The sequence below is a fragment of the Heterodontus francisci genome, chromosome 41 (genome assembly GCF_036365525.1).
Source record: "Heterodontus francisci isolate sHetFra1 chromosome 41, sHetFra1.hap1, whole genome shotgun sequence".
NCBI classification, from domain to species: Eukaryota; Metazoa; Chordata; class Chondrichthyes; order Heterodontiformes; family Heterodontidae; genus Heterodontus; species Heterodontus francisci.
The window spans coordinates 21,433,004-21,555,954 of NC_090411.1; the positions used below are offsets into that span (position 1 = coordinate 21,433,004).

The 122,951-nt window shown below is 44.7% G+C and overlaps 3 protein-coding genes and 2 pseudogenes across 11 annotated transcripts; 4 read left to right on the top strand and 1 right to left on the bottom strand.

Annotated features, from left to right (window-relative positions):
- Window positions 1-892: 892 nt before the first annotated feature.
- On the bottom strand, window positions 893-54,258 carry LOC137353331 (CD276 antigen-like). Of its 8 annotated transcripts, XM_068019479.1 has the most exons (10): window positions 53,747-54,258; window positions 41,510-41,662; window positions 40,270-40,439; window positions 25,279-25,337; window positions 24,370-24,714; window positions 20,127-20,471; window positions 16,993-17,292; window positions 15,709-15,843; window positions 7,454-7,523; window positions 4,173-4,259 (listed from the first exon to the last, which is right to left on the bottom strand). In XM_068019479.1, the coding sequence occupies exons 3-9, from the start codon at window positions 40,329-40,331 to the stop codon at window positions 7,459-7,461; spliced, it is 1,311 nt and encodes a 436-aa protein (XP_067875580.1). In that variant the 5' UTR covers window positions 40,332-40,439; window positions 41,510-41,662; window positions 53,747-54,258; the 3' UTR covers window positions 4,173-4,259; window positions 7,454-7,458. The 8 variants fall into 8 exon arrangements, with proteins under 8 accessions (XP_067875584.1, XP_067875580.1, XP_067875582.1 ...); XM_068019481.1 differs by lacking the exons at window positions 41,510-41,662; window positions 53,747-54,258 and adding an exon at window positions 40,661-40,684; XM_068019482.1 differs by lacking the exons at window positions 41,510-41,662; window positions 53,747-54,258 and having other exon boundaries at window positions 7,454-7,520; window positions 40,270-40,644.
- wbp2nl (WBP2 N-terminal like) lies at window positions 53,849-87,840 on the top strand. Of its 2 annotated transcripts, none has more exons than XM_068019486.1 (8): window positions 53,849-53,967; window positions 69,056-69,164; window positions 73,283-73,418; window positions 74,962-75,054; window positions 79,233-79,430; window positions 83,917-84,015; window positions 85,091-85,167; window positions 86,060-87,840. In XM_068019486.1, the coding sequence occupies exons 1-8, from the start codon at window positions 53,906-53,908 to the stop codon at window positions 86,105-86,107; spliced, it is 822 nt and encodes a 273-aa protein (XP_067875587.1). In that variant the 5' UTR covers window positions 53,849-53,905; the 3' UTR covers window positions 86,108-87,840. The 2 variants fall into 2 exon arrangements, with proteins under 2 accessions (XP_067875587.1, XP_067875588.1); XM_068019487.1 differs by having other exon boundaries at window positions 53,949-54,022.
- Window positions 87,841-95,885: 8,045 nt separating this feature from the next.
- timm8b (translocase of inner mitochondrial membrane 8 homolog B (yeast)) lies at window positions 95,886-96,594 on the top strand. Its single transcript, XM_068019488.1, has one exon. The coding sequence runs from the start codon at window positions 95,935-95,937 to the stop codon at window positions 96,217-96,219; it is 285 nt and encodes a 94-aa protein (XP_067875589.1). The 5' UTR covers window positions 95,886-95,934; the 3' UTR covers window positions 96,220-96,594.
- A 19,655-nt stretch (window positions 96,595-116,249) lies between these two features.
- LOC137354819 (U2 spliceosomal RNA) lies at window positions 116,250-116,358 on the top strand (annotated as a pseudogene).
- A 4,252-nt stretch (window positions 116,359-120,610) lies between these two features.
- On the top strand, window positions 120,611-120,754 carry LOC137355119 (U1 spliceosomal RNA; annotated as a pseudogene).
- Window positions 120,755-122,951: the final 2,197 nt, after the last annotated feature.

Consider the following 122,951-nt stretch of genomic DNA (forward strand, 5'->3'; position numbering starts at 1 on the left):
AATCTGGCAACATCTCAATTTTAAAATTCTAATTCTTCTTTTCAAATCTCTATTTTGTCTTTTTATGATTTCCTATCCAAGTTACTCATCTAACATTCACGTTAGCTTATTGTTTCTTGAGTTTACTTATTAACATTAACTTTACCTTTCTTTTTCTCTACGCCCATGGAGCTGACCTTCACTCCCCAGCAGGGAATACAAGCTGAAGGCCAGGTTTACCAAAGGGAGAAGCCAAGCCTTCCACATGAAGTGGTCAGGCTAGAGTCAGCTGGCACAGTTATGGAATATGGACGGGTATATAATAGAGCTGACTCGGACGTTGGCAGGATTCTTTTGAAGTTTACATAATGGAACATAGAAACAGGCCATTCAGCCCCTCGGGCCTGTTCCACCATTCAATTAGATCATGGCAGCTCTATGGGCTGGAATTGATACTTCCGCCATCGTAATGGGCAGTGGATGAAAACAGTGGCGGTCCGTCCGCAGGGACCAGGCGGCGCGGAGCCACAGCAATATTCAGCGCGGCGGCTCATTTAAATAGCCGGGGAGGACCGACCACCCAAGTGATGTGGTGGGAGGGGCGGGCTGTCCATCCCTTTGCACAGGCACTGATTTTTAAAGGGCTTCAAGCCCCACATTTCAATTTAAATATTTAAAGGGAGATTGATAGTAAAAATTTAAATAAATTGATCTTTCCGCTCTCCGACCCCTCCCCCAATAACCATAGATTTAATTACTTGCCCTCTTTTCCCCCCCCCCAAAATACTTGCCTTTTACATCTGACCTTCCCCCCCCCCCACCACGTGCATCAACTTTACACTTTACCCCTTCCCACCATCCCCTACACCAATGAGATGACTGTGACTCCGCTCCACCCCCCCCTCACCCCATACTGAAAAACTTATCTGCTCCCCCCTCCCCACCAATGTTCTGCCTCGCACCAGAACAGATGACAGGAGCAAGAAGGTAATTTATTCCTTTATTTAAATTTAATTTACATATTTAAATTTGGCTCCCCTCGCCAAGTGGCGGGGGGGCCACCACGAGGCCTCGCTACCACCGGCACTATCAGGCCTGGCCTTCCCGGCATCGAGGCCCGTGGCGGGCCTCTGCCAACGGTATTTTCCGTCTAGCCCACCCTGACCCCCGATGTTGGGGGGGGGGGGTGGTCTGTAAAATTCATCCCTATATCTTAACTCCACCACTCTTTTTGGCTTTGTAACCTTTAAATACCCTTGCCTAACAAAAATCTATCAATCTCAGCTTTGGATCTTTCAGTCTCTGTTTTGGGAGTGAATAGGAATCGATCGTATACTTTACAATTGTCCCAGTCTACCTTTGAGCATCCTAGGAAACCTCCTTTCTGTGTTTTTAATGCCAATCTGGCATGGTGCAGCCAGGAGCTTTACACTATCAGGAATCTGGGATCCTCCTGGACGACTTGTAAACAATGGGTTTGCTTCACTGGAGTTTTACACAATGATGGTGAATAGAAAGCCCCTTGGTCTATTAGAATTGTGTGCAATGGAGTGAATTAGAATGGGTTCATCTATTGGAATTCTCTGCTGGACTTCAATATACTTCCATCTGGAGAAGATCATCAATGATAGTCATTGGTTCAAATTAGCAGCAATGAAGATTGAATATCAAATGTAGTTCACAGCCTCCGTTCCCTCTAAACGGTTCGGTATTTGCCATCAATTTACAGGATTCCCAATTGTCCATTAATTACAGGCACCGTTTGCGATGACTCAGGTATCATCAGCAAGTCCTCAGAAACCAGCCTTTCCAGAAGCACAAAATAGGCTCCCAAAAGTATGGAAAATAAAGCTCACCGCCCAGCAACATCCGTTCATTGGGAAATTGCTGTGTTGATACAAGTCTTCAGTGACATTAGTATTGTTCACAAGCCCACTTTTTCCCACCTTGCTCCCACCAAGTACAACAACGTTCAACATTTTCAGGTTGGTTGTCTATCTGACACCATCAAATGTGAACAACTCCAGTCAAATACATGAAACTTAAGTCTCCAAGTTCAAAGCACATTACAACACGTCTACAGTGATCATTCAGAGCATACATATGCAGTCATCAAATTAAAAGCCTGCTACGTGATTAGTTTTGAACTGAGTTAGTGGATCTTAGTCGGGAGTCCAGCTGGGACATTACAACCGACCTCAGTGTACCTCTGCTAGGGACAGAATCAATTAGGTCTCTGTCTGCGGACACTGGGCGAGAAGATTATTGTCTTAGCTATCATGCCCACAACAATTGAATAGTCAGCCCAAAACTCATTGTCTAGCCACACATCAAACTTGGGCTACTTAGGTGAGATCTGATGGCAGTCAAGGAACATAGGAGCATGTATACTGACAACATTCAGCTCTGCCTCAGCACCAACTCTCCCCACTCCTCCACTGTCTCTACACTGTCAGGCTATTTGTGCTGGATGAGCAGAAATTTCCTAAACTATATAGTGGGAATACCGAAGCCATTGTCTTTGATTCACATCACAAACTCCATCCCCTTGCCACTGACCCCATTCCTCTCCCTGTCAACGGTCTGAGGCTGAACCAGACTGTTCACAACCTTGGTGTTATATCTGACCCTGAGATGAGCTTCCGACCACATATCCACGCAATCACTAGGACCACCTATTTCCACCACCGGAGCACCACCCTACTCTGCCCCTGCCTTAGCTCATCTGCTGCTGAAACCCTCACTCATGCCTTTTTTACCTCTAGACTTGACTATTCCAACACACTCCTGACTGGCCTTCCTCATTCTACCCCTCATAAACTTTGATGAGGTCATCCAAAACTCTGCTGCCTGTGTCCTTACTTGCACCAAGTCCCGTTCACCAATCACCCCTGTGCTTGCTGACCTACACTAGTTCCCAGTGAAGTAACGCCTCGATTTTAAAATTCTCATCCTCACCCTTCCTACATCTGTAATCTCCTCCAGCCCCACAATCCTCCATGATATCTAATTCTGGCTTCTTGAGCATCACAGATTTTAATCACTCCACCATTGGTGGCTGTGCCTTCAGTGGCCAAGGCCCTAAGCTCTGAAATGCCCTCCCTAAACCCCTCTGCCTCTCTACGTCTCGTTCCTTCTTTAAGCCACTCCTTAAAACTCTTTTATCAAATTTTTGGTCACCTGCTTCAGGGACTTAGGACATTTTATTACATTAAAGGTGCTATATAAATGCACGTTGTTGTTATAGACGATTCAGCCCCTTAAGCCTGTTCTGCTATTCAGTTAAATCATGACTGATTTGTATCTTAACTCCATTTATTTGCCTTAGTTCCGTAACCCTTAATACCCTTGCCTAACAAAAATCTATCAATCTCAATTTTTAAGTTTTCAATTGTCCCGACAGTCTCAACAACTTTTTTTGGGGACAGAGTTCCAGATTTCCACTAGCCTTTGTGTGAAGAAGTGTTTCCTGACATCACCCCTGAATGGTCTAGCTCTAATTTTAAGGTTCTGGATTTCCCCCACAAGAGGAAATTGTCTCTCTGTCTACCTTATCAATTCCTTTCATTATCTTAAACATCTCAACAATCAAAGGAATGAAAGCCTAATCTACACATCCTATCCTCATAATTTAACCCCTTTCACCCCCGTGTCATTCTGCACCCTCTCCAAAGCTAATATATCCTCCCTGAGGTGTAGTGCCCAAAACTGAAGGCACTACTCTAAATGGAAACTAACCAGAGCTTTATATAACTGTAACATAACTTCCACCCTTCTGTATTCCATCCCCCTTGAGCTAAAAGCTCATGCCATGAGCCTTTTTAATTCTTGTGCCTGTCGACTAGTTTTTTTTTTTAGCATTTTCTGTACATGGAACCCTAAATCTCTCTGCTCCACCACAGTTCCCAGATTCTCACCATTTAGAAAATACTCTGGTATGGTACCCTTGTCACAGCCGAAGGTTTCAAGTTTGAAGAGGAGAAAATGGAAAAGAAAATTATGTTACACAATTCACAGCAAAGTTTCATTTACAGGCATGGAGCTTAGAGCATTTTATACCACTTACTGTCATCATTGACAGTCAGTCACTGAAGGCAATCAAATGAGACATATATCAAATAATTCAAAGACACGTTCACAGCATATTGTAGCATTTGCACTCATTGCCCACAGCATATTCCCTCCTGCTTCATTCTCCTTTATGTTGTTGGCTTCTAATCCTTTCGTTAACAGTTGAGTTTCAGCGTGACCTTGGCCATCCTGAATGTGGCTTCTGTTCCCTAGAGTGAGCAAACATATAAATTGACCAGAAGCACAGACCGATCCCAGGTCACACTGACAATCCAGCAGAGAAGATCTGAACGTAAAAAATAGTAACAGAAGTAAGCCAAACAGCGCTTTGTGTCTGCTCTGCCATTTAATAAGACCATGGCTGAATTTTTATATCAACTCCACTTTCCTGCCCCATCTCCATATCCTTTGATTACCATTGTACCCTAAAATCTATCGATTTCAGACATGTATATACTCATTAACTCAGCATACACAACCCTCTGAGTGAAGAAATTTCTCCCCATTTCAGTCCTAAATGGCCAACCCTTTGTCCTGAGATTATGACCCCTACTTCTAGTCTCTCCAGTCAATGGAAACCACCTCTCAGCATCTACCCTGTCAAACCCTCTAAGAATTTTGTACATTTCAATGAGATTACCTCTCATTCTTCTAAATTCCAGAGAATATAGACCCGTTCTACTCAATCTCTCCTCATAGGTCAGCCTGCTTATCCCAGGAATCAATCTAGTGAACCTTTGTTGCACCACCTTTAAGCCAAGTACATCCTCAGGTAAGGAGACCAAAATTGTACACAGTACTCCAGGTGTGATCTCACCAAAGCCCTATATGAATGTAGCAAGACTACCTTAGTCTTAAACTCCAACCCCCTTGCAATAAAGCCATTTGTCTTCCTAATTGCCTGTTAACTTCCTTAAGTCGAGTCCAATTTTCAGCAAACAGGCCCAACTGTTACTGGGAAGAGTTGCAATCTCTCTTATCATTTACCTAACCCAATTAAATGTAATTCATTTTTAAGAAAAAGAAAGCTTGGTAAACCTTTTTAAAGGCCAGGCAATGAGACAGAGAGAAGCTGTGCATAATTTTTGCCAACTTCTGGTTGTAAGACTGGTGGTAGGCAGACTTCAAATGTTGGCTCCTAGTTACACTGAGGATGCAAAGATGGCACCTTTTCTACCTGGGGCACTGCTGCTTTGAACTGCATGGATGCTCCATTGCTGCTGCCACCCCAGACATCATCTCATCACGGTTCGCTGCTGCCCCAGTTTCTGCTCTTCTATTTCTTAGCAGAGGGTCAAGATGCCAGAGTAAAATATGATGTACAACAGCTACTAACAGAAACACTGCACATCCTTGGCAGGACAGACATGCACCAGAAGCACAACACAAAGGTGCAGCAGACAGCGACAATGCCAGACCACAGACATCATTCACCGGCTGAATGAACCAACAGTGTTCTGACCTGGTTTTACCCATGACTTCCACAGATCAATCAGAGATTGCCAAACACTGGGCAGCCTCAGATCACCCACTGCCCACATCCATCAGCCACAACCAGGATTGTATTATTCATTCAACCTCACTCCTCTCATCCAGAAATTGGGCTCTGAGCTCTGTCAAACCATCTTTAAACCACTAAACAAGCCAGGACAGATCACCAATCGATCGGACCCAGACTCTCACTTCAGGCTGCTGGTTCCTAACACTTCATGCTCTTGCTTTGCCATATTTAGTTTAGTTTTTATATGTGTATCTATAGCCAGTGTTGCTGTATTAACTTGTACATACATACTGGCTGCTGCCTTGGGTCTGAGCTCCTCTACACCTCCCAGACCTCCCTGCTTTCATAGGGTCATTTACAGCACAGAAGGAGGCCATTTGGCCTATCAGGTTCATGCTGGCTCTCCATGGAGCAATCGAGCCAGTCCCCCTCCCCCACTTGATCCCCGTAGCCCTGCAAGTTTATTTCCTTCAAGTGGCCATCCAATTTTCTTTGCCACCCATAGTTTTGCTCACCCCTAATCTTCTGCCCAAATTCACTGAAGTCAATATCTTTGTCCTTGACTACAAATCCCTGCTGTGGCCTCACCCCACTCTGACTCTACAACTTCCTCCAGCTTTACATTCCAACTTTTGGTTCAGCAACTCAGGCCCCCTGTGCATCCTTCTCCATCTACCCTTCCATCGGCAGAAGAACCTTCAGCCACCTTGATCTAATTCTCTGGAATTCCCCCCTGAACCCCTGCATCTTGCTACTTCTCTTAAAAGCCTCCTCAAAACCCGTTTTTTGGAACCTTGGTTTCTGCCATTCCTTCTAACTCTCCTACTCCAATGTGAAGCACACTTTGATGTTTATTGAAGGTGCTTTAGAAATGCAAGTTCTTGTTGAGATAGTTTTCTACTGATACATGTATTGAAAACAAAACAAATAGGTGCACACCTTTTCACGAAGTACTTTAAGAAAACATTTTGACCTGAAAATCTCACTTTTTTTCCCTTTACAATCTGTTGTCTTCAATCCTAACTGAAACTATATTAGTGGCATCCAGGAGCAAGCTTTCGGCCTAGTGGTGGTACCCACCTCGAAGACAGAAGGTGCAGGGTTCAGACCCCACACCAGACAGACCTGGCTCTAAATTCTGGGTTGACATCTCGCAAGATACTTGAGTCCAGCGGGTCTCGGTGGCGTACACAGACCCCTCACTATATGGTTTGTGCGAGCCCACAAACGTTTCCCACTGTATAGGATTAGCCACCCTATATCCTGGTATAAAGACGGTTACAGTCATGGAAGGAGTGTTCACATCAAGGCTTGTCAAACTGTTAATCAGTTTGAGAATCTTTCCACCAATTCACACTGCTCTCCAAGGAAAGCTCATGAAGTTATAAAAACAGCATCAACGGCACCCAGACAGTACCTAAAGAATTGGAGAGTGCAGCAGTGTGGCGTTGACTTAGTACACGTGGAAAGGACATACCCCTCTATATATATATATATATATATATATATATTTTATATAACATACAATATGATCAAAAGTCATCCTGTGTGTATAGGTTGATAACAGATCATCAGTAAACGTTTTTCTAATATAGTTAAACTCAGTGGATAATGATCAGTAAGAGAAAGCTTGGAAGATTATTTCCCTTCTTTAATCTGAGACTAATTGTAGCTCAACCACTATCACCCAAGGCTAAAATTAGACTAATTCAGGGATCCAACCTTACTGATCTGTATGATTTAGCAATGCAGATTCCCTTCAAAATGAGAGCCTTTTTCAGGGAGATATTCGGTATTGAGTTCGTCCCCCAGTTCAACGTTGTATAGTGTTTATAAACCAACATTTACATTTCAAAAGAAAAACCATCAATAACAGATTGACCTAAGAACAGGAACACTTACCGGGCTCAAACTACAGGATCTGTGAGTTTCAATGAAGCCAGCTCAAACTGCTGTGCAGCCACATCACCTGCTAAGAGGTTTGGAGTACAAATTATTTCTTATCTTGCAGTGAACATTTGAAGAAGGTTTCACTGGCATTTCTCAAGCGCAGAGAAGAGGACCAGCTAGGTCAGATCTCCCCCCCCATTTAGCTGCCCTGGGATTTCCTGGGGCTTTCCCAAGGAGCGTAACTGGGCCTTGCACTTGCAGCAATGCTGGCGCGACTATAAGGCAGGACGGAAGGGTTCCCAGCCTTCCACCCCATTTTCCAATATGTCCCCTTCCTTTAAAGGCCTGCTCGGGTCTGCAAATAAAACCCGACCCAAGCCCAACCCGGCCTGAGTCCTTCCATTTTTTCCCCGTGTCCGACCCGACATGACCATCAGTTAACAAACCTTCTGTTTTTCATTTTGTTGCTGATCTGCACAAGCTTAAAATAACTATAACAAAACCACCTTTCTAGTCAAAAAATTACATTAACATCGGAGCTACTTAGCTGTGATGTAGCGTGTCCGACCCAACCCGACACGAACCCGAATGCCGGACCTGGAAGTGCAACCCGACCAGACCCGAACCCGACACATGTCGTCGGGTCCCGTCGGGTTCGGGTCGGGTAGCAGGCCTTTACTTTCCTGGGTCCCCCTCAGCAGATGGGAACCTATGAAAATCTGGGGCAAGGGCCTAGCCTCGGACACTGGGGTCAGCTGGGGTCACTGCAGCAGGTTGAAGACATAAAAGTACTGAAAACATTTTATTTAATGCCAACAAGATAATTCTCAATACTTGGGGCCATTTTGCTGCTCTTCTCCAGCAGCAGCTGTTAGGCCTCAGTCTTAACAGCCAGGAGCACAGTTGAAATTGTGAGAGGCACGTAGCTGCACTCATACATTACATAGAATTTATACCACAGAAACAGGCCATTCGGCCCGACTATGTCAGTGTTTGTAAAACCACAGAATGATACAGCACAGAAGGAGAACTTTTTTTTATTTTGTCATGGGATGTGGGCATCGCTGGCAAGGCCAGCATTTGTTGCCCATCCCTAATTACCCTTGACAACTTGCTAGGCCATTTCAGAGGGCAGTTAAGAGTCAACCACATTGCTGTGGGTCTGGAGTCACATGTAGGCCAGACCAGGTAAGGAGAGCAGATTTCCTTCCCTACAGGACATTAGTGAACCCAATGGGTTTCTAAATAATCCCACTCCCCTGCTCTTTCCCCATAGCACTGCACAGTTTTTCTCTTCTTGTATTTATCTAATTCCCCTTTGAAAGTTACTATTTAAACTGCTTCCACTGCCCTTTCAGGCAGTGCTTTCCAGGCCACAACAACTTGCTGTGTGTAAAAAAAAATTCTTCTTGTCACCTCTGGTTCTTTTGCCAATCACCTTAAATCTGTGTCCTCAGCCACTGGAAATCATTTCTCTTTATTTATCTCCTTAAACTCATGGGATTAAAGGGTCAGAAAGCAGAGAGTGCTGTTGAACATTGACTTTTTAGTCTAGAGAGAGGTATACAATGGTGTTCCACAGGGGTCAGTAATAGGACCATTACTCTTTCTGATATAAATGACCTTGGGTATGCAGGACCTTATTTCAAAGTCTGCAGCTGTTTCCCAAATGCTCCCACACTGAAACAAGGTCCACTTGCCCTACTTCATTCCCAGGACTAGATTCAGCACTCCTTCCTTCCTCATTGAGCTGGAAGCACACTGATCAAGAAAGTTCTTGTATACATTTCAGGAATTCTTTCCCTTCTTTGCCCTTTACACTGTTACTATCCCAGTCTATATTAGGATAATTGAAGACCTCACTATCACTACTGTAGAGTTCTTGCGTCCTTCTGTAATTTACCTGTACATTTGTTCCTCTATTTCCTTCCCATTATTCGGTCACCTATACATCCAGAATTGTAATAGTTCCTTTTTGTTCTTTAATCCTAATCCAATAGATTCTATCTTTAAACCCTCACTACATCATCTCTTTACAATGCTATATTAGCTTCTTGAACAATACTGCCACTCCCTTCTTTTTTTTCCTTCCTTTGCCCCCTCCCGCTCTATTTACTTCATCTTATCCTATCACAATATCCTCCTATTCCTTTCTCCCTTGTGGTGTTTACCTAACTTCCCCTTAAATGCATCTATATTATTTGCCTCAATTACTCCATCTGATAGCAAATTCCACATTCCAGCCACTCTCTGGGTAAAGAGGTTTCTCCTGAATTGCTTATTTGATTTATTTATGACTATCCTATACTTATGGCCCCTGGTTTTGGACCTCCCCACAAGTAGAAACATGCTTGGATGAATGCAAATGAAATTGAGCTTTGCAAATTAAGAAGATCTGAGGAGGTGGTTAATCTCTTCCTGGACAGCATTTTAGGCAATTGAATCAGCCTCAGTGCTTCTTTGCTTGAGCAGGAAAAGATCAGCCAGAGCTGTGAGAAGAGAGGTGGAATCAGAACAGTGAGAGGAGATGCTGAAGAGGACAAGCGAGAGCAGAATGAGAATGGGACAAGTGAGGAGTTGAAGAAGGTGACATGTGGGAACAAGGAGAAGGAGGACCATGAAAAGAGAGTGAGTATGGGGCAGTGAGAGTAGAGGTACAATGGGACATATGTGCATAGTTGTATGGTTTGAACTCTTAGAGGAGAGGTGGACTAGGAATGGAAAGAATTGGAGATGTGTTCACACTAGCGTGGATAAAGAGGATGGGACATGTGGAAACAGACCAGTGTTTCCTGAAAGCTGCATGTGTATACCACCACACAGAAACCTGGAATAGATATCAATGGGCGGCACAGTGGCGCAGTGGTTAGCACCGCAGCCTCACAGCTCCAGCGACCCGGGTTCAATTCCGGGTACTGCCTGTGTGGAGTTTGCAAATTCTCCCTGTGTCTGTGTGGGTTTCCTCCGGGTGCTCCGGTTTCCTCCCACATGCCAAAGACTTGCAGGTTGATAGGTAAATTGACCATTATAAATTGTCCCTAGTATAGGTAGGTGGTAGGGAAATATAGGGATAGGTGGGGATGTGGTAGGAATATGGAATTAGTGTAGGATTAGTATGGATGGGTGGTTGATGGTCGCCACAGACTCGGTGGGCCGGAGGCCTGTTTCAGTGCTGTATCTCTAAATAAATAAAGTTCTTGCCTCTGATTGCGATGCAATAACCTCAGCTGGGAAATGCATGTAAGAACATCAGTTGAGGACACAATCATGATTGGTTGTGAAACTCATATATGATTGTGGCGTGGTGGTAGTGGTAATGTCACTAAGCTAGTAACCCAGAGGCCCAGGCTAATGCCTTTGGGACATGGGTTCAAATCCCACCACAGACGCTGGAGTTTACATTCAATTAATTAATAAATTCAATTAATTGATAAAAATCTGGAATTGAAAGCTAGTCTCAGTAATGGTGCCATGAAACTATCATCGATTGCTGTGGAAACTTTTCTGCTTCACTAATGTCCTTTAGGAAGAGCATTCTGTCGTCCTTACCTGGTCTGGACTATACACTACTCCAGACCCACAGCAATGTGGTTGACTCTTACCTGCTCTCTGAAATGGATGAGCAAGCCATTCAGTTGTCAAGGCAATTAGGGATGGGCAACAAATACTGGCACTGCCAGTGACACCCACATTCCATGAAATAATTTTTTTTTTTGAAGCTGCATGTCATGAATGGGGCCAGGTATGAGGCAAGCCAGCACCTGTAGGACCTCGTCCAGCAGGACTTTTTTTTAATTTCCAAAATATACTTTATTCATAAAAATCTGTAAAAAAAATACAAAACAGTTCCAAACAGCATCAAGTCAAAAAATACAGAGTGCAAAGGAGATCAGTTTCCTTCAATACAGGAGTGAGTTGCCTCACAACCCTTCCATTTCATTTTTCATACCATGTACATTTTACAGAAAACAAATGTTTTCTGGATCCAGTTCGAGGGGTTTTCCATGGATCCATCAGTTCAGCTTGGTGGGGGTACCTTACACAGTGGTCTTTCCCCATTGAGCCTTTGCCGCAGCTGCCCCAAGCTTTAGTGCGTCCCTCAGCACGTAGTCCTGGACATTGGAATGTGCCAGTCCGCAACACTCGGTCGTGGACAACTCTTTGCACTGGAAGACCAGCAAGTTTCGGGCAGACCAAAGAGCGTCTTTCACCGAATTGATAGTCCTCCAGCAGCAGTTGATGTCTATCTCAGTGTGTGTCCCTGGGAACAGCCCGTAGAACACAGACTCCTGTGTTACAGAGCTGCTTGGGATGAACCTCGACAAAAACCACTGCATCTCTTTCCACACCTGCTTTGCAAAGACACATTCCAGAAGCAGGTGGGCAACCGTCTCTTCCCCACCACAGCCACCTCGAGGGCATTGTGCAGAGGGGGTGAGACTTCGGGCGTGCAGGAAGGATCTGACGGGGAGGGCTCTTCTCACCACCAGCCAAGCTACATCTTGGTGCTTGTTTGAAAGTTCTGGTGATGAGACATTCCACCAAATGACTTTGGCAGTCTGCTCGGAGAACCATCCGACAGCATCTGCCATCTCCTTTTCCCGTAGGGCCTTGAGGACATTCCGTGCAGACCACTGCCTGATGGATTGGTGGTCAATGCTGTTTTTCCGCAGAAACTTTTCCATGAAGGATAGGTGGTACGACACAGTCCAACTGGATGGAGCATTCCGCTGCAATGTGACCAGGCCCATCCTTCGCAATACTGGGGACAGATAGAACCTCAGCACGTAGTGACACTTGGAGTTTGCGTACTGGGGGTCTACACACAGCTTGATGCAGCCGCACACGAAGGTGGTCATCAGGATGAGGGCGATGTTGGGTACATTTTTCCCGCCCTCATCCAGAGGTTTGAACATTGTGTCCCTCCGGACCCGGTCCATTTTGGATCCCCAGATGAAGCGGAAAATGGCTCGGGTGACTGCCACGGCGCAGGAGTGGGGTATGGGCCAGACCTGCGCCACGTACAGCAACAACGTGAGCGCCTCGCACCTGATGATCAGGTTCTTACTCATAATGGAGAGAGATCGCTGCTCCCACATGCTCAGCTTATTTTGTACCCTGGCTACTCGCTCCTTCCAGGTTTTGGTGCAGCCCCGGCCCTTCTGAACCATATCCCCAGCACCTTCAGGTAGTCTGACCTAACGGTGAAGGGGACAAAGGATCGGTCAGCTCAGTTCCCAAAGAACATGGCCTCGCTCTTGCCATGGTTAACTTTGGCTCCCGAGGCCAGTTCGAACTGGTCGCAGATGCTCGTCAGTCTGCGCACGGACAGCGGATCCAAGCAGAAGACGGCGACGTCATCCATGTACAGGGAAGTTTTCACCTGAGTGCTTCCACTGTCTGGGATTGTCACCCCTCTTATGCTCGCATCCTTCCTAATAGACTCAGCAAAGGGTTCAATACAGCAAACAAACAAGACCGGGTAGAGAGGACTGCCCTGTCTGACTCCAGATTGGATCGGGAAGCTTTCTGATTCCCAACCATTGATTGAGACTGCACTACTGATGTTTGTGTCGAGCAGTTTGATCCAATTGCAGATTCCCTCCCCAAACCCCATTTTGGAAAGCACGTCCATCATGTAGGTGTGCGATATCCTGTCAAAAGCCTTCTCCTGGTCCAGGCTGATGAGGCAGGTGTCCACTCTCCTGTCCCGTGCATAGGCAATCGTATCCCTGAGTAGTGCGAGACTATCAGAGATCTTCCTGCCGGGTACAGTACAGTACAGGTCTGATCAGGGTGGATCACCAACTCCAGAGCAGACTTGACTCGACTGGCTATGACTTTGGACAGAATCTTGTAGTCAACATTAAGCAGTGAGATGGGCCGCCAATTTCTGATTTCTGCCCTCTCCCCCTTCTGCTTGCATATGAGGGTGATGATGCCTTTCCTCATGGATTCTGACATGCTGCCGGCCAGGAGCATACTCTCGTATACTTCCAGCAGGTCCGGGCCGACCCAGTCCCACAGGGCCGAATACAACTCAACCGGTAAGCCATCGCTTCCGTGAGTTTTACTCGTCTTGAAGGACTTGACGGCCTTTGTCAGCTCGTCCAGAGTTAGCGGCTTGTCCAGTCTCTCCCTCATGCTGTCATCTAAGACCTCTGTGATAGATGACAGGAAGGACTGGGAAGCTCTGCTGTCTGTGGGCTTCACGTCAGACAGCCCAGCATAAAAGGATTTGCTGATCCTTAGTATGTCGGACTGCGAAGACATTACCGAGCCATCTTCTTCCTCAGGCTTCTGATAACAGAGCTCTCTCTGTGTACCTTTTGGAAGAAGTAACGCGAGCACATCTCATCCTGCTCGATGGAGCGGACTCTGGACCGGAAGATGATCTTGGAGGCCTCCGTGGCAAAGAGCGAGGCCTGCTGGCTCTTCACCTCTTGGAGGTCCTCCTTGACCTCAACCCCCATCGACTGCAACCGGAGCAGATTTTGCATACTTTTCTGGAGTCGGGACATTTCCCTCTGTCTCTCTCTCGCCCTCTGAACCCCTTTGTGGATAAAGAACCTCTTGGTGTTCTCCTTGATCGCTTCCCAACAGTGAACTGGAGACTCAAAGAGGGGTTTCACGGTCCTCCAACCTTTGTAATCCCTTTTGAGTTCCTCAACGTTCTCTGGGGTTAGCAGTGTAGCATTGAGCTTCCATGTCCCCCTACCAACCCGCTGGTCATCCTGTAAGTGACAGTTGGCCAGTCAGAGGCAATGGTTAGAGAAGAACACCGGCTTGACACCGGTGGATCTGACCGTGACAGCACGGGACACAAACAGGAAGTCAATCCTGGAACGGGCAGACCCGTCCGATCTTGACCATGTGTCTGCAGGTTTGCTGATGACGTCGTGCAGTTTGGCATCTTTAACTGTTTCTATTAGGAATCTGGACGTAGCGTCCAGTTTGCTGTCGTCTCTGCCAGATCGTCCAGCTGCAAGGATGATGCAGTTGAAGTCACTGCCTAGGATGACTGGCCTGGACGTCGCCAGCAGCAGTGGGAGCTGCTGGAAGATGGTCAGCTGCTCACTGCATTGAACCATCGCGTACACCGGAGCGGAGCGTTGTTGTTCATTACATCTGTTACGAGGAGGTGACCGCCCACCACCTCCTTAACTTCGGAGATGGTGAAGTTACCTCCCAGCAGCAGAATACCCAGGCCAGAGGAACGGCAATCATTAACCCCTGACCAGATCGATGGCCCGTGGGACCACCATCGCGACCATTGCCTGGAGGTGCTGAGGTGTGGTATTCCACACTCCTGCAGAAACAGTAGGTCGGCTTTGACCTTGGCGAGGTAATCCAAGGTTGAAACACATCGCGTAGTGGATTTAACGCTACGCACGTTAATTGAAGCAGTCTTTATACCCATTTTTAAGTTAGTTGTTGCTTCCCACACCATTTGTCCTTGCTAGTCCCAGTCCTTCAGTATGGTCCTGCATACCCATAGTATACGCAAGCTGCTTCATGATCGGTGGGCTCAGAAACCCCTCCTGGTTTTTCATGCAGGGTTTGTTCCGCTGGGGTGACATCGGAGGGGGATTCTCGTAGGCAGCAAGGATTGGGCTGTCCTCTGCTATTCCCCCTCAAAAACATCACTGCTCCCAGATCTGGAGCACGCCAGACGTGTCGTTGCTCTCGGTGTCCAGCAGGACAGTGGAGTAAACCAGAAAAAAACACAGTATTCCAAAAAGCAGAATGCTTTAAAAAGGGATCCTACAGGTGAGACTCCTCTGCATGGTAATGGTGGGGTAGAAGGGTACACTTTTACATACTGATGTGAGGAACGTTAATGGGATGGAACTTTGCTCCACATTTAGTCCCCAGTGTCAGCGTCAAAATTATACTGAGTGTGGATTAGGTGCACTGTAATTCAACCTCTTCTCTGGCCACAAATTACCATGAACCAACCTCAGAAAGCATCCTCCACTAAAACATTCTCACTTCTCACACCCACCACCTGGTAACCTCTTAGATTATTAATAGTTGCTGAATGTAAGAGTATTTGCACTTCCCACAGTCAAACTGGGTTGATACAGTTTGATATAGTTTTCCTAAAGGTATTTATAACGTGCAGAATGGAAACTCTCCACCCATTAGTCTGGGGAGACTTCAAACCCAGTTGATTAGAGTCAAGGTAGAGTTGTCTAACCTCGCTGGACTATTTAGTTTTGTATTTAAGAGTCAGTTAAGTAAACTAAAAACGAAAAGTCACTTACCTGTCAGTAAAGACCTGGGGAAATACTTCAGGAAAACGTAAATTGCCAGTGAAACCACAATGATTAGTGCAACTAAGACCACTGGTGTAACCCATTTGTGACGTAGTTCACTGACAGGGTTCACTTTAGGTAAATCTGTCCAAATATAAAAAATTAGTGAGATATCGACATAAAGAAAACATGAATCAGTTCATTTTATCCACTTTTCCGCACAATGTTTGGAGATATGGGGCACGCAGTGAGTAGCAGAACAGGTTTTACCCTTGCAGTTATAAATTTTTAATATCAAAGTGCGCTGTATCCATGACTAGGAAACGATAGGCTAAGAATTTACAGTCAAAACAACAAGGGTGGCTAACGGCGCTCACCATTATTCATGCACAAAGCACACAGTAACTTTTGGGAAGGGCAGATGTACAGTTATACATGGAAAACTCTGTGCTATTCATTTCATTATACCTCAATCTGATTGGTTACAGAGATACATAGTTACTTGCCCTGTTCACAGGTCCCAGGTGCCCTGGAGAGAGCATCATGCTGTTTCCGTGGCCCACTCCCAGTAACTAACCCTGCAAAATCTCCTGGAAATTAAATGGGCTATGGCAAGTTTAACCACTCAACAGCTATCTGGTCAGCCATGATCTCACTGAGTGGCAGAGCAGGTTCGAGGGGCTAAATGCCTACTCCTGTTCCTATGTACAGTAAATTCTGGCTCCATGAGTTGGGCTACTTAAGTAAATCAATAATATCTGCACTTACGTCATGCCATCAAAATATCTCCAAATTCTACATACAATGAATAATGTTTTGGAATTCAATAACTATATGGTGTTATGCTGAGCTGTACAGAACAAGAAAGTCCCACTGTGTGGTGTGGTACTGGGCTACACAGACCAGGTATCTGATTTGGGACCTTCCCACTTTATTCTATGTTACATCTAAGCCAGGAAGGTAGTGGAGGGTGCTACAACTGACCTCAATGCTCTTGGATGAGGGAGAAATAGAATCAGGCAGAGTTGCAAATCCTGACCACTAATTAATGATCCGAGGTATAATGGCTGTTGGGGTGAATGCAGGATTACATTCCCCTGATATCCCATGATGGGTCGAATAATATTGAAACTCACCGTTACAAGCCTCACATGTGACGTTCAGGACAGTTGGGTTGCCACTAACCGTGGAACAGAACCTCGACATGTCAGGGATTCAAAAATATGAAAAGATGGCTGTCTATACTTGGGTTTTGTTTCCAAGGGGAAGGAAGTATTGATTAATTTTACTTACTCCAAAATAAGGTTGCAGTTTTATTCTCCTGGAGCTTGGCATTGTATATGGAGCAGGTAATGGAGTGTGATGTTGCTTGGATCCAAAGGATGGAGGTAACGTTGCACAATTCCTTTCTAGAACAATTAATGTGATTTACAACAGTCCTGTTGCCATCAAGAATGTCTGTAATACTATTAGTCCAATGTACAGTTGGTTCTGGATAGCCACCCCATGAGGAGCAAATCAGCTTCACAAGTTCTCCATGACCCAGGTCTGTCTGCTTAGGTTCTACAGTCAACACTGGCTCTGTGTAGTGGGCTACAATTGCAAACCAAAAGGAACATAAAGTCCAGAAGTTAGTTGCAGAATTCAAGGGTCAGTTTCAACCTTACTTAAAGGCAGGATTGCATCACTCCCACAAAATAGAAAGTCATCCCACCAATTGAATGCAACACATTGCACATGTTGTCACCTGAGCAGGGATCGGAATCCTGACCTTGCATCTTCATTCCAGAGCTCCAGCACATGTTCAGTGCTGACGGAGCCCAAGTTCCAGGTTTTCCAATTGATCACTCCTTTTTCAGTATCCATTTATTAATTCAAACCAGATGGATCCAAAGCTACACTCACAAATAGATTACAGAGGGGAAAAATAGATACGGTGGTTGGATTAAAGTCCAGAATAAATGGAACTTAAATACACAGTCTGTGAAGTGGGTGATCCAGTAGTCCTCTGGCTGAAGCTGTATTCTTGAAGTCAGAAGGGACCCTAATGAAGTGTCCACAATCCAGGACATCGATAGGCTAGCAGAATGGGCAGAGAGGTGGCAGATGGAATTAATACTGACAAGTGTGAAGTGATGCATTTTGGCAGAAAGAATAGGGGTCTGGCTGTCAGAAGTCAGAAGTGAGAGAAAGTAACTTGCTGAAACCAGTCGGTAGAAACTGTCAGCAGTGTAAAATGGGCAATAGAGGGAAATGACATCAATAGAAATCACTCAGGAGGGAAAATGCAATCATTGAGCCATGACTGGCACAGCCTTCTCTTTTTAATTTATTGGATGTGGGTGCCACTGGTAAGGCCATCATTTAATGCCCATCCCTAACTGACCTTGAGAAGGTGGTGATGAGCTGCCTTCTTGACAACTGAGTGGCTTGCTGGACAGGGGGCAGTTAAGAGGCAACCACTTTGCTGTGGGTCTAGAGCCACATATCGGCCAGACTGGGTAAGGATGGCAAATTTCCTTCCCTAATGGACATCAGTGAAACAGATGGGTTTTGATGACAATCCAATAGTTACATGGTCACCATTAATGATACTGGCTTTTTAATTCCAGATTTATTTAATTAACTGAATTTAAGATCCCCAGCTGCTGTGGTAAGATTTGACTGCATGTCTCCAGATAATGAGTCCAGGCTTCCGGATTACTAGTCCACTAACATAACCACTATGCTACTGTTCTCAACATGACAAACTGAAGGTAACAAATTCGATCGTGTGCCTCCTTAATGTCAGCTGTGGCTTACTGGGTAACACTTTTACCTCTAAGTCAGAAGGTGGTGGGTTCAGGTTCCACCCTAGAGACCTGAGCACAAACTCCAGGCTAACACTTCAGTGCAGTACTGAGGCAGTGCTGCACTATCAGAGGTGCCATCTTTCAGATGACACTTTAAGCTAAGGCCCCACATGCCCTCTTAAGAGGACATAAAAAAATCCCAGGACACCTTTTCAAAGAAAGGTAGGTGAGTTATCCCCGTGACCTGGCCAATTTTTATCGTTCAACCAACATAACTAAAAAACAGATTATCTGGTCATGAGCTCATTGTTGTTTATGGGATCTTGCTGTGCGTACATTGGCTGCAGCATTTCCTACAATACATTAAACTTTATTAATAGAGGAAGGAAGGAAGTCATAAAACTGGTTAGGCCTCAGCTGGAGTATTTGTGTTCAATTCTAGGCATCACACGTCAGGAAGGATGTCAAAGCCTTAGAGAGGATCCAGAAGAGATTTAGATTAGATTAGATTAGAGATACAGCACTGAAACAGGCCCTTCTGCCCACCGAGTCTGTGCCGAACATCAACCACCCATTTATACTAATCCTACACTAATCCCATATTCCTACCAAACATCCCCACCTGTCCCTATATTTCCCTACCACCTACCTATACTAGTGACAATTTATAATGGCCAATTTACCTATCAACCTGCAAGTCTTTTGGCTTGTGGGAGGAAACCGGAGCACCCGGAGGAAACCCACGCAGACACAGGGAGAACTTGCAAACTCCACACAGGCAGTACCCGGAATCGAACCCGGGTCCCTGGAGCTGTGAGGCTGCAGTGCTAACCACTGCGCCACTGTGTCGCCCCTACCATTTACTAGAATGGTACCAGGGATGAGGGAACTTCAGTTTTGTGGAGAGACTGGAGATTGTTCTCCTCAGAGCAGAGAAGGTTAAGAGGAGATTTGATAGAGGTGTTCTTTCCAGTGGCAGAAGGGTCAGTAACCAGAGGGACACTGATTTAAAGTGATTGCATTAAGAACCAGAGGTGACGGAGGATTTTTTTTTTTAACACAGCAAGTTGTTGTGATCTGGAAAATGCTGCATGAAAGGGTGGTGGAAACAGATTGAAAAGTAACATTTAAAAGAGACTTCATTAACAGCTAAGCTCAGGATGATCATCAGATGAACAAAGGGGAAAGTCAGGAGACACTTTTTCCACAGAAGAGATTGCTGGAATATCAGTTTGAACTTTACGTGTACTTTACCACAAGTTACATCAAATGGATAATTTATTATGTGCAATAAATGCTGGCAGCACCCACATTCTGAGAATAAATATTAAAATAAGAATTTGCTTGAGGGGCTAAATGACCTACTTTCATTCCTATTGAACACATCAAGGGCCAATAATCAAACCTGGGTTCTGTGATGTAATGTCTAATCTCAGTACCACAGTATGCTGTGCATTATACACCTCAGCTATTAAGGGTGCAAGTCAATTGCAACTATTAAACAAAATGTAGAAAACCTTAAGCCCATTTCTAAACTCTTGCATAAAACAGAGAAAACCTCCGAACCCACTTGTCCCTTCTCCAGTTAGAACAGCAAAGTTTAGGAATGAGGGGATAGAGAAAGCAAAACTTTACCTGATACTTGCAATGTGACCACAATCGATAGAACCACAGTGTACCCCAATATTGGCTGTTTCATCTGAATTATGCAAGTATAGTCAGCATCATCACTCACTTGGAGGTCAGACAGGAGGAGGGAAAAGTTGCCTTGTTTAAATTCTTCTGTAAAAAGTTTTGCTCTGTTGCCATAACTCTGGTTAGTTTGTTCTTGCCCTGAGTAAAAGGCATGGACGAAGTGGTCAGCCGTCTGCCAGTACACACGAATCTCATCATCAGCACGTTTTCCCACATCGCTATTCACACAAGACAGGAGGGCACTTTCCCCTACAATTCCTGAGACAGCAAGGGTGGACAGAGGAACTGGGGAACAAAAATAAAGAATATGTGATAGTGCAGTTTGCCGATAATCTGAGACCTGGAAATGGAATAAACAGTGAGGAGGATTGTAACAGGCTAATAAAGAGGCATTAGGAATGCTAGCTGTACTTAAAGTTGATAAGTTATCAGGACTGGATGGGATGCATCTGAGGATACCTGGAAGTAAGAGATATTGCAGAGGCACTGGCCATAGTCTTCCAATCCTCCTTAGACATAGTGGTATTCGCTGATGGTGCCAGAAGACTGGAGAATTGCAAATGTTACACCCTTGTTTAAAAAAGGGTGTTTGGATAAATCCAGCACTACAGGCCAGTCAGTATAACCTCAGTGGTAGGAAAGGTTTTAGAAACGATAATCCAGGACAAAATTAACAGTCATTTGGATATATGTGGATTAATTAAGGAAACCCAGCACGGATTCGTTAAAGGAAAATCATGTTTAACTAATTTGATTCAGTTTTTTGATGAGGCAACAGAGAGGGTTAATGAGGGTAATGCAGTTGATGTGATGTACATGGACTTTCAAAAGGCATTTGATAAAGTGCCACACAACAGGCTTGCCAGCAAAGTTGAAGCCCACAGAATAAAAAGGACAGTGGCAGCATGGATATAAATTTGGCTGAGTGACATGTAACAGAGAGAACTGGCAAATGGTTATTTTTCGTAGTAGAGGAAGGTATACAGTGATGTTTCCCAGGGATTGCTACTAGAATCATGGTTTTTCTTGGGATATATCAATGACCTAGACTCAGGTGTACAGGGCACAATTTAAAAATGCAGATGGCACAAAGCTTGGAAGTATTGTGAACTGTGAGGAGGATAGTGATAGACTTCAAGAGGACATAGAAAGGCAGGTCGAAAGGGTGGACTCGTGGCTGATAGCAATCCTAACATATTGACTTTGAAAGAAAGAAAACCCTCAAAGAGTAAATTGGCATCCTGGGGCATGTGGAGTCAATTCCTAACGTTGAGTTTCATTAGAAGGTTCCAGAAAACCTGAAGCAGCCATGTGACTAGCTGTCCATCTCATGGGAAAGCTGGTTTTGTTTCCTTTGGACAAAGAGACAAGAAGAAACTGAGATTGCAGCAGCAGAGAAAGTTGTAGGCTTCCCTTTCTCTCTCTCTCTCCCCAGAAAACATCCAGTTTGAAAACCGTCTGCGACTGTGGACCCTCCAAGCCTATAGACTGCTACAGCCAGCAACTAGGGGAAGAGAGCCAACTACAATTCTGCCTTCAAGAAAACCCTTAGCAAAGTAGGCCAATCTCAAAGTGCACTTTGACCAGCGAGGACTTCAAGAAATAAAAACAAAAAATGCTGGAAAAACTCAGCAGGTCTGCTAGCATCTGTGGAGAGAGAAGCAGAGTTAACGTTTCAGGTCAGTGACCATTCATCAGAACTGGCAAAGGTTAGAAATGTAATAGGTTTTAAGCAAATAAAGCGGGGGTGGGGCAAAAGATAACACGAGGGAAGGTGTTGATAGGACATAGGGTCACAGAGAATAACTGACCAAAAAGTCATGGAGCAAAGGCAAAGGGTGTGTTAATGGTGTGGTGAAAGACAAAGTGTTAGTGCAGAGAGGGTGTTAAATGACGGAATAATGAACAGCCCTGGCCAAAAGCACAAACATGAAAAAAACAGCGGGCAGGCACATGGTAAAAAAATTGAATGACGAAACAAACTAAAATAAAATAAAAAGAAAAAATAAAAATAAAAAGGGGGGGCAGTCATGCTCTGAAATTATTGAACTCAATGTTCAGTCCGGTAGGCTGTAGCATGCCTCATCAGTAAATGAGGTGCTGTTCCTTGAGCTTGGATTGATGTTCACTGGAACACTGCAGCAATCCCAGCACAGAGATGTGAGCATGACAGCAGGGGGGAGTCTTAAAATGGCAAGTAACAGGAAGCTCGAGGTCATGTTTTCAGACTGAGCGAAGGTGTTCCGCAAAGCAGATCTGCGTTTGGTCTCCCCACTGTAGAGGAGACTGCATTGTGAGCAGCGAATATAGTATACTGAATTGAAAGAAGTACAAGTAAATCGCTGCTTCACCTGAAAGGAGTGTTTGGGGCCTTGGATAGTGAGGAGAGAGCAGGTAAAGGGGCAGGTATTACACCTCCTGCGATTGCATGCGAAGGTGCCGTGGGAAGGGGACGAGGTGTCGGGCGCAATGGAGGAGTGGACCAGGGTGTCGTGGAGGGAACAATTCCTTCGGAATGCTGACAGGGGAGGGGAGGGGAAGATGCGTTTGGTAGTGGCATCACGCTGGACATGACGGAATTGGAGAGGATGATCCTTTGGATGTGGAGGCTGATGGGGTGGAAAGTGAAGACAAGGGGACCCTGTCGCAGTTTTGGGAGGGAGGGGAAGGGGTGAGGGTAGCAGTGTGGGAAATGGGCCAGACACGGTTGAGGGCCCTGTCAACCACAGAGGACTTCAAGAATACAGCTTCAGCCGGAGGACTACTGGATCACCCATGTGGAACCAGTAGAAGCAGACAGAACTTAGTTGAGACTGCAGGGCCAGTTACACAACAATTGTTGAAACCATGGGGTTGGATAAAAAGGGGGCTGCATGCAGATGGCCTAGAGAAATTGCAGACAGTCCGTGAAAAACAGGATGAAACAGGATGAGATTAGCCACAGTGCTAGCAGACTCAATGTCCTTGCACAAACCAAATAAGGAGTTGCTATGGACATGAGATGTGATTAGACCTACAGTTAGACAATGAGGCAATATAAGAAATGCGAGTGCTGACAAGGCTCTTACTGAACCAAATAACGAATTGTCATTATGCAAGACCCCTATGAGTAAGTAAGAGGGGTGGGTCTTGAAAACAAGATTTAACCCCTGACTGAAACTTGGGACACCACAAGAACCCAGGACTAACACTTGCAATAAGCACCCTGAGTCTGGGACACAGAGAACAAAGGGCAGATGCAAGTCCAAGACTATTCACCACGTGTTTTGATGGGTAGTATACTGTGCAAGTTGTGAGTGCTTGTACTTGATGATTTACTGTGTGAATAAAACATTTGAGATACCTTTCACCAGTCTGCTGTTGTGAATTCTTTGGAATAAGAACTGAATAGACAAAACAGAACAACACCCACTTCACAGACTGTGTATTTAAGTCCATTTATTCTGGACTTTAATCCAACCACCATATCTATTTTTCTCTCTGTCATCTACTTGTGTGTGTGTGATTCCCGTGTGAATGTGTGCATGAATGTGCAGCATATTTTTTAGTATTTTTAAATCGGGGTTAGAGTGTTAAGTATAATAAACTTACCTATTTCTTGTTTAAACTCAAGAAAACCTGTCCAATTGATTCTTTCACAATCATAGTAAAGGAAAAAGGTAAAACACTGACAAAGGTGGTAAGCACAACCACTGTTTAAAAGGAAAGAACCTTGTTGTGGTCAAACAAGAGGAAGGGCAAGAGGGGAGCTTGAGACCCCCTCCTCACCTGACTGTAACAAGTTGCTCTGAACATGGGTAGCTCCCAGCAGTAATCACTACAGTGAGCCTACTGATTTCCCCCAGCACCAGCCCTCCCCCAGACCCACCCTATTGATTGAGAACTGAAATTGTTGCTTTGACACTTCCGCAGAAGAAAAGGGGGAAAGGAAATAGGTTCAAATTGAGAGCCTAACCAGGCACTCTTCCTACCATCTGGTAATTGATGAAGGCTTGGGACAGATTGTTTATTGACAGCTTGGATAAGGGTAGTTGTATTGCAACTATTAAACAAAATGTAGAAAACCTTAAGCCCATTTCTAAACTCTTGCATAAAACAGAGAAAACCTCCGTACCCACTTGTCCCTTCTCCAGTTAGAACAGCAAAGTTTAGGAATGAGGGGATAGAGAAAGTAAAACTTTACCTGATACTTGCAATGTGACCACAATCGATAGAACCACAGTGTACCCCAATATTGGCTGTTTCATCTGAATTATGCAAGTATAGTCAGCATCATCACTCACTTGGAGGTCAGACAGGAGGAGGGAAAAGTTGCCTTGTTTAAATTCTTCTGTAAAAAGTTTTGCTCTGTTGCCATAACTCTGGTTAGTTTGTTCTTGCCCTGAGTAAAAGGCATGGACGAAGTGGTCAGCCGTCTGCCAGTACACACGAATCTCATCATCAGCACGTTTTCCCACATCGCTATTCACACAAGACAGGAGGGCACTTTCCCCTACAATTCCTGAGACAGCAAGAGTGGACAGAGGAACTGGGGAACAAAAATAAAGAATATGTGATCGTGCTGTTTGCAGATAATCTGAGACCTGGAAATGGAATAAACAGTGAGGAGGATTGTAACAGGTTAATAGAGAATTCTAGTAGCAATCCCTGGGAATCCTTGCTGTATACCTTCCTTTACTACGAAAAATAACAATTTACCAGTTCTCTCTGTTTCATGTCACTCAGCCAACTTTGTATCCATGCCTTTTATTCCATGGGCTTCAACTTTGCTGGCAAGCCTGTTGTGTGGCACTTTATCAAACGCCTTTTGGAAGTCCATGTACATCACATCAACTGCATTACCCTCATCAACCGTCTCTGTTGCCTCATTAAAAACTGAATCAGTTAAACATGTTTTGCCTTTAACAAATCCGTGCTGGGTTTCCTTAATTGATCCACATATATCCAAGTGACTGTTAATTTTGTCCTGGATTATCGTTTCTAAAATCTGTCAAAAAGATTAAAGTGAATCACACCCATTGATCATCCACGAAATATAGGCAATACGAAGGACCTTAGAGTCAGTCGCTGAGAAATGGACATTTATATTTACCTGTTCCCCAACACAAAAGCAATCCGCATTCAAACAGCCCAGGCACCAGTCTGGCTCCCCTAGGACAAAGTAAAATTAATTGTTATTGCAGCTTTTGAGATGTTATTGGCAATGCATCTGTGACAAAAATAAGGCATTTTTTCCCGAAATTTGCAGCTGCAATGGTTTTGTCACCTTACATAAGGACCTTGAATTTCCTTGGGCCTTTTATTGTCGTATCTTCATTGGAAGTGTAGCAAATATTCCGTTTACACACATAAACGGGGTTTGAACTGCACTTCCAAGGAAGTTACAATGACATAGCAACAGAAAGCCCAAGGAAATTCAGGCACAAGGGTCAAAAATTAACCACGAACAGAAGTCACACCCCAGTTTAACTTGATTTTTTTCTGCAAAAATTAGGTGGCTTGACAGTGACAGAGGGCCAAGCCACTCAATTCAACTAGAAACATCTTTTAGGATTTGTTCAAATATATGTGTGATTGGCAGCTGGGTCCTGGTCAATTTTGTGTCTTACTTACCAATTGTCTTTTTCACTTGTTCTTTTACAGTCTTTCGTAGCAAGACAGTCAGACCAGATAGCTTTGATAGGTGGTGTGAGACGAAAATGAACAGTGACATTACAATGTTACTGAAATCGTTCTGCAGCACAGAAACTAAAAACCTGTTTTCTACAATGTGGAATGGGCAAAGCTTAACAATGGCTACGAAATATAATATAAAATATACAGAAAATGCTGAAAATACTCAGCAGGTCATACAGCATCTGTGGAAAAAGAAACAGTTAACTTTTCAGGTTGATGACATTTCATCAGACGCTGAGAGGATGTTTACCCCTCGTGGGGAAAACCTAGAACTAGGGGGCACAGTTTAAAAATAAGGGGTCACCCATCTAAGACGGAGATGAGGAGGAATTTCTTCTCTGACAGTTGTTAATCTTTGGAATTCTCTAACCCAGAGAGCAGTGGAGGCTGGATCATTGAATATATTCAAGGATGAATTCGACAGATTTTTGATCTACAAGGGAGTCAAGGGTTATGGGGGGCAGGCAGGAAAGTGGATGTAAGGCCACAATCAGATCAGCCACGATCTTATTGAATGGAGGAGCAGGCTCGAAGGGCCAAATGGCCAACTCCTGCTCCTATTTTTTATGATCTTATTTAGAAATGGAAGAAGATCGCACATCTTCTGGAGATCTTTCTCCCACCTCCAGCCTCACAGTGGCCTCCCCTCCCTCCCCAAATCTTGCACAGCCTGCATCTATCTCCTTCCCAGGATCCACAAACAGGACTGTCCGTGTAGACCCACCGTTTCAGCCTATTTCTGCCCCACAGAATTTACTTGTTGCACCATCATCCCTTTTGACGTTTATTCACTCCTGCACTCTACTCAACACAGACCGTCCCTTTTGTTCTTTACCTATCCCCACCTCCTCGCTTTTCCCTGGTTCCTTACTTGTTTGAAAGCTATTCATCTCTAACGTCTTCCAGTTTGGCATTAGAATTTGTGACATCGTGAACACAATGAGAAGATTTCTTCTGAGATCTATTTTTAATTTCCTCTTGATTGTAGGAAAGTAAAGGGTAGTGGGGTTGAGGGATATTGTGAACAGTGAGTTTGGAGGTGGTGGAGGTGGGAGCAGAGTTACCTTGACAACTCTGGTAAGGTGACTGAACTTCTTTCATCATTGCAGCCATTTCTTCTGAGCTCAGCTCCTCATAATGAGCTCTTCTGCAGCTCATCCTCACTGGCGGCAGACGTGGGAACAGAATCTCCCTCATTCTGTCCACCACCTGGACCAGGGCCTCCAAAGTTGCACTGGAGAAACCAGCTGCCCCTTGTGGACCTCTTGCTGCCAATTTGAAGGTTTCAATGTTTCCCTGCTGTCCGCAGCCACAGAGCATCATGTTTTTAAGAAATGTGGGCTGACTTTTAAGTGATGTCAGAGATGCCTTATTTTCCACCTCCCCCAAACTGGTTGGCAGCCAATAAGAAGCATGCACTGGCTACATGCTTAACATATGATAATGAGCTGATAGCTCCAATTTCACATAGTTGCTGTGCCCATGTGAACAGATTGGTGCAGTGGATACTCTGCCCTCTGCCCTTCTATTTTTGGGTGTGATCAGATTTCTAGGACATAAACTCTGAGCTACTCGATACTCTAGCGATACTGTTAACTTCTCAGCTATCTAGGGATTTAATCTTAAAATACACTCACCAATTGTAATAATCACAGAGGCTAATTTCAACTATAATTTATTAGCAACTGTATTGTTGAATGACGATGATACACATTCTTTACCTTTACAACATCTCTTATCATTTACAACCACTGGGTGACCTTGACTCAGTCTATTCTTATTTATTGAGTGCTCCTATGTCGAAAGTTGAACTTTTAAGTTGCAATCCTCTAGTCAATGGAGAGTTGTCAGAAAGAATTCATTCATACCTTATGGGTATCAGACTTAGTTGACTCAAATATATCCAAACTGTTAATTGTAAAATGATTTGGTTCAGCATCACTCACTCCTAGACCTTAAAACTAAGCTCAAGTTAATGATCCAGATGTCGAGCCAGTGCTACTGATTGGCTGCATGCCTATTGTGGAGAATTGGGCATCTACGAAGCACTGAAATGCAGCCAATATCCTTTAAAGTATTCTGGCTGTGACCCCGTAGGAAGACCTTGTTTTGAAAATGCCTGAAGGAGAGAGTGAGTGGACACCAAGGTTCTCCGATGGAAGCCTTAGTGCAGGCAGTGGGAAGAGGAAGGTCATCCTCTCACCTCCCCAGGGGGCAGGAACCCCTCTAGGCATCTTTTTTTTACTGCAAGTGTGAAGAAATCGCAGAGTATGCCAGGAGCATTGCACCAAAGACATAAGTGGAATGCCATAAAAATTTAAATGATCTAACTAGACCGGGAGCAGTGGCCACTGCTGGGACTGCACCAGCAGAGAGGATGTCATCGATGGATGCCCTCCTCACTACCAGTAAATGGGGTCTGGAGTCGGCAGGGCCAGTCAGGCAGGCTGCGGCAAAAGTGGTGGGGAGTGGGTCTGATGAGGTAGGCAAGGGTGGGGAATGGGTTTGATGAGGGCAGGCAGAGAAGGGGGGGTGTTGGTTGCTGTGGGGTCAGCCATTGCTGCCAAGGGGCCCCACTGAGTACCCAATTAGGAGGGCCCATCGTCCCCGAGCCCGCAGGGAGGCTGCCAGGGTTCATGGGGTGGAAGGCCATCCACTGCTGGTAAAATGCCAGTGGTGCCAGGAAGAGGCCCTTAATTGGCCACTTAAGTGGCTTGATTGCTCTACGTGCTGGAGGCCGTCCTCCACTTTCCCCATTGCTGGTAAACTGCCACGGCGACAGGAAGGCGCCCCCCCCCCCACCCCCCGCCATCTAACACCTTCCTCCCCCATCATTTTACGGGTCCCCTGCCTCCCAGCCCATCCTAGAGGGCTGGTAAAAATCCAGACTCTGGATCCTGGATTGGCCCAGCACTTCATTCGCCATGCGCTGAACTCGCACAGCACAGAGTGGCCCCCTCGCCAGCACTATTTAAAGGGATCACGCAGTACTTTCAGGTCAGCTGGTTTACCATTTCGGGCTGCTGCTTAATTTCTGGCCATTTCCTAGGTGTGTAACACTGGAAAATTCTCTTTGTCCATACAGAGAAAGATTTTGCTCGTCTTCCACTGTTTCTGCTCTTCTCAGAAACAGTCTGGCTGCAGACATGAGTGGTCTCAAAGGGCTGCTTTCAGGAGGAGGGGGATCAGCAAAGAAGCCACCACAGAGCAGAAGCAGCTGCCCGAGAGAGAGGAGGAGGAGGAGGGTACTCCACAGGATGCCACACTCACAGAGAGTATTCAAGGAGCATCTCTCCGATATCAGTGTTACTGAGGGCCAATGCATGAGGCTCCTGTAATTCACTGAGCAGGACGTCACCAAACTCCATTTCCTGCTGCAGTCATAACTCCAGCCTCAAACCAGGGCGTGAACAGCACTAAACCAAAAACACAATAAAAAATAAAAACAGAAAATGCTGGAAATACTCAGTAGGTCAAGCAGCGTCTGTAGAGAGAGAAACAGAGTGTAACAGGCCGGATTTCCAAAGGGTCACAGGGTTGGGACCCAGCGCGGACGCGATTTGAAAACTGGTGTCCTGGAGGTCATCTCCGGGACCGTCCAAAATTTACAATGTGAGGGTGGTGGGAGGGGAGGGAACAGGGAACCTGCTCACTTCTAATTAAGGGCCCACTAAGCCCTTAAAGGATCTTGTTAAGGGGCTGGGGGGGGTGGGGGGGAAGAGGGCAGGGGGGTGGGGGTTGGAGGGAGTGGGGAAGAGCGGGGAGGAGGCGGAGGGGCCGGGGGCAGGGGGAAGGGGAGGGGAGGGGGTTGTGTGTCCACACTGCACGCGGTCAGGACCTGGGAATCATCTGGGCGTCGGGTTCCCGACCCTGTTTTGAACATTCAGAAAAACATTTCCGGTCAATAACCATTGATCAGAACTAGCAACAGTTTTTACGCAATTACAGAGTCAGGGAAAGGAGGGAGGGGAGGGAGGGGAGGAAAGAACAAAAGAGAAGGTCTGCAATAGGGTGGAAGGCTGGAGAGATTAAATAACAAAAGGGATGATGGTGCAAGGCAAAAGGGGCTGGTAATTGGACAAGTAAAGAACAAAAGATGGGTCTAGAAGAGATGTAAATGGTAATGACAGCTCCATGACCAGTAACTACCATCCAAATAAAGAGGAGTATTGGTTACAGTCTGAAATTGTTTAAGTCACCATTGAGTCCAGAAAGTTGAAAAGTGCTGAATCTAAAGATGAGACGTTGTTCCTTGAGCTTCATTGGAACAGTGGAGGAGGCCGAGGACAGAGAGATCAGAGTGGAATGGAAAATTAAAATGGAAAGCAACTGGTAGCTCAGGGCAATGCTTGCCAACTGAAAGGAGATGTTTAGCCAAACAATCGCCCAATCTGACTTTGGTCTCCCCAGTGTAGAGGACACCACAAAATGAACGGCAAGTACAGGATAATAAATTGAAAGACGTACAAGTAAATCACTGTTTCAGCCTGAAGGAGTGTCTGGGCCCTGGATGGTGGGAAAGGAGGAGGTGAAAAAGCAGGTGGTGCATCTCCTGTGCTTGCATGGGAAGGTGCCGTGGGAAGGGAAGCAGTTGAGCAGTTGTTGGGGGTGACTGAAGAATGGACCAGAGTGTTGCACAGGGAATGGTCCCTTCAGAATGGCTGAACGGGGAGGGGAAGTTATGTTTGGTGATGGCATTGCATGGGAGGTGGCAGAAACTCCAACTCTAACCTCTCTGTCCTCAGCTTCCTACACTGTTCCAATGAAGCTCAAGGAACAGCACCTCATCTTTTGATTAGGCACTTTATAACCTTCCAGACTTGGTATTGAGATCAACGATTTCAGATCATAACCACTGCTCCCATTGTTCTGGTAATGGTTCACCTCCTTTAGACCCATCTTTTGTTTCTGTACTTGCCCCATTACCACCCCTATATGACTTTCAGCATCCTCTTTTGTCATTTAATCACTTCTGCCTGCCACCCTACCACAGACCTTCCCTTTTGTTCTTTCCGACAACCATTCCCCCACCCCATCCCTTTCTCTGCCTTTGTACTAGCTTAAAACCTGTTACATTTCTAATGGAAAGTCATCAAGCTGAAACGTTAACACTGTTTTTCTCTCCACAGATGCTGCCTAATCAGCCGAGTGTTTTGAGCATTTTCTGTTTTTATATCCTGGCCCGCAACTGCCTTTGGCTGTCAAAGAACTCATGAGGCAGGATTTTCCCCTCCACCTTCAGGACCCTGCCTCATGGTCAAGTGGAGGTCAGAAAGTGTGGGCAAAGTCACCTGGCTGTTGATTTTCCCCGAATTGGCCAATTAGCGGCTGCAATTAATGACAGTAGGCAGGCTCTCAAAGCTCAATAGGAAGCCTCCAGTACTGAAGAAGCAGCAGGTTGCCTTTTCAGGGAAGTGCGAGAGAAGGTTCCCCCAAGATGGAGACGCACTCTCTCCAACCTTTTTCAACGTTAATATAAAAAATGGCCTAAGCAGCTGTGCCACCACTGTAACGGGGAAACCCCCGGCAGCAGCTGAGTCCAGGCAGACAGGGAGGGGGACTCTCAGCCTGCTTGGAGCCATGGATCCCCGATGTGCCACCGGGGGGCTGCCTTCAGGCAGTTACACTGTTTTCCTATACCACCAGGAACCTGGAGGCCGACTAGAAAATTCGAGTTGGCCTCTGACAATCGACTTTGATAGTCCATTAACGAGGTCAATTGGCTACCTGCCGCTCGCAGACAGTGAGCACTGCCACTCCTCCATCCCCCCATACCACCTTTGGGAAAATGGTTCAGGGATGGGATGCAGCCGGCAAACTGGCACGCCAACCAGCATCCACCAGCCCTCATTAGGGCCTAAAAATTTGGCCCAAGGCCTTTTAGTTTTTATGCCACGGGCTCCTTTCAAGCTGCAGCAGATAACATCAACAACATCTCAGAGTTCACAGTGCACAGCTGTCTTAGGGAGGTCATCGAGTCTCTCTGAACCAGGAGGAACACTTGAATCATTCCTCATGGACAGAGCAAAGAAGCACGAGAGAGGGCTCTCAGCCTCGCATTAGGCCTCTCAAGAGTGCCACACAGACTGCACACATGCTGCTTTCCATGCTTGCTTTCACGAGTCTGGCATCTTTATCATTTAAAAGGGATTTCACTCCCTCAAAGTACAGTGGTTTGTAACCACAGGTCTGTGCCTGCTAACTTGGCAGCATTCACAACTCTTTTATCCTGCGCCAGTCTTCTGTGTCAACATTATTCCAACTGGGCCAAGAAACACAAGGCATACACCCTCTGGCCATGATAGCTCCTGTGTGACAGGATTTCTATGCCATAGAGAGAACGGCAAAGACGGGGCAGAACAGTGATGGAAAAAAACTTTACAGCAGCAAATGGTAACTAAATAAGCGCTGCAAATTTAAAAGTTAGAATAAACATAATTTTTAATCTTCTACACTCTGCTTCTACCTGTTGGAGAGACAGTGACTAACGATGCGGGAAGAGATCAAAGGAAGCCCTTAGTATGCTGAGGAGCTGGATACGTCTCGGGCTGTATGCACCAGAGAATGTTTGGCATGTAATGCAAAGGTACATTGTAAATATAATCTATAATGGTAAGTGCACCTCATGTACTCTATTGAAAGAAACTGATCAGTATTGCACTTTGCTTAATGTCAAATTTGAACTGTTAATGTAATTTACTTTTACAAATTTTGTGAATAAAGTATATTTTGGGGAAAAAAAGTAAATGGTTGTCTCGATTTATTTGATAGCACTCCTGAGAAGCAACTTGGGACACTCTAATACATTAAAGGTGCTATTTAAATGCACACTGTTGTTGTATTTCCCAGCATGTTTTGCTATTTCCTCCTACACCTCTACTCACCACCCACCCCCTCTAAGTTATACCTTCCCCGATAAATCCTGGAAGGAGAAAAAAAAATCACAGGGATATAGGGAACAAATGGAGAAGTAGGACTAACTGGATTGCTTGAAAGAGCCAGCACAGACTTATATGAACATATGAATTAGGAGCAGCAGTAGGCCATTCAGCCTTTCGAGCCTGCTCCGCCATTCATTAAGTTCCTGGCTGAACTAATTACTCCACGTTTCCTCCTACCCCTGATAACCTTCCACCCCCTTGCTTATCAAGAATCTATCTACCTCTGCCTTAAAAATATTCAAAGACTCTGCTTCCACCGCCTTTTGAGGAAGAGAATTCCAAAGACTCACGACCCTCTGAGAGAAAAAATGTCCTTCTCTGCTGTACTATACTATGAAAAATGCCAGTTCTAATAATAAAATTCTTGTCATCAATATTCTAAACAAAGAATGGAATATTTCTTTTCATTAAATGGATTACGGGAATTCCCCCACTTAAAAATATTTTCTCAGTGGGAACACAAAAAGCCATTAATTACAGGGGGTTTTCAAATGGTCACTAGAAATGAAAAGAAAATTAGTTCCTTATCCCAATGTTCCTTTTCTCCCTTCCCACAGCTCTACCTACTCACTTCAGAATTCCCCCACCTTCCTAAAGTGCACTCACATTAACAGCAGTGCTGGGGTTTTTCTGCAGTGCTTAGAGCTTTTCGAGTAGGGTGTGATCCTGGTGTTGGCAGCATGCCACTTCTGAAGCGCAGAGTCAGAGGCTCCCTTGACACAGCAATTGTTAGGCATGGAATTTGCTCTCCACAGACAGACTCACACCAACTGTGGCTGCCTGGGGTCCAAATTCCTTTCAGTCACGTGAGATCTTTTTAAAAAAAGGAATGCAGCATGCACTTAATGTATGAATGGTGTAAAACTGAGCCAGACACACCAGGGGATGAATTTTACCAGCCCCCTCGACGCTGCAGGTCGTGGTGCGGGGGCCAGTAAAAGGCTGCGGGGAGAGGCCTGCCACGACCTGCAACATCGAGAAGGGACCGCCACATATTACCGGCGGCAGCGGGACCTCGGTGCAGCCCCCCACCGCATGGCGGCAGCACCACAATTAGCATTTGGTTAAAGTGTACTTACTTTCGCTGATGACGCAGCCCACCGCGCCTCCACTGACACTTCCGGATTTTTCCGCTGAACGGGTGGCCGTCACATGCCATCCCATTCACGATTTGAAAAGCCGGCGGGTCCTCAGAGGCAGAAGTTGCCGCCAGCGAAGGTAAGTTCTGTTATCCGGGGGTCTCCCTCTGCATTACAGAAAGGAGGAGGAAGGAGGGATATTCAGGGGTCTAACTCTGCATTCTGGAAGAGAAGAGGGAGGGGCGGATATGCAGGGGTCTAACTCCGCATTCTGGAAGGGAAGAGGGAGGGGGGGATATTCAGGGGTCTCACTCTGCATTCTTAAAGGGAGGAGGGACTGGGATTACTGGAGGGAAAGCTGTGCTGGCATGAAGGGAAGTACCGTGTACCATCCCTCCGTTAACAGTGTACGCTTTGTGTTTGTGAGGGGGCAATGGCACACTAGGCACCCTGTGTGTGGGAGGGTGCCAGAAAGGGCAGGAGCATTAAGGTTATATGGATGGTGGGGGCAATCAATTCAGCTGGTAGGATCTTGATGTGGTCATGCTGTGCCACTCTGAGTGTTGGCCAAGATGGGCAATGCCATGGCACGCCACATAGTTGATCCAGGAAAGCAGCTGATGTACCCGTCAACACCAATCCCTGCCCTGTTAGGAACCTTTGAATGCATGAAGGGTTCAACTTTATTTATCACATGGAAATAGGTATGGCTCATCCTACATTGTGTGAACCGCTGCACGTGAGGATCCGTATGCGCCAGAGGCAATACCATCAGGCAGGTGCGATCCACGTAGAGGCCCCCGGTCGTGAGCAGCAGCCCCCAAGGGGAGCTCGCCATTACGTTTGCCGTGCATCTACAGGCCTCACATGACATGCCATTGGATGTCAGAGCACCAACGTCAGAGGAGATTGCACATATAGAGAGGGTGGTGACATGTCGCTGTGCCCTGCTCAAGGCTCCGGTGGACATCCCATGCCTTTGTTCCTCACAGTGGCAGCGTTCTCAAGCCTGACGCCTCTGCAGCCTTTTAGGGGCCCACCAGAGACCTTTGTGGGGTCACAGAGTCAGCAGTGCACTGCTGCATCAGGGAGGTCACCAATGCCCTGCACCGGAAGGCCAGTGAGGATGTCCACTTCAGGACGGACTCTCACAGCCAGGCCCAGAGGGTTATCGGTTCTGGTACCATTGCTGGAGAACCATAGGTTGTAACGTTCATAGACTGCACTCATGTGGCCATCAGGCCTACTGCCAGGCTACCACCTGCAGACGTCACCATTAAAGGAGCCCTCTCAATCTCGGTGAAGCTGGTATGTGAACACCGCAGATGCTTGCAGCGAATATGTGACCACTTCTCAGGCAGCTACCAAGACACCTGGGTCTTGCGCCAGTCCCAGCCGCCACCGCTGTTCACTGAACTGGCTCAGATGGAGGGGTGGCTTCTTGGACATAAGGGCTATCCTTTGCAGACATGGCTCCCGACATCAGTAAGAGACTCCACCACTGCTGCAGAGGAGAGATACAACACCAGCCACTGAGCTACATGAGCCACCATTGAGCAGGAGATTGGCATGCTGAAAGAACGCCTCCAATGCCTGGATGGATCGGGTGATGCCCTGCACTACGGGCCGAAAAGGCCAGCTCCATTCTTTGCTGCTCTGAACAACTATGCACCCAATAGGGACCAGGCCTGGCATGATGAGGAGAGACGTCAACAGGATTCCTCCTCATGAGGACACTGAGGACCCATAACATGAAAGACGCATGGGAAGGCAGATGGCACCCAGGCTCTGCACGCAGGGCTAGCAGTGAGCTAGGGATGTACAGAAGTGGCTTATCAGACAAAGGCAGCCTGCTCCAGAGGAACCGACATGAGCTCTGCAAGCCACACATCACCCTCGCTCACCTGCTGTGCACCAGTCTACATCTGCAACATCCCTGTGTAAACCATTAGAGGCAGCAACTGACTGAGTCAATGTCCATGTCACTGCATCCGTGGAGACGCTCATGTGTAATGGTGGCATGGCAATGATGTTATTGTGTACGTTGGCTCTCCTGAAGGGCCAACGGTGCCAAGGAATGTGACATTGGCGCTACATGCTGGCACATATCATTCGCACAGAGAAAAGGACAAACATGCTGGTGCAGAATATTTAGTGAAAGATGTATATACATAGCTGTAACACCCGTGCTTCCCATTTGTTTCAGTGTGTTCTCTGTAAACTTCTGTAATACCTTTCATGGTGTATTTAAGTCTCACGTCCTGGAATGTGCAATTGTAAGATTATTCACCCAGTTGTGGCGCGCCTACAAGAAGGAATGTTACACTTGAGTGGAAGAAGAGCATCGCAACTTCACAGGACACTGGGACACAGCAGGGTAAGTATATGGTGGCAAAGCGGAAAGTGCTGGTGTCACTCAGCAGGTCAGGCAGCATCTGTGGAGAGAGAAGCAGAGTTAACTTTCAGGTCTGTGAACTTGGACAAGTTAACTCTGCTTCTCTCTCCACAGTTGCTGCCTGAACTGCTGGGTTTCTGCAGCATTTTCTGCTTTGCTGCAGGATTGACGGCAGCCCCACTCTTCAGCAGTCATGTCAGTATTTCTTTGACAGCTGTCAGGAAGCAGGTGCTAGGCCCCTTTAATTAGGGCCCCAGTACCTGCTGCAGAGCTGTCAAAACTCTCGCTGTGCCGAAAGTCCCGCTTTCCCCCACGTAATATGCAGTGGGGGGAGGGGGCACACGGCCTCTATGGAAATGAGCCCCCACGATTAATATTAATACGGAACGCGGCTCCCCAATAAAATTCAGCCCCAGAAAGCTCCCCGGTTCAATCCACAGTCTGTGCTTAGTTAGCTGGTCTGTGCTGCTGAACACTAAGATGGTACAATTGGCTTGCTAAACTTTCCTTCCTCTTTAAGTCATCACTGTGTCTTTGACAAACATTTTCTTAGTTGCTTGCAAATGTATTTTTTTTTTATGAAGGTGGCACTCCTTTAGTTTGGGAGACAACATAAAACTTATTACATAGTATTACAGAATCTTTACAGCACAGAAACAGGCCATTTGGTCCAACAAGTCCACGTTGGTGTTTGTGCTCCACACAAACCTCCTCCATTTCTTCTTGAACTAACCCTGTCAATATATCATAAAAGCAAGATACTGCAGATGCTGGAAATCTGAAATAAAAACAAGAAAGGCTGTAAATACTCAGCAGGTCTGGCAGCATCTAATGAGAGACAAGCAGAGTTTGTCTCCACATCCAAAGGATCATCCTCTGCCATTTCCGCCTCCTCCAGCATGATGCCACTACCAAACGCATCTTCCCCTCCTCTCCCTTTTCAGCATTCCGAAGGGATCATTCCCTCCGTGACACAATGGTCCGCTCCTCCATTACTCCGAATATGTCGTCCCTTCCCACGGCACCTTCCCATGCAATTGCAGGTGTAATACTGGCACTTTTACCTCCTCTCTCCTCACTATCCAAGACCCCAAACACTCCTTTCAGGTGAAGCAGTGATTTACTTGTACTTCTTTCAATTTAGTATACTGTATTCGCTGCTCACAATGTGGTCTCCTCTACACTGGAGAGACCAAACGCAGATTGGATGACCGCTTTACGGAACACCTCTGCTCAGTCCGAAAGCAAGACCCTGAGCTTCCGGTTGCTCGCCATTTCAACACACCCCCTGCCCTCATGCCCACATATCTGTCCTGGGCTTGCCGCAGTGCTTCAGTGAACATCAACGAAAGTTCGAGGAACAGCATCTCATTTACTGATTAGGCACACTACAGCCTGTCGGACCGATTATTGAGTTCAATAATTTCAGAGCATGACAGCCCCCTCCCCTTTTTACTTTCAGTTATTTTTTCTTTTTCTTTTTTCTTTTTATTTTATTTTACTTTGTTTCAACATTCATTTTTCTTACCATGTGCCTGCCCACTTTTTTTTCATGTTTGTGCTTTTGGCCAGGGCTGTTCATTTTTCTGTCCATTAACACCCTCTCTGCACTAAAGCTTTGTCTTTCAGCACAAAATACAAACCGAGGAACACATAACAATCATTCTTTTACCGGAAAAGAGGGGTCGACCGTCCCGGGTGAAGACCCCTCCTCAGAACTCAACCATCTCTCCCATCTTATTTTGTACAATTGTGTAACATTTGCAATCCTCCAGGCCTCCGGCACCATCCCTGTCTCTAGGAGAATTGGAAGACTGTGTCCAGCACCTCCGCAATTTCGACTCCCACTTCACAGCCAGCTTGGATGCAATCCCATCCGGACTGAGTGACTTACCCACTTTAAGTACCACCGGCCTTTCTAGTCCCTCCTCTTTATCTATTTTTATCTCATCCAGTATGCACACCTACTGCATCAGCATCTGGGGAAGGACATTGTATCACAGTACTGGTGGGTGAGGGGTTTCTCGATCTGGCTTCGGCCTATCTTTGTCTTTCGGTTGTCGTGTTGGTCTGCTGTACATTCCCAGCATGGCCCATTTTTATTTCAGGGTTCCAGCATCTGCAGTTTTCCTCATTAGTTATTGTTGTCACCTTTTGTAATTTCCGTGTCATTCTGTGTCTTACTGTGATGATCTCTGTAGAGTACTCACCACTGTTCACATCTTCCTATCTGATACATAAAACTAGTTTGGGCCTTCTCCCTCCCCCCAACACCCGCATTATGTCTTGTTCATTGAAGAGTTTGTGTTACTCCTAGCTCTGAACGTAGAATCATAGAATTATACAGCTCAGAAAGAGGGCATTTGGCCCATCGTGCCTGTGCCAGCTCTTTGAAAGAGCTATCCAATTAGTCCCATTCCCCTGCCCTTTCCCCATCTCCCTGCAATTTTCTCCCCTTCATTTATTAAATCTTAATTCCCTTTTGAAAGTTACTATTGAATTTGCTTCCACCACCCTGTTAGAAAGTGCATTCCAGATCATAATGAAAAAAGTCTTCCTATCTCACCCATGGCTCTTTTGAAGGTTCAGTTGCCTAGACCCTCAGTTCTGGAATTCTCTCTCAAAATCTCTCCACCTCTCTACCTCCATTAAGGCACTCCTTAAAAACCTACCTCTTTGACCAAACTCTTGGTCACCTGCTGTAATATCTCTTTATGTGGCTCTGTGTCAATTTTGTTTTATAATGCCTTGGGAGGTTTTATTACATTTAAGATGCTATGTAAACACAACTTGTTGTTGTAAGTTGTTGACTGTGTCTGAAACAGGAACTTGTCCTTTCTCTTTCCAGTTGCTGATGGGTCTTTTGTGAATTTTCAATGAATAATGTAAAACTACTTATCAAATTGATTTATTAGTTAACAAAACTACTTTGCAAATTGATTTATTATTTAGCACAACTACTTATCAAATTGATTTATTAGTTAACAAAACTACTTTGCAAATTGATTTATTTAACAAAACTATTTATCAAATTGATTTATTAGTTAACAAACTGATTTATTATTTAACAAAACAGTATCACAACTATAATAACTTTGCTGTTCACTTCAGCTACAAAGAGCTCTTGTGAGCAAATAGGAATGTTGAAAATCACGCAGAATATTTCTGTGAAAATTCTCAGAACCGTCAATAATGAGTGATACAGAATTAATGGGAATATATGGGTTCATAAGCAAGTGAACAGATCACAACGCATCCTTACAGCCCCTGCATCCTGTTTTCCAATCAGTGCCTGGTATCTCTGGGCAAATAATTCAATCCCTAATGATTAGAAATTACAACAGGGCCATGTTAATTAACTTCATAAAGAATATTAACCCAAAATTAAACTCCGTTCATTCAAAAATGAACAGGATGGGTCCACTGAAGGCCAACAGGTAAATAGACCGGAAGCAAACGAGGCATTTAGATGAGGGGTGGGCAATTCAGTTGGTTTTCAGAATCATTGGGCTAAGGAAAGGGATAAACAGACAGGGTTTCCTGTCAAGTTATAGCTGATGGAAGGTGTGGCTGTGTAGTCTTTAGGTGGGGGCAGCTTTGGGCCCAGGTGCGATGCCCCCACAGTGGAAGTGCTGACTAGTAGTCACGTCCTGACTCGTCAACATGAAGAATTGACACTTGGGTGAAGGTAACCAGTGGAGCAGTAACTGATGGGGATAGGCGAAGGTGTGCAAATTAAAAATGAAGCATACAGTAACTTCTGAAACATTTCCTTTCACGCTCAGCTTTAAGATGTCAGAGAATCATGGAATGGTTTCAGCACTGAAGGAGGCCATTCGGCCCGTCGTGTCTGTGCTGGCTCTCTGAAGGAGAGTGCCACTCCGATCATCATGGGTGATGACCCCAGGAATCTAAAGGGTTCAAGCACGAGAGCTCAGTAACAAGTTTAGCCGAGGATACAATCAGATGAGGCTCCGATCTGAATATCTTACCTTAATGCTCGCCTGCGTCCTGGATCCATCTGTAATTGTACGGAGTCCGCCACCCTTTCCATGGCAAGACACTTGCAGAGATGAATTTTGTTTTATGGAGAGCCTTGTGCCTGGACAGCGAATATCAACCTCACACCTACGATGCTTGGCCTGAGGACCCGAAACCAAATCTGCTGGAGGGAAGCTACACTGTAATTGTGCAATCGAAAGTTCTCAGGACTTTTCCAAACTTTCTTTCTTGACCCAGTTAACGCTTGTTCAGTTAGCCCGCCCGCAAACTTTCCAACGTGGAGTTTTGATTTAGATCTTTTCATTTTTCACGATATGTGGCGGGAGGAGCGGGGGGGGGGGGGGGGGAGGTGGGACTGTTTCTTGGTATTTCAGAAAATACCTAATGTCCTTCTTTCCGCTGGGGTTCCAAACTGCCGTCACTCCTGAAGAATTCCACGCCTGCCGGTTGTGCAATCTTCGCATGATAAATAAATGTTTGAAAGAAAGGGGAGGAGAATTGCAAACGAGCAGAAAGGTGACATTTAAAAAATAAATGGTGAAAATAACCCAGCAACTGTACTAGGATGGAAGAAAAAGACTTTCATTTAGATAGCGCCTTTCACTGCCACAGGATGTTCCCAAAGCACTTTATAGCCAATGAAGTACTTTTGAAGTGTAGTTACTGTTGTAATGTAGGAAACTGTGGCAGCCAATTTGCGCACAGCAAGATCCCACAGACAGCAATGCGATAATGACCAGATAACCTGCTTTTGTGATTTTGATCAAGGGATAAATATTGGTCAGGACACTGGGGAGCGGGCTGCTGCTCTTCTTTGAAATAGTGCCATGAAATCCTTGAAAACTACCCAAGAGGGCGGACGGGATCTCAGTTTAATGTCTCATCCGAAAAACAGTGCTGATGGCAGTGCGGCACTCCCTCAATACTGCACTGGACTGCCAGCTTTGATTTCTGTGCTCGAGCCCTGGATTGGGACTTGAACCAACTCAGAGGCGAGAGTGAGAGTTTAACATTTGGAACACATTTCGTTTCCCGCAAAAATATGTTTTATTCATACGACTTGTAAGGGTATATTACAATTCAGGTGTGACAGTACATAAAGTGCTTATAAATCAATTTGGCTAAATACTTGGCACTCTAGGGTGCCTCACTCCACTTACAATGCAGTTTGCAACTATATTTATGTTGCATTTCAACATTTTCTGATTCATGCAGCCCAAGGGGTTTTACCTTCCAGCCCCCCGATGAACTATGGCGGGAGGGCCCAAGACTGTGGCCTTTCCCCATTGAGTCTTTGCAGTGGCAGCCCCAAGTTTCAGTGCATCCCTCAGCACATAGTCCGGAGAACAAATGTTTTCTTACAAGTCAGAAAGCCCCATTTGCCTGAAAGATATGAAAATTAAAACAAGTGAAAATTATCTGTCTGTGTTCTGCTTGCCCCAGAACCCCTTTGAACTCTTTGGTCAGCAGAGGCTGGGGTAGCCCTCAGTGCCACAATTTACCAGGCTCCCTTCTTCTAATCTCCAACTGCAGAACAGAGCAGAAGAAAATCTGCTCCGCAGTCCTTTATAAGCAGACCTGTTGTGACCATAGCAAGACAGTGTTGTTTATGAGAGCAGGATATTTGGTTCATGAAGGTTTGAGAGGGGATTAGAACGAAGTAAGTGATCTGGTTCAGTGAGTTGTGAAAGCTGAGAGCTTTTGGTAAGAAAATAGTTGAGGATTTGTGAACATGTAGTTCAGACTTGGGATATGGGTGAAAGGGAAGGGAGAAATGGAAAGGATAATGGGGTGGTCGGAAGCTGAGGAGTTGGGATACATAGGGCTGGATTTTAGGAGTCTGCTGTTGCTCTCAGTGGGCCACATGCCTTCGAACCGCCAAAATCTCCTGCGCGGCAGCATATTTAAATGGCCGTGGCGGCACCCCCGCCCCCTCCCTCCAATCATGTGGAGGGGGTGGGCTGTCTGATGCCAACAATGGCATCAGACATATAATATTGGGAGAAGTGGGGAAGAGGAATTTGAAAACTTGGCGGGACGGGGAAGAGAATGGGGCCGCTGAGAATGCTGCTGATCGCAAAGGGAGCTGTCTGCAAAGATCTAGCGATCTCTATCCTGTGGTTTTCCCCTCTCCCCACTGCTGTTTAAAAGTGGTGCAAAGTCAAGGGGATCTCCAGACGTCAGCAGCAGTGATGCCATCAAAAGCAGGGAAAGCAGCCAATCACATTGAAGCATTCTCAGAGACCAAACCAGGAAGTTAAAAGCACTGAATCCCTTCACTTCTAATTTAAATATTTCAGATAGCGAAATAAATGATTATGATTGAACCATTGAATGGTAACAGCACAGGAGGAGGCCATTCGGCCCATCATGTCTGTGCCAGCTCTCTGCAAGATCAACTCAGCTAGTCCCACACCGCTGCCTTTTCCCTATAGTCCTGCAAATCTTTTCTCTTCAGATAATTATCCAATTCCCTTTTGAAAGCCACGATCAGATTAAGATTGAAACTTAAGTATCATAAACAAACTTTAATAAAGTATTTTTAAAAAGTATCAAAATGAGAAATTCCACAAATATAAAATTAGCTTTCCAGGGCCAATGAAGGTGTTTAGCAGCAATTAGGAACTTAGTATGCCATTAAAAACCCAATTACACCTCATTCAACAAGATATAATTCTTTTTCAAGGCTTTTTACAGAAAGGCTAAGAACATAAGAAAAAAGAAAGACTTGTTTATACAGCACTTTTCACGGGGGTGGGGGGATCTTTTAACAGTGCACCTTCTGAAGGAACGTAGACCGACTGACAGAAACTTTTGGATTTCCACATTATTTTGCGCACGTGCAGATTCTCAAAGTTGCTGTCAGTTCAGTAGAGTAATAACAGCGAACGTTGACAGTTTCAGCATTATTACCAATCCAAAGTCAAGGCCAAAAGGTTATCCCTATTTTCAAGGAGGAGGAAAGGGGAGGAAAAATTACAAGTAAAGATTTACATTGAGTATACAGCACAGGAACAGGCCATTCGGCCCAAATGGTCTATGCCAGCGTTTATGCTCCACATGAATCTCCTCCAACCATCAGATTGGAAGAATCTAATGGAACTCTATGTCTCGCGAACAGATCACAAGGATCTGTTTTGGGGCCACTGCTGTTTGTCATTTTTATAAATGACCTGGATGAGGGTGTAGAAGGGTGGGTTAGTAAATTTGCGGATGACACGAAGGTCGGTGGAGTTGTGGATAGTGCCGAAGGATGTTGTAGGTTACAGAGGGACATAGATAGGCTGCAGAGCTGGGCTGAGAGATGGCAAATGGAGTTTAATGTGGAAAAGTGTGAGGTGATTCACTTTGGAAGGAGTAACAGGAATGCAGAGTACTGGGCTAATGGGAAGATTCTTGGTAGTGTAGATGAGCAAAGAGATCTTGGTGTCCAGGTACATAAATCCCTGAAAGTTGCCACCCAAGTTAATAGGGCTGTTAAGAAGGCATATGGTGTGTTAGCTTTTATTAGTAGGGGGATCGAGTTTCGGAGCCACGAGGTCATGCTGCAGCTGTACAAAACTCTGGTGCGGCCGCACTTGGAGTATTGCATGCAGTTCTGGTCACCGCATTATAGGAAGGATGTGGAAGCTTTGGAAAGGGTGCAGAGGAGATTTACTAGGATGTTGCCTGGTATGGAGGGAAGGTCTTACGAGGAAAGGCTGAGGGACTTGAGGTTGTTTTCGTTAGAGAGAAGGAGGAGGAGAGGTGACTTAATAGAGACAAGATAATCAGAGGGTTAGATAGGGTGGATAGTGAGAGTCTTTTTCCTCGGATGGTGATGGCAAACACGAGGGGACATAGCTTTAAGTTGAGGGGTGATAGATATAGGACAGATGTCAGAGGTAGTTTCTTTACTCAGAGAGTAGTAGGGGCGTGGAACGCCCTGCCTGCAACAGTAGTAGACTCGCCAACTTTAAGGGCATTTAAGTGGTCATTGGATGGACATATGAATGAAAATGGAATAGTGTAGGTCAGATGGTTTCACAGGTCGGCGCAACATCGAGGGCCGAAGGGCCTGTACTGCGCTGTAATGTTCTAATGTTCTAAAAGACAAAAGATGGCATTTTGCTCTAGAGCAGACTCAGCAAGGAATTTACAGATCCAGATACTGTGAGGAAAACAAAAATTCTAAAATAAAGTGGGCCATTGGGCCTTCACAAAAAAACCAAAGAAAAACAGACCAGATAAACCTGCTTTTTAAAAACACACAGAACAGATGAGGTATTTTTAAAAACGGGAAGGGCTTTGAAAAAGGAAAGGAGACCCGGGGCTATTTAAAAAATTCAGACTAATGAGGGAAGTGGGAAAAACTGAGGGCAACCAGGTAAATTGTGGGGGAAAAAGGCACCACAATTGTGAAGCTTTTGAGTGAGAGCAGGAAATAGGAGCAAGAGCAAGTAACCATGGAGTGAGATCAGGGGTTAGAAAGAAGAGGTGAGAGCAGGGACATTAGAACCAGGAAGAGACTAAGGGGGATGAAAGAATGAAGCCCTAGAGAGCCTGCTATGGTGAGAAGGTGTGAGGTAACAGGAATACGCTGTCCTGCTAAAATATGTGTCGAAGATATTTTAATAACTCATACGGAGACTTCGAGATTCGTTACTAGGAGTTTATTTGCATGATATCACGGAGAGCCCGTACAGTCCACACTGTAAGCAGCACTCTCTCGAACAGTGAAGAGTGTTTATATTTATACACCAAACTAAACAACTTTGCGCTATCAGTTCACATTCCCTGACATTTAGCATCCCAGACCCCATCAATTGTCCTTGAGTCTTCCTTTCATCCTTATCAAGCTTGCATTCCTGAGTGCTTCGTGCAATCTGCAGTTACATCAAGGCAGCTGTCGTATACTCTGATAAGAGGGGCCCTACATTCCTTATCAACAGGAATTGACAGCATACATTTCACAAGAGCCCATTGTCCCAAACCACAAAGTGTTACATGATTATACCACAAAGGAACAGATCTCCTTATAATTACAGGAATCACATGCGTCAACTAGTCTGCTTTTACTTATTTCCCATGATTATTATTTTCTTCCACAATATGCTGTTTTAACGAACCAAATATAAGTGAAATGGTTTTTAAAACTTCAATGGAATGACTGAAGTTCAGCAGACATGTTTTGACTAACACGTCTTGTGATTTTTGGTACAAGCCAGGCAGCTCCATGCAGCCTGAGGAATTCTCTTGCCCCTTGCAGTGGTCCTGTTGCTATACAAGTCATTTCCACAATCTGAGTGAAATTTAGTCTACCTCCCCATCACCTCTTTCAGCCCCTCCACAGCTTGTCTGACATTGAGTCCTGGATGAACTGCAATCTCCTCTAGCTATACATAGGGAAGACCACCTTTGGCCCCTGCCACAAACTGTGTATCTTTCCCACTGATTCCATTTCCCTCCTCGGCCACTGTCTCATGCAGAACCACAATCTTGGTGTTTTATTAGCCCCAAACCTGAGTTTCTGATCCTAAATCCTCTCTGTCACAAAGAAGGCCTATTTTCACCTCTGTAACATCCCCCATCTCCACCCAGGCAATCCGCTCCAGACTAAACTATTCTAATGCTTTCCTGGCCAGTATCCAACGCTCCATATATTTCAGCCCATCCAAAAAGTTGGTGCCCATAACCTTTTCCACTCGAAGATCCATCAACCAGTACCCTGTCCCCTATATTGGTCCCTAGACCCCCAAAGGCTCAAATTTAAGATTCTTGTTGTATTTAAATCCTTTCATGGCCTCACCCCTCACTATCTCTGTAACTTCATACAGCTCAACAAACAGCAACAGCCCCCCCCACCCCCATTCCTCTGACCCTAGCCCTTCAGCCACCGTGACCCCGTGCTCTGGAATTCCCTTAAATACATCCTGTTCTCCATTTCTCTCTCTTCCTGTAAGATGGTCCTCAAAATCCACCTATTTGAGTTCCATCTGTATGAAGAAATGCTTCCTGATTTCACTCCAGAATAGCCTGGACCACACTGCTCCCTTCGATCTGGAAGATTTTGTAGGTCTTGTTGCAGGAGGTGCAGCAAAGGAATGGGGGAAGGGATCTCTTTGGCACTGCAGACCACCAGCCAGGTCAGTAAACTCAGCACACAATGGGGATTGAACCTGAGATTTCACTGGTCTGCATGGCCCTAGCTCCCCTCTGCATAAACTCATTGAGTAATCTGGGGAACTTCTCATTTCATCTTAAGGAAAAATACTTTGGCAACTCAGGGAGGGAAAGTGAGCAGCAGAGTTATGATTCATTCTCATAATGAGGTCATGGGTCAGTGTGAGAGTGGCACCCTCACCTGAGTCAGGACTTTGTAGGTTCGAGTCCCACTCCAAGACTTGTGCACATAATCTAGTTTGGCACTATAGCAAATTGGCAGAGGTGATGAGATATTGGGGTCAATATTAAACCTCCAAACAGGAGGAAGAGGGTCAAGAAGGAGGATTAAAAATTAATAATCGGGAAGCATGACTTCAACCTGCCATGTATGTGCCTGCCACCATTTTTACAGTGGTGGTGCAAGGTGTGTGGAGACATTTCACTGTGATATATAATTCAGGCTCCCACAGTGAAGTTGGGAGCCAGATTGAAATTTAACAGTTGCAGGCTGGGTTTCCCGGGACTTCCCAGAAATCCGGCAGCTGCACAGAGATGGGAGTGAAAACAGAAAATGCTGGAAAGACTCTTGTCTGTTCTGACAAATTCTGCCTGACCTGCTGAGTATTTCCAGCATTTTCTTTTTATTTCAGATTTCCAGCAGGAGACAGAAGAAACTGGCTGAATTAGGTACAGTACTCCTTGTGAGTCAGGAGGAGCAGCAGTGTGCTGCTGCATTTGGCCAACCCCTGCAATCTAATGATCCCCTCCCTCCAACACCACCCCGCCCCCCACCCCGACCCCCCACCCCCCATCCTGAGGCTCCTGCCCTGCAATCAGATTACTGCCTAGGATGCCAGGGATTCCCTTATTGGTACATTCAGTGAGTTCCTACCATTGGATCAATGTAACTATATGGCCACTCTTTCCCGCCCATCCATTGCAACCATCCCACTGACACAAAGCAGTCCTGCAACCAACCATCCACCCAATGCAGTTCCCTCCCAGTGGTCCAATAAATTCATGTCTTCCTATTCATCAACAAGCAACTGAAAAGGGGAGTTGCCACTCAGCAACAAAGAATTTACCAACATGGGAAAATGGTGAAAAGCAATAAATTTCATGTGATTCTAGTAAATAACGGAAACCTAGTAACCTAACATTTGCATTAACACCCATGTCCATAACCTGGGTGAACTACAAAGCGTTACTCATCCTGTTCCCATTGCTCCTATGTGGTGCAAACCCTATGGCCTCAGTAGAGGTAGACGGGTCAGATCCTTTCTATGTGTGTCGAGATGCTCTTAGCCGATGACCCCTGGGCATTGGAGACCATGTGGGTCAAGGAATGCTACATTGGTGCCTGTGTAAGGGCAGTCTTGGCCAGCTGGACACAAGGCAGCATGTCAACTACTAAATGAGGGGGGTCAACAATGAGAAGTGGGACCGCTTTGAGTGCTGTTCCCACTTCCATATTCCCTTTCACATCATCCCTCTCATGGGCCAGTCACACTTTACTCTTACTACTTTGCAGGGGAGCAGCTTGGAGCATATCAATAACACATTTTAAGGCCACAGCTAAGGTGTCTATCATCCTATTTAAGATGCCAGACATGTTGGCATCCAAAGCCTGCACAGCCATAGTCAAGGCCTCTATGGACTCATATGATTTCCACAATTGATGTTCCATGGAGTTGGCCAATCTATCCATGTAAGAAGACATCCTCACAATGCCCAGCGACAACCCACTCATGCTTGAGCTGGACCCCTCCATTCTCTCTGCAGTTGTGGACAGTGTGTGTGGAAGGCCTGCAGTACGTCGCAGATTTTCTGCTGCCCTCCATGATTAACCTTTTCATCGATGGCCCCCAGGGTATAGCATCTAAGCAGAGCTCAGAGAGGACTGTGCTCTCCAATGCGAACTCTCCACAACTGTTCTGCCACCACTGTCTGCTCTTGCTCACTTGTGATCTGTGAGTCATCAGGTGAAAACCCAACTAGTTGCCTAACTAGATCCACCAAAGTGCAAGTATCTATGTTGATGCACCCTCAGAAGGAATCAGCTCCTCTGAAGAATCGTTGACCAGGGTCCACCAACTGTTAAAGTATATGCGAAGGCATTGGAGGAGAGAAAAGATATGAATTATTACTGGCACGCTAAGAATATGTAACTTGCATTGTGAAGATGATCATATTTTAGTCGCTGTTGAAATCAAGTCAACAGGACTGAGTGTTGTATGACATACAGGTTGCTGATATTTAATTGTCTTACCAGGTAGCTGGGAAGTCCCTGTCTCCCCATCTCTAATAGATGCTGAAATGCCACTGATCCCCAGTGTTTTCCCCTCTGCAATAGTCAACTGTAAGATTTGTGGAGGGCCACCTCTGTTGTTCTCCCTCGTGTTATGTGTTCGCTTCTCCTGCAATGAGGGAATGAACAGACTTATCAGTGACTGTAATGGTATGTATTCATCTGATGGATGCAGTGCATTTGGTGAAGGTGACTATCGGGGAAAGGCATCAAACTGCTTAAGGATCAGGGTGAGTAGCAGTGGTGGATGGAGAGATGGGGATGTGAGAAAGTGCATAGAAAGAGAACAATGGGTGCACTCGCAAGGTAAGTGAGGAGTTATACAGTCATTTATGGCACAGAAGGAGGCCATTAGGCCCATCAAGTCCAGGCCAGCTCTCCATGGAGCTATCCAGTCATTCCCACTGCCCCGCTTGATCCTTGTAGCCCTGCAAGTTTATTTCCTTCAAGTGACCATCCAGTTTCCTTTTGAAGTTATTGATTGTCTCCACTTCCACCACTCTTGTGGGCAGCGAGTTCCAGGTCATTACTGCATAAAAAAATTCTTCCTCATATTCCCGCTGCATCTCTTGCCCAAAACCTTCAATCTGTGTCGCTTAGTTCTTGTACCATCAGTTACAGGAACGGTTTTTCCTTGCTTAACTTACCTAAGCCTGTCATAATCTTGTACAGCACTATCAAATCTCCCCTCAATCTCCTTTGCTCTAGGGAGAACAACCCAGCTTTTCCAACCTAAACCTTGTAACTAAAATCCCCAATCATTGGAACCATTCTGGTAAATCCCCTCTGCACCCTCTCAAGGACCCTCACATCCTTCCTAAAGTGGGATGACCAGAACTGGATGCAATACTCCAGTTGGGGCCTAACCACAGGCCTTGTACACTGCTTCAATTAGGGTTAATGCTGTAGTTAGAAATAGTGTCTCAAATTCCTCCTGGGCACTCTTCAGCCTTCTGGTCTGAATATTGACGCCAACAACTTCAATCCTTACTTTCTTTCTGGATTCTGGCCTTCACAGTCCTCCCATTTTTAAGCCATTACTGACTCACAATTAACAAATGATAACAAGGAGGAACTTTAAGTGGTAGAAGTCACGCTACAACCTGTTCTGTAATTTAAAAATCTTCTTATGCAATATTGAATCTGTTAACTGTTTCTATGTGAAAGCAATATATTTGAACTTTTGACTTGCCTGCTGTTTCAACTACTTTCTTGCTTTAGTTAACTCCTATAAATGAACTCGCCTCTTAGAAACATGGAAAATAGGAGCAGGAGTAGTCTATTCGGCCCTTCGGGTCTGCTCCGCCTTTCAAAAAAGATCATGACTGATCGTCTAATTCAGTACCCTGTTCCCGCTTCTCCCCATATCCCTTGATCCCTTTGGCATTAAGAAATATATCTATCTCCTTCTTGAATATATTTAATGACTTGGCCTCCACTGCCTTCTGTGGTAGAGAATTCCACAGGTTCACCACCCTCTAAGTAAAGAAATTTCTCCTTATCTCGGTTCTAAATGGCATTCCCTGCATCCTGAGACTGTGACCCCTGGTTCTCGACTCCCCAGCCATCGGGAACGTCGTCCCCGCATCCAGCCTGTCTAGTCCTGTTAGAATTTTATAGGTTTCTATGAGATTCCCTACCATTCTTCAAACTCTAGTGAATATAGGCCGAGTTGACCCAATCTCTCCTCATACACCAATCCTGCCATTCCAGGAATCAAAGAAACAAAGAACAAAGAAAATTACAGCACAGGAACAGGCCCTTCGGCCCTCCAAGCCTGCGCCGATCCAGATCCTCTATCTAAACATGCACTCCCCCCAAGGCAAGAACATCCTTCCTCAGATAAGGAGACCAAAACTGCACACAATACTCCAGATGTGGTCTCGCCAAAGCCCTGTGTAACTGCAGTAAAACATCCTTGCTCCTGTACTCAAATCCTCTTGCAATGAAGACCAACATACCATTCGCCTTCCTAACTGCTTGCTGCACCTGAATGCTTGCTTTCAGCAACTGGTGTACAAGGACACCCAGGTCTCGTTGCACCTCCCCCTTTCCCAATCTATCACCATTCAGATAATAATCTGCTTTTCTGTTTTTACAACCAAAGTGGATAACCTCACATTTATCCATATTATACTGCATCTGCCATGCATTTGCCCGCTCACCCAACTTGTCCAAATCACATTGGAGCCTCTTTGCATCCTCCTCACAGCTCACATTCCCCCCCAGCTTTGTGTCGTCTGCAAATTTGGAAATGTTACTTTTAGTTCCCTCACCCAAGTCATTAATATATATTGTGAATAGCTGGGGCCCAAGCACTGATCCCTGCGGTACCCCACTAGTCACTGCCTATCACCTGGAAAAAGACCCTTTTATTCCTACTCTTTATTTCCTATCTGTCAATCAATGTTTCCTGTCTGTCAACCATTCCAGTCTGATGTTCAGTTTCACTCAAAATATAAACCTTTTTTTCCCACTTAGCACTGGGTATTCCAGCACTTTCTGTTTTTACACCATAATTTCATAATATTGAAAAAACTGGAGAACTTGTTCACAAACAGCATGACAATACCAAGACTATGAAAATGTACTACTTAGAGCAAGAAATGTACATTCAAATTTACTCCTTCAACATAACTACCACAATCTTAAACTCTCTCCTGCCCAAGATCTCAGTAATGAATGAACTTGCATTTATTTAGCACCTTCCAATGCCTCAAGAAGTCTTGAAGCATTAAACAGCCAATGAAGGACCTTTGAAGTGTGGTCATTGTAGTGACGTAGTTTGCAGCAGCCAATTTGCACACAGCAAACTCCCACAAACAACAATGGACTAATGACAAGTGTTACGACTGAGGCGGGAGGAGTGCACTGTTAATTCAGTCCCACTTCTCCACAGGTCATAACATATTTTTAAAAATTTTCCCACTTACTGAAACAGTCAATCAGATACACTATTTTTCCCCAGAATAGAACACACTAACCAGGTTTCTTTATTGAACAACAAAATTAACAGTATATTATGAAACAAGTCTTAATGAGTAATGAAGTAAAACAATATCACACAGATCAAAGTCCCCTTTCTACCTTACTTAACCAAATTTTAAAGTCCCTTTTTACCTTAGTCCCTTCACACTCACACACACACTCACCAGTTAACCAAAAAAAATGAAAGAAAGGATTTTTTGGTCAGAGCTCTGTTACAGACAAAAAACATTTGGGTTAACTAGTTACTCGTTTTGAAGGAAACAGCAGATGAGCTATATTGTTCCAAACTGGAGTATAGTCTAACTTCCGAGTACATGTGGACAGGTCATTAGGATTTTCCAGAACAGTTCTCTTCAGGCAGCATTGAGAATTATTTTTAGCAGGTTTTCTTCAAATACAGGAAACAAGATGAATCAATACAGTGCACTTCACAGGGTCTTTTCTTGGGAGTTTCTGGAAAGCGAGCTGGGTTGAGATCTTCTGTCCTTTTTTGACACTTCAACAGCTGACTTTACCTCCTTCCAGACGGTAAAACACACACGCACCGACACAAAACCAGAAAGCTTGTCATTTTTTTCTGCCCTTCCAGGTGCTTTTTGTTACTACTGGGCTTGTCCAATCAAAGCAGCACTTGTCACTTTTCTATCCCTGTTACCAGGGTTTCCACTTCAAGCCTAACCCGAGCCACGTGACAACCAGCAACACCATTGCCAATCCGGCTCCCTCAGTGTTCATGATGGCTCTCTTTTTTAAAAAAAAACCTGGTCCAACATTTATTCAGTTTAACCATAAATTTCTTTAAAATATCCTTAACAAAAACAAAACAGGACTTTGGGTACAATCCCTGCTGTTTTTCAAAATGGTGCCATGGGACCTTTTACGCCCACCTGAGAAGACAGACGAGTCCTTGGTTTAATGTCCTATCTGAAGAATGGCATCTTCGACAGTGCAGCACTCCCTCACCACTACACTGAAGTGTCAGCCTAGAATTTACACTGAAGTCTCCTCTTCCTAATCCAAATATGTGGGATCCTCCAGGGGTCAGTGTTAGGACCCCAGTTTTCCTGATATATATTAATGATCTAGACTTGGGTGTACATGGCACAATTTTAAAAACTGCAGATGACACAAAATTTGAAAGTATTGTGGATTGCGAAGAAGATAGGGATAAACTTCAAGGGTGTCACGGTCTATTTTTTATCTCCTCGGAAATATTGTGTGCCTTTAAGACTGTAAAAAGATCAGAGCACCTTCAAGATAGAAAGTTCTGGAGACTCAGTCTGCCAGTTGCATTCTGGTTGCCAGACAACAGCAGCAGGAGAGACAGATCACGTGATTCAATGTTGCAGTTTTGACTTTAAACTAGCTGGCAGAGACTGGTTTTGAGCAGAGAGAGTTCTGAGGTGATTTAAACTGAAGAAGCTGTATTATTCCTCTCTCAAAATGCTACAAAGCTTCAAGCCAATTTAATTTCCTAAGAAAAATAAGAAAAGCTTTTCTTTCTTAACAAATTATTGGTATTTGCTGTGTTCATCTGAAAGGACAGCCGAACTGCTGAATTCCTATCTTGGAAGGACCTTTTTTTTTCATCGGACCACTGTGACGACTTCAAGCGACCTTTGACTGTTTCTACATTGTAAGACTCTATTCATCAGGAACGTAACGTGCGAAGACTTTATTTTTTTTATTTCATTCTCAACGGCCGGCTAATTAAAAACTAAAGTACTGTTAATTTTGAGTATATGTATGCAAATGTGAGAGTTAGATTTTTAAATCAGAAGTTATAAGGTCTTTCGACATAGGCGTATCTTAGTAGTGTTTAAGATTTTAGTTTTTTTCATAAATAGATCAGCCACAGTCCAATTAAATAGCAGAGCAAGGTGGAGGAGTTGAATAGTCTCCTCCTGTTTCTATAAATGAAACATGTTGCTTCTGCAACTCTCAACCCCCTTTTCAATCCACCATGGAACCACGTGAGACCACATCAAACACCATCAACAATAGCCACGTGGTCAGCTGACACCCACCTGATTGAGACACGTGATGCTCCGCCCGTGCCTGACACCGCCCCCTCGATTGGATGTCACTGGTAACCATGGAGACGGATCCGCCCCGCCCTGCGTGCTTTGAAAACGCGCGACGTCACAGCCCGCAACACCTAACGTCTTGGAGACGACGTTGGGAATATGGCGCTCAACAGGAATCATTCGCAGAGCGGTGGCGGCGTCATCATCAATAACGGCGAGAGGTGAGGCGCTTGTTCCCCCCGGTTAACGCGGGGGAGTTGTCGCCGTTGGTAAACGGTACGCAGCCGCTTTCGCAGGTGCCTGCGGCCTGTTTATTCTTAAAATGCCGGGCCTGCCTTCCTTTTCCGTTAACGTAGGCGGCTTAAATCTGCGTTTAATTCGAGAATTATGGGCAGGTTTTTTGGTTGAATTAATCTTGCTGATGTCGGTGCCAATGAACATTGTAATCTCCAGTTTTACCTAATTTGGGCGGGGAGCGCGGGGCAAGTACAAAGCTCCTGTTCGCAGCACCAAATCATGTCAATCAATCAATCCTTGAATCCGCCCTTCTCTCATGCTGATTGGCTGTTTTCAGACCCATTCAGGTTCTATTGGTGGACACCGCTGTCAGTCAGAATGATCCTCCCCTGCTGGAAAGGGATGTAAACACGAGGATGCTGTCATCAGACTGGTTGCATAAGAGAGGGAGGAGGGAGGGGAGGGGTGGTGAGTGCTGTCCTAAACGGACTTGATTCCATTGTTTAACAAGTATTTTATTGCAGAATGAAGGGATTTGAATCTAGTGACTTTCTTTGACTTTAAGTTAAATATCATAAACGGGCGCCGTTTGACGCATCATGTCCGTGCCAGCTCTTTGAAAGAGTTGTTCACTGCCCTGCTCTTTCCCCGTAGCCCTTCAAATATTTCTTCTATGCCCTTTTGGTATTATATCTGCATCAACCAGTCTTTCAACCAGTGCATTTCAACTTAGAATATCGCTTTGTACAACTTTTTTTTAAAAATAAAATCTTCAACTGTAAGTACTAGAAAAGTGAAAAAAAAGATTGAACTTTTCAGAAATTTCTGGTGTATTGTGATTTGAAAATCAACTCCCCTCACAGGTAGATACTGACTGCCAAACACCACTTACTAGCCACCAACTGCAAACAGTAATATTTCTGTCCACTGAAATGTTTCTTGTTGAATGCCACTGACTTTTTTTTATTTTCTTTAACATCTTGATATATTATACATTGCTGGTTTTCTAGATTCATTAATAAATAAGCTTGGGGGAGGGACAGATAGGTTATGGAGCAGCAATGGTGATGCTGTATATTGAAGCAATCCTGTTAAACTAAATTCACGGTTAGTCACTGATACTGCAAGTAATGTTTTAACTTCTGAAGTGGCTCGTCTTTTCATTGCCTGTCAAACTGAATTGTAGTAAATTCTCCCACCCCTGCCCTGTTGTCCAAGGGCTAGTTAACATGTTGAATGTAGACAATGAATGTTGGATTGTTTGAGTTATAGTTATAAATTGGGGTATGGCCAATTTTGCTAAGCTGAGAAGTGATTTAGCAAAAGTGGACTGGAAACCACTACTTGAAGGTAAATTAGTGTCAGAGTAGTGGGGGGCATTCAAAGGGGAGTTTTGGGGTTTCAGAATTAAATATGTTCCCACAGAGGAAGGGTGGGATGGCCAAATCTAGAGCCCCCATGCATGTCGAGGAACTAATGGGCTACAATGAGGCAGAAAAGGAAAGCTTGTATCAGACACCAAGAACTCAATGCTGTAAAAACTGAGAGGCATTTAGAAAATAGAGGGGTAAAATCAAAAAAGGAATTAGGAAAGCAAAGAGAGGGCATGAAGGAATATTCACAATAAAATCAAGGAGAACCCAAAGATGTTTTATCAATACATTAAGCGTAAGAGGATAACTAAGGAAAGAGTAAGGCCCATAAAAGAGCAAAAACGGAACGTATCTGTGGAGGTGGAAGATGTGGATATGGTTCTTAACGAATACGTTGTGTCTGTCTTCACAGAAGAGGGGGATGATAGACGTTGTAGTTGAGGAGGAGGGGGAATGAATCAAGAAGTTTGCAACGACAGAAAAATTAGCTGTGTGGTTGATAGTGAGGAGAATAGCAGCAGACTGCAGGAAGATATCAATGGACTAGTCAGTTGGGTAGAAAGTGACAAATGGAATTTAACCGAGAGAATTGTAAAGTCTTGTTTGACCTTCCCAAATGCAAGGCATAAAGCTCGATAAATGGGAGGATACTGAGAGGTGTAGAGGAAATGAGGGACCTTGGAGTGTCTGCCCACAGATCCCTGAAGGTAGCAGGACAGGTCGATAAGGTGGTTAAGAAGGCATATGGAATCCTTTACAACAAAAACAAGAAATGCTGGAGTCACTCAGCAGGTCTGGCAGCATCTGTGGAAAGAGAAGCAGCGTTAACGTTTCGGGTCAGTGACCCTTCTTCGGAATCCTTTCCTTTATTAGCCAAGTGTCATGCAAGCCGCCCCACCCGCCAAGACTGAGGCACACATTATTTCGCCAAATTAACATTAAAACTTAAATTTGTAAGCCCCTGACTGAAAAGACATTTTCATAGTAACATACAGTTTTGGGACAAAGGACCAAGCCCTGACTCATTCAACCAGCAATGGACTTTAGATTACCAGACGTTGAAGCATCCCAGGTTAACTACTAAGATGGCCAAATACGCAGAAGTGGTCAGACCAGTTTTGGTCACATGACTGACTGTTGGAGTTTTTGAATTTGAACTTCCAACAGGGAATTTGTGATCAGAAAGCTCCTGGTTTGATAACCTCCCTCTCCTGTCTGCTTTCATCTCGCTCACACCAGCATTGGAAACCATTGAAGACAAAGGAACACTAAGAGAAAAGTCCCCTACAGTGAACAAGGTTTACGAAGAATACTGGCCCCCAACAAAAAGTAAGAGCTGTCTACAATCAAGGACTCTCTGGCGAGCTGAAAACACAGCACAGTAAACCAGAAACTCTTCTGAAATTGCCTCATACCTCTCCATTTTATTATTTTTTTCTGTCCCTATTTGCATGTATCGCGTATGCATGCTAGCATGGGCGTGTCGTATATCCATAGGCATGCATCCTATTGGAGTTTAAGTTTAATAAATTTCACTTTTCTTTAAACTTAAGAAAAAGCTGATGTGCTCACTTCTTTGCCTTATAATTGGAAAGCTGTGAACAAGTATTCACAAAGGGGGAGCTCAAAACACTTTAAAGTTAAACCCCGTTACAATAAGACCAGATGAAGACAGTAATGGACCCCTAGACATCTTTCTCACCTGGTTGTAACACAAGGCACAGAATCTAAGAGCAGGAGGTTTTGCTGGAACTGTGTAAAACATAAGTTAGGCCCCAACCGGAGTACTGGTGTGCAATTCTGATCACATTACAAAAAGGATATAATTGCACTAGAAAGGGTACAGAGGAGATTTGAGAATGTTGCCAGGACTGGAATATTGCAGCTATGAGGAACGATTGAATAGGCTGCTGGTATTCTCCTTGGAGCAGAGGAGGCTGAGGGGTGATTTGATTGAAATGTACAAAATTGTGAGGGGCTTGGATAGAGTGGATGGAAAGGGCCTGTTCATCTTAACAGGGGTCAGTGACTAGGGGGTGTAGATTTAAAGTGATTGGTAGAGGGAAGATGAGGAAACTTTTTTTTTCACCCAGAGGGTGGTGGGGGTCTGGAACTTGCTGCCTGAGAGGGTGGTAGAGGCAGAAAACTCATCTAATTTTAGAAGGTGCTTGGATATGCACCTGAAGTGCTGTAATCTGCAAAGCTACAAACCAAACGCTGGAAAGTGGGATTCGGCTGGATGGCTTTTTTTTTTTGCTGGCACAGACATGGCCTCTTTCTGTGCTGTAAACGTTCTATGAGCACGAAGCGGGGATTCATGACCAAGGCCAATCCAATCTTCAGCTAACATCTACACGTGTACTTCCTGACAAGTCACTGAATAGCAATTGGGATTAGGAGCCCTCTTCTATCCTCCCTGTAGTTAATGGAAATTAACAGATGATTGAGAGTGCTCCGATTTATATCTTGCACCGTGTAGGTTCACAATGCCTCCATGTGGAATGAGGTTAATACAACAGAAATAACATGAACTGAATTTAATCTCCAGAAGCGTTGAGGATAATTCTCGGAGGATAACTGAAGTGTGGATAATGAACAGTTCTGTTGTACCTTTATTGTATAGGAGTGTTATGCAAGTAATAACCAACAGAGGGGTATGGGTTTTTAGTTTGGTCTGCTGGGTGTCTGGCATGCAGAATCCTATTGCCCTGTTTGAGAAGTCAGCTCCTGAAAAGTTTAGACTTGAGCTACTGTTTGCCCAATATAGAATGAACTTTGACAAATTTGTATTTATTGCCCATCTGTAGTTGTCAGAAGAAAGCGGTAGCTGTGGGCCTTTCTGAATCACATCAGTCCTTGTGCTGAAGGTGTTCTGTTGGGGATTCCAGGACTTTGACAGTGGTAATTATGGGTGGTGGTATATATCTAAGATGGTCTGTGACTTGGAGTTTTTGGTGTTCCCATGATTTACTGCTCTAGTCATCTTCAGTGGTAGAAGTCAAGGAACTGGGGCATCTTGTATCGCATCCTGCAGACAGTACATAATGCAACCATACTTGGCTGGTAGTGGAGGGCTTGGATATTGAGTCCACTGGTGGGGCACCAATCAGATGGACTGCTCAGCTCTGAATGGCCTTGAGTAGTGTTGAAGCTAAGATTTCATCATATCCGACTTAAGCTTTGTAAATGATGGCGTGGCATTGCAATGAGCCACTTGATGTTTCTGCTCAGCGGTGCGGCCCCTTCTCTCTCTCTCTCTCTCTCTCTCTCGCACGCACACACACAATGTTGATGGCCATGTCTGACTATAGTAGCCCAATTTTTTTTTCAGGAGGTCACTAGCATGTGAATAAAGCAGTGTCTGGATATTGTCTCTATGGACTTCCAGTAGGCATTTGACAAGGCTTTGCACATTTAGATTGATAAAAATGAGAACACACTGCATTGGAGGTAACTGTCTGATATGGGTTGGGTGGTAGGAGATAGAGATTCAGTGTAAAGGGTTTATTCTCTGGTGAGATTGGCAAGTGGTGTTCCCCAGGGTCTTGTACTGAGTTCTCCACTTTTCGCTGTATATTTAGGGCGGCACAGTGGCGCAGTGGTTAGCACTGCAGCCTCACAGCTGCAGGGACCCGGGTTCGATTCTGGGTACTGCCTGTGTGGAGTTTGCAAGTTCTCCCTGTGTCTGCGTGGGTTTTCTCCGGGTGCTCCGGTTTCCTCCCACAAGCCAAAAGACTTGCAGGTTGGTAGGTAAATTGGCCATTATAAATTGTCACTAGTATAGGTAGGTGGTAGGGAAATATAGGGACAGGTGGGGATGTTTGGTAGGAATATGGGATTAGTGTAGGATTAGTATAAATGGGTGGTTGATGGTCGGCACAGACTCGGTGGGCCGAAGGGCCTGTTTCAGTGCTGTATCTCTAATCTAATCTAATCTAATCTATATTAATGACTGAATAGAGTATTGCATATCCAAGTTTTTAGATGGAGGTGCAGTAAGTTACAAAGGGATATAGAGATAAGGTGAGTGGGAAAAACTGTTGGATGGAATTTAATATGAAGCAGTTGGTTATCTACTAAGGTTTTGGGACAAAAGGTATAGGAGGAATGTGAGGTGAACTTTTTTTTTAACACCGAGTGGTAATGGCCTGGAACTTGGTGGAAATGGAGCTGATCAATGATTTCAAAAGGAAATTGGATGGGCACTTGGCATGGACTTGGCCAAATGGCTATTATGGTTGTGCTGTTATAACTCTGACTCTTATCTACTTGTATCTGGGAAAGACAAATCAGAATTTTTTTTTCATGTTGCGAGACTAGGGGCTTTGGAGGAGCAAATGCATTTAGTTATCCATATACATATATCACTAAAAATGAATTCACAGGTACAAAAATAAATCAAAATGGGTTAATGGAATGTTTGCCTTTATCTGAATGGGATGGGAATGTGAAAGTGAGGAAGGTGATGTATCATTTGTACAGAGCCTTGATCAGACCCCATCTGAAGAACTGCTTTGAGTTTGGGCATCACACCTTAGGGCAGGGGAGGAATATATTGTGCCAATTCACCAGTGATATTAGGACTTGAAGGTTAAATTATGAGGATAGTTTATGTAAACCTACCTTGTATTCCCTTGAGTTTAAATGTTTGTGGTGTGATCTAATCAAGGTCAATTCTCAATGATGTGTTTTTTTTTCTGTATTTCCTTTTTAACTGGCTTAGCTGAAAGATTATATCCTCTTGTTCTAGATTCACTGACTAGCAGTCACTTTGTTTCCTATATATGCTCTCAATCCTGTTTATTTTCACAGTTTAAGAACTGTGAATCTCTACCATCTTCCAGTTCTAATCAAAGGGCAATGACCTGAAGCATTAACTGCTCTCTGCACAGTTGCTGCCTGATCTGAGTGTTTCCAGCCATTCCTGGTTTTATTTATTTTAATACTTCAATTTGATCACCCCATCTGCTTCCAGGAAATAACTATCCAAGCGTTCCCAGTCTCATAATTAAGTGACTCCATCCCCAGTATCACCCTGATGAATCATTAGTGGATCTTCATGACCAAGAAAGCGATCTTTCCTAATGTGGGGCACTCCGAACTGAACTCAACACTCTCAATGTGGTTTGAATAGCACTCTGTACAATGATAGAATGCTCTCTTGATTTTACATTCTAAACTATGTGTGATGAAGCCCTGTATCATATTTATTTTAGCCGCCTTTTGGTTTCTTTTAACACTTGTAAAGTAGCTTTTTGATGACTCGTCTAACAGGATCCACACAAAAACCCACTGTAGGTCTCCATTAGATTATAGTCACATCTGCCATTTTATGCTTATGAAATGTGCTACGTTATGTTGAACAGCATCTGGCATAATTCTACTGTTTATCTGTGTCCCTTTTGCAGGTTTTTGGTAATTTGCTTATGAACTGTGTTTACTAGTGTAAAATGTATTTGGCTACAAAGCCTTATTCCATAAATCAGAGTTCAAAATCTGTGGCATTGCTTAGGAGCCAGGGGGAACAGCCAATATCAAACATTTTTAAGAGGTGCACTCTTGTTGCAATTTTGTGTTTTTTGTGGAACTTTTTCCTGTTTTTTAAAAAATTGTGCATGGGATGTGAGCATCGCTAGCAAGGCCAACATTTATTGTCCATCCCTAGCTACCCTTGAAGAAGGTTGTGGTGAGCCGCCGCCTTGAACTGCTGCAGTCTGTGATGTAGGATACACGCATAGTGCTGTAACAGGGAGTTCCAAGATTTTGACCCAACGACAGCGAAGGAACAACCATTATAGTTACAAGTCAGGATGTGAGACTTGGAGGGGAACTTGCAGGTGGTGTTCCTGTGCGTGTGCTGCCCTTGGTCTTCGAGGTGGCACAGGTGGGAGGTTTGGAAGATGCTGTCGAAAGAGCCTTGGCGAGTTGCTGAAGTGCATCTTGCAGACACCACACACTAGTGCCACTGTGCGCCGGTGGTGGAGGGAGTGAATGTATAAGCTGGTGGAAGGAGTGCCGATCAGATGGGCTCCTTTGTCCTGGATGGTTTTGAGCTTCTTGGGTGTTGGAGCCACACTCATCCAGGCAAGTGGAGAGTATTCCATCACACTCCTGACTTGTGTCCTTTATAGATGGTGGAAAGGTTTTGGGGATTCTTTTAGCCACAGTATTTATGTGGCTGAGCCAGTTAAGTTTCTGGTCAATGGTAACCCCAAGGATGTTGGTGGTGGGGGATTCAGCGATGGTAATGTTAAGGAGCAATGGTTAATTCTCTCTCTTATTGGAGATGGTTATTACCTGGCACTGTGTGGCACAGATGTTACTTGGCACTTATCAGCCCAAACCTGAATGTTGTCCAGGTCTTGCTGCAGGTGGGTGTGAACTGCTTCAGTTTCTGACTAGGTGTGAATGGTATTGAACACTGCAATCATCAGTAAACATTCCCACGTCTGACCTTGTGATTTAGGGAAGGCTATTGAAATACTTGAAGATGGTTGGGAGTAGGATGCTACCCTGAGGAACTCCTGCAGCGATGGAATTTATCCCTCTGATCTGGAAACTGACCTTACTGGAGATGCATACCCTAAAGGATTTACAATGATCCTACTTACAGTAATCTGCTTACTGGTTTTAATGTGGTCTTGCACAATGCTATTCAATACTGGATAGTAAAGACTAGTAGCTTCCAGTCGAAGTCGAGCAATTAGTGTATTACAGTTAAGTTGTGATATGAATTACAAACCTTCAGCAAATATATACAAATTCTTCTGTTTAAAAAAAAATCTTGGATATAATAGGAAGTCTTTTGCTTTCAAAAGATAAAGTTCAGATTAATGACATGGTAAATTCAAATGGTTTTATAATTTTAGAAAGCATTCTGTAATGTTATGCATTGTAGCATAACTGGCTATATGTCAGAAAGCATCGGTCAAGCTAGGCAAGCATGGAGTTATCTGGTGTAAACACGGACCAAAGTTTTAGAAAGAAACGTTGAACTAATATAAACTCCTGGTTGAAGTCATCCATTGTGAGACATTTCAATTTGTTGCCTTTCCCAACTCAGTCAAATGTTCAAAGACTGCTTGCATATTTATATTGCAAATAGTAAAACAAGGAGCTGTTAATTAATTTGATCTCAGTGGGAATCCTTCAGTTGACTTGAGAGGGGGAGAAATAGTCAGCCATGGTTTCCGTTCCCAATCACCAACTCGTGCGCAGACAGATTCATCTGCAGCTGTGATTTTCTCACTGTTTCTCAAGCATGTGAAAAACGATGACCAGGTAAGATATTGAAATAAAAGCAAAATACTGCCGATGCTGGAAATCTGAAATAAAAACAAAGTGCTGGTAATACTGAGGTCTGGCAGCATCTGTGGAGAGAGGAAGAGTTAACGTTTCAAGTCTGTGACCTTTCATTAGAATTGATCAAAGACTAAGATATTGAAAGGTGGGCAATGCCCATGAAGCATTGTAACAGGGGTAGGCCATTTAATGAGACTAAGGCTGATCTGCGACCTAAATCTATATACTAACGCTTCCCCATATCCCTTAATACCTTTGGCTAACTATAAAACTATCTAGCATCAGTTGTCATTTGCAGAAGAGTTCCAAGCTTTTAACACCCTTTCTGCTTGGAAGTGTTTCCTAATTTCACTCCTGAAAGTTCTGGTTCTAATTTGTAGATAATGCTCCCCAACCAGTGGAAATAGTTTGTCTCTACCTACCCTGTCTGTTCACCTTTCAATATCTTGAAAACTTTGATCGAATCAGCCTCAACCTTCTAAATTCCAGGGGATACAACTCTAGTTTGTATAATCTCTCCTTGTAATTTAACCCTTGGAGTCCAGGTATCATTCTGGTAAACCTATGCTGCACTCCTTCCAAAGCCATTATATCCTTCCAAAGGTGTAGTGCCCAGAACTGCAGGTGTGGTCTAACCAGAGCTTTGTATAGCTGAAATGTGAATACTACCCCCTTGTACTCTAGGTATAAAGGCCAACATTCCATTAACCTTTTTTGAGTATTTTCTGTACCTATTCATATTTTAATCTATGATCAGAAGCCCCAAGTCTCTTTGGACCTCCCACTGTTCCTAGATTTTCACCATTTATAAAGTACCCTGTTCTATCCTTTTTAGGTCCAAAGTGGATGCCCTTACACCATTTGCCATCTACATTGCGTACAATCCTACCTATCTTTATCATTGGACAGAAAACCATGTATCCAAATTTGCCAATCATCTGTTATTACTAAGTACGGTGAATAGTTGAGGCCCCAACGCAGATTGTGAGACACCGCTACTTCCCTCCTCTCAATTACCTTCCCGTTATGCCGCTCAGCCAATTTCCTAACCAGGTGAATAATTTGCCTTCAGCTCCATGGGCTTCAACTTTATCTAACAGTCTGTTATGATGGACTTTAGATGGACTTCCAGATGGCATTTTATAAATAATGCTCAAAGGCACTCTCCTATCCACTATAGTCACCTCTTCAAAAAAACTCAGTCAGTTTGGCCAGGCTTTACAAATCCATGCTGGTGCTTTCTGATCAGCGGAAAATTTTCCAAGGTGTTCAGTCACCCTATTTCTAATTTTTTTTTTCCATTCGTGGGATGTGGGTGTCGCTGGCTAGGCCAGCATTTATTGCCCATCCCTAATTGTCCTTGAGAAGGTGATGGTGAGCTGCCTTCTTGAACCGCTGCAGTCCATGTGAGGTAGATACACCCACAGTGCTGTTAGAAAGGGAGTTCCAGGATATTGACTCAGCGACAGTGAAGGAATGGCGATATAGTTCCAAGTCAGCATGGTGTGCGACTTGGAGGGGAACTTGCAGGTGGTGGTGTTCCCATGCATTTGCTACCCTTTTCCTTCTAGTTGGTAGAAGTCGTGGGTTTGGAAGGTGCTGTCTAAGGAGCCTTGGTGTATTGCTGCAGTGCATCTTGTAGATGGTATACATTGCTGCCACTGCATCAGTGGTGGAGGGAGTGAATGTTTGTAGATGGTGTCAATCAAGTGGTCTCTTTGTCCTCGATGGTGTCGAGCTTCTTTAGTATTGTTGGAGCTGCACCCGTCCAGGCAAGTGGAGAGTATTCCTACTCCTGACTTGCACCTTGTAGATGGTGGGCAGGCTTTGGGGAGTCAGGAGGTTAGTTACATGCCTCAGGATTCCTAGCCTCTGACTTGCTCTTGTAGCCATGGTATTTATATGGCTACTCCAGTTCAGTTTCTGATCAGTAGTAACCCCTAGGATGCTGATAGTGGGGGATTCAGCGATGGTAATGCCATTGAATGTCAAGGGGAGATGGTCATTGCCTGGCACTTAAGTAGCAAGTAACATTCGCGCCACACATCAGCCCAAGCCTGGATATTGTCCAGGTCTTGCTGCATTTCTACACTGACTGCTTCAGTATCTGAGGAGTCGCGAATGGTGCTAAACATTGTGTAATCATCAGCGAACATCCCCACTTCTGACCTCATGATTTGAAGGAAGGTCATTGATGAAGCAGCTGTAGATGGATGGGCCTAGGACACTACCCTGAGGAACTACTGCAGTGATGTCCTGGAGCTGAGATGATTGACCTCTAACAACCACAACCATCTTCCTTTGCGCTAGGTATGACTCCAACCAGCGGAGAGTTTTTCCCCTGATTCCCATTGACTGTACTAATTTCCAGATGACAGAAGTTGGGCTAACTGTTCTATAATTCCCTGGTTTTCTTCTCACCTTTCTTAAATAGTAGAGTGACTTGCACAATTTTCCAATCTAAAGGGATGATTACTGATTCAAGAGAACTTTGCAGATGTCCTAATGTTCCCGCCTACTTCCTTTAAAACCCTGGGATGGAAACTATCCGCTTCTGGTGATCTGTCACTCTACAGTGCCAATATTTTCTTAATTACTGTTTTGCTTAGGTTAATTTTGGTGAGTCCCTGTGCCTGATTAAATATTAGTTGCCTTGGAATTTTCAGCACGCTGACTTCCTCTACAGTAAGTACTGACGCAAAGTAACTGTTCAACGTGTCTTCAACATTTCCTTATTTTTATTGACTCTATTGCTGTTTTCTAGGGCTCTCATTACTCCTAATCACCTTTTTTTCCTAATTATTAAAAAAAAGTTGTTTTAATATCCCTTGCAAGTTTCTTATGCTCCCTTTTGTAGCTCTTACTATGTTTTGTCACCTTTCCTGTTCTTCGTCTTTCCCATTTGCCAGGAATTGCGCTTTTCTTTTGCATTTTTGTATGTTTTTTAGTTTTATGATGTCTCTTGCCTCTTTAGTAATTTTTGGCAAGAAGAGATCTTGCCCCTTTTAGGGGTATACTCTGGTTCTGGATCACATTTAAATTCTTTTTTGAACAGCTCCTGCTGTTCTGTCATTTTACCTATTAAATTTCGCAGTTTACTGTGGACCATGTCTATCTGATCTAGTCAGTCTTGCCTAAATCTAGAATCTTGGTAGCTGATTTACGTTTCTCCCTTTTCAAATGCTACCTTGATCTTATTGCTATTCGATAAATGTTCATGCACTGTCTGGCTGTGACGAAATCTGGCTCATTATTCAGTAGTAAATCTAATATGGCCTGTCCCTCTTGGTTCTAGGACATATTGTTGCAGAAAGCTATCCTGGATATACTCAAGAAATTTGCTAACTTACTGACGTGCTAGTCGTCTTATCACAATCTATATTAAAGTTAAGTTTTCCCCCATTAAGACCACTCCTCTTTGCTACATGATTGTCTAATCTCTGCATTTATACAATTTATCACTTCAAACCTGCTATCAGGGCTACACAAAACTCCTGGTACAGTCTTAAATCCATTTCTATTAATTCTACCCATAAAGTCTCCCTTGCCTACTTAATTTCTTGTTATATCCTCTCATCATTGAAGTGATTTCATCCTTAATCATTTAAAGGCTACTCCTCCCATCTACTATTTTCTCTATCTTTCCTGTACACCTTTATAACCTGCATTAGGGTTGGGGTTATATTTAGTTCCCAGTACTGACCATCTTGCAACCATGTCTCAATAGTGGCTATGGTGTCATACCCTTCAAGTTGAATTTGCACCTGAAATTCGTTCAGTTTGTTATATACTCTTATTTTATTTTATTTATTTTGAGATACAGCACTGAAACAGGCCCTTTGGCCCACTGAGTCTGTGCTGACCATCAACCACCCACTTATGCTAATCCTACATTAATCCCATTACCCTCTCACATTCTCACCTTCCCTCAATTCCCCTACCACCTACCTATACTAGGGGCAATTTGTAATGGCCAATTTACCTATCAACCTGAAGGTCTTTGGCTGTGGGAGGAAACGGGAGCACCCGGCGAAAACCCACGCATTCACAAGGAGAACTTGCAAACTCCGCACAGGCAGTACCCAGAATCAAACCCAGGTCGCTGGAGCTGTGAGGCTGCGGTGCTAACCACTGTGCCGCCCACTGTTATATATAACAGTGCTTATTTGGGCCACTCGCCCTAACCTGTCCTTCTGCTCTAATGCTTGTTTCTCCTGGATGGATCTGACTCCAGTACGAATCAGCCTTTCAGGAGAGGGAGGAATGGAGAAAAAGACTTACCAAAGAGCGCCTTACACAACCTCAGGATCCCCCAAAGCAGTTTTACAGCCAATGAAGTACTTTGAAGTTCAGAAAACATGGCAGCCAATTTCCACACAACAATGAAATAAATAAGCAGATAATCTAGTTTGTGTTGGTTGAGGGATAAATGTTGGTCAGGACACTATTCCTCAAACAGTTCTCTTGCATCCAGCTGAAAAGACAGATGGGGCCTTGGTTTTAAGTCTCATTTGAAGGACGGCACCTCTGACAGTGCAGCATTCCCTCAGTACTGCTCTGGAGGGTCATTTTCTATTTTTGTGGTCAAGTGTCTAAAGTGGGACTTGAACCCACACCTTTTGACTTGGGTGAGACGGCTACCGCTGAACAAAAGGTTGACAGGAGTAATTGTAAATAACAGGGGCTATGGAGGAGAAGTTTGTGGAAGAAATTTGTAATGCAGGAAAGCCAAGTAATCAGATTAGTAAAACGTAGACTGGAAAGTTTGGGTGTGGAGTGGGGGTGAGATGGAATAATCTTTGATATAACAACATCCAATAACTTGTGTATATATGTGGAGCAATAATGTTTCACGTAGATAAAGTGGAAAAGGGATTGGTGCTGTAACTGCAGCACATTGCCTGCAAAATTGAACTTGCTCAGGTCTAATGGGAAATACTCCGATTCTCTCCCAAGTCTGCTTGGAGCTGAGTCTTTTCATGCTGGAGGTCAACAAGGTCACTTTTTTTTTTTAAATAAATTATTTTCTGTCTTGTAACAAATGTGGGAACTAGTCCCAAAAATTCACCTTTTTCAGAATATCCAACTGCTGGTAGATGGTATTACTGTGTTGGCTGTATGTCTAATTTAGATTGGTAGTCTTGTATTTCTCTTTTTTTTTTCTTTTAAATTGATAATTACCAGCAAGAAAAGTGACTACTTCTAGAATTTTCAAATTCATTGTCTTCTCTTGTGCCTTTCTCTCTTCCCTTCCTTCCTCTTTTTCCCTACCCTCATCCACACGCACAGTTGCTGTGGCTGATGCAATCTTTTGTATTTCTGAATTTGAAATCAAAATTTCATCATTGGTGCATTAGCCAGGGTAAGAAAGGGAGCTGTATATGATGGTAGTAATGCCAGCCGTAGAGAGATTCTACATTTTCCAAATGTGAAATTATTTCCATATAGAAGCTTAAAAATAATGTATTACCATTTTAAAGAAAAAAATCTGGATACATTTATCCAGTTGATGGGTTCAAAGCAAATAATGATTCAGCGTATCAGTTTTTCTCTGAACAATGATTCCTGTTTATTGCACAATATTTCATGTTTATGTTGTCAATAATCTCATGTGGAATTTGGTATTGCTTTTCAGATTTGTGGCAATCATGGGAGGCCTAAGGAGGGTGTCTCCTGAATAGGAATTTAGGCCACTTGTTTAAATATATATGCCTGTGGAGCCAAGCAAGGGTATAATTGAACCAAGTTTTTCAGATATTAGTTGGCTAAAATATACCCCAATTTATTTCCAGTCGTCTCCCGCTCTTTCCATGACACCCTGTTTGTAGAGTTGTCATTCCATGACTACCAGCAGCTCTGATACCTTGCTGATGTAACCAGCTTTCATCAGTGGGCCTCTAGAAGCTTTTTGACAGTGAAAGCTATCAAAGCTGAGCCTGATGCGGTGTACACACCCTTTCCAACACTGGCCACTCATGAGCGGGTACCATGCTGACTTTCTTTTCCCCGCCCCCCCAACCACTGTTGCCATTCTAGGTGGGGATGCTGAGGCCAACAGTAGCTCTTCTACTGCTGTTCTCTGTGAGCATTTAACTTAGCATCCATTAGGCTGCTGGGGAAGAAAACCAAATGCATGTCTATGCACTGAGGCAGGTCCTTCTTGGAGTAACGTTACCTGGTACTGTGCAGTCACAGAGCAAAATTCATCTTGTATTTCGCACAAGGCGCGCCTTCCAGTGCATATCCCCAATGTATTATTGACAGGCCATGTCTGGTTGGAAAGGGTGGATAGGCCAGTTAAGTTTGAGGAAGAAAAGTAAATCTCTTATTTACATGTAATATTTGTTGAGTCCTTTCAGTCCGGTGTATGTTTGTTCATTCTTCTCCTCTTTTACAGCTTTTTAAAAGAGTGCAAAGATGTGGAGCTTTCATTCAGTGATATGGCTGCTAAGTCTGATTTCTTTAAGGGAACCAAGAAGGGCACATTGTATTTGACCCCATACAGGGTAAGGTCCTTTTCACAGTTATAGCCTGTAGTACAGTGCTCATAAATAACTGGTTTTGCTTTACAGCCAATGCCGGTGGTGTAGTTACCACCTGTTATTGCTCAGTCAGTTCAGGTATAATGCAATTTAAATGTAATGTAAAGAAAGCTCTTTCTGCTCTGCCTAACGTGCTCTTTAAATATTTTTGTTTAAAAATGGCTTCTCACCTCCAATTCGGCAAATAAGGCAAAATCTTTCTCTTGTACTAATATTCTCCAAAAGTAGAAGCTTTATTTTTCCTTCCTCAAACAATACAAATAGCAAATATATCTCTTAGATGCTAAATGGCAGGCAGCGATTAGAATGGGAAGTTAATGTTAACAACCTAACAGCTTAACTCAGCTGTTAATCTATAGGTAATACAATGAGTAGTTGTCTGCCAAGTGTTCTTTTTGTATGTGATGCAAGAACAAAAGGTTTCTCTATCTTCTTTCCCCCCCGCCCCACCAACCATGCCCCTGTCCCCAGTGTAAGTGAAATGGCGGCTGGTTATGCCATAGATGATTAGGCTTGAAGCTTTCAAGTGCTTTGAGGTTAGGCCTTGAGTAGTCCCATAAGCATACAAAAGAGAATAGGAAAAGACCAACTGGTCCACTTAGCCATTCCTATCCAGACATAATGCAATCAATTAGCCTCTTTCACCCTTACCAGTCATGCAGTCTCCTGGAAGCTGCAGATAAAAAGTGGGCTAATTTCTGGAAATTTAACTTTGGGGAATTTCTTTCCCAATCCCTGAAGGCAATTAAGCAAACTCCAGAGATTGCAGCAAAAAAATATAAAAATTATAGCCACCTTTTCACTTACCTTCTATAGCTGTGTTCTTGAACTCCTCCAAATTCCTTTTGACAACCTTTGGTATCAGTGAATGTGTAAATATTGTCAGTGTTTGAGGTTATGTTCTTGGACTAAAGACCCATGCTGTATAAAGACAGAGAATTTCCCTACCTGTTATCAATTCGTCGTGACTAAACTATTGTTCTTCTAGTCTGTTGCATTTTGTTTAAACGGGGACTACTGTGTAACTGAGCAACAATTCAGCTTTGTTGCATTGACTTATCCTTGATAAACTACCCTTGGTTAGTTGAGTTAAAATCTGGGGAGACAAAATCATCGACTTGATTCTAATAATTTAATTTCAGTAACTTGTTTAAGCTAGTACTCTTAATATTTATATGAAGCTAATGGTAATTCCTTGCTACTTATGTTTGATTCAAAAATAAGGGTCTAGATGATCAGTCACAAGTCTTGGCTGGGTTTCTTAATCTCAGCTGGGGAAGTACAATTGGCCTGTGCCATCTTCAGGCTATGTGTTGGGGATAGAATTCAGATGGAATTCCTGCTCCTATTGCAGTTCATTGATCTATTCTGGGAAGCACCCATGGAGCATAGAAACCTAGAAAATAGGAGCAGGAATTGGCCTTTCAGCCCTTTGGGCCTGCTCCGCCATTCATTATGATCATGGCTGATCATCCAACTCCATAACCTGTTCCCGCTTTCGCCCCATATTCTTTGATCCCTTTAGACCCAAGAGCTATATCTAACTCCTTTTTGAAAACATACAATGTTTTGGCCTCAACTGCTTTCTGCGGTAGTGAATTCCACAGGCTCACCACTCTCTGGGTGAAGAAATTTCTCCTCATCTCAGTCTTGAAGGGTTTACCCCGTATTCTTAGACTGTGACCCCTGGTTCTGGACTCCCCCACCATCGGGAACATCCTTCCTGTCGAGCCCTGTTAGAATTTTATAGGTTTCTATGAGATCCCCCCCACTCTTCTGAACTCCAGCGAATATAATCCTAACTGACTCAGTCTCTCCTTATACGTCAGTCCCACCATCCCAGGAATCAGTCTGGTAAACCTTCACTGCACTCCCTCTATAGCAAGAACATCCTTCCTCAGATAAGGAGACCAAAACGGCATGCAATATTCCAGGTGTGGCCTCACCAAGGCCCTGTGTAATTGCAGCAAGACATCCCTGCTCCTGTACGTGAATCCTGTCGCTATGAAGACCAACCTACCATTTGCCTTTTTTACTGCCTGTTGGACCTGCATGCTTACCTTCAGCGACTGGTGTATGAGAACACCCAGGTCTTGCTGCATATTCCCCTCTCTGTTTATAGCCGTTCAGATAATCTGCCTTCCTGTTTTTGCTACCAAAGTGGATAACCTCACATTTGTCCACATTATACTGCATTTGCCCATTCACTCAACCTATCCAAATCACCCTGAAGTCTCTCTGCATCCTCCTCACAACTCTCCCTCCCACCCAGTTTTGTGTCATCTGCAAATTTGGAGATATTGCATTTAGTTCCCTCATCTAAATCATTTAATATGTATTGTGAATAGCTGGGGTCCTAGCACCGATCCCTGCGGTACCCCATTAGTCACTGCCTGCCATTCAGAAAAAGACCCATTTATCCCTACTCTGTTGCCTGTCTGCAAACCAATTTTCTATCCATTGCAATACACTACCCTCAATCCCATGCGCTTTAATTTTACACGTTAACCTCTTATGTGGGACTTTGTCGAAAGCCTTCTGAAAGTCCAAATAAACCACATCCACTGGCTCCCCCTAATCAACTCTACTAGTTACATCCTCGAAAAATTCTAGTAGATTTGTCAAGCATGATTTCCCTTTCGTAAATCCATGCTGACTCTGTCCGATTCTACCACTGTTCTCCAAGTGCTCTGCTATAAAATCTTTGATAACGGACTCTAGGATTTTCCGCTCTACCGACGTCCGGCTGGCTGGTCTATAATTCCCTGCTTTCTCTCTACCTCCCTTTTTAAATAGTGGGGTTACATCAGCTACCTTTCAATCTGTAGGAACTGTTTGAGTCTATAGAATCTTGAAAGATGACCACCAATGCATCCACTATTTCTAGGGCCACTTCCTTAAGTACTCTGGGATGCACACCATCAGGCCCTGGGGATTTATCGGCCTTCATTCCCATCAATTTCTCCAACACCGTTTCTCTACTAATACTGATTTCGACATAAAGGAAGACAGGATCAGGCTCGGCTGTGATGCTCCGCCCTCCACATGTGGTTGAATAACTCACCAGTACTTACTGCCTAACCTGCACTTGAGGAATGGGCACTCAGGCAAAGTTCTGGAGAGCTGCCAGCATCCTTGGTATGTACCCAACAAGAACCTGTGTCTCCAGGAGAGGAGAGAAAATTGGACTTTTTAAATCTGAGCCTGCTTCTTTTCACTGTGTACATTTGTGTAATGAGAACAAAGCAAAGGTGTAATAAAAACAAGAAATGCTGGAAATACTCAGCAGATCTGGCAGCATCTGTGGAGAGAGAAGCAGAGTTAATGTTTCAGGTCAGTGACCCTTCTTCAAAACTAGCAAATATTAGAAATGTGAAAGGTTTTAAGCAAGTAAAGCGGGGGTGGGGCAAGAGATAACGAAGGAGAAGGTGTAGATAGGACAAGGTCACAGACAATAACCGACAAGAAGGTCATGGAGCAAAGGCAAATATGTTAATGGTGTGTTGAAAGAGAAAAGCATTAGTACAGGTAGGGTGTTAACGGACTGAAAACTGAATAGCCTCAAGTACAAACGTGGAAAAAAAACAGTGGGTCGGAAAACTGAACAAACTAAGATAGAATAAAATAAACACAGAAAAAAAGAAAAAATAACTAAAAATAAAAGTAAAAATGGGGGGCACATCATGCTCTGAAATTATTGAACCCAATGTTCAGTCCAGCAGGCTGTAGTGTGCCTATCGGTAAATGAGATGGTGTAAAGGGTTTGACATTGATGCTGGATGTTTGCAGGCAACCAGTGCTTTACCCAAGTGACCATTCTTAGCCGCGTGAACCTAGGTAGTAAATGCTAGTAGGTTATTCACCCATGCGAGTGAGAAGCATCACAGCTGAGCCTCATCCTGTCCTTGTGTCCTTGCAGTGGAGAGTCTGCATGGATCCTGAACAGGGGCCTAAATAACAGGATGGACTCTAGTTCATTTCTTCCTGTGTCATAATGTTCTTTGCATTAAGAAGCTGCTGAAAAGCTTAAGAGCAAGGTCATGATCTCCAAGCCTTTGCTAAATCCCTTGTTTTTGTTTCAGATGATCTTTCTGTCAAAAGGGAAGGACCCTATGCAGTCATTCATGATGCCCTTCTACCTTGTGAAAGGGTGTTCTATCGAGCAGCCTGTTTTCTCTGCTAATTATATCAAAGGAACTATTCGGTCAGAGCCTGGAGGTATGCAAGATAATTCTGAGAAGTAAAGTTTAGGATGGGGAAGGGATTTTTTTTTTTAAGTGAGGAAGGAGGAATTGCAGGACATTAAAGTTGAAGACAAAGTAACCCAAAGTGTGTATTAATAAAAGCAAAGTTTTAACTGCGTTTCTGTCACTGACCATGTGTCAGATTAACTGACTTGAAGAATAAACTCCTTTTCCCCAATTTCAGAAGTAAAGTTGTTATCTGAAACTTGGGGATGGAGGTTGGGGAAAGACTTACATTTTCTGTAAATATACAATAGTCACCAGTAAATCTGTTAGAATTCAAGATAAAATTATTTTCAGAGTGGTTAGAATGCAGAACTTGCTACAGCTTGGAGTAGTTGAGGCAAATAGCACAGATAAGCACATGAGGGAGAAAGGAAGAGAAGGATATGCAGATAGCATTGGATGAAGTAGGGCAGGAGAAAGCTCGCATCGAGCATAAACACCAGCACAGACAAGTTGGGCTGAATAGCCTGTTTCTGTACTGTAAATGTTATCTAATCCTGTAGTTATCCTTGCGTTATGCACCTTTATCAGGTATCAGAGTGCGTGACAGGTGAAGTGTGCAATGCCATGTTTGGTCTGAGCGTGAGAAGCCTCGTGAGTAACCTCCTGGTATTCATTTTCAGTGGAGAAGCAAGTGAGCCTAATTTGGCACTCAGAGGGACAGTGTGGGTGGATGAAGATGGGCAATGTTACAGGAGTAGGAATAAGTGGTCTTGTTGATGGATAGGATAGGCTTTAAAGCTCAGTTCAGGATCAGACAAGACACCGAGGTTGCATGCAGTCTGATTCAGCTGGTGGATTCAGCAGCAAGACACTTTTTTTGGTGGGCCCAAGATGCTGGCTTTGGAAAATCGTGGACTGAGAAAAATGACATTTTCTCCTTTACAAACTCTTTGTGATTCAGTGGGTATGGTGGTAAGGCATACAAAACAACAACTTGCATTTATATAATATAGTAAAGGGTCCTAAGATGCTTCACAGGAGTGACACTGGTCACCTGTCTTAATATCTCGTGGCTGAAAGTGGTACGTTTTGAGAGAGGTTTAGGGAGTGAATTTCAGAGCTTGGGACCTAGGCAGCTGAAGACCCAGCCACCATTGGTGGAATGAGCAAGAGGAGCACAAAGATATGAGGGTTATAGGGCTGGCGGAGGTGGGAGAGATGGAGAGGGACAAGGCTATGGAAGGATTTGAAAATGAAGATGAGAATTTTTAAATGGAGTTGCTAGACCTGGAGCCAATGTCGATCAGTCAACACATGGGTAGTGGGTGAACAGGACTTAGTGCAAGTTAGGATATGGATGGCAGAGTTTTGTACAAGCTCAAGTAGAAGGTCCCAGGTTCGTGTACTGAGTTAGCTGATTTCCAGTAAGCACACTGCCCCTTTTTGTTCTATCTATCTAATGAAGACCGCAAAAACCTTTTTTTTTTTAAAGAAGTAGTGTTATATATTGACCTAATGATCAAGCAAAATCTTTGTCTTAGTCATAATTTAATCTGTTTGATTTCCAGGTGGTTGGGAAGGACAGGCCTCATTCAAATTGGTTTTTAACAGTGGTGGAGCCATTGAGTTCGGGCAGCTGATGTTCAAAGTGGCTCAACAAGGTAAGTTAGAGATGGTGACACTGAATCCTGTCCATTTTTTTAAATGTAATTTGTAATCATGAGGGGTGGGGTTAACTTGGATAGATGTATCTTCCAGACATTGACATCCAAACACAGGCCCAGGTCGACAAGGTGGTGAGGGTACCAACAAGAGGGAAAAATATACTTGATCTTGTCCTCACCAGTCTGCTGGCCGCAGATGCATCTGTCCATGACCGTATTGGTAGGAGTGACCACCACACAGTCCTTGTGGAGACAAAGTCCCGTCTTCACATTGAGGATACCTGCCATGGTGTTGTGTGGCACTACCACTCTGCTAAATGAGACAGATTTAGAAGAGATCTAGCAATGCAAACTGGGCATCCATGAGGCGCTGTGGGACATCAGTAGCAGAATTGTGACATTACTACTACACCACTGCCTCCCTTAGATGGGATGTAATAAAGGTTCATTACATTGATCGATTTCTGGGATAAAGAGGCAAGACCTCTGAAGAGATTGATTAGATTAGAACATAGAACAGTACAGCACAGTACAGGCCCTTCGGCCCACAATGTGCCGAACCTTTAACCTACTCTAAGATCAAACTACCTACCTACCCTTCATTCTACTATCGTCCATGTACCTATCCAAGAGTCGCTTAAATGTCCCTAATGTATCTGCTTCTACTACCACCGCTGGCAGCGCATTCCACGCACCCACCACTCTCTGTGTAAAGAACCTACCTCTGACATCTCCCCGAAACCTTCCTCCAATCACCTTAAAATTATGCCCCCTGGTGATAGCCCTTTCTGCCCTGGGAAAAAGTCTCTGCCTCTCATCATCTTGTACCCCTCTATCAAGTCACCTCTCATCCTTCTTCGCTCCAATGAGAAAAGCCCTAGCTCCCTCAATCTTTCTTCGTAAGACATGCCCTCCAGTCCAGGCAGCATCCTGGTAAATCTCCTCTGCACCCTCTCTAAAGCTTCCACATCCTTCCTATAATGAGGCGACCAGAACTGAACACAATATTCCAAGTGTGGTCAAACCAGGGCCTTATAGAGCTGCAGCATAACCTCGCGGCTCTTAAACTCAATCCCCCTGTTAATCAAAGCCAACACACCATACGCCTTCTTAACAACCCTATCAACTTGGGTGGCAACTTTGAGCGATCTATGGACATGGACCCCAAGATCCCTCTGTTCCTCCACACTGCCAAGAATCCTGTCTTTAAGCCTGTATTCTGCATTCAAATTCGACCTTCCAAAATGAATCACTTCACACTTTTCCAGGTTGAACTCCATCTGCCCCTTCTCAGCCCAGCTCTGCATCCTGTCAATGTCCCGTTGCAACCTACAACAGCCTTCCACACTATCCACAACTCCAGCAACCTTCGTGTCATCAGCAAACTTGCTAACCCAGCCTTCCACTTCCTCATCCAAGTCATTTATAAAAATCACAAAGAGCAGAGGTCCCAGAACAGATCCCTGCGGAACACCACTGGTCACTGAGCTCCATGCTGAATACTTTTCATTGACTACCACCCTCTGTCTTCTGTGGGCCAGCCAATTTTGTATCCAGACAGCCAACTTTCCCTGTATTCCATGCCTTCTCACTTTCTGAATGAGCCTACCACGGGGAACCTTATCAAACGCCTTGCTAAAATCCATATACACCACATCCACTGCTCTTCCTTCATCAATGTGTTTTGTCACATCTTCAAAGAATTCAATAAGGCTTGTGAGGCATGACCTGCCCCTCACAAAGCCATGCTGACTGTCTTTAATCAAACCATGCTTTTCCAAATAATCAAAAATCCTGTCTCTCAGAATCCTCTCCAATAATTTGCCCACTACCGACTTAAGACTGACTCTCTATAATTCCCAGGGTTATCCCTATTCCCTTTCTTGAACAAGGGAACAACATTTGCCACCCTCCAATCATCCGGTACTACTCCAGTGGACAGTGAGGACGCAAAGATCATCGCCAAAGGCGCAGCAATCTCTTCCCTCGCTTCCCGTAATATCCTTGGGTATATCCCGTCAGGCCCTTGGGACTTATCTGTCCTCATATCATTCAAAATTTCCAGCACATCCTCCCCCTTAACCTCAACCTGTTTGAGCATATCAGCCTGTTCCACGCTGTCCTCACAAACGACCAAGTCCCCCTCTCTACTGAATACTGAAGCAAAGTATTCATTTAGGACCTCCCCTACCTCCTCTGACTCCAGGCACAAGTTCCCTCCACTATCCCTGATCGGCCCTACCCTCACTCTGGCCATCCTCTTGTTCTTCACATAAGTGTAGAATGCCTTGGGATTTTCCTTAATCCTACCCGCCAAGACTTTTTCATGTCCCCTTCTAACTCCAAGTCCATTTTTCAGTTCCTTCCTGGCTACCTTGTAACCCTCTAGAGCCCTGTCTGATCCTTGCTTCCTCAACCTTAAGTAAGCTTCCTTCTTCCTCTTGACTAGCTGTTCCACATCTCTTGTCATCCAAGGTTCCTTCACCCTACCATCCCTTCCTTGCCTCATCGGGACAAACCTATCCAGCAGTCGCAACAAGTGCTCCCTAAACAACCTCCACATTTCTGTCGTGCATTTCCTTGAGAACATCTGTTCCCAATTTATGCTCCCCAGTTCCTGCCTAATAGCATTGTAATTCCCCCTCCCCCAATTAAATATTTTCCCATCCCGTCTGCTCCTATCCCTCTCCACGACTATAGTAAAGGTCAGGGAGTTGTGTTCACTATCACCGAAATGCGCTCCCACCGAGAGATCTGCCACCTGGCCTGGTTTGTTGCCAAGCACCAAGTCCAACATAGTCTCCCCTCTAGTCGGTCTATCTACATATTGAGTCAGAAAAGCTTCCTGGACACACCTGACAAAAACTGCTCCATCCAAACTATTTGCACTAAGGAGGTTCCAATCAATATTGGGGAAGTTGAAGTCACCCTTGACAACAACCCTGTTACTTCTGCACCTTTCCAAAATCTGCCTCCCAATCTGTTCCTCCGTGTCTCTGTTGCTATTGGGGGGTCTATAGAAAACTTCCAACAAAGTGACTGCTCCTTTCCTTTTTCTGACTTCCACCCATAATGACTCAGTAGACAAATCCTCCTCGACGACCTCCCTTTCTGCAGCTGTGATACTATCCCTGATTAGCAATGCCACTCCCCCACCTCTTTTACCTCCCTCCCTATTCCTTTCGAAACATCTAAGCCTATATTGTCTGGAATTTAGTTAAATGTGAGGTGATCTCGCTGAAATGTATAAAATTCTAAGAGGGCTTGTCAGGCTAGGTGCTGAGAGACTGTCTTGCCTGGCTGGAGACCCTAAATCTAGGGATCATTGTTTCGGGATAAGGGGTCGGCCATTTAGGACTGACTTGGGGTTGCGACTCTTTGGAATTCTCAACCCCAGAGGCTCAGTCGTTAAGTATATTCAAGGCTGAAATTGTAGATTTTTGAACTTGCGGGGAATCATGTGATGTAGGGATAGGGTGGGAAAGTGGAGTTGAAGTAGAAGATCAGCCATGATCTTATTGAATGGTGGAGCAGGCCTGAGAGGCTGTATGGCCTACTCCTCCTATTTCTTGTGTTTTTGGATCCTTTCTGTATGATATTTGTAACTATAGTGGTGTTGCTTTAACTGAACCTGTGAAATTTTCGTACTGCGTCCATCTGAACTGCAGAGTGCTCAGCAATGCAATGATAAATTTTGCACAGTTGGAGTATGTCATTTTAAGCTGTATGATGGTAGAGTGAAGTACATGTGGTGGACCCAGTTTGAGGTAATGAATTAATAAACATCTGTCTCAAGAAACGTACCACATAATGTTAGAGGGAGATGGCTGGTGTAATGTTTATATAATGTATTGGTACAGATATACGAATGACAACATTGCATTCATGGGCCACTTTTCACCAGTGCAACTTTTTCTTTAAATAGTGTTCCATCAATATGAAAGAACTATGAATAGGGCTTTGTGGTGCTTTTTTTTTTGAAAACCAAAAGGCCTGGACGAGCTATTTTCCTGTATGTTTAAACAGCAGTGTTGGAATGCACTGCTAACATGTTGGGATAAGTCATACACTCACTGTCCAGGACATAACAGCTACTTTGAGGCATAATTGATTCTATGTTACAATAACATACGGGTTGTCTTTGCAAAATCTAATTCGGTCTCTTCTCTTGTTAGCTTCCAGAGGTACTCCTGTACAGAACACTGCTTACGGATACGAACCAATGGCTGATATGGCTTTTGGATTTGCCCCAGCAAATGGCCCATACCCAGCAAATGGCCCATACGCATATCCTCCGCCTCCCATGAATGGAGGTTATGGGCCTCCACCTGCACCGATGGGATACCATTATGGACCACCTGCACCACAGCCAGGTAAAGAAAAAGAACTTCCTAAATTTTTAGTAAACTAAAAGTGGCAAATGCACTAAAGGGCAATCAACCTCTTCAGTAGTTGTAGCAGGAGTACCAGCATCAAGCATATTCTTTCCTATTTACAAAACGTGATTACAGGAATGTAGGAATTGCTTTATGATAAAAGACCAAGGTCCATCTATTCTGGTAGTCGCATGTTAAAACAATAATGGAGTTATTGACTAACATAGGAATTCTTTCTTTTGGGCCTCCTTATCTCGAGAGACAATGGATACGCGCCTGGAGGTGGTCAGTGGTTTGTGAAGCAGCGCCTGGAGTGGCTATAAAGGCCAATTCTGGAGTGACAGGCTCTTCCACAGGTGCTGCAGAGAAATTTGTTTGTTGGGGCGGTTGCACAGTTGGCTCTCCCCTTGCGCCTCTGTCTTTTTTCCTGCCAACTACTAAGTCTCTTCGACTCGCCACAATTTAGCCCTGTCTTTATGGCTGCCCGCCAGCTCTGGCGAATGCTGGAAACTGACTCCCACGACTTGTGATCAATGTCACACGATTTCATGTCGCGTTTGCAGACGTCTTTATAACGGAGACATGGACGGCCGGTGGGTCTGATACCAGTGGCGAGCTCGCTGTACAATGTGTCTTTGGGGATCCTGCCATCTTCCATGCGGCTCACATGGCCAAGCCATCTCAAGCGCCGCTGACTCAGTAGTGTGTATAAGCTGGGGGTGTTGGCCGCTTCAAGGACTTCTGTGTTGGAGATATAGTCCTGCCACCTGATGCCAAGTATTCTCCGAAGGCAGCGAAGATGGAATGAATTGAGACGTCGCTCTTGGCTGGCATACGTTGTCCAGGCCTCGCTGCCGTAGAGCAAGGTACTGAGGACACAGGCCTGATACACTCGGACTTTTGTGTTCCGTGTCAGTGCGCCATTTTCCCACACTCTCTTGGCCAGTCTGGACATAGCAGTGGAAGCCTTACCCATGCGCTTGTTGATTTCTGCATCTAGAGACAGGTTACTGGTGATAGTTGAGCCTAGGTAGGTGAACTCTTGAACCACTTCCAGAGCGTGGTCGCCAATATTGATGGATGGAGCATTTCTGACATCCTGCCCCATGATGTTCGTTTTCTTGAGGCTGATGGTTAGGCCAAATTCATTGCAGGCAGACGCAAACCTGTCGATGAGACTCTGCAGGCATTCTTCAGTGTGAGATGTTAAAGCAGCATCGTCAGCAAAGAGGAGTTCTCTGATGAGGACTTTCCGTACTTTGGACTTCGCTCTTAGACGGGCAAGGTTGAACAACCTGCCCCCTGATCTTGTGTGGAGGAAAGTTCCTTCTTCAGAGGATTTGAACGCATGTGAAAGCAGCAGGGAGAAGAAAATCCCAAAAAGTGTGGGTGCGAGAACACAGCCCTGTTTCACACCACTCAGGATAGGAAAGGGCTCTGATGAGGAGCCGCCATGTTGAATTGTGCCTTTCATATTGTCATGGAATGAGGTGATGATACTTAGTAGCTTTGGTGGACATCCGATCTTTTCTAGTAGTCTGAAGAGACCACGTCTGCTGACGAGGTCAAAGGCTTTGGTGAGATCAATGAAAGCAATGTAGAGGGGCATCTGTTGTTCACGGCATTTCTCCTGTATCTGACGAAGGGAGAACAGCATGTCAATAGTCGATCTCTCTGCACGAAAGCCACACTGTGCCTCAGGGTAGACGCGCTCGGCCAGCTTCTGGAGCCTGTTCAGAGCGACTCGAGCAAAGACTTTCCCCACTATGCTGAGCAGGGAGATTCCACGGTAGTTGTTGCAGTCACCGCGGTCACCTTTGTTTTTATAGAGGGTGATGATGTTGGCATCGCGCATGTCCTGGGGTACTGCTCCCTCGTCCCAGCACAGGCATAGCAGTTCATGTAGTGCTGAGAGTATAGCAGGCTTGGCACTCTTGATTATTTCAGGGGTAATGCTGTCCTTCCCAGGGGCTTTTCCGCTGGCTAGGGAATCAATGGCATCACTGAGTTCCGATTTGGTTGGCTGTATGTCCAGCTCATCCATGACTGGTAGAGGCTGGGCTGCATTGAGGGCAGTCTCAGTGACAGCATTCTCCCTGGAGTACAGTTCTAGGTAGTGCTCAACCCAGCGGTCCATCTGTTTGCGTTGGTCAGTGATTATGTCCCCCGATTTAGATTTGAGGGGGGTGATCTTCTTGATGGTTGGCCCAAGAGCTCTCTTCATGCCATCATACATTCCTCTGATGTTTCCGGTGTCTGAGGCCAGCTGAATATGACTGCATAGGTGTTGCCAGTAGTCGTTTGCGCAACGCCTAGCTGTTCTTTGTGCAGTACTTCTGGCTGCTTTAAGTGCTGCGGATGTTAAATCGCTGGGGGCTTTCTTGTAGTTCAAAAGTGCAATGCGCTTAGCGGCTATGACAGGTTCCAGCTCTTCATTATGAGATTGAAACCAGTCTGCATTTCTCTTCGCACTTTTGCCGTAGGTGGTCAAAGCTGACTCATAGATGGCGTCTCTGATGTGGGCCCACTTGGTCTCAGCATCCCCTGTGGGAGTGTTTTGAAGGGCTGTTACAAGTGAATTTAGAAATTAGTCTCTCTCAATTAGTCTACAACAGACCAAGACATTGGGTAAGGAAAGCTACTTGTGATCGAGAGCTTTGGGAACCACAAGTTCAAGGTCATCTGTTTATCCCACAAATGCTACATTTATAACCAGTCATGTCTTAAATTACTTGTACTGTATCCTGAAATATTTTCTGGAAGAAATTTTAGCTACTTTGCACTTGATGAATTAACATTATCTGCTACTGTCTTCCTAGTGAGCCTGTTCCATAGATTTACCAATTGCTCAGATAATGGCCCCAGTATTTATAGGGAAGGAGCAAAGCACATGTTTGTTGAGGAGGAAGCCTGGAAATGCTGTGAACGCAGAAGTCCTATAGAATTTAATGAAAGGACTTTTTTTTTTTAAACTGTTAGCCAGTTAGATTCAGCGGTTAAAAAGTTGCAACAAGGGATCGTTTAGCTTGGCCGCTGGTAACTGGGAAATATGTGGTGGGGGTGGGTGGGGTGTGTTTGAGGGTAGAGTTATGCTGGAAAGCTGGGGAAGGGTAGTGGGGACTGGGAGAGGTGGGTGGGTCAGCTGATTGCATTAGATGATTTGCTTGAGTGACTATGGAATAAGCACGTCTGCTCCTTCTGGCCCACTTGGATCTGGCTGCATCCAACTCTTTTTAGCAGTCTGTTTCCTCAAGTGCTGGTTTAATTCAAATGGCTGCCAAAATTTTGAGTAACAGAGCTTCATTAACATACTATAATCACAACCCGGCTCTCTCGAGCTGGTTACTTGGATGGACTCCGAACCAGCTATGGCTACACTGGAAATGGGCGCATTTGCAGCAGGTTATGGTCGGGCATATTTACTGATTTAATGCTCAACCCTCCCTCCGCCCACCTTTTGGGGCAGTGTTAAAATGTTACCCAGTGTTTCCGTAGATCCGTTTTGAATTTAATCCCCTTCAAACATTTTTTCTTCAAAATAAAAGTGCAATGTTACAGTTCCACAAGTAGGTTTGTTGGTGGGCTTGACTTCTGAAATGTCCCATTTCTTATTATCTACTCATTTTTAGAAGCCTGCTTCATAAGGTGCCATTTCCTAGCTTAAGACAACTAGCTGAACACGTCCTCCCAGCCTTGTATCAGCGTTCCATGGCATTCCTGCCCCAACCCCAACCACTATTTCTGTAAACTCCAGCCTCCATACCTGCACTCCTCCAATTCTGGCCTCTGCTGCCTCCCCGATTTTCAACACACCACTGTTGGCAGCCATGTCGTCAGTTGCCTCGGCCCTAATCTCTGGATTTTCCTCGTCTCTCTCCGTATCAGATTTTGTTTGCTAACACTTCTCTAGTACCTGGGATAATTTTAGAATATTAAAGCCTCCATATAAATGGAAGTTGTTCTGCCCAGTGCTTCCTTAGAGCAGAACAGTGACATCAGAAAACAAACTGGGCTCTGGAGAATTGATGCCTACCAGCCATCTTCTAGCACTCCATGTTGCACTGTCTTGAGTTCCTGCCCTCAGGAAAATTTACTATTTTGTTTTCAGTTTGTAAAGATTGCTTTGTTACTTTATAAGAAGTGTTATTAGTAGAATCCATTATAAAAGTAATCAACCTTTTTGCATTTTTTTAAACTAAAAACTGAGTTCTAATAACCTTGTGGAGAGGAACTGGTTTGGAACTCCTAAACCCATTCAAGTGAGAATAGATGAACTTTAGTAAAGACACAAGTCATTGACTTGAGTTGGTTCAGTTGCATGATGTCAGTCTTACTACATTGTCTCCCTGAATAATTCTTCCCAGAATCTATTGGAACAAAGTTATTTTACCCATTTTGTTTTTGTAATGACTGCTGCCATTGAGATCCCTCAAGTCGAATACATAATAGAATTGTTTGTAAAATATCTAATGTATAATTTCAGGAGTCTATCCATCCGCCCCTGCAATGGACATGTATATGCCACCCCCGCCTCCCTATCCTGGGCCGCCTCCAGTCAGTGTGGTAGAACCTGGACTGCCTGGTAAGTACACTGCATGCCTTTAACATTTTCAGAATAATATCCAAAGTTCATTCAGTTGGTAGTGAGCATTACTGTCATGTCAGTGTGTTACCAAAGCCCAGGGAGAGCCTAAATTTTCTTTGGGAATCATCTGGGCAAGTCCAAAACTAGGGGCCATAAATATAAGATAGTCACCAGTAAATCCAACAGGAAATTCAGAAACCTATTCCCCAGAGAGTGGTTAGAATGTGGAACTCATTACCACAGGGAGTAGTTAAGGCAAATAGCACAAATTAATTTACAGGGAAGCTAAATATACATGAGGGACAAAGGAGTAGAAGGTTAATTTGATTAGGTTAGATGAAGAGGGATCGGAAGAGGCTTGTGTGGATCATTAAACGCCAGCATGGGCCCATTTTCTAATTATTCTTGGGATGTGGATGACGCTAGCAAGGCCAACATTTATTGCCCATCTCTGTTGCCCTTGAGAAGGTAGTGGTGAGCCACTAGAGTGTTTTTGTGATTATAGGTACACCCACAGTGCTGTTGGGGAGGGAGTTCCAGGATTTTGACCCAGCACCAATGAAGGAATTGTGATATATTTCCAAGTCAGGCTGGTGTGTAACTCGTGAAGCTTGTAGGTGGTGGTGCCATGTGCCTACAGCCCTTGTTCTAGGTGATAGAAGTCACTGTTTGAAAGGAGCTGTTGAAGCCTGTATTGTAATTTCTATGTAATTCCGCTGTTAAATTGCAAGGTAGCTTTATAGAAAAGCTTTGTATCTACTACCATTGATGAGGTGGCAGTAAGCAACTTGTAATGTATTGAGTCTTATGATTCTTCCTTCAGCACTGTTACTACCCCAGTCTGACTTCTAGTGAAAATGATTGTAGCTGCTACCTAGCATATGCAGTGGCCAGAACCACTTCAGGTAGCAGCAGACTCTGATTATAGCACTGGGGGAGAAGTCAAGAATAGTACATGGGAGGGAAGAGGTGAGAATTTAGGAACATTTCTTTTGGTAGGGTAGGAAGGAGAGGCTTAAATAGGGGGAAGGAATGAAGAAAAGTGCCAGTTTAAGTTTTATTTCTCTTTCAGGTGGAGCTAAAGCAGTAGAAGCAGCTTCTAGTGCTTATTACAACCCATCCAATCCTCACAGTGTCTACATGCCAATGGTAAGAGTTCATTGCTACTATCTTAAAGGTTGAGCCTTTGCTATAACTTTTTCTTTCATTCTTTTGAAGCTCCTTTCTCCAGGTTGGGCTATAGAAGAATCTTCCTTGGGTCATAAGCAATGTACAACTACATTTATCCCCGTACTGTATCTGCAGTTCAGTTGTGTAAAAGTTGCCCTTATTTAAATTGGTGCTGAATGACAGCTTGACCAGGTTCAATGTGTGGAAGTTGAACACTTGCCCATATTTTGTATTTAGTGATACCCTCAGCACTCCCAGGTTGGGTATAAAGCACGGCTGAGGAACTCGATGGTATTACATGTGTCTCAGGTGCTAAATGGATGCCTAAACTTCCAATGTGAGAGGGCAGAAATCCTTTTGCATATGCAAATAAGGGACTTGATGTTTGTTTGAAGGCCCTCTCAGCAATATTTGTTTGCCCTATGACAGCCAGCATCAGCTGCATTCAGGATCACAAGATCTACATGTGGGCTAATGGCCACAAAGGATCAATGTAGACCACCTTCAAAAAGGCACACTTGTTAAAGATGCTTGTGTCTATCTGCAGCCCATGATGAGCGTCTTCCCTCCAGACAAGTCTTTGTCCATTGTACATATCCTCTTGTTTCATGTTCAATGTTTGGAATGGCATTTCCTCTTTGTGTGAGGACATTTGCCTTTTAACAGGGACATCTTTAACATCTCCTCCTCCTGCCTCCGTGCACCACCCCTTGATCTAAAGAATTTATCACATTGGGAATTGCTGGTGTGATCGCGTTATCACTGTATAACGTGTTATATAACCAGAGAGTATGCCGTCCATCCAGGCACATTGTTGTATATCTGCTTCAATATTCAAATTGACCAATAAAACAAGTATTTTCTTTTGTAGGATCAGCCCCCACCGTACACACCAGCAGAACAGAAGAAGAACAACTGAACCTGTTTGAAGTGCTGATTTTTTTTTTCCAATTGTTTGTGAATTGTTTACTTTCTAAAAATTCTGTTAGAAGCTGCATTTTATTATCCACAGCCACTTCATTGTCTCTTTCCACCATCTGTGTCCTCCAAAGAAGGAATGCCTCTTGAACTGCAGGCTCCTTCTTGATGACCTTGCACAGGGAATGGGTTTAATCGCCTGTGCACAGGATCTTTTTCCACTGAGAATTCCTCACCACCTTTAGGAGCAAAGTATTTACCTAATATGACCCGTCCCCAATTTTCAGATATTGCCAGTGTGCTGTAGCTGTCTGGACTCAGCAGCCAGTAAATGTTGATGAATCACATCCTTTTTAATAGTGCAAAAAATGTAGCTTGTAATGACATTATAGTATTCAAAATATTCTAGAAAGAGTTTAATTATAGGAATTACTTTGTGCGATGCAAGCAGATGAACACATTCCTACAAAATCACTTTGCTATTTTAAATAATGCCTCTGAAGATAAGAGTAATTTCATCATGATGCTCATTGGCCAGTAATCATGTAGCATCATTTCTAGGCTTTAGAATTTTTTGGTATGGAAAGGTTGGAATGATTCTGATCTGTTTTTAATGTTCTCTATATTAAATAAAATATTTCTTCCAGCAGAAAATAAATGAGACTAACCTTGTTAGGAATATTGCTGAGAAATGCTTTGGAAGTTTGGCAGGAGGGGAAGGGAGGAGGAATCGTCTCTAATGTTTTTGTGAGCTACTTTGTTAAAAAGATCATTTTATAATTTATTTCTTAAGGGGATGGGGAAAAATCCAATTCACTTGTTTCTAAACTGTCAAATCTAGTTTGGGTTTGGTCCAGTATGGTAGATTTTTGCATTAGAATACTCCACTGATACCACTCTGGTCTGCTGCAGTGCAATCTAAAAGTACGATCCAATGGATAAAGAATACTGTGTACAGGTATTTGAGACCTCTGTCAGGGCTGCAGTATTGTGACTGGGTTATTTAGTTAGAGGATATCAATACACTAAGCATACTCTTGAACCAATGCACTTTACTGTTCTTGACATTGGTTGAGATGGAGGCAATCTAATTATTATTAATACTTTAACCCAGTGTTTTCTTTTTAAAAAAACCTCTAAATGCTTCCTTTAGGCATGCACAAGATTGGAAAGACAAATCTATAATGCTGATACTTTGCCACAGTTCAAGTGATATCGTTTAAAAGACTTGTACTTCACTGAACTCCTAGTTGAAAGAATTGGGCTGTACCTGTGGCTCTTGCTGGTACCATTGGGCACATGGTCCATCATTGTCTGGGTCTTGTATTCATTTTTGAAAAGCTCTCTTGCTGTGTACTATGACTTCTCCTTAATTTGATGTGTATTTTAAAGTATTTTTTTTGAGGATGCTGTGATGTACAGTGTTTAGGTTGTGGTATTCCAGAAGCGCATGTAACTTGCAAGGAGCTAGAAAAAGCATTTGGCCCATTGTAAGAGTGAACTAGCCCCTAACTTGTAGTTTTCCCTACTTCTTACAGCAGAATTGAATGTCACGACTACTCCACAATCTAACATGTTGTAAAGGAAAATAGCTGTGCACTTACTGATATCTCAGTCCCTACAATGTACTTGTACTTGAAGCTTTAAAATTACTGGTCAAGACAACCAGGGCACAGACATAATGTATAATTTAAGAAAATATATTGAATAAATTAACTCACCAGCTGAATTTGATCCAGGGATAATGGATTTGACTCCTTATTTCATTCTGTCTTCCTTGCTCTGTTGTGTAACCTAATCTTTTCATCTGTTTCAACCTCATGATTCTCGTTGTCACTAGAGAGGACTATGGTGAAAAATGCTTCAAGTTTCCAGAAGTTTGACTCTTTTGAGAGGCCAACTTGGAGTCATTGGAATGCTTCACTCTCACTCAGATTGCGAGTCTGCTTCAATATCTTAACTCCTTTTGTCTCAGTTCAGCAGAAGGATTTTGTTTCTCTGTTTTCACCTGGCAGCACGTTGCATCATAGTGAAGCCTCCTGGCGAAAGGAGAGATCTCACTTGTCCACATTGTCCTGCTGGCCAATCCTGAAGGTATTTGTACAGAAATTGGCACCAAAGCAACTGGTTAGCCTGGTAGTTACCCAGCTTGGATGCTTCCTTTATTCCCCAGCTGCCAGTTTAACCCCACTTTATAGGCAGAGGCTTAGTAACCAGATGCCTTCTTGGATTGCAATAGTGTATGGGAGACGGTGAAGGAAAATAGAGGGACAAAGCTGTGAAATTCTTGGAGGATGGGGATTGAATTCAACTAATTAATGTAATGACACTAACCACTTTGCTCTAGGCATGAATAAAGGGGATTAATTGTACTGTAACTGTTAATCCTTCACTGCCATAAATCTATGCACCATTAACCAATTATGTGTCAACTATTTTATGGCTGTGAAGTAAAGGCCATTGGGCATGGCTTTATCTTTCTGTGGCTGTTACTGAGCTGTGAGTGGTGATCGCTTATTAAAAGCAGCTTTTCTTCATAGCATATAAAAATCAGATTAAATACTGAAGGGAAATTAGCTAAAAAGATCAACTTTCTCAAATATTTTTAATGCTTCCTACTGAAAAAAAAAGTAAAACAAAAGGTCGATGCATTGCACTGATTCCGAGGACTGCTCTTTTTGGGCCCACTGTGAACTTGTTGATTTTACCATCTTTCTGTGAATAAAGAAAGCAGGATTAAATGAAGAAGTAAATGGAGATGTTTTAAAACTTTTCTATAGTGTCAAAACAACGCAAAGCATCATGTGTACAATTAAATCAGTTTAGTGCTGTCCTGATTGCCAAAAGCAAGTGCTGTTAGCAATGGCCGATGCAGCAGGAGACAGAACTGACTTAATATTCATTTTTTTAACAAATTGAAGGATCCTTTTCGAATAGTCATGTGTCCTGGTGTTTTGACAGTTATTAAAATAATAAAGACATAATAAAATGACTGCCACATAAAGCCAGTTCAGTAGCTCCTCTAACACACCAGTACCGAGCACAACCACTAAACACGTGACTGCACCCTCTTTACCAGAGCAGGTATGTAAAGCACCTCTATAGATGGAACTAATCCTTTTTTCAAATTCCCTGTTGTAATAGTTAGTGAGTGGTCATAGCAACATGTAACTTCAACTAGTTGGACTAGCCTGATTAACTCACTCTTACACTTATACATTTTTTTTACTAGAATTTAGGAAAGGATTCTGTTGTGCCCTTCAACAGTCTCAAGTAATTTGGGTGGGGAAGCACAGAATGAAAGGGCAGGCATTGTCTAAAATGTTTGAATTTAGCAGGAGCTCAATGAGTTCATTAGTTTGTAGATTCCAGTGGATCTCATTAAAGGGGATATTGGTTTAAGAGGATCTGTTTTATATAGTTATAAAAAGATAAATAGTTTACAGATTTGTCTTGCATGTGTTGTAAGTAACAGTGTGAGGAAGTTTGCACTATGTATGTTGAAGCTGCTCTGCCTTGTATCTTATTAATACTGGCTTTGGAGTCTGTCTGGTTGTCAATAACTGTTCTCAACCTGAGGCCTCAAAATGGAACAGGAAGGTTGATGGCAATGATATGCTGTTACCTCTGAAACCAGTGCTGCAAATCAAGTACAGACCCTCTGCCAACACCAGAACAGAAATATGTCTTAGATGAGGAGTGCACAGCCACAACAATTTTCTGCCAGGCTTCTCTTTAAGACCAAAAATTGTGTAAATGGGGCTTTCTGGGGGACTCTTTTTTAAAAATTGTCAGCAACTCTGTTGCATATAAACATTGGCATGATTAGAGGGGAATTCCAGCAGCTGTTTACTATTTTTTTAAACCAGTTGTTTGCTTAAAATAATCTTTCTTCCATTTTACATTTGGTTTCCTCCAAATTTTTTGAGGTGGGGGATTTTGGGGGGGGGGGGGGGGGGGGGAACCGAGTCACAGATGGGGTTATTGAAGCCAAACTTTTTTTTACAAAAAAGTTGACAATTTTTGTAATAACCCTCAGTTATTCATTCTTTGAGAATGTTAAAATGAAGCTGTGTAAAATATAATGTAAAATAGTTGATAGTACTTAGTAATATTGTAGGAAGGAAAAAATATTCTAGAAAATTCAATAATGCTTTGTAATTTAGGGAAAAATATTGTAGAACACTCAACTGTACTTCACTTCCCTGTATCTTCTTGAAATACAGAATTTCGGTGAACTCCAGCTGGTTTGGTGGGGAAGCTCATGTTTTTCATCCTGCTGACTTTTTTTAATGCAAATTGGCTGGCTGTTTACTTGGCCTGATCTTTGGCCTGTCTGTGTGCTAATTAATGCTACAAAATAAGTATTAGTTCCAATTATTTAGGATGGAAAGACCAAGCAGTATATATCCCTTGTATCAAGTTCAAATTGAAATGAGGCAAATAGGTACAGCTTTGAAACAACCCCCTTAAATTTGAACTAGGGAAAGATGGGTAGATGAAATGAGATTCTGGAGCATAATAATGCATTGCTTTTTTATTTGATCTATACTTTTGTATTAATTGGAGAATTGATAACTGCTAGATTTATAAAATGAATGTGCTCATTAATTGTCTAAGTGTATGTATGCTTTACAACTTGTTAATTGCTTTCATAGACAACTGAATAAAGATATTTGTGCAATGTATGTGTCCAGTTTTATTTCAGACGACTGGACAGTCGATAATATAAAAAAGGAATTGGTAATTCATCCTTGTGCAACAGGAAAGTAGAAAAAGTCTTCACTGTGATCCAAGTAAGTGTAAAATATCCTGTGTTGTCATTAAACGTGTTTGTCTGCATTTTTGGAAGCAGAAGGGACACATGGTCTCAAAATTTAAACGGCAACAATTTAGACCAACATCTCTCTGCATTTTATAAGGGGAAGTGATAACACTGAAAGATTTGTTGAGGGTGGTGGGAGGGAGAGACTGAAGATGTTTGAAGAGAGCTTTTGAGGTAGGATGGTTTTGGAAGAGAATTCCAGAGATATGGAGTTTAGTCGCTGAAAGATTGATCTCTTCCAATTGTTCTAGGAGAGGACCAGCACATCAACATCTGGTAACTTCCAGGAGAATTCCTTTAACCATGGTTCAGAATTTTGGTATTCTAATTCCTGTGCCATTGATGCCTGTCAGTGTAAGGATGACAGGATTAGGCTACGGTCTAATGATCTCTTTACACTGAAAGGTCTACAGATCAAGAATGGTCAGGAATGAGGTACTGGAAAGCTGCCATTGCCCATCTGTATCCCATGTGGGATAGAATGTCATTTAGGTTAACCCTAACCCTATCTTCGCTTTAGTAAGGGGGTATCAAGGGATAGAAAGCAAAGTGGACTACAGTAAAGAAGGAAAGGGTAAAGACAGCCAATATGCATTGGGCATGATTTGCCAGAAAGTTTAGAACATCAGGTGAGAAATTGAGGGAAAATAGCTCAATACAGAAGGTCGTATTAATGTCTTTGTTTTGCAAATGTATTCTGTGATAGAAGCTAATAAGAAAATAATAGGAACAGGAGTAGGCCATTCAGCCCCTCGAGCCTGCTCTGTCATTCAGTAAGATCATGGCTGATCTTAATTCCACTTGCCCATCTTATCCCTTGATTTCTGTTAGTGTTCAAGAATCTAATGATCTGTCTTAAATATACTCAACGATAGCATCCACAGCCCTCTGGGGTAGAAAATTCCAAAGATTCACATCATTCTGAAGAAATTTCTCCTCATCTCAGTCCTAAACGACCGACCTCTTATCCTGACACAAATGTGGTTTATGTTAGGCCATTTGAATTCCATAGGCCAAAGCTGAGCAAGCAGGATATGTGGCCAGCTTGACGGCAATTTAAGTATCAAAGGGTATGTGTAATTAGTTAGTTTGGAGACAAAAGGGGGAATTTCAATCCTAAAGCACGGGTAGGTTTGGGGGGGTTTTAAAGTGTTTAAAAATTTGAATCCTGCCCCCTGCTCCAACCTGCCCGTGTCTTGTTTTAATGGGACAAGATGGGGGGGGGGGGGGGGGGGGGAGGAGCCAATTGAGCCACAGGGAATCCAGTAGTTAAAGGGAGGTAAATGCCAACTCCTGAGGGTGGGATACCTTCACCCCTCTGACCCTGCACTATTATTTCCCATTGACCTTTCCCCTGCCCCCACTAGATCTTACCACTGAGCTCTGAGTGCTGCACCTCCCTACGCCTCTGAATTCTTCCCCACCCCAGATCAGCCCCTCTTCCTACCCTGCCCCCCTGTCCCCAGAGGTCAGGGCTCAAACTTAACCTCTTCTCCAGTTTTCCTCATCTAACTGGAAGCCAAGCCTGTCAGTCAGGCTGCCTTCTGGGTGGGAACCTGTCAGTGACATCCCACATGCACTGTGGAGTTTTAACTGCATAGTTTTCCAGGAATACCCTGATTTCTGGGTCTCCAGTGTGCCACCCTGCTCCCAGCAGGTCAGAAAGTTAAAAGTCCCCCTAACAGGTCTGTTTTAAGTTACTGTTATAGTTAAGATGTGATAATAACCATGCAAAATCTTACTGATCAGAAATAATATACCCTTATTATGTGAGAATATACATTGTGCAACATTGCAGGGCAATTTTCTGAATTTTCAATTTCTGTAACGACAAGAGCACGTCAGAGATTTGGAATTCTGCAGCGAGTAATTCACCTCCTAACTCCCCAAACCCTGTCCACCATTTACAAGGCACAAGTCAGGAGTGTGATTGAATACTCTCCATTTGCCTGGATGGGTGCAGCTCCAATACTTAGGAAACTTGACACCATCCAGGACTGAGCAGCCCGCTTGGTCGGCATCCTTTCCACCCCTTTAAACAGTCTCTCCCTCCACTACCGATGTACACAAGAACGCAAGAAATAGGAGCAGAAGTAGACCATATAGCCCATCAAGGCAGTTCTGCCATTCAATACAATTATGGCTGATCTGGGGCTTCCATTCCACTTTCCTGTCCACTCCCCATATTCCTTGATTCCCTGCAAGACCAAAAATCTATCTATCCCAGCCTTAAATGGATTCCATGATGAAGCATCCACAACCCTTTGGGGTAGAGAATTCCAATGATTCACAACCCTTTGAGTGATAATTTCTCCTCATCTCAGTCCTGAATGATTCACCCCTTAACCTGAGGCTGTGTCCCCATGTTCTAGATGCCCTGACCAGTTGTAACGATCTCTCAGCTTCTACCCTATGAAGCACTTTCAGAATCTTGTATGTCTCAATTAGATCGCCTCTCATTCTTTTAAACTCCAGAGAATATAGGCCCAATTTACTTAGCCTCTCATCATAGGACCTCCCAGGGACCAATTTAGTAAATCTTCGCTGCACTGCCTCCAATGCTAGTATATCCTTTCTTAAATGTGGAGATCAAAACTGCACACAGTATTCTAGGTGCAGTTTTACCAAAGCCCTGTATAATTTTAGTAAGATTTCTTTATTCCTGTACTCCAAAGCCCTTGCATTAAAGGCCAACATGCTATTTGTCTTCCTCATATCCTGCTGCACCTGCATGTTAACTTTGTGCATTCCTTGTTCCAAGTCTCTCTCAACATCAACATTTACAAGTTACTGCACAGTGGCAGCAGTGTGTACCATAAACAAGATGCACTGCAGCAACTCAGCACCTTCCAAACCCATGACCTCTACCACCTAGAAGGATGAGGCCAGCAGACGCATGGGAACACCACCGTTTCTTCATTGTCGCTGGATCAAAATCCTGGAACTTGCTCCCTAACTGCACTGTAAGTGTACCTGTACCAGATAGACTGCAGTTGTTCAAGAAGGTGGCTTACAGTCACCTTAATTAGGGATGGGCAACAAATACTGGCCTTGCCAGCGATGCCCATATCCCATGAAAGAATTTTTTTAAAAAGTAAATTTTAAAGTTTTGACTTTCACCAAAGAAATTAAAGAACTTTCAGCTCACTGATTATGGGCATTGATCGACTTGTCAGTATCATAGAAGAATGAAGCTGTTTTGTAAGAGCCCTGAATTGAATGAATTTAAAAATTCGAATTCAGCAACATCAGTCAGTGTAAGTAACCAACCATAAAGATGATAAATTATCTATCTCGCAAAGAACAGCAGGTTCCAAACAGTTTGCAATTACTAGGGTGAAACGATTTGCACATCGAGCAAAACATAATTTCCTGCCACTTCCTTAGCAATAACCTGCCCAGTGACATTCAGTTTGCGTTCCGCCAGGGCCACTCGGCTCCTGACCTTATTATAGCCTTGGTTCGAACATGGACAAAAGAGCTGAACTCGAGGTGAGGTGAGAATGACTGTGCTTGACATCAAGGAAGCATTTGACCAAGTATGGCATCAAGGAGCCCCAGCAAAACTGGAATCAGGCGGAGAACACTCTGCTGGTTGGAGTCATACCTCGTGCAAAGGAAGATGGCTGTGGTTGTTGGAAATCAATCATCTGAGCTCCAGGATATCACTGCAGGAGTTTCTCAGCATAGTGTCCTAGGCCCAACCATCTTCAGCTGCTTTGTCAATGACCTTCCTTCAATCAGAAGTGGGGATGTTCATTGATGATTGCACAATGTTCAGTACCATTTGCAACTCTTCAGATACTGAAGCAGTCCATGTAGAAATGCAGCAAGACCTGGACAATATCCAGGCTTGGGCTAATAGTGGCAAGTAACATTTGTGCCACACAAGTGCCAGGCTATAACCATCTCCCTTTGACATTCAATGGCACTACCATCGCTGAATTCCCCCACTATCAACATCCTAGGGGCAACCATTGACCAGAAACTGAACTGGAGTAGCCATATAAATACTGTGGCTACAAGAGCAGGTCAGAGGCTAGGAATCCTGCGGCGGGTAACTCACCTCCTGACTCCCCAAAGCCTGTCCACCATCTACAAAGCACAAGCCAGGAGTGTGATGGAATACTCTCCACTTGCCTGGATGGGTGCAGCTCCAACAACACTCAAGAAGCTCGACACTATCCAGAACAAAGCAGCCTGCTTGATTGGCACCCCATCAACAAACATTCACTCCCTCCACCACCGATGCAGTGGCAGCAGTGTGTACCATCTACAAGATGCACTGCGGCAACGCACCAAGGCTCCTTGCACCTTCCAAACCCGCAACCTCTACCACCTCAAAGGACAAGAGCAGCAGATGCATGGGAACATCACCACCTGCGAGTTCCCATCCAAGTCACACACCATCCTGACTCGGAACTATATCGCCGTTCCTTCACTATCGCTGGGTCAAAATTCAGCACTGTGGGTGTACCTACCCCACAAGGACTGTAGCGGTTCAAGAAGGCAGCTCACCACCACCTTCTCAATGGCAATTAGGGATGGGCAATAACTGCTGGAATAGCCAGTGATGTCCACATCCCATGAATGAATAAAAAAAAAAATTACCACTGGCAGAGTCCTTTTGCAACAAGCAATGGAGGGGAATCCCAATCAGTTGCACGTCGACGTAATCTGTCATTGTCATCTTATTAGCCAATCAACAACTTCCAGGGCAAGCTCTGACGTATGAGATGGTGGAGACAGACCTTTTGGTGATTCGTGAATCGCTGGAACTATGCAAATAAAAATATAAACAGCAGGAGGAAGTGACAACTTTTTGCACCTGATTTGCAGTCTGAGTTGTAAATCCCATCAAAGCTAGTGTAATAATTAAAACTTCATAATCGGTACATTCAATTCATAGTCAAATCACGTCAGCCTGACTAAGAAGAGAGACAGTGAACTAGACCTGAACGTGTGCGGAAACATTTCCCTTTCGATAAAAGATTGGACAGTGAATGATGGAAAAGTTCAATTCCTCCATGGATTTCGGTTCGGCCTCTGGAGTGTCTGACCAGACGGAATTGTCGCGGATGATCGCCGTGGAGCAGCAGAAGGCTCAGTTCCAATTGAAGGTGCACAACTTCACCGACGTGTGCTGGGAGAAGTGTGTGGATAAACCAGGATCTCGGTTGGACTCGAGGACTGAGGCCTGTCTGGTCAGCTGTGTGGACCGCTTCGTGGACACGACGCTGGCCATTACTAACCGCTTCGCCCAGATGGTGCAGAAGGGTGGTCATTGAGTTAACATTTTGGTCGCGGTGCCTCCCAGTCAAGGGGCGAACCCAGCCTCTTATTGAATAGAAACAAAAAGGTATTTTGTGGATGATTTAGAACCAAGGCGTTTATTGCTGTAATATCGAAACCACCGCCTGCGACTTGTCTGAATTTTGTACATTTTTTGAGCTTGCTTCAGTGTCGTACAGAATGACTGTCCTTCCCAAGGTCATTTCACCAACTTCCTGCCCCACTCTCTATTTAAAATGCATTCAGATCTTGTGTAATTTCAGAAAATCTTATCTTCATGACTACCATCGTGTGCTCTCCTCAGTTGGCGTTGCACGGTCATGATTCTGCCACTATTCATCTACATTATTAAAAAAAAATCTAAGAACGAACTTGTGTTATACTGTGCCTTTCATCTCAGGATATCTGGAAGCGAGTTACTACCATAGGACGGCCATTCGACCTGTTGTCTGTGCAAGCTCTTTTTATTCTTTAATGGGATGTGGGTGTTGCAGGCTATGCCAGCATTTATTGCCCATCTCTGCCCTTGAGAACGTGATTGTGAGCTGTCTTATTTGAATCGCTGTAGTCTAAGTGGTATAGGTACACCTATGGTACTGTTAGGAAGGGAGTTCCAGGGTTTTGACCCAGCAACAGTGAAGGAAGGGCAATATAGTTCTAAGTCAAGATGATATGTGGCTTGGAGACAACTTGCAGGTGGTGTTCCCATGTATCTGCTCCCATTGTCCTAGGTGGTAGAGGTCACGGGTTTGGAAGGTGCTGTCGAAGGAGCCTCGGTGAGTTGCTGTAGTGTATCTTGTAGATGGTACACACTGCTGTCACTGTGCATCGTTGGTAAAGGGAGTATCGATGAAGTGGGCTGCTTTGTCTTGGATGGTATCAAGTCAATTCAGCTAGTCCCACTCCTCTGCCTTTTCTCCATAGCCCTGCAATTTTGTTCTCTTTAGGTGCTTATCCAATTCCCTTTTGAAGGCCCCAATTTAATCTGCCTCCATCACAATCTCAGTAGTGCATTACAGATGCTAAACACTCATTGCATAAAAACGCTTATCCTCATGTTGCCATTGGTTCTTTTGCCAGTTAGCTTGAATTGGTGTCCTCTGGTTCTGAACCCTTCTGGGAATGGGAATAACTTCTCCCTATCTACTCTGTTCAGATCCCTCATGATCTTGAACACCTCTATCAAATCTCCTCTCAACCTTCTCTCAGGAAAACAGTCCCAAATTTTCAAATCCATCCATGTAACTAAAGTCCCTCATCCTTGGAATCATGCTCATAAATCTTTTCTGCACCCACTTCCTAAAGTGCAATGCCCAGAATTAGTTGAGGCCGAACCAGTGTTTTATGAAGATTCATCATTGCATCCTTGTTTTTGTACTCCATGCCTCTATTATTTATAATCCCAGGATCCCGTATGCCTTTTTAACCACTTTCTCAACCTGCCCTGCCACTTCCACAATTTATGCACATATGCTCTCGGGTGGCTCTGTTCCTGCACGCACCTTAGAATTGTACCCTTCAGTTTATATTGCCTGTCCTCCTCCTTCATACCAAAATGTATCACTTCACACTTCTCTGCATTAAATTTCATCTGCCACATGTCCACCCCATCTAACAGCCTATCTATGTCCTATTGAAGACTATCACTATCCTCACAGTTTATACTTCCAAGTTTTGCAATATCTGCAGATTTTGAAATTGTGCCTTGCACACCCAAGTCTAGGTGGTTAATATAGATTAAGAAAAGCAGTGGTCCTAATACTGACCCCTGGGGAACCCCACTATATACCTTCCTCCAGTCTGCAAAACAACTGCTCACCACTGCTCTGTTTCCTGTCACTCAGCCAACTCTGTATTCATGCTGACACTGTCATTTTATTCCATGGGCTTTAACTTTGTTGGCACTTTATCAAATGCCTTTTGGAAGTCCATGTACACCACAGCAACTGCATTGCCCTCATCAATAAACTTAAGTTAATTAGACATGATTTGCCTTTAACAAATCTGTGGTGGCTTTCCCTAATTAATCCGCACTAGGCAGTTTATGTATATTTGAAGTGTAGTTAGTTGATACAGCATCTCTTATGTCCACCTGTCGGGACTTTGGTTTAACATCAGATCTGAAATGTGGCACCTCTGCCAGAGCTGCACTCCCTTACTGAGAAGAAAAAAAGAATTGCATTTATGTAGCGCCCTTCACAACTACAGGATGTCTTAATGAAGTATTTTTTTTGAAGTGTAGTCACTGTTGCAATGTAGGAAATACAGCAGCCAATTTGTACACAGCAAGCTCCCACAGACGGCAATGTGATAATGACTAGATAATCTGTTCTGGGAGGTTGATTGAGGGATAAATATCAGCCAGGACACTGGGGATAACTTCTCTGCTCTTCTTTGCAATAGTGCCATGAGATCTTTTACATCCGCCTGAGTTGGTAGACGGGGCCTCATTTTAACATGTCACTGGAAAGATGGAACCGGCAATTGTGCAGCACTCCCTCAGTGCCACACGAGTGTCAGTCTTTGTTTTTTTCTGTGCTCAAGTCCTGGAGGCAAGGCTGACCACCCTAATGGTAATGTGCCATGCTATGTGACCCATTAAGTATGAAGCCCCCAGCATTATTTGCAGAACCAGAAGACTTGCAGCAGTAATTAAGTCCACAAGGATATCGAGCTTTTTCCCAATCTTAGCAACCGCACCTCAAAGCGCTGGCTGTGGACTTCAGTGCTGTTCCAGCAATGAAACACATACCTGCATCCCTCCACTGACCATCTGATGTAGTATTGCTGCTGTTTCAGTAATGCCTGCTCTCCACAACACATCCCATTCACCTGCCAGCCCCTGTGCTCGTTCCTGGTCCACCAAAGCCTTGTATTTAAAATGTTCATCCTCGCATTTAAATCCCTCTGTGGTCTCGCCCCCTCCCAATGTCTGTAACCTCAGGCCTTGCGACCAATGTTACCTCTAAATCTTTTTTGTGCTGGGCAGATTACAAACTCCTCTGAACACTACTTTCTTGTCTATGGACAGACTACGTTTTAAAAGGCACTGAACTGCTGTAAAGTTGTGAGCAGACTGTTTCAGTGTGGGATACATTCCCAATTGCTGCACGGCCGGATCTTATGGGATATATTGCCAGCGTTTCTCCAATTCTGCCCCCTGTTCTTCCTCCACTTTCTTTACTGCACCATTGGCACCCATGCCTTCAGCCGTCCAGCCCCTTATCTCTGAAATTCCCTCCATAGACCTCCGTCTTTCCTTTATGATGCTGCTTAAAACCTACCGCTTTGACCAAGCTTTGGATCAGCTCTCCTAATGTCTTAATTGGCTCGATGTCAATTTTTGTCTGTTAACATTCCTGTGAAATGCACTGGGGTGTTTTAATACTTTAAAGGTGCTATATAAATGCTAGTTGTTGCAGTCTTTGGCTGTTCCCACATTGTTGGTAGTTAATAATGTGATTTGTGTCCCCACCCCCCACAGTTAACATCTGAGAAGCCAATTGCAACATTCCTGGTGCCTCCAGCAGACAAAACTTCAAGAGACCCACACATTATCCCTGCCTTTTCCTTCTCTCCTTTGTGTCTCTTGCTCCTCATTTTTCTCCCCTCCTCTTTCTCTTCCGCCTCCTTTATCTTCTCCTCATACCTTCACTCCTCCCATCATCCAACCTTCTCGCTCTTCCCCCCCCCACTGCACTTTATTCCTGTTCCATTATTGATGTGGACATAGGAATTTATAATGGAGACATAAAATTAAAGATGGAATCTATGATCTTAAAATGGTTGCTGAATTACACCATGAGCAAAGCCCAATTACCCTCTCCCCCTAACCTCTAACTCTGAAGGTCCCCCATGTAAAGTGCCACTTTAATACGAGGACATTATGTTTTTCTTAAGTAGCAGCAATCTTCCAAAAAGGTAGAAAATATTTCTTACTTTTTTCCCAAAAGCAAATTTAACTATCTGCCCTTCACATGCCTCCCCTGCCCTCCCCCACAACTATTACTGACAAATCTGATTTGACGGGGGGCTTTGGAGTGGCAGGACTTGGGCTTCTTAGATCTGTCTGCTGCATTGAGACTACCCTCTACCACTAGCAGCACAGCATGTTAATATAGTGGCATAAGCATCATCATGTGCCATCTCAGAAGTGAGATACTGGAAGGCTAATAGTGAAGGTGAAGGTTCTACACTTTGAAGGCAAATGGTCCTTTTGGCTTCTTGTGAAATTGTGCCGAGATCTTCTGTGTCCTGGTTTTTCAGCTTATCCTGGCAGCAGTCCTCACCTCTGTTCAGGAACATTATAGAATCAAGTAGGATTCCAATACTTGGGCCATGAAAATCAGCAGTGGTGTCATTGGGTCCTGTACAACGTTGGTGTGAGACTGGCAGAATCCACGGTAAAAAGCAAGCAGCTGGGTGTGCCAGCTCTCCGTCACCTTCAGAATTTTCTGGTGTGGACAGAACCTCCTCCTGTCCCTGTCTCACTCAGGACATGGAGTAGTTCTTGAGGCCAGTACACTGAGCGAGATGAGATGTAGCAGTCTTTACTCCTGAAGATTGTCCCAAGATGGGTCGATTATACGTAGGGCTGATAAAATTGTGTCCTCTGAGAAGGTAGAGTGGTAGTGCGTGGGGCAGGTAGGTGCTGGAGTTGCGGCCTCACATCAGCTGTGGCTCAGTTTGTGGCATTCTTGCCTCTGAGTCAGAAGGTTGTGGGTTCAAGTTCCACTCTAGAGGTTTGAGTACAAATAATAGTGGCTGTGGTACTGAGGGGATTGCTGCACTGTTGGAGGTGCCACCTTTCAGATGAAATATTAAACTAAGACCCTGCCTGCTTTCTAAGATGGATGTGAAAGATCCCATGACATTATCTTGAAGAGCAGGGTAGTTCTTGCTGGTGTCCTGGCTGATATTTATCCCTCACTCAGCATCACAAAAACAGATTATCTGGTCATTATCACATTTCTGTTTGTGGGAGCTGGCTGTGCACAAATTGGCTGTCCCATTTGCCACATTACAACAGTGACTACACTTCAAAAATCCGTCTTTAACTCAGGAACTGCCTTACTGAGATAGAATCATAGGGATAGAATTTGATTGGCCCTGTTTTTTTGGGTACGGGGGTGGGGGGGGGGTGGGGGCCACAATTTGCAACCTGCCCACACCTGTTCAGATTGAGGTGGGCAACACACAAGATTTGTGTACCCACCTCATCTGAATGATTGTGGCACCAGAGCCAATGCTGCTCTCGGCTCCTGAATGTTGCCAGTGAGCTCTGCAAACAACAGGAGGCCCCAGCAGCATTATTTGCGGACCACGTAGTCTAGGCAGCCTGCTCTTCTTAAAGACAGGCTGTCTCTCAAAGGAAGATACAACAAGACTTGGACAACATTCAGGATTGGGCCAGACAATGACCATCTCCAACAGGAAAGAAACCTTCAACGACATTACCATTGCTGAATTCCTCACCATCAACAGCCGAGGGGTTACCACTGACCAGAAACTTAACTGGACCAGCCATATTAATACTGTGGCTGCAAGAGCAGGCCAAAAGCTGGGAATTCTGCAGCAAATAACTCACCACCTGACTCCCCAACACCTGTCCACTATCCACAAGGCACAAGTAAGGAATGTGATGAATTATTCTCCACTTGCCTGGCCGAATGCAGCTCCAACAATACTCAAGAAGCTGGATACCAACCAGGACAAAGCAATCCTTTGATCAGTACCCCATTCACCATCTTCAACATTCATTCTCTCCACCACGGCACACAGTGGCAGCAGTGTGTACCATCTGTAAGATGCACTGCAGCAACTCGCCAAGGTTCCTTTAGCAGCACCTTCCAAACCTGCGACCTCTACCACCTAGAGGAACAAGGGCAGTAGACACATGGGAACACCACCACTTGTAAGTTCCCCTCCAAGCCACACACCATACTGACTTGGAATATGTTGCCATTCCTTCATTGTCGCTAGGTCAAAATCCTGGAACTCCTGCCCTAACAGCGCTGTTGGTGTACTTACACCACATGGACTGCAACGGTTCAAGAAGGCATCATCTTCCCAAGGGCAATTGGGGATGGGCAATAAATATTGGACAGTGCAAAGGGCTGCTGACGACCAACTGTTGCAGACTGGCACACTCCGAAGTCTAGGACAATGTGCTGAGGGAAGCACTGGATCACCAGACTGATTCCTGGGATGGTGGGACTGACGTATGAGGAGAGATTGAGTCAGTTAGGATTATATTCGCTGGACTTCAGAAGAGTGAGGGGGGATGTCATAGAAACCTATAAAATTCTAACAGGACTTGACAGGGTGCATGCAGGAAGGATATTCCCGATGGTGGGGGAGTCCAGAACCAGGGGTCATAGTCTAGGGATATGGGGTAAACCTTTCAGGACTGAGATGAGGAGAAGTTTCTTCACCCAGACAGTGGTGAGTCTCTGGAATTCGCTACCACAGAAAGCAGTTGAGGCTAAAACATTGTATGTTTTCAAGAAGGAGTTAGGTATAGCTCTTGGGTCTAAAGGGATCAAAGGGTCTGGGGGGAAAGCGGGAACAGGCTACTGAGTTGGATGATCAGCCATGATCATAATGAACGGCTCGAAGGGCCGAATGGCCTACTCCTGCTCCTATTTTCTATGTTTCTATGTAAAGCTTGGGGCAGCTGCTACAAAGGCTCAATAGGGAAAGGCCACTATGTAAGCCCCTCCCGCCGTAGTATACCGAAAGAACGGAAGCCATGTAAACCCCTCAGGCTGTATGCAGCAGAGAATGTTTGACATGGAATGTAAAAAGTACATTGTAAATATAACTTGCAATTTTAAGTGTAGTGAGGCACCTCATGTACTGTAGTGAAAGAAACTAATCAGTATTGCACTATATGTAATCCAAATTTCAACTGTTATGTAATGTATTTTTACAAATTTTGTAAATAAAGTATATTTTTGGAAAAAATGTTGGGCTTTCCAGCAATGCTCACATCCCATGAACAAATATTTTTTTTAAATGGGCTGGTTGTGATGGGGTCCATTGCATCCAACATTGCTGAGAACATTGAGGATGACGGCATGTTCCTGCCTTGTGACCCCTCTCACCTCCCACCTCGTCCTCATCCTGCTAGCTGGCAGGTGCTGATGGTGTCACCAAGGCCATCGTGCTTCCCATCCATCCCCCCCTCCTTTCATCACACCAACCTTCCTCTTCTGAGTTCCTGCTTTCAGACACTCAAGAACTGCCACCTGCCCAGCCACAGGAGCCCCAGATGGGGGAGAGAGCAACAGTACAGCGCTGCGGAAGGGGCCCCGTCACTTGATCTGACACTTGCAGCCACCAGCTCAGATACTGACATTGCACCTACCTTGGAGGCTAGGATAAGTTGGGATCAGTACATGGTGAGTTTCCAAGCACAAATGGGCTACAAGCAAGTCAGGGGTAATTAATGGGTCATTTGCCAGTTCACTGGAGGTAAAACTTACCAGTCCTGATGTCTCCTTCTTTTGCTCGATGTTGACTTTTGTCTGAAACTCCCGTGAAGTCCCTTGGAATATTTTACTATATTTAAGGTGCTATATAAATAAATATAAGTTGTTACCTATCTGTATTCCCATATCTATTTGGTATTTTACTCCATTTAGTTTCTTACGGTCCAAGGAACAAGTAACCTCGTTATTCCTCCTGCCAAAAACAATTACCTCACACTTCACTATGTTAAATTTGATTTGTCATTTATCTGCCAACACTGCAAGTCAATGTATGTCTTCCTGTATTTTGATGCAGTCCTCCACATTATGAGCTATAACACAATTTGGAATGATCTGCAAATTTCAATACCATACATCCAATTTCTGAGTCAAAAACGTTTCTGTAATTGGGGAACAACAGTGAATCAGCACAGATCTCTGCAGGACACCATTTCCCACTTTTCTGCCAGTCGAGGAAGCCTCCTTTAATTCAATAATGCTGGTTAAGCATGTGTTACGATCAGGTGAGAAAGAGGTCTAGGGTTCCCTTTCAACCTTCACCTGGTCTTACTGTAAGTGTTTAATTTTAAACACACTGTTTTTATCTCCCCCTTGGTGCATCCTGGTTCACTGCTTTCCAATTATAAGGCAAAGAAACCAGCACAAACTGGGTTTCTTAAGTTTAAAGAAGAAAAGTTTAAATTTATTAAACCTAAACTTAAACTCTAATTCGGTTGACGCCTACGGATACACAACGCGCCCACGCTAGTGTGCATACATGATACATGCATGCAAATAGAGACAGAAAAGAGTAGAAGAAAAATAAAGTGGAAATGTTTGATGCAATATCTGAAGAGATTTTGTTATGGTTCTTCGAGCTCACTTGATTGTAGGTAGATCTTGCTTTTTGTTGGGGCCCAGGATTCTTCTTAAACCTTGTTCACTGTAGGAGACCTCTCTCTTGGGGATCATGTGTCTTCAGTGGATTCAGAGGCTTGTGAAAAAGAGATGGGAGCAGACAGGAGAGATCTTCTCAATCCAGGAGCAAACAGACTTTTTCAGTTCAAACTGTACAATTCAGAAAAACCCAGGTTGCCAAGTAGGTTAGTCATGTGATTAACTGGTCTGACCATGTCTTGGATTGTATCCAATCACTGGGGTCAAGCTAACACTTTTTAACCAGCAGATGTTACATCACCTCTACAAGGCGTGGATTTTGGACTCTTCCATTTTGTACTAACAGGTGTCCTCATCAAAAGCAAAATACTGTGGATGCTGGAAATCTGAAATAAAGACAGAAAATGTTGGAAATACTCACCAGTTCTGGCAACAGCTGTGGAAAGAGAAACTGGAAAAAGCTAGAGATAGAACAAGTTTTAAGCAAGTTCAGGGCAGGAAAAAGGGAGGAAGATCAAAAGGGAAGGCAGGAGAGATTAAAGGATAAAACAGATGATGGTGCAAGGAGATGGTAATGGGACAAGTAAAGAAACAAAAGTTGAGTCTAGAGGAGGAGTAAATGGGAATAGCAGATTTATTACCAACAGCTGCTGTCTGGAAAAATGAAGGCAGAGGTTATATTCTGAAATTGTTAAACTCAATGTTGAAGGCTGTAAATGCCTAATTGAAAGATGAGGTGCTGTTTCTCGATCTTACACTAAGCTTCATTGGAACACTGTAGGAGACCGAGGACAGAGAGGTCAGAGTGTGAATGGAGTGGAAAATTTAAATGAAAGGCGACCGGAAGCTCAGGTTTTGCTTTCAGACTGAACAGAAGTGACTTGCAAAATGGTCACCCAATCTGCATTGGGTGTCCCCAATGTGGAGGCGACCGCATTGTGAGTAGTGAATGCAGTATACTAAATTGAAAGAGGTCCAAGTAAATCGCTGCTTCACCTGAAAGGAGTGTTATGGGCCTTGGACAGTGAGAAGGGAGGAGGCAAAAGGGAAGGTGCTGTGGGAAGGGGAGGGGGTGACTGAGGAGTGGAGCAGGGTCTCATGGAGGGAACGGTCCCTTCGCAATGCTGAAAGAGGCAGGGAGGGGACGATGTGTTTGGTGGTGACAACGCTGGAGGTGGAGGAAATGGTGGAGGATGATCTGTTGAATGTGGAGGATGGCGGGATGGAAGGTGAGGACAAGGGGAATCTGGTGATTCTCGTGATCCTGGGAGGGAGGGAAGGACTAAGAACAAAACTGCGGGAAATGGAACTGACATGGTTCGCAGAATTGTTACAGCACAGAAGGAGGCCATTCACCCATCGTGCCTACACTGGCTCTCCAAAAGAGCAATTTACCGAGTGCAACTCCCCCACCTTCTCCTCGTAGCCCAGCACATTCTTCCTTTTCAGGTAACAATCCAATTCCCTCTTGAATGATTAGAATCAACCTACCTCTACCACACTCTCAGGTAGCGCATTCCAAATGCCTACCACTCAGTGCGTGAAAAAGTTTTTCCTCGTGTCAAAGAACAAAGAACAGTACAGCACAGGAACAGGCCATTCGGCCCTCCAAACCTGCGCTGATCTTGATGCCTGCCTAAACTAAAACCTTCTGCACTTCCGGGGACCGTATCCCTCTATTCCCATCCTATGCATGTATTTGTCAAGATGCCTCTTAAACGTCGCTATCGTACCTGCTTCCACCACCTCCCCCAGCAGCAAGTTCCAGGCACTCACCACCCTCTGTGTAAAGAACTTGCCTCGCACATCCCCTCTAAACTTTGCCCCTCTCACCTTAAACCTATGTCCCCTAGTAACTGACTCTTCCACCCTGGGACAAAGCTTCTGACTATCCACTCTGTCCATGCCGCTTATAACTTTGTAAACCTCTATCATGTCGCCCCTCCACCTCCGTCGTTCCAGTGAAAACAATCCGAGTTTATCCAACCTCTCCTCATAGCTAATGCCCTCCAGACCAGGCAACATCCTGGTAAACCTCTTCTGTACCCTCTCCAAAGCCTCCACGTCCTTCTGGTAGTGTGGCGACCAGAATTGCACGCAATATTCTAAGTGTGGCCTAACTAAAGTTCTGTACAGCTGCAGCATGACTTGCCAATTTTTATACTCTATGGCCCAACCAATGAAGGCAAGCATGCCGTATGCCTTCTTGACTACCTTATCCACCTGCGTTGCCACTTTCAGTGACCTGTGGACCTGTACGCCCAGATCTCTCTGCCTGTCAATACTCCTCAGTGTTCTGCCATTTACTGCATACTTCCCACCTGCATTAGACCTTCCAAAATGCATTACTTCACATTTGTCCGGATTAAACTCCATCTGCCATTTCTCCGCCCAAGTCTCCAACCGATCTATATCCTGCTGTATCCTCTGACAATCCTCATCACTATCCGCAACTCCACCAACCTTTGTGACGTCCGCAAATTTACTAATCAGACCAGCTACATTTTCCTCCAAATCATTTATATATACTACAAAGAGCAAAGGTCCCAGCACAGATCCCTGCGGAACACCACTAGTCACATCCCTCCATTCAGAAAAGCACCCTTCCACCGCTACCCTCTGTCTTCTATGACCGAGCCAGTTCTGTATCCATCTTGCCAGCTCACCTCTGATCCCGTGTGACTTCACCTTTTGTACTGGGCTGCCATGAGGGACCTTGTCAAAGGCTTTACTGAAGTCCATATAGATAACATCCACTGCCCTTCCTTCATCAATCATCTTCGTCACTTCCTCAAAAAACTCAATCAAATTAGTGAGACACGACCTCCCCTTCACAAAACCATGCTGCCTCTTGCTAATAAGTCCATTTGTTTCTAAATGGGAGTAAATCCTGTCCCGAAGAATCCTCTCTAATAATTTCCCTCCCACTGACGTAAGGCTCACCGGCCTATAATTTCCTGGATTATCCTTGCTACCCTTCTTAAACAGAGGAACAACATTGGCTATTCTCCAGTCCTCTGGGACCTCACCTGTAGCCAATGAGGATGCAAAGATTTCTGTCAAGGCCCCAGCAATTTCTTCCCTTGCCTCCCTCAGTATTCTGGGGTAGATCCCATCAGGCCCTGAGGACTTATCTACCTTAATGTTTTGCAAGACACCCAACACCTCCTCCTTTTTGATAATGAGATGACTGAGACTATCTACACTCCCTTCCCTAGGCTCATCATCCACCAAATCCTTCTCCTTGGTGAATACTGATGCAAAGTACTCATTTAGTACCTCGCCCATTTCCTCTGGCTCCACACATAGATTCCCTTCTCTGTCCTTGAGTGGGCCAACCCTTTCCCTAGTTACCCTCTTGCTCTTTATATACGTATAAAAAGCCTTGGGATTTTTCTTAATCCTGTTTGCCAATGACTTTTCATGACCCCTTTTAGCCTTCCTGACTCCTTGCTTAAGTTCCTTTCTACTGTCTTTATATTCCTCAAGGGATTCATCTGTTCCTAGCCTACCAGCCTTTACAAATGCTTCCTTTTTCTTTTTGATAAGGCTCACAATATCCCGCGTTATCCAAGGTTCCCGAAACTTGCCAAACTTATCCTTGTTCCTCACAGGAACATGCTGGTCCTGGATTCTAATCAATGTCGCCATTGCTTCTTTTGCCAATTCCCTTCAATCTGTGCCCTCTTGTTCTCGATCCTTCTACCAATGGGAACAGTATTTCCCGATCTACTCTTTCCAGTCGCCTCATGATTTTGAACACCTCCAGCAAATCTCTTCTCAACCTTCTCCAAGGATAACAGTCCCTACTTTTCCAATCTATCCCTATAACTGAAGTTCCTCATCCCTGGAACCATTCTCATGAATCTTTTCTGCCAACTACAGTGGGGGTTGGCGGGGGAAATCCTTGGCTGAGAAGAACAGATGACATATTGGAAGCACTAGTATGAAATGTGGAACAGATGCAACAGAGAAACTGGGAGAATGGAATAGAGGCCTTACATAAAGCAGCGTGGAAGAAATGTAGTCAAGGTGAATGTGGGAGCCAGTGGGTTTATAGCGAATATTAGTTGATAGCCCATCACCAGAAATGGACAAGTCGAGGAAGTCAAGTGGCAGTAAATTAACTATTGTCCCCAAAAAATATACCTTATTCATAAAAATCTGTTAAAAAAAAGCATTACAAAACAGTTCAAAACAGCACCAAGTTGACATTCCAAAGTGCAAAGGAAATCAGTTTTCTTCGATACAGGAGTGAGTTGCCTCACAACCCTTCCATTCCATTTTACATGCCATGTACATTTTACAGCAAACCCATATTTGGTGTATACAGCCCGCGGGGTTTCCCATGGGTCCAGCCCCTCAGTTCACTTTGGTGGGAGGACCCTACAAAGTGGTCTTTCCCCATTGAGCCTTTGCAGCGGCTGCCCCAAGCTTTAGTGCGTCCCTCAGCACGTAGTCCTGGACCTTGGAATGTGCCAGTCTGCAACACTCATGGACAACTCTTTGCGCTGGAAGACCAGCAAGTTTCGGGGAGACCAAAGAGCGTCTTTCACCGAATTGATGGTCCTCCAGCAGCAGTTGATGTTTATCTCGGTGTGTGTCGTTGGGAACAGCCCGTGGAGCACAGACTCCTGTGTTACAGAGCTGCTTGGGATGAACCTTGACAAAAACCACTGCATCTCTTTCCACACCTGCTTTGCAAAGACACATTCCAGAAGGAGGTGGGCAACTGTCTCTTCCCCACCGCAGCCACCTCGAGGGCAGCGTGCGGAGGGGGCAAGACTCCGGGCATGTAGGAAGGATCTGACTGGAAGGACCCTTCTCACCACCAGCCAAGCTACGTTTTGGTGCTTGTTTGAAAGTTCTGGTGATGAGGCATTCAACCAAATATCTTTGGCAGTCTGCTTGGGGAACCATCCAACAGGATCCATCATCTCCTTTTCCCGTAGCGCCTTGAGGACATTCCATGCAGACCACTGCCTGATGGATTGGTGGTCGAAGGTGTTTTCCCAGAGAAACTTTCCCACGAAGGATAGGTGGTATGGCACAGTCCAACTGGATGGAGTGTTACGCGGCAATGTGACCAGACCCATCCTTCACAACACCAGGGACAGGCAGAGTCTCAGCATATAGTGATGCTTGGTGTTTGCCTACTGGGGCTCTATGCGCAGCTTGATGCAGCCGCACACAAAGGTGGTCATCAGGATGAGGGCGACATTGGGTACATTATTCCCGCCCTTATCCAGAGGTTTGAACATCGTGTCCCTCCGGACCCGGTCCATTTTAGATCTCCAGATAAAGCGGAAAATGCCTCAGGTGACCGCCACGGTGCAGGAGTGGGGTATGGGCCAGACCTGTGCCACATACAGCAGCAACGTGAGCGCATCGCACCTGATGACCAAGTTCTGGTCCATAATGGAGAGAGATTGCTGCTCCCACATGCTCAGTTTATGGTGTACCCTGGCTACTCGCTCCTTCCAGGTTTTGGCACACGCCCCGGCCCTTCCGAACCATATCCACAGCACCTTCAGGTAGTCTGACCTGACGGTGAAGGGAACAAAGGATCGGTCAGCCCAGTTCCCAAAGAATACAACTGCCATCTGCCTTTACAACTGGAATTGATCCCCCAGAGGCTAATTTTTCCTTTCTGAGAAAGTGGTTTCTTACAGTCTATTGACAAACCTCTCATTTTGAAAGAAAAAAAGAAATACTTGCTTGTCATTGAAGTAATGCATCATTTATATAGCATGGCTCTTGCCGCGATTTACTTTGACTCCCGAGGCCAGTGCGCACTGGTCGCAGATGCTCATCAGTCCGCGAACGGACAGCGGATCCCAGCAGAAGACAGTGACACTGTCGAAGTACAGGGAGACTTTGACCTGAGTGCCTCTGTTGCCTTAGACTGTCACCCCTCTTAAGCCCGCATCCTTCCTACTGGACTCAGCAAAAGGTTCGATACAGCAAACAAATAAGACAGGGGAGAGAGGATAGCCCTGTCTGACTCCAGATTTGATCGGGAAACTTACTGATTCTCACCCATTGATTGAGACTGCACTACTATAGCGCTTTTCACGACTACCGGATGTTACAAAGCAGGAATGAGGTACTTTTGAAGTGTGGTCACTGTTGTAATGTAGGAATTGTTTGTCTCAAAGTCCTTGTCTTGTTGCCTGTAGCTTCATGCACCCAAGGATGACATGTTGACATGAGCATCAAGCACCCAAGGAATACATTGCCCTCCAGTCAGAACTAAAACTAGGGGAGAACACTCCCGTTCTATGCAGTTTAACGGCCTCAGAACACAGTGGTGTTGTCCTGACACCCTGCCATTTCACCCAATCGAGGCCCAATTATTGGTCATTTAAAGGCAGCTTTCCACCTCTGCTCCAATTTTATGGAAGACAGAGGGGCCTGCTGCTGTGTGGAGATGTTGCCAGGTAAGAATTAGAATTAGAATTAGAACATTACAGCGCAGTACAGGCCCTTCGGCCCTCGATGTTGCGCCAACCTGTGAAACCATCTGACCTACACTATTCCATTTTCATCCATGTGTCTATCCAATGTCCACTTAAATGCCCTTAAAGTTGGCGAGTCTACTACAAGACCTGGCAGCCTTGGGGCAGGGGGGGAATCTTCCTTTGGGGGCAATCCATGGCCCCTGGAGGGAATGACCACACCCCCTGGCAAGAACCCACACCACCCACAAAACCTTCCATTCCCCCACCCCGTCGCTGGGCCTGCCTGACTGCGTTCCTCACGGTAGGCAGTTAATTGGCTGTGCGCCATGAAATTGCAAAGGGGGTACATTGAAGGGCTGAGGCGGGGTCTCCACCACCTTCTGGCTCACCATGGGACCCCCGCTGCCAGAATAAAATCCGGCCCTTTGTGCCCTCCTCACAGCTTACATTCCCACCTACCTTTGTATCGTCAATCAATTTCTCTGGCACCTCAGGTCCCAGATGCCTGCTGGCCAAGATATCACTTCCTGGCCTTTCCGGCTAAGGTAAGGTGTAGCATCTATACTGAGTGTTGCCGACTAGCACAGTCCAGGCGTCCGAGCTGAGGGACGCCCTGAAGTTTAAAGCAGCTGCTGTAAAGGCTCAATCAGGAAAGGACATAGTGTGGAGCTCTCCCGCTATAGTACACTGAGGGATTGAACCAGTGGAAAATCCCTTTTTGGCTGAATGCATGAGCATAAGTAAAAATGCAATGTATTGCAAATGTGGATGTAACAATTATACAATTCAAAATTATGACATCTGAACAGTGTACCTGTTCAAATTTTATGAATTAAGTTTTTAAAAAAAAGTTGTTTGATAATCAGTTTAATATCTAATACGTCCCCTTTCTGAGGAAAATGATTTTTGGAATAGGGAGATGTTATGGGGGCTTGTTCCGTCCACTCTACCCATGGACCTGGTTCTGCAGTACCTCTGGAAACGGTGCAGCTTTCCTTTCAAGAGTTATTGAAAATGGAATATAGATTTTTGAGCTATGTATTATTACGAAGAATGCTGATATACATCAGCTACTGTCTCAGGGGATTTTTTTCCCCCTCATGCATTGGCTCAGTTCTGCTCCTTTCTTCCTCTTGCAGTTCTACCTCACACCAGGAGATGTCAGTCTCATGCCATTTCGCAGCAAGCTGCAGACAAGTTAATTTCCTGCCAGTCTAATACTGTGTTAATTTCTCCAGACGATAGGTGTTCACTCTTGTCCTTGCACTTTACAGGACCCTCATCAATCAGTGCAGCCTGCATTTATGCTGCATTACCTACAGCTCTTGGACATGGTTACTCTGATGCTGGCACTGAGATATCCCTTCTACCGTTGTTCTTATTATCCCTCGCTTTCAGGACTCCATTTGCTTTTTGCAGCTGGCTAGCCCTCAAACCAGATGCTTGTGAATGTGGTTGACAGATATTTCTCTGTCCTTTGAGGAAAGGGTAACAGGCATGTTGGTGCTAATGCATTTTGCCCTCTATGTGCAGTGGACAGCAAATCCATTGGTTTGCCCTAATAACGTCCTCTGAGAGTGGACAGGCCAAACTGAACAGATTGAGATGCTGCTGCATCCTTATCCTAATGTATCTCAGAGTCACATGCTATTTATGCCCGTACAGACGGCACGATCTTAATTCTACTCAGCAGAAGCCCTGTAAATCATAACAATGAAACTGACCCACTCTGGTCAAATTTCAAAGTTCCTGAACTGCTGCTGCCGCCTTTGTAAACACTTGATAAGGGGATAATTCAAATAGATTAAAAGAATTCTGCAGGGTAAATAGCAGTGGACGTGGGCAAGGATGGGCAGAAGGTGACCCCGTAACAACTGCTCAAAATAGCCGACCCGCTTAATACAGTTTATTATGGTTTGTAATTGGCGCCTGTAGTGGTGGAAAATAGTTAGCACCATTTACCTGACATAGACGGCTGTCCTGTTTTAAGGGAACAGTGTACGTAGTGGGGACTGTAATCACAAGTAAAGAGGGGATGATTCATGCTCAGCAGCAGCATCCTCACCAAGGATCATGAACCCAAAAGGATATGATTCCAAGCAAAAAAGCCATAGTCCTCACCACCCTTCTGTATGGGGCCGAGTCATGGGTCCTATAGCCCTGTCATGTACGCCTTCTCAAGCGCTTCCATCAGCGCTGCCTCCACAGCATCTTCAAGATCCACTAGCAGGACCATTGAAGTCCTGGAAATAGCCAACATCACCAGCATCGAGGCCATCCTCCTGCAAAGCCAACTGCTTTGGGCGGGTCACGTTGCCTGGATGGACGACAATCGCCTGTCCAAGATCGTGTTGTATGGAGAGCTGACCACGGATAAAAGGAACAAAGGGGTCCCATGCAAATGTTTCAAGGACTCCCTGAAGAAGTCCGTCTCTGTGTGTCACATCGACCATCGCCAGTGGGAAGCACAGGCCATGAATTGTGATGCCTGAAGATGCTACATCAGGAGGGCTATAGACACCTTTGAGACTGAGCGAAGAACCAGCATGAAAGAGAAAAGGAGGAGAAGGATAGATCTAATTGCCCCCAGCAGCGACTACACCTGCACTTGTACCCGCTGTGGGAGAAACTGTTGGTCACGCATAGGCCTGACCAGCCACCAGTGACTACAACTTTCCCAAAATCTTCGTACGTGAAGAAATGCCAAGAGATATCCATAAAATTGATATTTTGGGCCCAGTGAAATTTTGATGAAGTGAGAAAGACTGGGCAGGGTCAGTAATGTTTCTAACAAGGAAGCTGCTAACAAAGCCCAACACCAAATTGGAATGCACCCAACGTCGCCCTCATCCTGATTTCCACCTGAGATTTGTGGCACACATGCCTCACATTATTTAACTCCATCCTTTTCTGGTACAAAATTGCACATTGCCAGCAGTTCACCGGTCAGGTGGAAGGTGGGTTTAAGGTTTAATGTTCTGCTCTGACCATCCATTACTGTTTCGCTCCATTAATTACTAACAGTTGCTGCTCTTTATCTGATTATCCTGGTAATAGGTAAGTGAATTTAATGCAACAGCATCAGTGTAGCTCCAACTCTAATATGAAAGAGAAGGCAATGCGGGGCTATATTGATAGAATTGAATAAGGACAGATGGGAGGAGGTTTGTGTGCTGCATGAACATCAGCACAGACTGGTTGCAGTCTATGATGGGTAAGAATTTGGTCATCAGATGCTCTCAGAGTTACTGTACGTGGCGCAGGTCTGGACCATAACCCGCTCCTGCACGTTATAGTCACCCGAGCCATCTTCCACTTTATCTCGAGATTGAAAATGACCCATGTCCACAGGGACACCATGTTCAAACCTTTAGATATAAAGGGGGAAAAATGTACCCAACATTGCCTTCATCCTGGTCAGCTATTCTGTGACCTTGTCCTATCTACACATCTTTGTTATCTCTTGCCCCACCCCTGCTTTACTTGTTTATAACCTTTCACATTTCTAATATTTGCCAGTTCTGAAGAAGGGTCACTGACCTGAAACGTTAACTCTGCTTCTCTCTCCACAGATGCTGCCAGACCTGCTGAGTATTTCCAGCATTTCGTGTTTTTATTGCCTTCATTCTGATGGCCACATTTGTCTGCGGCTTCATCAAACTGTGCGTAGACCCTTGGTATGCAAACACTAAGTGTCACTATGTGCTGAGGTTCCAATGAATGATTCCCTCAGCAGACATTCAAACTCATTTGGCAGAATGGCTCATCAACAGAACTTTCAAACAAGCACCAAGACATAGCTTGGTTGGTGGTTGAGAAGGGCCCTCCCTGTCAGATCCTTCCTACATGCCCTGAGTCCCACCTCCTCCGCATGCTGCCCTTGAGGTGACTGCGGTGGGGAAGAGGCCCTCGCTCACTTCCTTCTGGAATGCACCTTCGCAAAGCAGATCTGGAAAGAGTTGCAGTGGTTTTTGTCAAGGTTCATCCCAAGCAGCTCCATCACACACAACTCAGTGCTCTATGGGTGGTTCCCAGGGATGCACAATGAAATAAACATCAACTGCTGCTGGAGGACCATCAACTCAGTGAAAGACGCTCTTTCATCTGCCTGAAACGTGCAAAGAGTTGTCGAAGACTGAGTGTGTTGCAGACTGGCACATTCCAAGGTCTGGGATTACATACTGAGGGATGCAATAAAGTTTGGGGCAGCCGCTGCAAAGGCTCAATGGATAAAGGCCACTGTGTAAGGCCGTCCCGCCATAGTGAACCGAGGGTCTGGAAAACCCCTCAGGCTGTATGCAGCAGAGAATGTTTGACAAGTGATGTAAATGCATATTGTAAATATAACCAGTAATGGCAAGTGTAGGGAGGCACCTCCTGTCTTGTATTGAAAGAAGATGATCTGTATTGCAGTCTGTAATGTCAAATTTGAATTATGTAATATATTTTTACAAATTTTATGAATAAAGCATGAGAAAATATCAGCATTGACTGGTAGGTCCTGTTTCTTTGTTGCATTGAGTGTCATTCTATGTAATGAATTTGAATTTTTAAAAAAAATTTCTATCATTGGCTCCTTGTAAAGCTCACAGATCATATTCTTATCCTGGGATGCAATCACAAGGACCGATGCCCTCTGTTGAATTAAGGTGGAGCTGCAGGCATACTAGCAACATATGAGGAGACATCTGTTGGATGAAGCTGGAATGTCAATACATCGCCAGTAATTTGCAAGATCACACCTTTCTGTGGAGAAAGTAAATATGTTTTCTGGTTTAATCTACTTAGAAATATTGTTCTTACTTCAGTGTCTATAACACAGACATAGAAACATTTTGGTATTTCTCGTGAACTCCATTTGAGGACAGAGGGGGTGAAATCGTCTTCGCCAGTTGTGCAAAATGGGCTCATGCAAATCATCAGCTTGTTTTTCATCACGCTTCATTTTCTTTTCCATTGAAGTTAAGGTGTACTTTGTGGGATGGATGTGACATTTGCACTCAGGAATGAACCGAACCCAAGAAACTGTTCAGCTTAGATAGCAAAATATGCTGAAAATCAGGAATGACACTGAGGACTGTGACTATGTTACATTATCCCCCCTTGTCCCCCTCAAATTCTCAAGTGTTCAATGCAGTTAATTTACAATCATTTCATAGATCCAAAATACATATACTGCAGTGATCTGAGCAAAGAATCGCTTCTCAGTCTTTTGGCTAAGATCAAGTGTAATATCTGTTCTTATAAATGCTCACTTGGTAAAGGAGAAACCATGATCAGTGGCTTTTAATCCTGGGTAAGCTTTCAGGAAAATAGCTATAACCAATCTTGGAGCTTCAGGCTAGGAAGTGCGGAACACCGTTCGGGTGGTGGTCAGTGGCAAGTGGTACAAAGGAAAACGACAAAGAAAAGACCTCCAAAAGCGTAACAGGCCATCACCCAAACCAGTGGCAAGAGGAGGCTACCTTCTGAGACAGACGACAACAGCTCCTCTTCACTGGACGATGAAGTGCTGGAAAGACGGCCCCTTCAAAAGAGGCGGCAGAACTCCAAGGAGCTGGAAGATAAAGCCCCCCATCCCATGGGCACGGGATGCTGTGATGGGCCTGGCGAGCCCCAACCCCAAAGCGCCACACCTAACGACATGGCCAGCGCATCCCAGCTCCGGGACACCGAGAGCAAAGACACGTTTGGCGCACCTCAGCTCCGGGAAGCCGGGAGCAGTGATGTTTTCGAGGAGGAACAGAGGGAAGCAGCAGAGGACAACCCAATCCTTGCTGCCTACAAGACCCCCCCGATGTCACCCCAGCGGAACAAACCCTGCATGAAAAACCAGAAGGGGTTTCTGAGCCCAACGAACGTGAAACAGCTTGTGCACACGATGGGTATGCAGGAACATCCCGAAGGACTGGGACTAGCAAGGACAAATGGTATGGGAAGCAACAACTAACTTTTAAAAAATGGGTATAAGGATTGCTTCAACTAACGTGCGCAGCATTAAATCCACTACGCGATGTGTTTCAACCTTGGATTACCTCGCCAAGGTCAAAGCCGACCTACTGTTTCTGCAGGAGTGTGGAATACCACACCTCAGCACCAACAGGCAATGGTCGCGATGGTGGTCCCACGGGCCATCGAGATCTGGTCAGGGGGTAATGATTGCCGTTCCTCCGGCCTGGGTATTCTGCTGCGGGGAGGTAATTTCACCATCTCTGAAGTTAAGGAGGTGGTGGGCGGTCGCCTCCTCGTAGCAGATGTAATGTACAACAACACTCCGCTCCGGTTGATCAACGTGTACGCCCTGGTTCAATGCAGCGAGCGGCTGACCATCTTGCAGCAGCTCCCACTGCTGCTGGCTACATCCAGGCCGGTCATCCTAGGCGGTGACCTCAACTGCATCATCGATGCAGCTGGACGATCCGGCAGAGACAACAGCAAACTGGACGCTACGTCCAGATTCCTAATAGAAACAGTTAAAGATGCCAAACTGCACGACGTCTTCAGCAAACCTGCAGACGGAGTGCAGCGTAGATAGACCTGGTCAAGATCGGACGGGTCTGCCCGTTCCAGGATTGACTTCCTGTTTGTGTCCCGCGCTGTCACGGTCAGATCCACCGACATCAAGCCGGTGTTCTTCTCTGACCACTGCCTCTGACTGGCCGACTATCACTTACAGGACGACTAGCGGGTTGGCAGGGGGATATGGAAGCTCAATGCTACACTGCTAACCCCAGAGAACGTTGAGGAACTCAAAAGGGATTACAAAGGTTGGAGGACTGTGAAACCCCTTTGAGTCTCCAGTTTCACTGTTGGGAAGCGATCAAGGAAAACATCAAGAGGTTCTTTATCCACAAAGGTGTTCAGAGGGCGAGAGAGAGACAGAGGGAAATGTCCCGACTCCAGAAAAGTATGCAAAATCTGCTCAAGCTGCGGACAATGGGGGTCGAGGTCAAGGAGGACCTCCAAGAGGTGAGGAGCCAGCAGGCCTCGCTCTTTGCCACGGAGGCCTCCAAGATCATCTTCCGGTCCAGAGTCCGCTCCATTGAGCAGGATGAGACGTGCTCGCGTTACTTCTTCCAAAAGGTACACAGAGAGAGCTCTGTTATCAGAAGCCTGAAGGAAGAGGATGGCTCGGTAACGTCTTCGCAGTCCGACATACTAAGGATCAGCAAATCCTTTTATGCTGAGCTGTATGACGCGAAGCCCACAGACAGCAGGGCCTCCCAGTCCTTCCTGTCATCTATCACAGAGGTCTTAGATGACAGCACGAGGGAGAGACTGGACAAGCCGCTAACTCTGGACGAGCTGACAAAGGCCGTCGAGTCCTTAGAGACGAGTAAAACTCACGGAAGCGACTGGGTCGACCCGGACCTGCTGGAAGTATACGAGAGTATGCTCCTGATCGGCAGCATGTCAGAATCCATGAGGAAAGGCATCATCACCCTCATCTACAAGCGGAAGGGGGAGAGGGCAGAAATCAGAAATTGGCGGCCCATCTCACTGCTTAATGTTGACTACAAAATTCTGTCCAAAGTCATAGCCAGTCGAGTCAAGCCTGCTCTGGAGTTGGTGATTCACCCTGATCAGACCTGTACTGTACCCGGCGGGAAGATCTCTGATAGTCTCGCACTACTCAGGGATACGATCGCCTATGTACGGGAAAGGAGGGTTGACACCTGCCTCATCAGCCTGGACCAGGAGAAGGCTTTTGACAGGATATCGCACACCTACATGATAGACGTGCTTTCCAAAATGGGGTTTGGGGAGGGAATCTGCAATTGGATCAAACTGCTCAACACAAATATCAGCAGCGCAATCTCAATCAATGGGTGGGAATCGGAAAGTTTTCCGATCCAATCTGGAGTCAGACAGGGCTGTCCTCTCTCCCCAGTCTTGTTTGTTTGCTGTATTGAACCCTTTGCTGAGTCTATTAGGAAGGATGCGAGCATAAGAGGGGTGACAATCCCAGGCAGTGGAGGCACTCAGGTTAAAATCTCCCTGTACATGGATGACGTCGCCGTCTTCTGCTCGGATCCGCTGTCCGTGCGCAGACTGATGAGCATCTGCGACCAGTTCGAACTGGCCTCGGGAGCCAAAGTTAATCATGGCAAGAGCGAGGCCATGTTCTTTGGGAACTGGACTTGTCCCCTTCACCGTCAGGTCCGACAACCTGAAGGTGCTGGGGATATGGTTTGGAATGGCCGGGGCGTGCACCAAAACCTGGGAGGAGCGAGTAGCCAAGGTACAACACAAGCTGAGCATGTGGGGGCAGTGATCTCTCTCCATTGTGGGTAAGAACCTGGTTATCAGGTGTGAGGCGCTCACGTTGTTGCTGTACGTGGCACAGGTGTGGCCCATACCCCACTCCTGCGCTGTGGCGGTCACCCGAGCCATTTTCCGCTTCATCTGAGGATCCAAAATGGACTGGGTCCGGAGGGACACGATGTTCAAACCTCTGGATAAGGGGAGGAAAAATTTACCCATCGTCGCCCTCATCCTGATGACCACCTTCGTGTGCGGCTGCATCAAGCTGTGTGTCGACCTCCAGTACGCAAACTCCAAGTGTCATTACGTGCTGAGGTTCTATCTGTCCCCGGTGTTGCGAAGGATGGGCCTGGTCACATTGCCGCAGAACGCTCCATGCAGTTGGGCCGTGCCGTACCACCTATTCGTTGTGGAGCAGTTTCTGCGGAAAAACAGCTTTCACCACCGATCCATCAGGCAGTGGTTTGCACGGAATGGCCTCATGGCTCTACGGGAGAAGGAGACGGTGGATCCTGTCGGATGGTTCCCCGAGCAGACTGCCAAAGTCATTTGGCACGATGTCTCATCACCAGAACTTTCAAACAAGCACCAAGACGTAGCTTGGCTGGTGGTGAGAAGGGCCCTCCCCGTTACATCCTTCCTGCACGCCCGGAGTCTTGCACCCCCCTTCCGCACACTGCCCTCGAGGTGGCTGTGGTGGGGAAGAGACCGTTGCCCACCTCCTTCTGGAATGTGTCTTTGCAAAGCAGGTGTGGAAATAGTTGCAGTGGTTTTTGTCGAGGTTCATCCCAAGCAGCTCTGTAACACAGGAGTCTGTGCTCTACGGGCTTTTCCCAGGGACGCACACTGAGATAAACATCAACTGCTGCTGCAGGACCATCAATGCAGTGAAAGATGCTCTTTGGTCTGCCCGAACTTGCTGGTGTTCCAGCACAAAGAGTTGTCCACGACCACGTGTTGCAGACTGGCACATTCCAAGGTCCAGGACTACGTGCTGAGGGATGCACTAAAACTTGGGGCAGACGCTGTAAAGGCTCAATGGGGAAAGACCACTGTGTAAAGTCCTCCCACCAAAGTGAACTGAGGCACTGGACCCGTGGGAAACCCCTCGGGCTGTATACACCAAATATGGGTTTGCTGTAAAATGCACATGGCATGTAAAATAGAATGGAAGGGTTGTGAGGCAACTCACTCCTGTCTCGAAGAAAACTGATTTCCTTTGCACTTTTTGGAATGTCAGCTTGGTACTGTTTTGAAATGCATTTTTTTTTACAGATTTTTATGAATAAAGTATATTTTTTGGGGAAAAAAATTTCTCCCAGGACCAAGCTAACCCATTGCCCTTCGGGTGTGCTGACGCCTGCAATGTCCCCAAATGTGGGATACTCGACTGCACAATTTGTGGTCTTGGGGGACTGCGTTCGCGCTCTCCCCTGGTTTTGCAAATCAAAATTAGAAGTTCACTTCGCGTCTCTCAGCTTCTTGCATCAACAGCTTCTCTTACAAGCGCTTGTGCTCCACTGCTCTGCTCGCAACCTCTCTTTCATCTCTTCTGCACACACCTCTCCATCCACCTCAATGTGTTGCCCCACAGTTCAAAAATTGCCCGCCTTATTTACTACTCTACAAAACACCCTTCCTCCAAACCCCTCAACGCATTCAACAGCAAATTATGCCAATTCCCACCCACACCACCACACTGTCCCCCTACCCCCAGGACCACAAACTCATATGACCTTCACACTACATACATGGCAGCAGACACCTTGGCCCAAATGGCCTCTTTCTGTGCTGTAAACTTTCTAGGATTCTAACAACATTTGCAAAGCTGCATCCCAACTCTGTACTTGCTCAAAGACACCTAACAATACATTCAACCTACACATAGAAACATAGAACATAGGAGCAGGGGAAGGCCATTTGGCCCTTCGAGCCTGCTCTGCCATTCATTATGATCATGGCTGATCATCCAACTCAGTAACCTGTTCCTGCTTTCCCCCCATATCCTTTGATCCCTTTCGTCCCAAGAGCTATTGGCCTCGACTGCTTTCTGTGGTAACGAATTCCACAGGCTCACCACTCTCTGGGTGAAGAAAGTTCTCATCTCAGTCCTGAAAGGTTTACCCCGTATCCTTAGACTATGACCCCTGGTTCTGGACTCCCCCACCATCGGGAACATCCTTCCTGCATGCACCCTGTCAAGTCCTGTTAGAATTTTATAGCTTTCTTTGAGATGCCCCCTCATTCTTCGGGACTCCAGTGAATATAATCCTAACCGACTCAGTCTCTCCTCATATGTCAGTCCTGCCATCCCAGGAATCAGTCTGGTAAACCTTCGCTGCACTCCCTCCATAGCAAAAACATCCTTCCTCAGATAAGGAGACCAAAACTGCACACAATATTCCAGATGTGGCCTCATCAAGGCCCTGTATAATTGCAGCAAGACATCCCTGCTCCTGTACTCGAATCCTCTCGCTATGAAGGCCAACATACCATTTGCCCTTTTTACCGTCTGTTGCACCTGCATGCTTACCTTCAGCGACTGGTGTACGAGAACACCCAGGTCTTGTTGCACATTCCCCCTCTCTCAGTTTATAGCCGTTCAGATAATAATCTGCCTTCCTGTTTCTGCTACCAAAGTGGATAACCTCACATTTATCCACATTATACTGCATCTGCCATGCACAGCATTTGTCAACTCACTCAACTTGTCCAAATCACCCTGAAGCCTCTCTGCATCCTCCTCACAACCCACCCTCCCACCCAGTTTTGTGTCATCTGCAAATTTGGAGATATTGCATTTAGTTCCCTCATCTAAATCATTAATATATATTGTGAATAGCTGGGGTCCTAGCACCGATCCCTGCGATACCCCACTAGTCACTGCCTGCCATTCAGAAAAAGACCCGTTTATTCCTACTCTTTATTTCCTGTCTGCCAACCAATTTTCTATCCATCGCAATACACTACCCCCAATCCCATGCGCTTTAATTTTACACGCTACCTCTTATGTGGGACTTTGCCGAAAGCCTTCTGAAAGTCCAAATAAACCATATTCACTGGCTCCCCCTCATCAACTCGAACTAGTTACATCCTCGAAGAATTCTAGTAGATTTATCAAGCATGATTTCCCTTTCGTAAATCCATGCTGACTCTGTCCGATTCGACCACTGTTCTAATAGTGCTCTGCTATAAAATCTTTGATAATGGACTCGTGGATTTTCCCCACTACCGACATCTGGCTGACTGGTCTATTATTCCCTGTTTTCTCTCTACCTCCCTTTTTAAATAGTGGGGTTACATTAGCTACCTTTCAATCTGTAGGAACTGTTTCAGAATTTAAAGAATCTTGAAAGATGACCACCAATGCATCCACTATTTCTAGGGCCACTTCCTTAAGTGCTCTGGAATGTAGATTATCAGGCCCTGGGGATTTATTGGCCTTCAATCCCATCGATTTCCCCAACACCATTTCGCTACTAATATTGATTTCCTTCAGTTCCTCCCTCTCACTAAACCATGTGTTCCCCAACATTTCTGGTATGTTATTTGTGTCCTCCTTTGTGAAGACAGAACCAAAGTATGCATTTAGTTGGTCAGCCATTTCTTTGTTCCCCTTAATAAATTCCCCTG

Bases quoted from the DNA above. Each gene is read 5' to 3' on its own strand.
- LOC137353331 (XM_068019479.1), bottom strand. From the start codon at position 40,331: ATGGAAAGGGTGGCGGACTCCGTACAATTACAGATGGATCCAGGACGC. The intron at 24,715-25,278 runs GTAAATATAAAT...TTTGTTCCCCAG, and splicing joins GCTTTTGTGTTGGGGAACAG to TTCCTCTGTCCACTCTTGCT. The intron at 7,524-15,708 runs GTAAGTGACTTT...CAAACCTCTTAG, and splicing joins CCCCAGGTCTTTACTGACAG to CAGGTGATGTGGCTGCACAG.
- wbp2nl (XM_068019486.1), top strand. From the start codon at position 53,906: ATGGCGCTCAACAGGAATCATTCGCAGAGCGGTGGCGGCGTCATCATC. The intron at 73,419-74,961 runs GTATGCAAGATA...TTTGATTTCCAG, and splicing joins TATTCGGTCAGAGCCTGGAG to GTGGTTGGGAAGGACAGGCC. The intron at 75,055-79,232 runs GTAAGTTAGAGA...TTCTCTTGTTAG, and splicing joins GTTCAAAGTGGCTCAACAAG to CTTCCAGAGGTACTCCTGTA.
- timm8b (XM_068019488.1), top strand. From the start codon at position 95,935: ATGATGGAAAAGTTCAATTCCTCCATGGATTTCGGTTCGGCCTCTGGA.